The 135,163-nt window shown below is 39.6% G+C and overlaps 2 protein-coding genes and 1 pseudogene across 4 annotated transcripts; all 3 read right to left on the bottom strand.

Moving 5' to 3' along the window:
• Positions 1-16,045: 16,045 nt before the first annotated feature.
• On the bottom strand, positions 16,046-40,828 carry LOC127436620 (peroxisomal succinyl-coenzyme A thioesterase-like). The gene is made up of 11 exons (XM_051690869.1): positions 40,824-40,828; positions 32,821-33,023; positions 30,552-30,645; positions 30,189-30,379; positions 29,660-29,823; positions 27,336-27,455; positions 27,158-27,243; positions 18,597-18,690; positions 18,415-18,495; positions 17,141-17,282; positions 16,046-16,704 (listed from the first exon to the last, which is right to left on the bottom strand). Exons 1-11 carry the CDS (start codon positions 40,826-40,828, stop codon positions 16,589-16,591), a joined length of 1,296 nt encoding a protein of 431 aa, XP_051546829.1. The 3' UTR covers positions 16,046-16,588.
• Positions 40,829-52,888: 12,060 nt separating this feature from the next.
• Positions 52,889-76,933, bottom strand: LOC127436845 (bile acid-CoA:amino acid N-acyltransferase-like; annotated as a pseudogene).
• Positions 76,934-80,480: 3,547 nt separating this feature from the next.
• LOC127436848 (uncharacterized) lies at positions 80,481-116,454 on the bottom strand. 3 transcript variants are annotated; one of them, XM_051691294.1, is made up of 9 exons: positions 116,239-116,454; positions 94,947-95,135; positions 94,483-94,503; positions 91,665-91,769; positions 91,387-91,587; positions 84,459-84,497; positions 84,264-84,302; positions 84,051-84,120; positions 80,481-82,038 (listed from the first exon to the last, which is right to left on the bottom strand). In XM_051691294.1, the coding sequence occupies exons 1-9, from the start codon at positions 116,354-116,356 to the stop codon at positions 81,891-81,893; spliced, it is 930 nt and encodes a 309-aa protein (XP_051547254.1). In that variant the 5' UTR covers positions 116,357-116,454; the 3' UTR covers positions 80,481-81,890. The 3 variants fall into 3 exon arrangements, 2 of the variants coding, with proteins under 2 accessions (XP_051547254.1, XP_051547255.1); XR_007896465.1 differs by having other exon boundaries at positions 81,890-82,038; positions 91,359-91,587; XM_051691295.1 differs by lacking the exon at positions 91,387-91,587.
• Between the last annotated feature and the right edge of the window lie 18,709 nt (positions 116,455-135,163).

Below are 135,163 nucleotides of genomic sequence, written 5' to 3'. Positions count from 1 at the left end.
AATAACTCTGAGATGCTTCCGGGATTTGCTTCCAGCAACTTTGCTCGCCGTGCGTAGACGCAGTTCATCGCTGCTCTCAGGTGTAGCCTCGTGGCACAAGGAAGTAACGTCTGACTTGAAACTGTGGCCATACAATCTCCATCTCGCTGGACGAGTTGAGATTACTCTGTGTTCCACCAAACACTCTAATGGATCCGAAAGAGACTGCAGAGCAATCCGCATCTTCATCCGTTTGCCTGCAGAAGTGAAGAGATAAAAGATTTCTCTTCCATCTTCAATCAAGTCGACGTCGCTGATTTCTCCGCCAGCCCGCCGAGAATCAGCAGCCGTACCGCCCGCTGACAGAGCGAGGAAACGGCCTCCCGTCATCACCCGAGCCTCGAGGAAACGAGTCGGAGTTAAACGACGGATGAACACACATTCTAGCTGCATCCTCATTCGATTCAAGTAAGAGGTTTACATCTGGGCAGAGATAGAATATTATAGTGTGTTATTCTTGTGTATCAAGGTTATTGCTTGTACAATTTACAGACCGCCGAGTCCGCTCATTGCTGCTAATAATACTCAAGGTATTACTGTAATGTACTGTTATCACGAATGAGATCTGCTGTGTTGTAGTCCAACCACATTGGACTGTTGTGTATTTCCGCCATTGCGGGTGAGACCGGCACACTGAGTTTAACCATTAAAGAATCAAAGACCGCGGAACGGTTTACGAGCCGTCCACCGCGTCTCTGAGTGATAAACTAACAGCTGCTTTCTCTCCCACAACCGCGAAACCGGCTTTGGGGCTGTCACTTAATTCTCTCTCGTACTAACCACACACACACACGCGACCCCTCACAAACATTCTCGCACACATTTTTGGCTAGTAGATAACTTCGTGATAAAGCTCAGCTTTGTCCCTAAGCTATCATACAAGCGGATACACGTGGTAAACTGGAAGACGTCATTGACCGGTTTCTCTACGCCACATTCGCGGCCATATTCTCTGGCCGGAAATCTCACGTGACGTACTCTCCACGACAGTCACGTCCGCCATTTTGTGCGCGTCCCTCCTTACACACACACAATAGGATTATTTTGGTTACCATATCTAATCATATCACTGTTTAGTTTGTAGTTGTAAGTCAGAAGTTTATTGACTGCATTGTATTGATTATTAATTGATATTACTGCATAAATAAACTGTGTTATATTTCAGAGAGAAGTGTTTTGGTTTGTTTGCATACACCTGTGTCAAATGCTGACAGGATGTCAGTGCTCGGATTCAAGCCTTCATTGTTTTTTTCGAAAATCGATATTCTTCGGATGTCTGTTATACTACTGGTTATTAGTCCCTGATTCCAGGGTGGTGCCCCAGCGATATTAATCCTTATTAATATTCTATTGATTTTTGCTAATTGCTAATTATCTTTGATGATTGTTGAATTTGAAGGATAAAAATAAAGCTAACATTGATTCAAATCAATGTTCTATTGATTTGAATATTAATAATTATCTTTGATAATTATTAATTATTGTTAATAACGAAACCCGCTCCTAAATGTAGCACACTACATTTACTGGAGCCCCATATGAGGTTTTAATGAGTTAGATTCTATTATTTAATTTAAATATTAATTAATAACTAAAGAAATAATTATTAATTATTTCTGATAGTAACACTGATCTAAACAACCAGTAAAGCCCTACACCGTAATCGATCAACGTATTACAGCGAGATCCTCCAAGTCAGCAACAACCTTCGTCAGAATCACCGAGATGTTGGACAGTTGACGCTGAATTTCATCTCCCAACGCGCCATCTAAATCGAGTCCCCAGCTCGCAGTCCTGTCAGAGGCCTCAGCTTGAACACATAAGTGTCTTTTAATGTCTCCAGAGTCTGAGGATTTTTACTTTTTTGCCATGTTTACCTCAAAGAGCAAGTATGTAACTGGGTGTATCGAATCTCACCGGATCACAACATGAAAATAATTAAAAAACTAGCAAAGTTCTCAGAGCTTGTGTCTCACACGTCTGCCTCTCGCATGGCGTCATGTCTACGTCCAGCTCTTCGTTTTTAATTAATCTTTTTGTTTTAACATTTTTATTTTATTTTTGCATTACAAAAACTATAGCTTATTTGAAAATTAGAGAGTATAAGTGATTTAATTTTTTTAAATGTATATGCGTACCTCAATGACCTTTAAATAAGTGCTGTCTGAAAGTTCGCTCCATTGACCATCCCAGGTGCCACGCCAAAATCTTCACTATGATTTGCCATCTCCAAAGTCGGAGGTGGGCATTCAATTCTGCCAGACAGAACGTAGTTGGTTTAAAATGGAGCAGGAACTGAAGCAGTGTCTAGAAATGACAGGTAATTAGGTGGACTCGCGGAACAGTGCGTACAGTCATCCAAAATGAAATATGGCTTGAACGCGCACTATACGTTGTGCTGCATTTCATATCCGCTTGAATGCGACCACTGAAGCACACCCGTGAAGCAGGCTTGATAAAGTCAGGTGAGGGAGCATTTCAATATAAACAACGGTTCCATTCACTCCAAACACTGCACAACATTCCAACATGCACTATAAGTAAACAGTCATTAACTATGCAAAAACATTTTACAGCATTTTTTTAATAAATTAATCCTATTACATTTGGTAGTCCCAGTATATTGGTAATACTGAGTGAAATCCAGGACAGTGTGTAGCCTAGGTCTATGATAAGAAATATCTTTAATATCTTCTTTTCAACAAAACAAAACAATATCCTACTTGATAGTATTATGTCATGCCATTGTATCTTCATCTCTTCAAAACTCTGCAAAAGAACTGCACAGAACTACCATGTGTTCAGTGTGAGGAGATGCACTGTTCTTAAAGAGACAGTAACCACGTTTTAAGGGACACTTAAATTTTTAGCAGACATTTTATTCAAAGTGACTCACAAATAAGAAAGAGCCACAACATACATATAAGTTATACTGAAATCAGTTATGTGCATTGTGCAAGTATAGAACACTGATTTTAATTTTAGAGTTCTGGGTGTTTTGCAGTATTAATATTTAATTTAAAAATAATACAGTTTGATATATGCAGCGTTTACTTTTGGCCCACTGCCCTCAGTCAAGTTTGATTTTTGGCCCTTCATCGGAACAAGTTTGGGCACATCTGCTCTACGCAGATCTATAAGATCTATGCCTAGCCTCCATAGAATTATTCATTCTTTCTCCAAATTTTCAGGATATAGGGTGAATTGGTCTAAATCAGAAGCTCTTGCTCTGACAGCATATTGCCCTACCACAGCTTTCCAAACTGAAGTCTTTCAATGGCCCAAGCAAGGCATCAGGTATTTAGGCATTTGTATTCCAGCAAATTTGAGATTTTGTTAATTTTGACCCATTAATTAAAAGTTTCTCGTGTGATGTGGACAGGTGGACTTCTCTACATTTGTCTATGGCTGGGAAGGTCAATGTTATAAAAATGAATTGTATCCCCAAATTCAATTATCTACTGCAGTCTCTCCCTCTAGATCTAGAAGTTCCTTTTTCTTATTTTAAACTATTTGATAGAATATCTACACAAGTCCTTTATTTGGAATGGTAAACAACCTCAGTTATATTTCAGTAAGTTACATAGACCACTTGACAAATTTTAGACCACTTTATTACTATGCTTTTAATTTTAGACACCTGGTCCATTGGTCTCTTCCACCAGAGAGAGCCCCTCCCTGGTACAATTTTGAACAAGCGGTCCTTGCCCCAGTCTCACCATTGCAAAGTCTTTCTATTAAATTGCCTAGAGAAGTAAAAACGCATCCTATTATTTTTCACTTGCATTCAGTATGGGCAAAGGTTTCCTGTATGTTCAGTTTTGATACTCACAAGTACATGGTTGAACCCCAAATTATGTATTAACAAGTCCCCCTTTTGCTGGAAAGAATGGATTGAGAGGGGTGTTGCCACACTTGGTGACCTTTATGAAAATGGAGCTTTGAGATCATTTGAAAATTTAACACAGCAATTTGGGATTTCTAGGTCTCAATTTGTCAGGTATTTACAGTTGCGCCATTTACTTTGAACTATTTTTGGTGGTAGTACACAGCCCCCTAAGGCTGCAGACACTCTTTGTATGGTGTTCGCAGCCTTTGGAAAGGGTCATGAATCATCAGTGTATTATGCCCCTTTGATTCAGAGTCTGAGTGATGGAGCCTTAACATCTCTTAAGAGGTTGGGGGAAAGAGATTTGAACTTGGTATTGGAGGATGGGGAGTGCGAAAGAATGAAAAAACATGATAAAACTATGTCCAGGGATGCAAGGGTACACCTTATTCAGTTTAAGATCTTGCATTGTTTCTACTGGACTCCCTCAAGATTGTTTAGGCTTGGTTTAAAAGACACACCAACCTGCTGGTGATGTCAGTTGGAGGATGGAGACATAGCCCATGCTCTATGTTTCTGTGCTAATATTCAAGAATTCTGGGTAAGAGTCTAGAATTTTATCTGTGAGGCTTTAGATACTCAAATTGCATTCTGCTTTAGACTATGAACTGTATATTGGGTGATGGGGTGGTTCTTGAAGTAGGCTATAAATAAACAAACACTGCATGAAAAGAGATGTATCCGGACCAGTAGACTCCTGTAAAAACCGCTGAATTTCGGATATATTCAGAAAAGTTCAGGCCAAGAGTGTCAAATTCCACAGGCCCGTATAAATCCGGTTATATACCATTTTGGAAGTTAGTGACTGACAATTCATTTCGTGTTATGTCCATTTTTGCCATGCTATGTAATCTTCATAAGTTGTTTGTCAGCGGACTTTTTCACACCCGAGACACATTTGCATGTCTTACCTTCTGGATAAAATGGTCACCCCTATTGGTCATTTATCTCAAACTGAATTTGGCTGCTCATAAACTTAACCTACCTCTAAATCTTGACAGCTGTTGGATCACTGTAAACACTGGCTTTCATTTAATTGGTGTGGCAGGGCAGAGGGCGGGGCCAGGACGTGATTCCACACACCCGGCCCCTAATTAGGCTGATTAAGCCCGAGGGATAAGGGCAACCAGAGACAGCAGTGCGACAGAGAGGGAGTTACGGGCAGCTGTCCGACACCTGTGTGTGTGTGTGTGTGTGTGTGTGTGTGTGTGTGTGTGTGTGTGTGTGTGTGTGTGTGTGTGTGTGTGTGTGTGTGTGTGGAATCACGACACGATTGGTTACAATTTATTTAGCACATCCCTAAATCTTGACATTTATTGGGCCACTGTATGCATTGGCTTTAATTTTACTGGTTAAACTTAAAATTTAGCCCACCCAAAACCCAATCAACATTTAGCTTATGACTCTTAATACAGGCCTTTAATCAATGATGACACAATAATAGGATTTAATTACATTTATTAAAAGGATGTTTTATTAAACATCCTTTTTATGAAAGAATTGTTTAATTAAAAATTAGTTGCATTAAAAAGTTATCTTGATGTATGCCTATATACCTGACTTGTGACCCGGCTAGGTCATCGAGTAGGTAATTTAGAACTGTACCTACCAGACCTGTATTCTGTGAGATATAATAGGAACAGCATGTTTGGAGATGTACTAAACTTATCTATGTTTCAACCAATCGGAATCATTATATCTGTAACTTGACCTCATGTTTTAGTATAAATGCCCCCTTATATTGAAGCTGGGGAAAAGAAGCCTTCTACAAACTTGTAGATGATTTTTCTAATGCTGACTTCTGCCTTTAAAACTGCAAACAACCTTTCTTCAGTAACCACTTTTTCAGTTGATTGCAACTTTGACTCCTGGTCTTCATTTCACCCACTGGTTTAAAGGTCCTTTACTGTAATCTCCCAACAACTATTCCCACAATTTTCCAGATTTGACTCTTTTCATTTGTGTTTGCCTCAGCCACTGCTTTACCAGATACTTTTACTGCATCTTGGCTGACTGTGCTGCTGATTTTCCTGCACTACTGTCAGTTGATGCCCAGCATTTTCAGCACTCTCCAAAGTGACTGTCCTGGGATGCCTCTGGTGCCAACCTCCACAGGCAGGCACCTTGATCTCCATCTTTTTTGGACACACTCATTCACCAGCAGTTGGTAATTATGCAGCTTCCTCTCCAAGGCCTCCTCCATGTGGTCTTCCCATGGGACTGTCAATGCGACAGCATTATGATGGTCTTTGCTGTTCTAAACCAGATTAACAAGTCTAGTGTGAGCGAAGTGCTGACTATGCCCTAAGAGAATATGAGATGCTGCTGGATGTCTGCCTTCACCTTCCAGTCTGAGACGAGTCCAAGTAAGCCACTCTCATTTGTGTTTGAGGCTTTCTCTCCACTCCTCACAAAGCAGATATACTTGGGGCCTTTCTGGATTTTCCTATATTTTTATATAGCGTCTTCCAGAAGTCTTGCCAGAGCTTTAAGCACCTTATCGTGCCTCCAGCGGTATCTCCCATCTGTCAGAACTTTACTGCATGAGGACAGGATATGTTCCAGGTTTGCTGGTTTTCCACAGTGTGTGCAGCTTGGGTCTTCCTTCAATCCCCAGGTGTCCTTCCATCCCATCGTGTCCACCTTCCTTGCTGCAACAGTCCCACTGCTCTTGGCATCCTTCCTCCTCTCTCTTGGCTTGGCTTTTCCGAACCTTGGCTGTAGAGTGCTACCAATGGCCAATCGTCCAACTGCTACAGCACGTCTTTATGATGTAATCTGGACTCTGCCTCCTCGACTGCTGTTGCGGCTGACCACTTCCACCCTGTGTAAACCTCAAGAACCGCTGTCCTCACCTTGATGTCTTCATGACTTTGGATGGTGTGGAAAACAACTTTGATCTACTCATGTACATAATTTGAAGATTAGAGGGATACACAAAGGAGAACTTAATATCACAGTCCCACAGCATCTGTTTCATGCATTTGTAGGCAGTGTGGGCTATCTGTAGCTCCACACTGAAATCTGGATAAAAGTGGATCACCGGTTGTCAAAGTACCTCTTTCTGTTCTCTTGCATGTCTTAAGATCTCTGCTTCTCTCTGAAGTTAAGGACGTGATTACCAGATTATCAGAGGGGCCGGTCTGTCAATAAAGAAGCTGCCAGTTCTGTGCACTCTCTCTGTAGTTGGAGGAGATAGTAAATAATATCTTTTCCCTATGATTTCTCTGGAAAGTCAACGAAATGGATGTTCAATCTACAGCTTTTTTCTCCAGGTCTTGCACTTTATCTTGCACTATATTTTTCTTTTCAATGAGAGTAACTACTGAACAGGCTTCCCATCAGATCATTCTCTGTGGAACTGACCCAAGTTTCGACCTGATTAGATGACGTTTTGATGCAGGTTAATTTAGACTGGATGCCGTTGGTCATCATGTCAATTTGTTGACTAATTGTGCCTTTACACTGGCTTTAATCTCCTTCCAAAGTGTTTGAAAATGTACCTTTTAAAGTCAGAGTCTTTAGCCATGTTAGCCATGAGCTCACCTTGTTAGCTTTGGGAATGGTACAGGTCGATCAGGTTTTCTGTCCTTTTCGATGCAAATTATATTCTGCCATGAACCGTAAAGTATTTTAAAATTGTTATTAGCCAGATGAGCACAGTAATGCATGTCTAACCTCTCCACTTGCATGAGACTTTTGTCTCTGCAGAACAAAAATAGGTGTTTTCCAATCAGTGGGCATCTTCAAACCGGGATGGGCATTTTTAAACCGCTTTACACAATTTGCTTACTATATTGAGATTCCCTACTTTCATTGGATAGTTGAAAAACACCCCTCCCGGATTGGAAACGCCCACAGACTGAGAAACGCCCATTATTGTTCCGCAGTGACCTATACTTCACTTGCATCATGTGTTTTTTTTTTCTTCTTAACAATTTAAAGCTGCACTATGGCAATTTGTGCTCTCTAGAAACATCTGTGGTTGAAACATTTTTGTGATTAAAATTTTTTATTGATTCCCATATGAATACAAAATAAAGCACAACATAAATGAGCAGAATCAACAATTATCCCCTTTTAACCCCCATTAATTCCCCAAGCCCACCCCAACTCTCAACAAACATCATCATGGTCAAGCCTGAGTTACACATGTATATAAACACAATTTTTTTTTTTGTTGAGAAAAGAAAAATATAACAATCACCAAATAAAGAGAGAACAGAAGAAATGTAAAATTCCACAATGGATACAATTTACAATTTCGACCATAATCATGTTTCTCTCCACATGGTCCTCACTGAGAGCCTTCCAGAAAGGTCAAGTATTTTTCTAATTTCTTACCATAGACATCTAGTCTGCCAAGCAGTTTATATGACATCTTTTCAAATACTGCCCCCCTGCCCAATTCGGTGAACCATTCTTGAAATGAGGGAGCGCCTTTTAACTTCCATCCTCTAAGAATTATCTATCTGCCAATCATTAAACTAGTTTGGACCCAGCATTTTGTATATTTGTCACCTATTTTAATAACTGCCCTGTCACCCAAAATCACCCAAAATACAAAATACAGTCTGGGGCAGATTGAAATTTGAGTGTCTAGAATTCTTGAATCCTAGCGCAGAACCACAGATCATGGGCTATGTCTCCATCCTCAAACTGACATCGGCAGCAGGTAGGAGTATCTTTTAAACCAAGCCTAAACTATCTAGAGGGGGTCCAGTAGAAATGATGCAAAATCTTAAACTGAATAAGCCGCACCCTACACAGAGTTTTAATTTTTATTTATTATTCTTTCCCACTCCCCATCATCCAATACCAAATTTAAATCTCTTTCCCATAACCTCTTAAGAGCTGTTAAGGCTCTATCACCCAGACTCTGAATCAGTGAGGAGCAGTACACTGATGCTTCATGACCATTTCCAAAGGCTGTGAGCACCATACAGAGAGTGTCTGCAGCCTTAGGGGGCTGTGTTTTACCACCAAAAATAGTACAAAGTAAATGGCGCAGCTGTAAATACTTAAAAAATTGAGACCTAGAAATCCCAAAGTGCTGTGTTATATTTCAAATTATCTCAAAGCTCCATTTTCATAAAGGTCACCAAGGGTGGCAACACCCCTCTCAATCCATTCTTTCCAGCAAAAGGGGGACTTGTTAATACATAATTTGGGGTTCAGCCATATACTTGAGGAAACATTTAGGTGAGTTTCAAAACTGAACATTTGGGAAACCTTTGTCCATACTGAAAGCAAGTGAAAAATAATAGGATTCATTTTTACATCTCAATTTAATAGAAAGACTTTGCAATGGTGAGATTGGGGCAAGGAATGCTTGTTCAATATTGTAACAATGTAACTTACTGAAATGTAACCAAGGTCATTTACCATTCCAAAAAAAATAAATAAAATAAAAATAAAAATACATTCGATCAAATTGTTTAAAATAAGAAAGAGGAACTTCTAGAGGGAACTTCTGCAGTAGATAATTTACAATTATAGCATACAATTCATTTTTATAATATTGAGCTTCCATAGCCATAGGTCCAAATTAACTCTAACTAAATCTCTCAAATTTGCTGGAAATAAAATGCCTAAATACCTAATGCCATGCTTGGGCCACTAAAAGGCGCCAGGTTGGAAAGCTTTGTTAGGGCAATATGCTGCCAGAGCAAGAGCTTCTGATTTAGACCAATTCACCCTATATCCTGAAAATTTGGAGAAAGAATGAATAATTCTATGGAGGGTAGGCATAGATCTTCTAGGGTCGGAGACAAATAATAATATATTATCTGCGTAGAGTAGAAATTTATGCACGTCACCTCCTGCTACAACCCCAGGTAAACCATCCTCTTTTCTTATTGCAGCTGCTAATGGTTCCAGGGCAAGACAGAACAGCAAGGGGGAGAGAGGACAGCCTTCACGAGTTCCCCTACCAAGAGACAAATAATCTGAAATTAATCCATTAGTTTGCACTTCCATTAGTGGTTGTTTATAAGGTAACTTATTCTACCCAATAAAAGTGTTCCCAAACCCATACATTTCCAAAATCTTAAAAAGATAGTCACATTACACCCTATCAAACGCCTTCTCGGCGTCAAGTGAGATGGCAGTGATCGGGGTCTGCTCATCTGCTTCTGACCACATAATGTTTATTAAAATATTATCAGAACTACAACCACGAATAAACCCCACTTGAACTATATGTGTAAGAGATGTAATTACTCTGTTTAATCAATTAGCTAGAATTTTAGACAATTTTTTTTACATCTAACTGAATCAGCAAAATTGGAAGCAAACTTTTGCATTCATTCAGGTCTTTATCTTTTTAAGAATGAGACTGATCAGGGCTTGCGTCATGGTTGGCGGTAGTTCACCTTTCTTTAATGACTCTGTGTAAACTTCTAACAGAAATGGAGCCAGTTCTGTGACATAAAACAATCTGGCCCCATTGCCTTACCTCTTGGTAAGGCTTTAATTACCTCAACAAGCTCCTCCAAAGTAATATCTGAGTCCAGAGAGTTTTTTTGATCATCCTTCAGTTTAGGAACTTCTAATGGCTCTAAAAAATTGCTAATATCCTTATCGGTAGATGAAGACGTGGAACTATAATGATCGAAATAGAAATCTTTAAAAGCCTTATTAATATCTGTGGCAGAAGTAAATATCTTGCCTCCAGAAGACTTCACTGAAGGAATGGTGGAAGAAAACTCTCTCAGTTTTATGTATCTGGCAAGTGTTTTCCAGCCTTTCCCCCGACTCAAAGTATGTCTGTCTTGCCCTGAATAACCAAAACTCTACCTTCTGTGACAAAATAGTGTTGTACCTATATTTTAGCTGAGTCAGCTCTCTAAGACTGTTGGATGACATTCTGTGATTCAAATCTGTTTCAGCACTTTTAATGCTCTTTTCCAATTCTATGAATTCCTGTGCTTTGATCTTTTTAATAAGTGAAGTATATTGTATGACCCGTCCCCTAAGGACTGCCTTAAGTGCCTCCCAAGTGTCTTTAACATTTGTTGAAATTCAGTGACTTGTAGAAGGGATGGATTAAAGCGCCATCTATATGATTTTCTTTTCTCTAAATGCGGCAACATCTCTAAACACACCAAAGTATGATCTGAAACTAAAATGTTCCCAGTTGAGCAATCAGTGGCAAATGGAATAAGTGACTTAGATACAGTGCATCCGGAAAGTATTCACAGCGCTTCACTTTTTCCACATTTTGTTATGTTACAGCCTTATTCCAAAATGGATTAAATTCATTATTTTCCTCAAAATTCTACAAACAATACCCCATAATGACAATGTGAACGAAGTTTGTTTGAAATCTTTGCAAATTTATTAAAAATAAAAAACAAAAACAAAATCGCATGTACATAAGTATTCACTTTGTCTGTAAGACCAAGATTTTTACACATCCTCTGTAGGTTCAACATTGCTTTAAATAGTCTACACACATTTGCATCACTATGATCAAGAAGTGGATCCATTAACAGATTGAAGTCTCTACCCAAAACCATATCTTGAAGGATCCCAGCTGCTTGTAACTTTACCTCAATATCTATAAAAAAAAGTTCTGGTCATTAGCGCTGGGTGCATAAATATTAGCTAATGTAAGATTTTACCCCTGTATTTCAGCCAAAACAATAATGACTCTTTCTAAATTATCTTTGACCTGTTTGAGACATGTAAATTGTAAATGCTTACTTATCAATGTGATAACACCCCTGCTCTTACTCGAACCAGCACTACAAAACACATGTCCACCCCATTCCCTACCAAGCTTTTCTGCTTCCTGTGGAGAAAGGTGTGTTTCTTGAAGGAACACATTATCATTGTTTTTAGGCTTAAGGATAGATACAACCTTCCTTCCTTTTATAGGGTGCCCCAGCCCATTGACATTCCATGTGGAGAGAAACATTTCACCTATATTAAAGTGTGACATATTGACATGCAAAGATAAATTGTGTCCAAAGACAAAATTATATAGACCACTTTCCAACATTGATTTAATCATAAAAATCTGAACAATCCACAGAACAGAAAAAAGATGTGCTTCAACCCCATGCATAACAGTCCCAACTGGCATCCATCCCCTGGAAATCCGACGGTCCATGGATGTTCATGAGATTTTCAGCGACTATTGCTACCAGATTGCTCGAGTCTGGTGTTTTTAAAAAAATGTTTTTTTTTTTTACATAAACTGTACCATTAAATTGCACATAAATATATTCAATAAAATAGGCCCCAGTAAATGATAACATCGAACCCACAAAATGAACAAGTGAACTCAATAATAAGTCAAATGCTCAAAAGCTCACCTTTTGCTTGTGCAGAAATTTATTACACTCTTTGAATCTGTCCCGTTTCACTTGTGTAGCACTGGCGAAGTCTGGCAACACCATAATGTTGCAGCCCTCCCAGCACACCTTGCCTTTATTCTACTCCGCTCGTAGAACAAGTACTCTGTCTGCCGACCATCCTGGGGTCTGTCGCCTGTTTTGGGAAGCTGAGCAAGCGCTCTGTGTGCGTGCTCTATTTTGAGCCAGTGGCCCGCTGTGTTGATCAAATTCGGAATGAGCCCTTCCAAAAACTTGATCATATCTTGACCCTCAGTTCTCTCTGGGATTCCAACGAAACAAACATTTTTATGGCTGTTCCGATTTTCCATATCCTCTATTTTTTCCCTCACCTGGTCCATATCAGCCTTGGTGGCAGACAGGTTAGCCTGTAGCTCTTTCCCGGACGACTCCACAAACTCGACTCGCTTGTCAACAAGCAGCTTACATTTGCATAGCGACACGTGACTCTCTGTGGTTGAAACTTAAAATTGCAAGCAATTTGCGGAAGAACACTAAGTCAGTCGTGTTTCAGCACTGCTCTTCTGTGCGGATAAATCTCATGGTTTGAGATTACCTGGATATCACCTGTGTGTAATCATGACTGGAAGATATTCAGAGTCGGAGTCATAATGTGCTATTTTCATGGTGATATGGTATTAGAGTAAACATTTCCAACTAAAATATTACTTGCTTTGATAAAGATAAACAGCACTTTACATATTTTGAATGAATGCATTTTACACTTTAAGTGCTTTTCTGACAATAAACTCAAAGCGCTTTTACACTGAACAAACCACTACCAGTTACCAGCATATTTTAATTTGATTAATCAGTTTTATCTACTATTAATGTTGTATTATGCTATACTTATCAATTTAAGACGTGAAACTCATGATATGGTTGATAAGAGATCAACAGAATACTTTATTATTTTAGATAATATTGTACTGCCTCAGTTGATAATGCATGTAAAACCATAATACTACAATAGTATGTCCATGCACTGCACACAATAACACTGTCAATTAAAATCATAAAATGAGGATTCAGTAATGATGGGGATAAAATATGCTTTGTTAAACATGAAAATAATATGAAGAAATATGTCATATAAAAATTACAATAATACGTTTAAATTATAATTTCGTTAACAGTAAAGTTATAATGGATAGATTGTTACACACTAAACAAATTAATATGAACATTACTGTGCAATTAAATCTGTAAATTTTAAACAATTTGAGATGATTATACATTGTAAACAGACAGATTATCTGCTAAAAGGACAATAAGTGATGGCATGTGCTTTTCTGCGAATAGGGCAAAAGAAATGAGAAAACAGCAGCACACATATTCTTAGGGAACCTGCAAATTGTTCAGTTCATATGAGCATGACAAGCTATAAAAGCTTCAACAAAACTACCAAAAAAAAAACAAAACAAAACAAAAATCCAAGCATTATAGCAAGTTAGAACTTTGCCAAACAGTTAACAGACAAACATCCATCCAGACTGCAGCGATGCTGTCCTAACTGTGTGACAGTGACTGACTGAACTGAACAGTGTAGTTTCTCCAGCCTGAACACGTGACAGCTGGTACTTCTTTTCTGTGTTTATGGACATGACACAATGACGCAAGGATGAACAACATAAGCCAGCGATTTCGTGCCAATTCCGAACTGACAGCTCAAAATACAAATAATTTCTATAGGCTTACCGTAGTGAATCGGGATAAGGTAAGGACATTTTTGAGCACTGTTTGTTTATGTACTCAGTCAATAATGGCATTTTGTTAATTTTTAAATCAAAAATCATAAACATTTCGTAGTGCAGATTTAAAAATGCATCAGTGTTTTTTTTCTTATCGTTTCTTATTTTCTTTTTGTTCACCTCTTTAATTTACATTGTGTGGAAAAAGGAAAATGTTGTCTTAATTGGATAAATTGAGCTCAAAAGAATTTTAGTGACCTACAACCTCAGTCTCCTTTCACTTGCATCGCATCTTTTTTTCTATACAATGAAAGTGAATGGAAATGGAGGCCAACAATGTGCCTAAAATCTCCTTTTGAATTTAACGTAAGAAAGTCATAGGTTTGGAAAAAACATGGGGGTGAGAAAATTATGACAGAATTTTCAACTATACCTTTAATCAATTATTTAATGAAATAATTTCCCATATAATATTCTGGTTCAAACATAAGTTTTCAGTATGTATCAAAGATTTGAGTTCTCAAACTTCGGCAAATTCAGTGACTAGTACTCTCTCAGAAGCACTTATTGTAGCAGCCTGTTACCTTGTAAATAAACATTTGTTTCATGGCTGACTAATAAAAACATGTGCCTTCTGACTCCCAGAAGTTGCAATGCAACCAGTAAATCAGAATGAAACTCTTGCCATTTTTGTGTGCATCAGAATGGCCATGAGGCCTTGAGCATTGCACAAGAATTCTATCTGAGGCTGAGACTTACCTTCTAACTCAGTGTTCCTTCTGTTTTATTTTATTTTAATTTTGTTAGATTTCTGCAAATTGACTTCATTTTGAAAAACTCTTTGCATGCACTCAGCAATTTTTTCCTCACTTTAAAAGTTTTACTCCTAAAGAAAGGAATACTTATTTTGAAATGTATGCATAAAAGCATGAACTGTCATGAGATGAAGACTCCAGTCATATCAGTAAACTTATAAAAGCTGTTTATTCTACATGGAGAGAGTCCCCTCATGGGGGCCACCATGTTAGGATCACATGACCAGCTGAATACTACTCTCAGTAGCCACCCTGTTATCGGATACTTTCATTCATGGAATAATCATGGCTTATTGTGAATATTACATTTCTCTAAATGGCATCAGTAACTAAGAACTATTGTATTTGAATGATGCTGCATCCATGCCCATAGGTGACAGTGTAAGTCAGAGACAATGTAAAATGTTTTTAAAAAATCTGAGTGCTCCTATAATTATTCAGTGTTCTACAACAATAAGAGTTCAATATTTATTTAACTAACCACCCCATCCCTCATGCTTAACTAATAGACATTGGGCCCTATTTTAAGACCGGTACATCTGAAGTGCAGTGCCATGCAATACGCCATATATGCAAAGTCAGCGGACATGGCCATATATTTTTGGTATTTTCATGCAAGCATGGGCTAAGTCTTGGCGTAAGTAGGTTGTTGAAATTTTGTGCCCAAAGTGCAAGTGATATAAATGAAGACAGCCCATTCATAAGAAGTTGCACAGTATCTGTGTCCATCATGAACGTCAGGTATTATTGTAACATTCGGCAAGGCAGGACAGGCTGAAGACAGGAACGGCAAAGATGAGACGATGATGAAGTGAGAACCCAAGTGCAGTTTTATTTTAGAAAGTGCAATAAATCCAAAAAATGTGAATCCAAAACAAACATAAATGACTTGACTTCATTACATCAACAATACTCTACAAAAGACTAGAGAACATGAGGGCTATAAATACACAGACTAGGTAAACAAGTTAACAAGACAACCAATGAAAATACAAAACTGATAACAAGACAATGAAACATGAACCAATAACAAGACTATAAACCAATGAGAACAAGGCACATGAACAAGAGGGAAACAGGATAATCACATGACTAGACAAGGAAGTGAACTAATTTCAAAATAAAAGACCTGAAAACATGAACAAAAACACATTTAAACATGACATATATACCATTATTATACACACACACACACACACATTATATATATATATATATATATATATATATATATATATATATATATATATATATATGTATATGTGTGTGTGTGTGTGCGCGCATGGAAAAGGTGGTACTCGTCGGAATTAATTGGATGTAGGCTCCATTATAATGATAGATATGATATGATAATGTAAGTATATAATTAATCATATTGATGTACTGACACACAACACCATGGCTAGTATTAACTGCAATTGTCAGGGACATAATTGTATGTGCCATTGTAATTCAGAAGTTTAACATGCACTTTGATAAAATCCCCAATAGAATGCAAAGTTTGAGTTTAGACTTTGTGCTGAGAATAGATGTGGTTCTCAGACGTTTTGAGCAATAACTTATTTCTTACAAAAACAGCATATTAGGCCTTGTGCCACTTTATTCAAATTAACCTCCCATGTACTTCTGTGAATTCACCCACTGTTTGCATGCATACGCACAGTCGTGTGATGCCAAGACACGCAAATTGCACTTAGATTTCTTGCTATCACGACAAATCGTAAAAGACAGAGCACGTAGTCGTAGTGCTGCAGGTAACGCACATACAAAAATAGTGCTCATTGATGAAAAGCCTTAATATAGCGTTGAACTGAAATAGAGGTGCTGCCGCATAAATGATAAAATCTTCTTCCAGGCGTCCTCTTGTGCATATGAATGCGGTTTGGTCTGTCCACCCCACAGCATGACCACTGCAGCAACAAAAAGACACATGTTCAGATGCACAAACAGATACATGAACAAACAGTAAAACACACACACAAACAGGTTTGTTTCACTATATGTGAAAATCATACATCTCATAAACTTCCATTGATTTCATAGTAGGCTAATGATATTTTCTATCCCCTATCCCTAAACCTAACCCTCACATAAACCTGTGCACATCAGTAGATTTTAAGCTTAATATGATTAGGCCTTTTTTTTTTTTTACTAGTGAGAACCACATAAAATGTCCTTACTAGTGGGTTTTCAACAAGTCTATATTAGTGAGGACATTTTCAAAAATTTGGCACTCACAAATATAGTGAAACCTACACACACACACACAATAAGGTCTAGTTAGGCTAGGCATCCTGTGAACATAGGAAAATACAAAGATGGAATGAGCAAATCATGCATGCATACTGATCTCCAGAAACCCCTGCATGTTGAAGTTAGTTGCACGGAAGTGAGGAGAGTAAGGGGGTTCAATCAAATGACCCGCTTCAGGATATGTCAGGACTTCCAACAAGTGCCCATTTCCTGCTTTCAACATCATCATCTCCATCTGAGTTTAAAAGATAAACATCAAGAATCCATTTCAGACCATGAATTCTTCAAGGCTAATTTATACTTTCTGGGCAAACAGGCTTCTTTTAGTTAGCCTTTAACAGGCTTCAAACATTTATAACGAAATGCACTGACGTTTTTGTTCTGCCAAGGTGTTATTTGGTGATGTTTCTCCTGTTGGCGCACATCTTTAAAATTCTTGATTCTTGGCTAGCCGACGCTGCTAAACTGATCGGTGTGTTTATAACACTGCCTGACTATTTTTAAATAAAGTAATTTGCCTTCATATGGTGCATCGAAGCTCAAGGGTGTAATATAACTTAAGAGTAAAACACACTATAAAATTGAAGGACAGCTGAAAAAAAACAAACAAAAAAAAACCCGACATAATATATATGTAAGGTAAGAAGAGTTATGAGTTAACTAAGATTATTTCAGATTTGCATTGACTTGCAGTCGCATTTTGATACAGTTTGAGAAATATAAAAACTTTTTTCTGCATGAGCAGAGCATTTACAGTAAATCTATCTCTGTATCTTTTCATGTGCATATTTTACCATGTGTAGTCCAAACGAATCGAGCCTATAATCTTGTTTTCTTTCCTTAAAAAAAAGAACTGAATGCATTAACTAGAAAAGAAATGACTTGCAATTCAAAGTTTTAAACAACAGCATGTCTATGTATGCCTGAATTCTGTGCACAAATGGCTAGTTAATGTAAAAATCACATTAAATCTGACTTGGCTGTTCACACTGAAGGCACATTTAAATAAATCAGATACGTATACAAAATATTGTATGAAAAAGGCCAATGTCACATTTATTGAATACATATGTAACTCAAAGACTTGCACCTTTTTTGCATGGTAAACCCCACCAAAGTTTTTTTTTTTTTTTTTTTTTTTAACTAAACAACTCTAAGAAGTCTAAAAAAATACATGCACATGTCATTTTGACTGAACTCATTTTTCCCCAGAGCACAGGCAATACAATTATTTATCTTAAACAAATAAGGCATCAGAATTCCATCAGCAAACTAAAGGGAAAGATTTTGACTATGGAGATCATTACAGCATTCATCATTGATTAGTAATGTGTTTAAAATTACAGAATTAAAAATATATGACTCACGTCTTCAGCACATTCAACTGCAGGCCAGGTCTGATCATCACCAGCAGTCACCAACAGAAGTGGACACTTTATTCTCCCAACCTATGTGCATTTCAATAAACAGACAATTTATATTAAAACAATATGATTGCAAAGCTAAAATAGAAAATATGTCAGCAATATAGTCCATGTTGACGCTGTGCATCGGCTTTGAGAGTTGGGTCTGTAGGAATCGACAAGAGGATGTCTCTGCAGATAATCTGGTTATCTTCATTCACACGTATCTTATCCGTATGCCTGCAATTAAAATGATTGATAAAGTATTTAGTGTTAGGAAAATACCCACAAGGTATAGATTTACCAAATATTACTATTATGTATTGTGTAACCACTGTCAATCTGATTTTATAAAACTGTAGCCCCCAAAAGTATTTAGCCAAACAAATATATACACTTAAGCCACACAAATATATAAATGTCATTGCATTAGATGGCATAATATCAAAGGTGTAATGTTTGATGTATTTGTTAATGTATTTCATGTCTTTTATTTTGAAAGTTTATTTCCTGTTTCATGTCATGTGGTCCCCTGGTTCATGTGTCTTGTTTTCATTGGTTTATTGTCTTATCTTGTTTAGAGTTCTTAGTGTTCATTGGTTATCTTTGTCATGTGTTCTCCCATGTCCAAGTATTTAACCTTCATGTTTGCCATTGTCCATTGTCAGGTATTGTGAATGTAACTTTGTGGGATAGTTAATGTCATGTCAAGTCAAGTCTATGTCAAGTCTATGTCAAGTCAAGTCATTGCCAGCGCCAACAACATTACAGAATACCTGACCTAACCATGAACCCAGCAGTTCAACTCCTACGCCTACGTCAGGGGAATCGTCCACTGGAGGAATAAGTACAGGACTTCTTCCCACGTCATGGCCGCCGAGCCAGCGTCCCACGTCGTGGCCGCCGAGCCAGAGTTCCATGTCATGGCCGCCATCTTTTGCTCCAGATCCTGAGTCTACTCCATGCCATATCACAGCAACGCCTCAGCCTGCTCCATGCCATGTCACAGTGACGCCTGAGCCTGCTCCATGCCATGTCACAGCCACGCCTGAGCCTGCTCCATGCCATGTCACAGCCACGCCTCAGCCTGCTCCATGCCATGTCACAGCCACGCCTGAGCCTGCTCCTCCCATGTCACAGCCATGCCTGAGCCTGCTCCATGCCATGTCACAGCCACGCCTGAGCCTGCTCCATGCCATGTCACAGCCACGCCTGAGCCTGCTCCATGCCATGTCACAGCCAAGCTTCAGTCTGCTCCATGCAAGGTCTCAGGCTCATCTCTGGCCAATGAACCAGCGTTGCAGGCCTCATTTGTTCCAGAGCCATGTCTCACTGGGCTATTTGAGCTGGAATTGGTTCCCACCCTTGTGCCCACCCTTAGTTCTCCTGATCAGGCAAGGGGAACTTTCGACCCTCCGACCCCGCCTAGACCCTCCGAGCCCTGGAATCCGCCTTGGCTTGTCGATCCCTCAACATTATCTTGGCTCTATGTTCCCTCGGCTCCATTGTGGTCCTTCAGCCTGTCGGCTTTACTGGGGTCCCTCGTCCCTCCAACTCCTCCTTGGTCTTTCGGTCACCTGGCTCCACCTTGGTTCTCCGATCCTCTGGCTACACCTCGTCTCTCTGATCCTTCAGCTTCACCGGGGACCTCCATCCCTAAGGCTCCGCCTTGGTCCTCAGCCCCACTGGCTCCCCCTCAGTCTTCCGATTCCCCAGCTCTGCCTTGCTCCTCTGAGCCTCTGGTGCCGCCTTGGTCCTCCCTTCCTCTGGCTCCACCCTGGCCCTTCGAGCCATCGGCTACTCTCTGGGTACCAAGTTCCCTGGTGTCGCCCTTCAAATCTCTCATGGCTCCACCTTCCACTGGCGTTGCCCTGATCCCATGCTCCATGCCCTGTCTTGCCAAGTCATGCCTCAAGACCCCCCCACCCCAGCTCCCTATTGAACTTTGGAATTGTCAAGGTAATTTGAACTTGTCAAGTCACATTCATGTTTATGTTTTATTCACATTTGTAGTTAGGGTTTCTGGATATCACGATTTATAATAAACTGCACTTGGGTTCATCACTCATCATCGTCTTTGTCATTGCCAGTGCCAGCGACGTTACAGAAGGAAGGATCATGAACTTTTAAGAAAGATAGCACAAGTACACTATAAGCAATATATTTAATAAAATTTAGCTTTTTTGGTTTTTAAATGATAAAACAATAGGTATACTATTTATTTATTTATTTTTACACTTGCTGGATGTCAAACATAAATGAGACATGTTCATAGTTAATGTGGTGAGCCAGAGGTGTAGCTACAGGACAGGCAAGGCAGGCAATTGCCTGGGGCTTCGCAGTTAGAGGGGGTATCTAAGGGCTGATTATTTAAGACATCAGCCTTTTCCAATCTCAAAATAATGAATAGTGACATCTCAGCAACCCCCATTGTGTCTTGTTCGAATTTGCATTGCATAAGGCACATGACTTGTACGGTACATCACATCTACTTGCGCAATACTTATATTATGTACCCCCCACTTGAGACACTCTTTCCTAATGTTGGGAGGCTTCAACAGAGGCCAAAGGAGAGACACTGGTCTTCACAAGCACAACATATCACATCTTCAAAGCCTGTTTACACACAGGACGAGGCATGGTTCTCACAGTCAGCAGTAGAATGGAGCAGAACAAGAACAGAAAAAGTTTTCAAAAGTTGAACTTGCTCCACTCTTAAAATGTGCCGCACATTGCTGGAAATGCATCAAAACAGTCAAAGACATACATCTAGTGCATGTTTACATAGACCAGCAATTAAAAATAGCTCAGATCTGGATTGATGCATCCAGTCCATCAAGTAACATGTGGTAACATGTAAACAGTGGTCTGGATAAAAACAAATTATACTTACAAAGTTTAATAGGCATAAACAGTTCATAGCATAAAACTAATAAAATAATAAAACAATATAATAAACAACAACTGTTGAAGTCACAGCAATGTAAGGCCATTGAACCATTGAACCTGACTAATAAGAAAAAAAACTTTTTTTATATTAAACTATTTTTCATATTATATATTTTTCATGATCTTGCAATCGAAAATGACTCAAAAAGGCAACATCTCATTATAATTCGAATAACAACAATACATGTATTTTACAAAGCTAAATATACTTTGGTCAGTGAATGAAACAAATATGTTTTTTGTATTCTAAGGAACACTTCTAATTTGTCAGCAAATTATATTGTCTAAATGTCTAAGCTTTAATATGACACCCATTTTGTGTTGGCCGAGTGAACATGAATGAAATTGATGATAATAAATTTGTATCTGCACCCTCAAGTCTGGGTTTAAGGTATCAATGATTAAAATATACAGAGATTGTCAGTAAAGAAAGAAAATGTTGGGGCCAGCACCCACGTCTGCCACAGTCAACGAGCCTGTTCCTGCCAGCGTCTGAGGCCTCGTCCATCCCAGAGCTGGCGTCTGAGGCTTCGTCCGTCCCAGAGCCGGCGTCTGAGGCCTCGTCCGTCCCAGAGCCGGCGTCTGAGGCCTCGTCCGTCCCAGAGCCGGCGTCTGAGGCCTCGTCCGTCCCAGAGCCAGCGTCAGAGGCCTCGTCCGTCCCAGAGCCAGCGTCAGAGGCCTCGTCCGTCCCAGAGCCAGCATCTGAAGCCTCATCCAGCCCAGTGCCAGTGTCTGAAGCCTCATCCATCCCAGAGCAGTGCTCCCGCCCGCCCGGAAGAGGAGGAGAAGGGCTCCCACTCCCCAGTTTACTTTTTTAGTAAACTATTCAAATTTGCGCCTCCTCACTCAGGCCCACTCCCCTTGGGAGCCCAGAAAAAGGTGGCTAATCGATAGGATGTTATTGACTTTAGGGGGAGAAGGTCATTCCATCACAGATTTTTAGTTCACAATAATTATACTAGGAAAAATACAGTTAGCAGTGATGGGTAGTAACGGATTACATGTATCTGGATTACCTAATAAGATTACCAAAAACAAGTACTTGTAATTGGATTGTTACATTTTAACATACTCATAATTGGACTACAGTTACTTTTTATAGATTACATGATTACATATTAACAAGGCAATGGCAGTAAATTGTTTATTGATCATCCTAATCATTCTCTTTTTTCAATCTTTTACATTTTTCATTCTAAATCAGCACACCGATAAAAAACACTTGGTAAGTCTTCTGGTATTTTTGGAAGAGAGGGGGAGGAGGAGGGTTGTGTGTGTTGCACTCAGAACTGATACTCGCTACTAGCCAGCCAGGTGAACATGGAGCGGTCTACCTCAGCATTTAACCACTGGATCTATAGAGATAATTTCATTTTTAAGAATGAAATTACTCCATTGGTGTGAAGCTCAGACATTGAACTTAATTGCTTCGAAGGATCTAGTGGATGCCATCTCTAAGGGTTCTGCCCGCAGGGTACAGTACACAATAGTTCAACTGGAAAATGTGCAGCAATATGGAACAAAGCGCATTGCTCTACTGTTGCTGCTGATGCAGTGGAGTCCACAGCATGAAACTTGACATAAAACATGACCCAATTGTTCCTTGTGTGACTCAGTGGAACTCTGCTGTTTTAAAATATTCTAGTATTCATGCTGTTCAAAAGATAATATCTTGCACCTCAGCTTTGGAATAGGTGATGGACTGTCAGTAAGCAGTAATGGTTAAAAGTGTTTCAGGGTTTTTTAGAAGCTTTTACCTAGCATAGTAATTGCTTTTGATTTTATGCTCATTAATGTTCTTAATGTTGCTTTTGTATTATGCACTTAAAATGAACTTGATGTCTCAGTGCTATGCACTGTCATTGCTGTTAGATTTAATGTTTATTTCATTCATGTAATGTTTAATATGCTTTTTAAAAATGTCATGTGGAGCTCTTTTTGTGAGGCTCTTTTTGTTAGTAATGAAGAATGAAACAGATTTTCTTCTCTTTGTACTTTTATGATAAAAAGATTATACTAAAACGCATGTGACATAAAATAAAATAGAATTAGGTTGAAAGTAATCCAAAAGTAATCGGATTAGATTACCCCAAAAATTTAATCTATGAAATTACATTACTGATTGCCTTTTTGTCATGTAATTTGTAATAAGTACCAGATTACAATTCACAAGTAATCCGCCCAGCACAGACAGTTTGTATGCTTTTTTTCATTAGTAAAACAGTTTTGGTCACCATCAGGAATTAATGTGTGAAAAATATCATGTTACTTTAAATGAGGTTCAGTCAGACAGTATATTAATCAAATCAAATCAAATCACTTTATTGTCACACAGCCATATACACAAGTGCAATGGTGTGTGAAATTCTTGGGTGCAGTTCCGATCAACATAGCAGTCATGACAGTGATGAGACATATACCAATTTACAATAACATCAAATAAACACAGCACAATTTAAACATCTGATGTACACATAATTACACTCAACAATATACAAATAACAACATACACTGTACAGTATACAATACGCTGTTTTTTTTTACTATATAGATACACATTATTCAATAAAATTAAAAATAAAAATATATATAAAAAAGTATATATATATATATATATAGAATGTACAGTATTGTACTGTATTGACATTCAGGCTGTCGGTTGATAGTCAGTTGTTAAGAGAGAACATAATATAATAATAATATAATTTATGACAGTCCGGTGTGAGATATAAGAGTAAGGGTAATAAAGTGCAGTGCTGATGTACTTTGATCGTGGGAGATCAAGAGTTCAGAAGTCTGATTGCTTGGGGGAAGAAGCTATCATGGAGTCGGCTGGTGCGGGTCCTGATGCTGCGATACCGCCTACCTGATAGTAGCAGTGAGAACAGCCCATGGCTTGGGTGGCTGGAGTCTCTGATGATCCTCCGAGCTTTTTTCACACACCGCCTTGTATATATTTCCTGGAGGGAGGGAAGCTCACCTCCGATGATGTGTCTGGCAGTTCGCACCACCCTCTGCAGTGCTTTGCGGTTGTGGGCGGTGCTATTGCCGTACCAGGCGGAGATACAGCCAGTCAGGATGCTCTCCACAGTGCAGGTGTAGAACCGTGTGAGGATGTGGCGGTTCATTCCAAACTTCCTCAGCCGTCTCAGGAAGAAGAGGCGCTGATGAGCCTTCTTCACAACGACTTCAGTGTGGACGGACCATGTGAGTTCCTCAGTGATGTGGACACCCAGGAACTTGAAGCTGCTGACTCTCTCCACTAGTGCTCCATTGATGGTGATGGGACTGTGTTCTCTGTCTTTTCTTCTGAAGTCCACCACAAGCTCCTTTGTCTTACTGATGTTGAGGGAGAGGTTGTGCTCCTGACACCAGTGTGTCAGGGTGTGCACCTCCTCTCTGTAGGCTGTTTCATCATTGTCAGTGATCAGACCTACCACCGTCGTGTCATCAGCAAACTTAATGATGGCATTGGAGATATGTGTTACCACACAGTCATGTGTGTACAAGGAATACAGTAGTGGGCTGAGAACACAGCCCTGTGGGGCTCCAGTGTTGAGGGTCAGTGATGAGGAGATGTTGCTGCCTATTCTAACCACCTGGCGTCTGCTTGACAGGAAGTCCAGGATCCAGCTGCACAATGAGCTGTTTAAGCCCAGAGCCCAGAGTTTCTCATCTAGCTTGGAGGGCACTATGGTGTTGAATGCTGAGCTGTAGTCTACAAACAGCATTCTCACATAAGTGTTCTTTTTTTCCAGGTGAGAGAGAGCAGTGTGTATTGAAGATGCAATGGCATCATCAGTGGAGCAGTTGTTGCGGTTGTTGCGGTAAGCAAACTGCAGCGGGTCAAGATTGAGTGGCAATACAGAGCAGATATAATCTCTGATTAGTCTCTCAAAACATTTGCTGATGATGGGGGTCAGAGCAACAGGACGCCAGTCATTTAAACAAGTTATTTTTGATTGTTTTGGTACAGGCACAATGGTGGATGTTTTAAAGCATGTGGGGACTACAGACAAAGAGAGGGAAAGGTTGAAAATGTCCGTAAAAACACCAGCCAGCTGGTTCGCGCACGCTCTGATGACGCGGCCCGGAATGCCGTCTGGGCCCGCGGCTTTGTGGATATTCACCCATCGGAAGGATCGGGTTACATCCGCTACAGAGACGGAGAGTGAACTAACCTCTGTAGCTTCAGCCGCGAGAGCTCTCTCCATGAGGGCGGTGTTATTTCCCTCGAAACGAGCATAAAAAGTATTTAGCTCATCCGGTAGAGAGGCAGCGGTGTTCACGGCGGAGTTTTTATTCCCTTTAAAGTCCGTGATGATGTTAATTCCCTGCCACATGCTTTTAGAGTTGGTGGTGTTAAACTGTCCTTCAATCTTGCTCCTGTACTGGCGTTTTGCGGTTCTGATAGTTTTTCGGAGGGCATAACTGGCTTGTTTATGCTCCTCCGCGTTCCCGGAATTAAAAGCGGAGGTCCGCACATTAAGTGCCGCGCGAACATCGCTACTGATCCATGGTTTCTGATTCGGATAGGTCCGTATTGTCCTGGTCGGAATCACGTCCTCTACGCACGTTCTGATGAAACACATTACGCTATCAGCGTAAAGCTCGATGTCGTCATCAGAGGCGGACCGGAACATCTCCCAGTCTGTGTGATCAAAACAGTCTTGTAGCGTAGAGTCTGATTGGTCCGACCAGCACTGGATCGTTCTGAGGGTGGGTGCTTCCTGTTTCAATTTCTGCCTGTAAGCGGGTAGAAGCAGAATGGAAGAGTGGTCCGATTTGCCAAATGGTGGGCGGGGGAGGGATTTGTAGCCATCCCGGAACGGAGAGTAGCAATGGTCCAAAACCCGGTCTCCTCGTGTGTTGAAACTAATGTGCTGGTGATATTTTGGTGCGACTGATTTTAAACTGGCTTTATTAAAGTCCCCGGTCACAATGAACGCAGCTTCAGGGTGCGCGGTTTCCTGCTCACTTATTCTCCCATACAGTTCCTTGAGTGCCCGGTCTGTGTCGGCTTGTGGCGGGATGTACACAGCAGTGATAATGACCGCTGTGAATTCCCTCAGTAGCCAGAATGGTCGACACAGAAGCATAAGAAATTCCAGATCAGGAGAACAGAAAGACTTGATAGAATGTATGTTCCTCTGATCACACCAGGATTTGTTGATCAAAAAACATACACCACCTCCTCTAGTTTTACCTGAGAGGTCTTTCGCTCTGTCTGCTCGGTGCACGGAGAACCCCGCGGGTTCAATGGCTGAGTCTGGAATCTCCGCAGACATCCAAGTTTCTGTTAGGCAGATAATGCAGCAGTCCCTCGTCTCTCGTTGGAAAGAGATCCGCGCTTTCAGCTCGCAGAGCTTGTTATCCAGAGACTGAACATTTGCCAGTAGAATAGTGGGTCGATTTGCGCGGCGTCTTACTCTGATGAGAACGCCGGCTCTGTTTCCCCTTTTCCTCCTGCGTTTCCGCGGCCATGCTGCCCAGACAAAGGGCTCCGCTTGCGTGTTTGTAAACAGCGGGTCGGCATTGAGGAATGTGAAGTCCGGTTTTCGGTGTGAGATCACTGAACCAATGTCCAAAAGTGTTCGTCTGTCGTAGACAATAAGGCAGACAACATCCAAGACAAAAAAACATAAGAATTGTGAACATAACAAACAAAACATTGCTATGTTGTGTCAGAGCTCGCAACGCAGCAGCCATACTCGGCGCCATCTTGAGTCCAGAAATAATAATAGTGTTTAATGTCCACTCACTTTTTCTTTTCGTCAATGCGTCAAAGAGGGATTTATCAACAAGAAGCATATGACCACCACTAATGCACACACAGCACTGGGGCTACTGGACAGATAAAAGAGAAACTATATTAAAAATGTAGATAAAGAGTATTTGTTTGTGTGTCTGTGTGTTGGGGTATATGCAAAGCAAACCTTAATGACTTCAGAGTAGGCCACCAAACTGAGTGTTATTGCACTTCCAAAGCATAGTCCAAGCACAGCCAGACAATCTTTTTGTACCATCGGATGATTCTGTAGGATCTGGTATGCTTTCTATGATAAAAAGGTATATATAAACATAAACAATAACAAATGTAAGAATTAAATGATTGTCTCATTTCTATGTTTAAGCAGGCCCCCAGCTACATTCTGTAAGTGCTGTGAGTCAAGCCCAGCCCTCTATCCTCCTCTGTACGGCCGTCAGTCAGAAACAGGCTTCCTTTTACCTGTGTCCATGAGAACATAAGGGTCATGCTGGCAGTATCAGTCACCATTGCTACCAGACATGGTTTCTCAAAAGCAGATTTTAGGGTAGTGAAACAACTGCTAGTTCCTATCCTTCACAGCTGAGTGGAAGGAGAGCTTAAGGGCTGTGGGAGACGGACTTATCTGATAGGAAGAGTGAAAAGACTAGAAGGACCACCGCAAAAGGATAACCTAAGTGAGAGTAATAACCTAAGAGCCTCAGTGCATTGACAATCTGACATCTTCTTACTTCTCTGACTGGAGCGGAGCAATGAGGCTCGGGCCATTCAGGTTGGTAGAAAAGCTGAGGGGGTTTACAACCAAGACAACACTCAAAAGGGACAAGCCAGTGGACGAAAGGGAGAGAGTTGTGGGCATACTCAACCCAGGCCAGATGCTGATTTCAGGAAGATGGATTTTGAGAGGGCAGGGAGCGTAACATCCTTTTGTACCCTTATTCACGCCAGCGCCATCTTTGATTTTTAATAGGAATGACAACGAGGCTGTGAGGGATAGACTTACAGTCTCTTTAATGGGCTGTACTGCAGTTTAAAGTGTTTTTGGATCGTTCCGCAGACAAAACATTGATAAAATATCTGTCCAAGAACATTCAGTATACAAAGAACTCCAGACAGTTGTGGTAAATCAGATGTGATCTAGGAGCTTTTTACCGCTTTATACCGTTCATGCCATTGAAGAGACTGTAAGTCTACCCCTCACAGCCTCGTTGTCATTCCCTTTCATAATCAAAGATGGCGCTAGTGTGAATAATGTCTATGGGGCTTTCATACAGTATGATTCATTTCAGCGTTGTTGAATACATTAAACCCTATGGAGTGAAGTGTCAGTGTCACCCTTGGCACTGTTGCACTTCCATTAACCATCAGTAAACAGTTTACCCATCTTTTAATTTTCCATTACACTACTGATTGTTGGAAGTGTATTGTATTGTTAAAAATATGTAAGTAAATTTTTTACAATGTTTCATTGTGTAAAATTAATCGTAAAAGGCTATTCTTTTATACTAACTGATTTTCAATACTTTGCACATTAAAATATGTTGTAAAATTGGCTATAACTTTACACAGAAAAGGTTAGTAAGTAATTTTATATTGCTTTACATGCATATTGTTTACGTCTTGTGGCTATACTTTTGAAACAGTGAGTATTGTAACGTTGGCCCCATTCACTTCCATTGTAAGTGCCTCACTGGAACACAAATTTTTGCTTTTTTTAAGAAAAGAAGAGAGTCCAAATAAATCTTTGTGGTATTTAATATTATGCCAGAAATGCTGCTGATTGAGCTTAGCTTGTATTGAACCAGGAATATTCCTTTAATTCATTTAAGCATTGATTTACGTAGGTCTTAGTAAAGGCGATGGTAAATCAAGGGTTAACATCATCATAGTGAGTGTGTAATGAGACGTTAAGAGCAGTTCTATTTACTTACATTAATGTTATCAGGTGTGTAATCGCCATCAAATTAAGATTTTCTCTTTTCAAGTGAATGTGATAATTTGCCTCAATTCTTATTCACAGTCTCCAGAGTTTTCAATCAAATTACTGTGTAATTTAACAATTTATTTTACAAAAAATGATTGTTGAGAACACAGTTCCTCATTTCCATTTTTATTTGAGCTCCATCATATAGGGTGCATACATATAGCAATGTTCTTTTGCTGTTTACTGTCAGGGACTATTTATTCAAACAGAAAGTAAAAAAAAAAAAAAAGAACATTTTAATATTCATTTTTTCCTTTATATATATATATATATATATATATATATATATATAAAGGAAAAAATGAATATTAAAATGTTTTTTTTTGTTGTTTGTTTTGTTTTTTGTAAACTTTCTGTTTGAATAAATAGTCCCTGACAGTAAATATATATATACATAGAAAACAAATTAAATGACCAAAGGACAAATGCGGCTGATCAAAAAGCCAGATCATCAGAGACATCCCATTTAATTTGGTCCTTATTAGGAGACTATTACATTTCTGAATTACCTCAAAGTAAGATGTGTCAACATCTGCTGTGTTCAGCTTTTTTGGAGAGAAGTACTCTAGTGCCAGTGATGCAAATCCATGAGATGCAAGCAGGGAAGGGAGATACTCAACCAAATCACCACCTCCACCCCACAGGTCCAGCACTCCAGGGAACGGCCCAGGGCCTAACTCACAGACAAAGACACCAAGTTTACACAAGCTTCTTTGACATAAGCAAATCATATGATAGAAATTGCCCCATAAGGATAATTATTAATATGAACAGCAAAGGCTCCAGCCCAATTTCAACTAATGTTTAGTTTATTCAGATCTGTGTGGGTTCTATCAGAATCGAAACTGAAAATTAGTAAATGCAGTAATCGTGTTAAATTAAAATAAAGCAATATACATTTTTAAGTAATCACATTTGTTAATGCATTAATTTTGACAGCTCTAATTAAAACACCTTTAAAATTATAACATATATCTATTACTATTTCTTTAACCTGCTTAGTTCTGAGTGATGAAATATTTATTTATGTGTATGTACCTGGAGGCAGAAATAATGTTCCTCGTTTTCCTTTCTCCCTCACATCCACCCTCTGCACACCTGGCGCTATGTACCAGCGTTCTGTGATGCTGGTTGCCAGGGGTGCTTTTTGGCTGAAGCCTTGGGTAAGGTGCCCCTCATATACTGAAATAAGAACTATCATTGGTTTTAAGATGTTGCTTATGTGCAACCTGAAGAAAAGAGATTGTGGAGTGGATGATTAGGTAACAAAAGAGAAGTGATAACACTTCATGCAATAAACATCTACCAACCCTTCATATAAGAAAATAAATGGGAAAAAAAAAAAAAAACTAAATTTAAACTTTGTGAGAAACAATCCACACAAACATTAGATTATGTTACTTTAAGATACTTCCTGGCACGGGCCTCATGCTCCACAGCAACCCCATCGGCTCTGTCCCTTTATAAGTGCCTCCCAAACTATCCTTTCTGGCCACTACATTTAAATAAAAGATACATGGATCAATGTTCACTCTATGGGTGTTTTCTCAGATGAAGCAAAGGAGGCAGTTCCTCCTCAAAAACTCTGAATGAAAAATAACTGACAATATAAAAATAAAACAAAGCAAAACCATAGAATTTGAGCTCTAATAGCGTGTAAAGCACTTATTTTTCTAAAGTAACACTGTCCAACAGTTACGGAAGACGATATCAGAGGAAGGCAGAATCTCATTCACCTTCATTGAGAGCATTGATTGAGCTCTCATTGAGATCCTAAAGTGTGCTGTGAATGTAGGGGTGTAACCATGAAATACAAGCTAAAAGTCACGTGAGAGGAGGCAGTGCCTACATCACGCTCTGATGGCTGGTTAGCCGGTCTATCTGATAAAGCCACTGATCTATAATAAAGATTCCAACTGGGGATTTCTAAATTGTCAAATAAAGTTCTTCTGAACGCAAACGATTGATTATTTTTAGAAACAAAACAATACTTATATACTTTTTAACTACAAATGTTCGCTTCCATACATCTCTGTGACGTGCGCTCATGAGAGGGATGACGTAAGCTCGTTGGTAAGGTCACGCGTCACGTGGAGGAGTCAGGAAGCGCATCATGGTTTACAACCAAAACAGTCCAAACCAATTTCAAAACAATATAAAATAAAATACAAATAATTTCCAAATAATAATAATAATAATTAAAAAAACAAAACAATGTAAACAATGACGCGCTTCCTGACTCCTCCTCCACGTGACTCGTGACCTTACCAATGAGCTTACGTCATACCTCTCATGAGCGCACGTCACATTTGTAGTTAAAAAGTATATAAGTATTGTTTTGTTTCTAAAAATAATCAATCGTTTGCGTTCAGAAGAACTTTATTTGTCGATTGGAGTCGTGTGGATTATTTTGATGCACCCTAAATATGCATTTTGGACCGTCAAAAAATGGACGACATTCACTTGCATTGTTTAGAGGAGGAGGCCTGAAATGAAATCCTAAAAATCTTAAATTCTGTTTTGATGAAGAAAGAAACTCAGATACATCTTGGATGGCCTGAAGGTGAGTAAATTATCAGCAAATTTTCATTTTTGGGTGAACTATTCTTTTAAACCTGTCGCATCAGTTTTCATTTAACCATCTTTGTGATGTTGGTTTACTGCTCTCTTTGCATGATGACACTGTGTTGTTGTCGTTGTAAAGCTTTACAGGCAGATTTCATATATATATATATATATATATATATATATATATATATATATATATATATAAAACCAGTGACTGAATGGCTAATATTTACTTATTGAAATGAGATGATTTCCAGTTAAGCCAATAGGGACACTTTAAATGTTTGGATATACAAATATGTTGAGGCAGTGCTTTCAGTGTTATAGCGTCATCAGCAATCCATTTATATATTATAGATCAGTGGATAATTTCTATTTAACTGTCCACAAATTAGCCTGAAATGTTCAAACAAATGAAAATTAACAGACTAATTATGCAGTAAACGACTCAAACCACTCAAACATCACCAACTCGGTCACGTCTGAATAAAAAATCATGAATAAAAAAAACGTAATAAAAAAAACAAAACATGATATTACATTTGGCCGGGTTTTAGCAAGCACTCAGCTCAGTTAAATAACCTCTGTGATTAATAATCATTCCACCGGCAGTGTTTGTCAATGGTTTGATTTATAAAGCTCCAAAAAGGGAACAATTTATAATCTTAACTGAACAAAACTTTGTATTAATAAATAAGAAACATGGAATATGCCAGTATTATAATTTTTTAGTTAATTAAAAAAAATCCACAAACTTAAGACTTTCATGCATATTAGTTTTTATAAATAGTAAAGTGAATACAGGTTAAATCAGACGTGCAAGTTTCTTTAACAGACCAATCCACCAAGCCTAACCCTGCCTCAAATGGAGTCAGGGTACTGTCTCATTTCCAGATATGTACCATGGTAACCATAGATTCCACTGCTTCCAAACAGCATAATTGCTACAGGCTTTGTTGTGATATCTTATTGGAAAACTGTGATAACTTGTTACTTACCACCAAATGCCAAAAAGACACTGACAACTTCATATGGTTTTACAACCGTAAAAATAGCTTTGGGAATTTTTTGTAAAGGTTGTGCATCACATTGTACCAAATACCTTTCACTGTTCCATGTTCATCACTGATATAGTGTCCAAACACCTCCCAGAAGTCCTTCTCCTCTGACAGATGTAGAGAGTGCAGTGTCACCTCTTGATTTGGTAAAAGATTAGTTACGGAAACCTGAAACTTCTCGTCCACCAAACCTCGATTGGGCTGGACAGACAACATTGGACATGTCCCAGTCTCAGTGCTCACAGTCCTATTGAGTTTACATCAGAGAGTGAAAGAGCAAAATTAGTGGAGCAAAAATGGACAAAACAACTGACTAATTGTATCTTCTGGGGTATTTACACTTGGCTAATTAATGCATATTTACTGAACAGATCTTCAGTCGCAAAAAGGCCAATGTATATGCTCTCCAAGAAATCCAGTCACCACTCAGGAGGTGGTATGAGATGCATACAATCTCGAAAACGAGAAACGAGTGGTGCTGATAATCAGAAACAAGAGGCTGTGATAATCGAATAGTCTCTGATGGAAAAACCTGAGTTTGTGTTTAGCACATGGCACCTACAAAACAAAAACAGAAATGTGGAACATATGGAATAATCAGCCCTGACATTAGACCCCTCCCATTGTCACCTACTGTCAAAGGCCTCAGCCCAGCATTAATGTCTGGTAGCTAAGACAGCAGTGGAAAAGGGACATCCCTGTGGATGACACAGGCAGAGAGTTATCAGCATACTCAGCCCAGGACACATATTGGCCCCAGGAGGAGGGATTTTTTTATGCAAAGAAGCAAAGATTTCTTTTGAGGTCCTGATTAGCCTGCTCAGTCTGTCCATTAGTTTGGGGATGGAATCAATCTTTGGGAGGAACACAAGGCGAAAGGCACCATTTCAAAGCATAGAGCCACCTTGTCATGGGAGCTCTAGCTTTTAATATGGTTTCGAGTACTGGCTGCTGCAAGTGTGTCTGACAAGCCAAGTTCAAGGGCCAGATGTAAAGTCTCCAGGGCTCCGGAAATTGCAGTTTATTTTCATAGTTTACATTGTCCCACATAACAAATCTGGTGAAACGCTGTTATTTCCTCTCCTGTGATACTGTGCCACATTTTTAGATTTGCATCAAAACTTACAACAGTTAATTGTTTGTGATTGTGCTAATGTGTGAATTTGCAGCATTGTGCTTTTACAAACGCTCTGAGATTGCTGAAAGCAGCATATCATGAGCCATGTGCATGCACACAGAACAGCACAATCAAACAGATGTCAGTTTAAAACATTCCATTCACTGTAAACCCAAATAAGTTAACAGAGCTCCAAATATTTGAGGTAATCGGTTACTAAAGTTAATAAATTACAAGTTTAAGTAAGCAGAACTGTCAGATTTAGATTTTGTACTACTCATGCGTGTACAACAATTTTGTACTACTTAGCTAGCCTCCTATCCAACACTTTATTTTAATAAAGTAAACATCTGTGAACAAATTTGGCTATTTGTGGATTATTTATTTGTGCAAAAAAAGAAGAAAAAAAAAGACTGATGTACGTGAATAACCTGTAATATTCTTCGTCTTGAAATCCCTCATCTTGTTTCAAACCCCAATGCTTTCAAAGAACAGTGATTTTCCTCTTAAAATAATGGTTTGGTTTAGAGTTTGGGTAAGATGTTAAACTTAAAAATCATTTTAACATCATTCGTTGGCACGTTTACCTATCTCTATGGGAGTAAAAGTTGTATGTTCTGTTCAAGCTAACTCTACAATATCTAACGATTTGTCATGAGACTGGTTTGGTTTAAAACTTTGTTGAAAAATTATGGCATACGATGCAAAAGACGATTGCAAATCATTCATTTTCGACAAAATCCCATCTACGTTATCCAGCTAGATAACATCATCTTGGTGCGGTAAGAAGTTTAAATCAGCAGAATTCACAACAACAATACTCAATACATCACAGAAAAAAATATATTTAAGTGGGGCCTGGGTAGCTCAGCGAGTATTGACGCTGACTACCACACCTGGAGACGCGAGCTCGAATTTAGAGCGTGCTGAGTGACTCCAGCCAGGTCTCCTAAGCAACCAAATTGGCCCGGTTGCTAGGGAGGGTAGAGTCACATGGGGTAACCTCCTCATGGTTACTGTAATGTGTGGTTCTCGCTCTCTGTGGGGCACATGGTGAGTTGTGCGTGAATGCCTTGGAGAATAGTGTAAAGCCTCCACACGTGCTACGTCTCCGTGGTAACGCGCTCAACAAGCCACGTGATAAGATATGCGGATTGACGGTCTCAGACGTGGAGGCAACTGAGATTTGTCCTCTGCCAACCGGATTGAGGCGAGTCACTATGCCACCACGAGGGCTTAGAGCGCATTGGAAAAAAATAAAACAAAATAAATAAGTGTGTTTTTATATATATATATATATATAACACACACACACACACACACACACTTAAGTTGGCAAAACATAAAAAATTTAATTTACAAGATCAACAAATAGAACATTTAGTAACAAACCAGCACTGGCTCAATTGCATCAACTGGCCTGAAACTCACTTATACTGGTCCTGGTTCAGCGACCATCCGAAATGTTGAGCCCTGCATACAGTATGCTCACTAACCCTTTTTGAAACTATTGAGTTCAAACAAATACACTCATAGAAAATTAGGTCTACAAAAAATATAATGGCAGCTGTGGTCTTCACCTCCCAAAATATAATAATAAATTAATAAATAACATTTCACCACAGTAGAAAACCCTGAAAGAAAACCATAAATTAAAAAAACTACTGACCTACATCTGAAGGAAGAAAAACAGTGATTTATACTTTAATCCAACAACTGATTTAAAGCTTACCTTAAAATCAGGTTGTTCATACGGTTTGTTTGTTTGAATAATGTCAAATTTGCCATATACAGAAGTTTATAATTAAATAATGCAGCCATGAAATTTCTCATAATTGCATAGCTGCCGTATGACATTTTTTGATTCAGTCTTTGAGATTAGTCAGAAACGATAATCCAAACAAAAAGCGGGTAAGACTCTGAATTTTGCCTCTTTATTTGGAAGGAATATGGATGGTAGACACACTCTATCTTGATCATGGGCGTAGCTTGACATTTCAGTTTGGCATTTTAGCACCTCCATCAATTCCCCAACACACACACACACAAAACACAGCCTAGAACATTTTACTATCTTGTTTCTTAATACAGTAGATTAAACTGCAGTGTCACACCAAGGGAAGACATTTCTTTTGACTCGTATTTTCTGTGATAACTTTGCAGCTAGGAGCTAAATTTCAATTTCTTTTTCCTCCCTAGAGAAAATTACATTTGGTGATAACTCAAATTTTCCAGGACCAGCTTTCAGTGATCATTGAGTGGTTGTCAGTACGTTTATGTAGAAGCCTAAAGCCAGATGAAAGCAGATTTTTATTTGAAAGATGTTCGAGTACATTTTCTATTGATCATATCAGCAGTAATTCATCAAATAATGATCATATGATGGAGAAGAGTATAATAAACTGCATAAATCCAGATGTGCGGTGTGATCAAGCGCACTTTCAACCTGTTGAAGAGATGATTCACATGTCTGGATCACAGAAGTCAGTGATGCTGTTCAGTCCTGCCAAAGTGTGTCAGAGAACAGTGGTGTGCTGCATCCTTTAATATATACTACTCAGAATCGGCCTGCAAGTTTGGAAGTGCAAAATTGACCCTTTGCTAAGCTCTGCCACCCTTGGTTACGGTTGCTTGCTCTGACAAGCTCTGCAGAACTCCCCATTGGAATGAATGGGAGATTGCCGAGAACGACGCTGTTTTTGGCAAAATATTCTCATAAATGGAATGGATAATATTTTTACGTGGGCTGATATGAAGTGACATTGTAATGCATATTTTTTTTGTAAAAGAAATAGTTCAATTACACAGTAATTTGATTAAAAACTGTGGAGACTGTGAATCAGAATCAAGGCAAATGATCAGTCACAAAGAGAAAAACTTCATTTAATAGCGATTACCCATCTAATACCATTAGCGTAAGTGAACAGAGCTGTTTATAACGTCTGATAACACTTATTTTGATTCAGTGAACTGTTTATTTACCATCGCTTTTACTATGACTTGAATCAATACATAAATTAATTAACGTTCAGTTATTAGCTTTAATTTACCTCAGAGAAAATGTACTGTAGGTGTCGTTGCAGATGTTATATGTTCATTTGGGAATAAGGTCTGACACAGTTTAGTCCATAACATGCTCTTCTCCAGATTTATTTAAGGATTCTTTTTTTTAAAAGAAAAAAACACTGCGTTTATCTTCTCTGGGTAACTCCTGTCACTATTTTAAATGACCCGGCAACAACATGTTTTAAATTTTTTGGATTATTTTGATAAAATCCATCTTAAAAGTACTCAAACACACATATCTTCCATAGGCTGTCAATGAAAAAAACGCAAAAACACGTGTCAGAGTAATGGCGGCAGGGCAACAGTTGCTAAGACAGGACTGGTCAGAAGCACTTTTAAGGCAGGGCTTAGTGCAGGGGCAATCAACAATTATTTTTTGGGCAGGTATGTGCCGTTGCCTGCTTTTACCAGGTGCAATTACTTCTTAGTGAATTCCCCCTCACTGTGTTAAGCATGTGGACATGCTGATGGTGCTGCACAATTAGACATAAACAACACTTTACTACATCGAGCAAGTAGGACATGCTGCTGTAGCACAATTAGACATACATACAATCCCCGTGTAGCGATCTAGACATGTGCAGCTGGGGAGGAGGAAGGTTTCAAGGAGCTGCAGTAAAACCGGCTTGTCTGCAAAACTGAGCTATTTAAATGTTTAACGAAGAGAGAGTACGCAAGTTGATCGGCTAACACATCACATGTCAATAAACCTATCAGCTGAACCACAAAGCGAGGGAGCCTTTTGGCTAACACATAATGAGTTCAAAGAACCTATAAGCTTGCACCAAGTAGAGTTTCATGTTGGAACTTCATGTCATGTTTAGAAAATGTGATCATTCAACATTGTGAACAGGTAGATTTTCGAAATCCTTTTATATTTGTTATTAACATTTTTATTGATTCCATTCACAAAAACTAATAAACACAACATAAAATACAGAATCAGTTATATAAATTAAACCCCTCCCCCCGAACATGCATTACAGTGGTCTGTACAATTATAACAGCAAAATTAGAAACAAAAAAATATATATATACTTTCAAAAAACAGTGCACATACACATCAAATAAAAAATCCCTCTCCGCTGCCCCTCCCCGAGAACCCTCCAAAAATTCTAAATATCCACCCCACTTCCTATTTAACAAATCCCACTTTCCCAGCCTTCTATGGATCGCCTCCTCAAATGCCGCAACCTCCCCCATCTCCCCGCACCACTCCCGAAACGAGGGTGCCCCAGCCATCTTCCACCCCCTGAGAATTATTCGCCTGGCCACCATAACTCCGGCCTTTTATTTATTTTTACAAGTTATACCTTATCTTTTATCGTCCTCATTTATTTTTATTATATTAATCAATTTTCTATTTTTCTTTTACTATAAGGTACAAGTAATATGTATGTGATTTGAGAGGTGACTGAGGATCTGGCCCATGCCAGGAGTGCAGTAACAGTGCTTACTCATTTAGCCCGGCCTCCAGAGAATGTGCATTTTATGTTGTATTGCATTTATTCCATTTCTATTTCTATTTTTATTACATAATGAATCATATACTGTACCCTATTTAACTAGATGCAGCAATAGTGTGTTCTCTTGTGCAATGGAGTGACCTTATGTTTCTCTCTGTGCTCTGTCCTAATGTTCCACAGATGTGAGGCCCAGCAACTGGGTTGGGGAGAAGGCCTCTATTCCGGAGGAGAAGATAGCACTGATACATTGAATGTCTAGATAACTTATGTCTCTGAATTATTTACGGTTATTGTGCCCTCTCAAACATGACTTTGCCATAGTTGAAAACAACTTTCAAGGATTTTAATTGCTCTCCTTGGTACCCCTTTAATGTTAAGAAATAAGGAGTAACCAATAACTGATAGCTAACCTCTGATATTTGATCATAAGTTTGTCTTAACCAAGGATGGGTTGTGGCTAACAATTCTTGTTTGCACGAAGACGGAAACAGTCCATGTTAAAAATTTGAAGTAGTTGACCTATCAGAATGCTAGAAATTGTGGTACGATGACACCCTTAATGTCATTTGTATATGACTATAATTGCTTTGGAAAGTTTGTAAAACTTTACTTCGACTTCCTGTCTTTCTAACTGTTGTATCTCATCGACTCGTGATGCTTATTGAACCTGAAGAGAACAATCAGAGTAAACTCTCATTTAATTATTGCAAAACCTGACTCTGAGTTTTATTCTTCAGTACACATATTGAGGACCCAGCTGTTACCCCCAACAGTTGTGATTAATCTCTGAGCTTTTTGGATTATTAACTCAAAAAGTATGCATTTTCATAATCAGCCTACATTTGAAATACCTACAGAAAAAAATAATAATGGGAAAATACTCCCAAAAACAAGTTGATGAATGTATAAAAAATATATTTCAATAATTTTTTTTTTTAAATGTAATATTTTTAGATATTTTAGATATATAAGGAACAGTTGATAATTCTCATATAATTTACTCAACCTTACATATGACTTTCTTCTGTGGAACACAAACAAAGGTATTTTCATAGATGTACAATGTGTTTATATTCGTACAATGCAAGTCCAAAGGGTCCAAAACTTCCAAGCACCAAAAAGGGCATAAAGGTAGCATAAAGGTTAATCCATACGACTCAGGTTCAAGCACACAGAAGAAAACAGAAATCCTACCCCCCCCCCACTCAGAGAGGGAATATCAGCCAAAGCCATCTGCACCCCCGGTCTGTGGACCACTTCGAATTTATAGGGCTGAAGCGTCAGATACCAACAAGTGATCCGCGTTGGTATCCTCATGCGGTGGAACCATTGGAGTGGGGCGTGGTCCGAACAGAGGGTGAAGGCTCTCCCAAGCAAGTAGTATCGGAGGGTGAGGACCGCCCACTTAATGGCCAGACAATCCTTTACTATTGTGCTGTACCTAGTCTCGCTTACTGAGAGCTTTCGGCTAATGTACAGCACAGGGCATGTGAATTAGAATGGGGAGAACCCCGTGGAGGCTTGTGGGACCTCTTGTACTTCAAAGAATAGGGGCTTGAGCCACTTGTCCCAATTTTGAGCATCTTCATGCAAAGACTTACAAATCATATTCTTTAGTGTCTGATTAAATCGTTCGACCAAACCGTCCTTTGGGAGTGGTAAATGCTGGTCCGAATCGATTTAATCCCCTATAATTTGTACAGTTCGTGTATTGTACGTGACATAAACGTTGTGCTCTGATCAGTGGGGATTTCTTTCGGAATCCCCACTCGGGAGGTTATTCTGAAGAGTGCCCCCAAAACACTACGTGCTGAAATGTTACGCAGAGACACTGCTTCCGGATATCGCGTTGCATAGTCCACCAGAACCAACACAAAGCGGTGCACGTGTGCCTTCCAGTCTAATGGCCTGCTGAGGTCCATGCCAATTCTTTCAAAGGGGACCTCAATCAATGGAAGCGGGCGCATTGGCGCTCTTGGGTTGGCCGGCGGATTCACCAGCTGACATTTACGGCAAGCCGCACACCATCTGCGAACATTCCCGTGAATGTCCGGCCAATAGAAATGGGCCATTAGATGGTTCCATGTTTTTTCCTGCCCTAGGTGACCCACCATTGGATTATAATGAGCAATCTGGAATAACATTTCCCGACGGCTCTTCAGTACTAACATTTGGGTTGTGTTTTCCTTTGTCTGAGTGTCCTGTGATACAACCGATCCTTGATAACTGAAAAATGCAGATATGTGAGTGCAATGTCTGGCCGGAGGTGTTGACCATCAGTCACTTTCACTTGATCAAAGGCGTGCCTAAGGGTATTGTCTCGCGTCTGCTCCAGAGGGAAATCCACTGCCAGAAATCCTCTAAGGGCTGGGGAAGCCAAAACTTCCTCCTCCCTTACGTCATCCTGACACAGAGCTGACATAGACGGCCCCAGCTCCACCTCCCCAGCCAGTGAATCACAAACCACACACCGAGACAATTTGATACAGGACCCATCCACTCCTGCAGCCACAGATTCTCCAACCTGCCATGAAAGGAGAGACACAGAGGGGTGGTGGGTGTAGAAACGACTGGAACCCCCCGGGCCTGTGGAGTGGGTTTTGGGGGAATAAACCCCCAACTCTGGGAAGCAGGGACGGGAACAGGATCGGGTAAAGGGGGGGAAGAGACAGCAGGAGAGAGAGAAAAAGCTTGGCTGTCTCTCAGATATGCCGTCAAGTGGTCCAGCGATGTCGGGCAGTGGCACTGGACCCACTCTGTGGTCCTTTTGGGCAGCCGGTCGATGAACTGTTCAAGCACCACCAAGTTGACAATCCCCCTGGTGTCGTGGTCCTCCGCTAGCAATCACCTCCGGCAGGCATCCTGGAGCTGCTGGGTGAAGGCATATGGGTAATTCCCCATAGGTCAGCACCAGGAAGCAATGATGATGTTGCTCTGGGTTCCGGCCGACCCGCTGTAGGATGGCTTGCTTCAGGTCTGGATACTCCAGCAGGTTAGCCACAGGCAGTTTTTGGGCCGCGAGCTGGGCCTCCCCTGACAAGAGCAGTAGCAGGCGGTCCGCCCACTGCATCTGGGTCCAGCCCGACCCTACAGCGGCCTGCTCAAACAACTCAAACGCTTTGGGATCATGCTGGGGGCCCATCTTGGCCAGGGTGATCTGAGGTGGGGGTCCCGCAGCCGGTGTCGCTGCTGGAGTACCTCCATGAGGCAGGAACCCCTCTGGAACACCCACCGGTCCTCCGCCTGGGACTGCAGGAGCACCTCGAAATGTTGCTATTGTTCTGAACAAAGCTCCAGGAGGGCCTGATGTTGAGTTTGATGGATGCCATCAAGAGTTTTGATAATGTCAGCCAACGGCGAGGACTCCATGATGGCGTATCTCACCTCAGTGCCGAGTTTCGGCACCAGTATAACAAGATTTTTGATTCAAGGAATGAGGAAGCGGGAGACAGAGTTTCCAACACAGGGTAGATTGTTTAAACGTCCGCTTAACAGTGATAAAGGAAACCAATAAGGATATCACTGAACCAAAAAGAAGAAACAAAATCAGGGCAGCTTTAAGTCTAATGGCAACAGCCAACAGTCGAACAGCACACAATCAGTTTGCTAGCGGGCTCTCTCTGTCACTGTCTCCTCTCCTTATAAGTCCTGTCACTCCTCACTGGAACACAAAACAGGTGTTACACACAGGTGGAAATCATTCACCACTCATCTCCCCCAGCCTCACTCTCCACAGGATGGTGCTCGGCCATGCCCCCACCTCCACCCCGACTTATGGCAAAGTCCCCTTAAAAGTGCTCATTGTTGAAAACAAAATAGCTTGTTACTGTAAAAGCTACACTTTTGTAAAAACGGTTGATTCACTGACATACTACTGAAAAGTTTGAGCAAGTTAGTAGCATCGCTACTCTCCAACACTGGTGAGAAGGCAAAACAAAATCCAAACTTAGAATGAGCTAAGAATATAATTACACAAAGCACCAAAGTCCAATACACATGAATGAGAAGCAAATTAGTAAAATATCACAATTTGTCTTAAAAAAAATACTTTTACATATATTCATTAGCAGACACTTTCATCCAAAGAGAATTACAAATGAGAAACACAGTAAAAGCAATCATCCTAAGAAGACAATAATATTAGAAGTGCTGCAATACAAAGTTTCATACAAAGTAGATAGGAAAGTGAGGGACAGTGGTGAAAGAAAGGATAGTTTTTTTCATAAAGAATGGTCAGTTAGTGCACTAGTAGGATTGAATCAAGTGCTCACGGAAGAGATGCGTCTTTAGATATTTCTTGAAGGTGGCAAGAGAATCAGCTGCTCAGGTGGAGATAGGAAGGTTCCTCCACCAGCGAGGAACGGTAGAAGTGAAAGTCTGGGAAAGTAATTTTAAGCTTCTATGAGATGGTACCACAAGGTGCCACTTATTCGCTGATCACAGGCTTTTTGAGGGCACATAGGGTTGTAGAAGTGAGTACAGATCAGGCGGTGTGGAGACAGTAGCTGTTCTATATGTGAGTATAGGTGCCTAGAACAACTCGAGCAACCATTGGCAGCCACTGCCATGAGATGAAGAGAGGTGTGACATGCACATTCTTGGGCTCATTAAAGACCAAATGCGGTGCTGTGTTCTGGATTAATTGCAGAGGTCTGATTGTAAATTCAGGAAGTCCTGCGAAAAGAGCATTGCAGTTGTCCTGTCTCGATTTAACAAGAGCCTGGACAAGGATTTTTGTAGCATGCTTAGATAAAAAAGGTCTAATCTTCTTATGTTATATGGTGCAAATCTGGAAGATCAGGCTGTCTTTGAAATATGGTCTATGAAATTCAACTGATCATCAAACATTACCCTAAGGTTTCTGGCTGTCCTGGATGATGTAATTTTGATGAGTCAAGCTGAATTGTGAAGTCATCCTGTTTTGCTGGGCTCGCTGGGACAAGAAGAAGCTTTGTCTTTGCTGGACTGATCTGGAAATTATGTTCTTTCATCCAACAGCAGATGCCTAGCAGGCAGGCTGAGATCAGAGCAGTTACTGTAGGATCATTAGGCTGGAATGAGGGGTTGTGTATAGTACAGCTGTGTATTATCTGCATCCTGCAAAAAAAAAAAAGAAAAAAAAAAAAAGCATGGTCTTTCAGGTGGAGCTGATTTACCTAATTAAAAAGCCTTGTAAGGTCACCAGCACACAAAACACAACTTAAACTGGTGACCAGCAATGCTGGATTTGTTTTAGCAAGGATGGCAGTAGTAGGAAAAGCCGTATCCCTTAAAGACGGATCCCAGTGATGTCATGTATATGCGGAAGACGAGGGGCCCAAGCACTGAACCCTAACTGAGGTGAACCTGTAACAAATTGGTGTGACTTGGACACCACTCCCCTCCAAGACACCCTGAAGGACCTACCTGTAAGGTAAGACTAAAACCAGCAGAGTGCTGTTCCTGTGACACCCAGTGGAAAGAGGGTAGTAAGGTAGGATCTGTTGATTTACCAGGTTAAAAGCAGCAGACAGATCCTGCAGAATGAGAAAAGAGCTGGCTGCTCTCGCCAGCCTCAGAGCTTAAGTGATGAACAGCAAGGTGCTTTCAGTTGAGTGTCTGCTTTTAAAGCAATACTGGTTGCTGTATAGAAGATTATTCTAGGTGTGAACAAACAAGGCAAGCAAAGTATGAAAGTCGGAGGCCTGAGGCTTGTACAATTGGATGTCACGAGGACCACAAGTGGGCTGCCATCCTCAGGGAAGGAGGATAGTGGCACATCCAGCTCCTCCAAAATGTTTCCCAGTGGACCTGGGAATGATATATAATTACAAAATAAATAATTCATCTAACCCTGGCATAAAGAACATTAAACAGAACTGTAAACACAACTACAACCCTTATTAATTATCAGCAAAAACTATTTATGCTCCATATAAGCCCCATACTTGCCCGGGCCTATATAATTAAATGTTTGGGAGCAAGAACCTATGGCCACTTTCCTAAACACAGCTCATCTGAAAATAAGTAATTGACATAAGGTTGTTCAAAACAGTTAACATTTAAAAACAACATATTATTAGTGAGTAAAATGAAAAGCAATTAAAATGAATCAAAAGAGCTAAATTTGATAATGTACAATTTACAAAGGGACAACAAATGTTTTTTCTTCAGTATAATAATAACTGAGTTTTGAAGTAGTCTCGTGGTCTTGACAGACGCCTCCAAAACAGGCTTGGGCGCTGTTTGCAACGGGCACACAGCCGCCGGCTTATGGACGGGCCCTAGACTGCATTGGCACATCAATTGCCTCGAGTTGTTGGCAATTCTTCTCGCCCTGTGGAGGTTCCGGCAGTTGATCCAGGGCAAGCACGTGTTAGTTCGGACAGACAACACGGCAACGGTAGCATATGTAAACCGCCAAGGCGGTCTGCGCTCTCGTTGTATGTCACAAATTGCCCGCCATCTCGTCCTCTGGAGTCAGCAGCACTTCAAGTTGCTATGAGCCACTCACATCCCAGGCGACCTCAACACTACAGTGGACGCGCTGTCATGGCAGGTTACCCTCAGGGGAAAGTGGAGACTCTACCCTCAGTACTTGCACAGACTCTGTGCGAGGTCAGGGAGGACGAGGAGCAGATCATCCTGGTAGCACCCTACTGGCCCACCCAGACATGGTTCTCGGCCCTCACGCTCCTCACGACAGCCCCCCCTGGCAAATTCCCCTAAGGAAGGACCTTCTTTCTCAGGGACGGGGCACCATCTGGCACCCACGACCAGACCTCTGCAATCTCCATGTCTGGCCCCTGTACGGGACATGAAAGACCTAAGCGGTCTACCACCCACGGTGGTAGACACGATCACTCAGGCTAAGGCCCCCTCTACGAGGCGCCTGTATGCCTTTTAAGTGGTGTCTGTTCGCTAAGTGGTGTTCTTCCCGATGGGAAGACCCCCAGAGATGCTCAGTCGGATTTGTGCTTTCCTTCCTGCAGGAGAGGTTGGAAGGGCGGCTGTCCCCTTCCACCCTGAAGGTGTACGTAGCTGCTATAGCAGCACACCACGACACAGTGGACGGTAAGTCCTTAGGGAAGCACGACCTGATTATCAGGTTCCTGAGAGGTGCCAGGAGGCTGAATCCCTCCAGACCGTGCCTTGTTCCCTCATGGGACCTCTCTGTAGTTCTTCAGGGTCTACAGAGAACCCCCTTAGAGCCTTTACAGTCAGCTGAGCTTAAGGCACTCTCCTTGAAGACTGTCCTCCTGACTGCGCTCACTTCCATCAAGAGGGTAGGAGACATGCAAGTGTTCTCTGTCAGCTAAATGTGCCTGGAGTTCGGTCCGGGCTACTCTCACATGATCCTGAGACCCCGACCGGGCTATGTGCCCAAGGTTCCCACGACCCCTTTTAGGGACTAGGTGGTGAACCTGCGAGCACTGCCCCAGGAGGAGGCAGACCCAGCCCTGTCGTTGCTGTGTCCGGTGCGTGCTTTACGCATCTATTTGGATTGCACGCAGAGCTTTAGGATCTCCGAACAGCTCTTTGTCTGCTTTGGTGTACAGCGGAAAGGAAGCGTTGGCTCCAAGCAGAGGATCGCCCACTGGCTCATTGACACCATAGCTATGGCATATCACGCCCAGGACGTGCCGCCCCCGGTAGTGCTACGTGCCCATTCTACAAGGGGTGTAGCGGCCTCCTGGGCCCTGGCCAGGGATGCCTCTCTAACAGACATTTGCAGAGCAGCAGACTGGGCAACACCCAACACCTTTGCAAGGTTCTACAACCTCCGGGTGGAACCGGTTTCGTCCCAGGTAGTGGCACGCAATAAAGCGGATAAGCCCAGGATAGCCGGCCGGGTGTATCGCTTGCACATAGCGCCTTTCACCTCCTCTGAGCTGAAGATGTGCGCCATTAATTCCCAGTAGTGTTCACAACTATGTTCCCTGGTTGACTTCTTCCGAGCCCTGTGGTAGTCGAGTTTTCGGAGAGACTCGCGGCCGGCCCAGTACACGTGCTAACTAAGAGCCCTGTTCTGGGGTAGGTGCTCCGCATGTGGCGGTTCCCTGTAAGGTAACCCCATGTGATGTATATCTTCCGCTAATTCGTTTCCCTGTTGGCAAACTGCGTCTTCCTTGGGCAGAGCCCCCTCTGCCACAGTCTCCATGTTTGTAACAACTCCTCCCCTGTTGGGTAGGATCTACCATGAGACTCTCCACATGGTCGGCAAGACCATGTGATGTATTTTCCACTTAAATATCCCCCCCCTCTTTGGGTGAGGTGTGGTCTCCGCTGTGTCCTCCCCTTGGGAGGGACACCCCCCGACTAGACCTGGCGGCCCAGTCAGATAATTCCCCTTCTTTTTTAGGGAGTGGAAAAAAAGAAGGGGAAAAGAGGCCACGACTGGGTTAGCCTGTCTCTATCTTTTGGGTAGTCGACTTGTCCCCAAAGGGCCGTTCAACACTCATAACTATGTTGGGGGAGGTTACGTGTCAGCCTGGTGTGCTGGCTACGAGGCACACAGTGGTCTGCCCGTTACACACCGCCAGTTCACGTAACACAGTTCAGCCAGTTGTGTCCTTTTGTATAGGGACCCCTAGTGTCACTACATCGACACAACGTCGAGTGAGTGACAGATAGGGAAAGTCCTGGTTACTTGCGTAACCTCCGTTCCCTGATGGAGGGAACGAGACGTTGTGTCCCTCCTGCCACAACGCTGAACTACCCGCTGAAATGGCCGGACCTTGTCTCGGCTCCTCAGCATAAAACCTGAATGAGTGGTTGCATACCAGCTCCTTTTATACCCGTATGTCCGGGGGAGTGGCATGCAAATACCACTCGCCAATTTTCATTGGCCTTTTATCAAAGACCAGAGGTGTTTCGGGCTCCCAAGAGTGACCCCTAGTGTCACTACATCGACACAACTTCTCATTCCCTCCATCAGGGAATGGAGGTTACGCAAGTAACCAGGATGTTTTTTGTTCTTTCCCATTAATTTTCGATGGTCTATGTTGAGCACAAATACCAAAGGTCTTGTACTCCTCAGATAAAGGAAACCATTTGTATAAATGGGGAACATTTATTTTGGTAAAAAATTACCGGATACCATAGGAGGGTTAACCACACTGTATAAGTCCAGTACATATAAGCCCTCTTCTTTGCCTTTGGTGTTGTGAGATCTTGTCCCTTTTTGTCTTTCATGAGAGTTAGGATTGTGTTTTTTAGTTTCCTTGTTTCGTTGTATTTGTGTTTTTTATATTTTTATATTATTAAAGCACTGCTCATGGATCCTCAATCTGCTTGACTTGTGACTCATCCATACAGAAGATCTCACCACAAAATGGATCCAGCAGTGGAAATCCTATCCCTACAGCAGGGAACCGATACTAAAGATGAATACACAGAACTCTTTTGTGCTTTGGCTAATTTCTTGGACTGGGGACAAATAGCTTGAACCCTTATGCACTGTTCCTCATTAAATTACGTTCCAGTGGTTCTTGGTCAAAAGTGACCGGAAACAATAAACGTGTAATTTTTTTAATTGTTATGAAAGAAATGTAACAACCCTAAATTAAATCACGTAAAGGCACTAAAGGTGTGCCTTTTTTTTTTTTTTTTTATTAAAGTGTTTTTTGGGGTTATTTAGAACTTGAGAAAATGTACTTTTTTTGTTTTACTTTTTTATGAATATTTTCTCAAATACTGAACCAATCCTCATACATTATATACCATTTGAAAGTTTAAAGTCTCAACAATCAAACAAATCCATATCCATTAAAAAATATTAATATATTTAGACTTTATCAACGACTACTTTTGTCAAAGTTTAGCATTTGTTTGATTTGTTTGAGGTTATTTGTCAAGTTTTGCATACCTGAAATGAGTAGAATAACAAGTAATAACCTAATTTAACCCTGGATGTGACAAGATGAGTGTGTGTGTGTTTTGTGTGTGTGTGTGTGTGTGTGTGTGTGTGTTTTGCACTCTTGATGTTTGTTAGCCTCACCCCTTCATGTCTGTGTATTCTTTCTGCATTGTGGCTGTTTTGTAGAAATTATATAATAAATAATGAAAAAAAACCTCTGATTTTTAGTGTTTCCATTTCATTTCCTATGGTTGTCACTTTTGACCGGGAACAGTACAAATGTTACTTTTTTCTTTTTTTCTACCACTTAGACTGATCAAATCAACTCCAATTTTTTGAGTGTGTGTTCAGATATCAAATGGACGAAAAGTCACCAAGTTTTGTACCCATTAGATAAAGGAAACCAGTTTTATTCAAGAAGCGAAAATTTATTTTGATAAAAAACTACCGAACAGTGCATGAGGGTTAAAGGACATTTATTGTTTGGTCTGAATGAGTCAGTTAAATTGTGTCTGCTGGAGGTAAATGTGAATTATCTTTGTTGGAAAATGTTGAATACGCATGTGCCTTGATTACGGCAAATTTCTCCTTGTGTACTGGGGGAACAGCACTAACGCCATCAAGGAACCCAGCAATCTCTAACTGGAGGCAGCAAGCTTGAGGAGGAAGAAGGGGAAAAATTCATTGGTTCCTGCCATGATGGTGGGGATGCCTTGTCCATTCTCCACCGTAGTCCTTGTTGCTGCAGCTCCTCCTGTGGTCCCAGTTGCTGCAGCTTCCCCTTTGGTCCCGATTCCTGCAGCTTCCTCTAAGGTTCTTACGACGGATGCCCCTATTGGTTTCTACTGGCTAATTGGTTAGACTTGGGCGCAAATAACTTTAAAGGACATTTATTGTTTTGATCCGAATGGGTTGATTAAATTGGGTTGGTAATGGTGTTTGTACAGTAGTAGCAGCATGTCTCTTCTGTCTCAACAGCATTGTTTTTCCATGTCAAATGCAGCAGCAGATCAAGTCCGCCAAGACCAAACCTTCCCCAATGTCATTACCATCAATACAAATCTTTCATCTATTTCTGAGAGTTACTTAACTGAATTTCAGTTCACTTCAGTTTTGATGTTATGTGTGAACAGTCATAAGATTACTGTTCTGAGCACATACAAGGTCAGGACGCACTGATGTAGTAGTCAACTTTGGGCCAATTACAAAGATTTGACAGAGATGATTCAGTAACTCTGCAATCCAAAACTTTCATCGAATTGGACAGATGGTGAAATGATTCCATTTTGTCAGAGGATATAAAAATATTTTATATTTTAAAGTACACTATAGAGGATGCCCCACTACTCAAATTTGAAGTCAAATGGGGAGCAGCCCATGAAAATCGAACTTGTGTGTCCACAATACTGGACCACAAAGAAATGGAGGTGGTGAACAAGCGCTGAAAGTGGAGCTAAACATTTAACACCCCTTATCTCCAACTGGTGTTGCACTTTCTGTCTTTCCACCCAAGACTGCTCCCAAATGTGCTCGGCACATTTCTTTTGAGATTTGGAACAGTGAAGCATCAATAACTGCGGCAGCGCTCCCATTTATAATTGTTTATTTACATCTATCATGTACAAGGGCGTAGATTTGGCTTGAATACTGGGGGGGTTGCAAAGTGAATCATTTACCCATGTTTCCACTGGGGGGGTTTTGGGGTTATACTTGCTTGTTTTGATTATTGAGGGGGTTACCTCCCCACCCTTCCCCTTGGAATCTACACTCCTGGTCATGCATATCCTTGAATGGATGCGGAGTTGGTGATTGGATCAACTTGACAGCCGGAGTGATCCTCAGTCGGTATTTGTGTGATGCCCAGTTTTTGTCTGTAGCCATTTAAATTTCCGGTACTTAAGTGTATGTGTTCTGGTATTTTTTATATTCTGTTCAGATTTTAGAAGTTGTGAAGTGTAATCCAGCTTTAAAATGCTTCTCTTCATCTGAGCAGAAGAAATCTGTCGACCAATAAAATAACATCACAGAGTTTACTGACACGTTGGTGCTTATGTGTGAATGGTAGCAAACCAAAAAATACTGAGAGCCTTTGCAAGTGTGAATAGCAAGTGTGGTACCAGTAAAGGCAATCAAAATATTTTACTGCAATTTAACAGGTTTCATGTGTGAAAGTAGTCATTGTATTAACCTACCTTAACCTTTCATTTGTATTTTCACTCTTATATATAAGCAATAGTATTTCTGTTGCATCCACTTAATTTACAATAAAAAATGACAATACGGTACCTGCCATTGCTGGCATTGCGGGTCAACTGCAATATGTGTGATTTGTCTGACTTAACAGCCCTTTTTTGACTCCTCTCTAGACTGCAACCACCTACTCTTGCTGACATTGAAGGCGAGGCATTTGGTAACTTAAACCTATTGTGTTTACATAAATGTAAACATAAACCTGTATACAAAATTATGCTTTTTGATAGAAAAATGCATACACTCATTTTGTAACATCTATACACTTAATGCCTAGAAAAATACTTAAATCTGTGGCCTTCCATATGAGGAGACACTCATCTCAGGTACTAAGCCCTATCCTTAATACCTAACCACGGAGAAACCTGTTCACATTTTTGATTCACTGTAAAACATGCTTTGGCCTACTTATATATATATTTTTTTTCAAATATAGAGGGACACTTCAAAAGTCCTCACTAGCCGATTTTTGACACATTTTACCACAATAGTGAGTACATTTAAAACACACATGCACAGCTAGACATATGGCACATGTACTGCATGTAACACACAAGCAAACATGAACAAGCATACTCACAGACAAGACACTACAATCATTCAAATACACACATACTTAGTGGTTTTCTGTAAAAGCTATTTGTGCTCTGATGTAAAAGAAAATAATGCAAAAGAAATGCATTTAGTTTATTTTGGTTATGTCTGCTTAAACATTAAGATGCACACAAAAAACAGATTGTATGCAAGGAAACTTGTATGGGCAGACACACATCAGGAAAGCTGCATTTTCAGAAATATCTTGGATTTGTCTTTTGTCATTGTGGCAGTGGGGGCGTGGTTGAGCGTTCGTCCGGAGAGAGAGGCTGTGTCTCATTAGGAAGGATGCGTCCTCCGGAGGTTGCATTTGTCGGCCCCACACATCATCGAGGCTGTCTCATTTCAGAAAAGCGAGTAGGACAGTTCGAATGCAGCCTTCGAATGCAACCTTCTTTCACAGGAATTCGGAGGATGCATGAGGTGTATCCTTCGTGGGCACTCACAACCCACAATTCTTTGCTTCAATGGAAATGTCTAAATTTGCCTGTAAATATGATGTTCAAACGCAAGGAATGTTAATTCCCAAGTTGAAGTACCTCAGTAGATGGGTGCAGAGTATATAATATGTCTTATTATATGAATATATAATTAAAGTACTAGACTAAAAGTACATCTGTAAAATCTGTTTTCTTTTCTCTTTACATCATTATAACTCTCCTAAAATGTACCTCATACATTCCCTTCCAGAGGGACTTTGTTCCTTTCTCACTCAAAGCGCTCACACTTGTTAAAGTGTGGTGTGCTGTCATAGCAACCATGTTACATTCCGTTTCCATTTGTCCTACGAAGGCCGTCTCGTTTAAATGAGACTTGTTTAAAGGAGGACACTCGGTATGCTGCAGCCTTCAAAGGATGCGTCTTACCTAGCATGCAGCCTTCCTAATGAGACAGCCATAGAAAGCGGTAAGGGTGCATACACCTGAGCCAGATAAGGATTAACACCTGTCTCTAATTCTAGTGAGCTTGGGGAGAGCGGTATAAAAGGGACCATGCCAGCGCTAAGAAGAGGGAGAGTCTGGGTCCAGAAGTCTGTTTGTGAAGCTAACGAGTTATTATTATAAAGCTGTTGAGTTATTGTGAAGCCGATTAATTATTGTGAAGCTGTAAACCAGAAAATTTGCCAATTAAAAGAGCCTTACCTGTGACTGAAGAAACCCGGTTCCCTGTGTCCTCCTTCCCTCTTGCTGTGAAGTCTTTACACTGGTGCTGAAACCCTGGAATTGAACTGAAGGAAGTACGAGCCCACCCACTCTCTCTTCCTTCCCCCTGTGTTTCCCCCGATCTCTTCTCCCTCCCCCCTCTCCTCTCACCCTGCTCTCTCTCCACAGCGCATCCTAGCTCCACGGAGGCATGGAATCCCGAAGCCGGCCGGCTGTGCATGAGGATTTGGTTGCAATTTGGTAACCTCTGCGACTTGATACGGTGAGAGTTGGTCTCCACAAGTGACCGGGGTGATATGATTGTGTTTTGTATTCACCTCCGGCCCGAGCTCCACCCTCTCCGGAACTACCGTACCCAACGTCACAGCTAAGGCTCTTTTAATTGGCAACGTTTCTGGTTTACAGCTTCACAATAATTAATCGGCTTCACAATAACGCAACAGCTTTATAATAATAACTCATTAGCTTCACAAACAGACTTTGAGACCCAGACTCTCCATCTTCTTAGCACTGGCGTGGTCCCTTTTATACCACTCTCCCCAAGCACACTAGAATTAGAGACAGGTGTTAATTGTTATCTGGTACAGGTGTATGCACCCTTACCACTTTCTCTCTCTCCGAACGAATGCTCGACCACGCCCCCGCTGCCACAGTCATGTTGTAATTTTGTTGTTGTGTTCAATCAGTTTTACAGAAAAACAATGAAAGAACTATTGGGTGTCTAGGACTATAGTGTTTTAAAAAATAAGCTTGAAAGTAAAGTATTTAGCAATATGACTTCGGTTTAAGAGTAGTAATTAGTAATCTTTAATGGGTAACTTTCCAGTAACTTACCCAACACTTGTTGGACTGCATTCAAAACCCTGATAAATTTAATGGCGTAAGGGCATACACTTGAAATGAAGTTGCTCTGTTGTAACTTTTTAATGTGGTGTTGAACTGAAATAGAGGTGCTTCCGTAGAAATGCTAAAATCCTCTTCCAAGCATCCTCTTGTGCATACGCATGTGGTTTGGTCTGTCCACCCCACAGCATGACAACTGAAAAAACAGCATGCATGTTTAGATGTATACTCAAAAAGAAACATGCACACACATACAAACACATAAACACACTACTATACAGTATAAGAAGGGATAAACATACACTATATGCCCAAAGTATGTTTCTGAAAATGGTAAAAAATCCCTGCAGACATGTTCTAACGTCTAGTAGCAAGCATTCCCATAAGTGTGGAAGCTGTTATAGCAGCAAAAGGAGGGATGAATGCCCATGCCTTTTGAAATTAAATTATCAACACGACTCAAGAGAATCCGTGAGGTCAGGCACTGATGTTGGGCGATGGGGTCTGGCTCACTGGTGGTGTTCCAATTCATCCCAAAGGTGTTCAGGTCTAACAGAAGGGTTCAGGTCTAACAGGCCAGTCAAGTTCTTTCACACCGGCCTCAGTAAATAATTTCTTAATGCTCCTCACTTTGTGCACAGGGGCATTGTCATGCTGGAACAGAAAAGGGCCATCATCAAACTGCTACAATAAAATTGAATTCACAAAATGCTCAAGAATGTCATTGTACTATATGCCATAGCTGTCGTATCCTCTTGATCTGTTCCCAAAAGATCCCTTTCCCCTGAGTACTAACCTCAACAGGGACTACACTTCCCAGAATCCCCCTCTTCCTGCCATTGACTCTCACACCTGATCTTCATTCACTAATCAACTCTCTGTGTATATAAACTCTGCTCTCACCACACTTCTCTGTGAAGTCTTGCTAATTCACCCCATTGTCTTGTATTTCTGAGCATTATCATTATCTACTGCCTGTCCCTTGGATTACCATCTTTGTTTTGTTACTTTGCCTGGATTGCTTACCTGGTTTTGACGTCTCTGCCTGTTTGATTATGATTATTATTAAACTCTGCACATGGATCTTCACTCTGTGTCCGACTCTGACTCGTTATAATAGCATTATGATTTGTCCTTACAGAAATGACTGGAATAACCAAACCTGTTAATTAAAAGGATGTTCAGATACTTTTGGCCATATAGAGTATAATTGCAAGAGAATCTACAAAATATAAAGATGAAATGAGCAAATCATGCATGCACACTTTTCTCCTTGTGCCACAGTGGAATGAAGTTTGTTGCACGGAAGTGAGGCGTGTAAGGAGGCTCGATCAGATGACCCACATCAGGATACGTCAGGACTTCCAACAAGTGCCAATTTCTCCATCTGTGGGTAAAAGGTCAACATCAAGAATCCTATTCTGTCAGACCATGACTTCTTAATCAGGTTTCATTTTGGAGTCTGCAGTAACTATAAGCAGTAACTATTTCTAATACTACACTATGTATTTTCTTTGTTATGAAATAGCTTGATGTGTTTCAGAACAAATCTTTTAAAAACTTCCTGATGTGCTTCTATTAGTGATGTGCCCGAAGCCGAATACCTTATTTGGAAAGGCACGAATAATAACTTCAAAACGAATAACGGAATAATAAAAAAAATATTTGTATGACTGATTATCCAAAAAGCACAAAGATAAAGCGACATTTTAAATAAACATATCCAAAATTACAAATTTATTAATCTGTGCAGCCAATATTTCTAAAGTGTAAACCTTATGAATGAAAATGCACATGGTGTGATTTCAGATCGGATGGGCACGGTCTCGACACAGTTTGTGGTTTCTGTTAATTGTGTGCATCTGGAGCTTGTCAAGTGTAACATTAGAAAGATACTACATAATGTACACTTTCCACTTCTTGAAATGTCTGTTGATGTATCGCACGATTCACACTTAATGATTCCCATGTATTTATTTATAGCCTAAACCTGAGTGTGATGTTAAATTTCTGACCTGAATTGATTTCACGTCGGAGCTCGTATATCCGTCTCTTTTAAAGTTGACCATATATATATATATATCTGCATCAGCGATTAAGGTAATTAACTGGTTAATGCTCCATAAAGGTTTAAATGCTTCATATAGTATTCATCTATTAGGAATATTCCTCATGTAAAACGAAGAAACTGAAAATCTTTTTTTTTCTTCTTTAAACTGCTAAATTTGAAAATGTTAAGTGTTTTTGAGCACTGAAAAGGCACTATATAAATGTAACATTATTATTATTATTATTATTATTATAATTTAACTAAATAATGGTGTCCTATCGTAAAAATTCCTGATAGACTTACGGAACTTTCTTATTTATATTTTCATATATTTCTTTTAATGCTTGAATTTGTATTTATTATTCACTGCAAAATGTGTGTTTGACATTTCACATTTTGCTTGACACCTCCTGCCTTCAGAATAATGTTGTTATACATGAACACAGGGGCTGACTGGGAAGAGAAATCGGCCCTGGATTTTACATAAACTGGCCCAAAAGTTGGGGTGGTGTCACTGTCCTTTCCTGCATATTGCGGCCCCCATCGGCATATCGCGGCACTGTTTTGCGCCACTCTTCAACCTGTTATGGCCCATTCAGTATAACGCTGTGGCCCGTTTCAGCTTATCGCAGCCCGTATGGCCTCGTTTCATGGCCGGGCCACGATAATCCCCAAGGCCAGTCCGCCCCTGCATGAACAGACAATGAAAATTCTGTTTCATGCAAATATTAATATCTGAAATACCAGGAGAAACCACAGTTAACAACATATTCCACAGTTAATGTAGCTTACAAATTCAGCTTCATCTGGTAAGAAAAAAATATTTTTTAATAACAATTGTATAATAATAATAATAATTATTATTATTATATAATGAGGTATATTTTATTAATAGAAACTATAAATGTAAGAGTAACACTTAAAAATTGGTGTTTCATTTAGTTTTGACGCACTTCCGTTTAAGCCCCGCCCACACTCAGTTCTATCCATATACAGAGACAGATAATTTTGTCATATGAACAGATACAAATACAGATAATGGCTTCGCTGCACACCCCCTAGCTTCTATAATTAAGTTTTGGGAAAGAATGTGTGTGCATTGCTCTGTTGTATGCTAGGGTGTTCACCAGTGTTCGGTAATATGTTCAATTTTACAGTATTTAAAGATATATATGACACATCTTCAGCAGATGCTATGACAGGCCAACACTGATCATCACGAGCATTCACCAAAAGATGTGGACCCTTTATTCTTCCAACCTGTGTGCATTTTAAGTAATGTATTTACAAGCAAAATTATATCCCCAAAACAATGTGTTGATGTTATTCTTACATCCACTTTGACGGTCAGTTCTGAGGAAAACGACAAGATGAAGTCTCTGAGGATAACCTGGTGATCTTCATTCACTTGTAGCTTGTCTTGATGCCTGCAATTAAGATTGTTATTGTTTACAGGTAGGAAAATGCTCAGAATGCATAGATAGTCCTTTAGCAGTGTGACTTCATAAAAAATAAAAACCATCTTGAAACCATTTGGTTTGTTCTGAGAAAAGGTCAAGCATAATTTGTTTGCAAATACAGTATCACTGATATTTGACAGAAACCAGCGGAGACAGCACAGCCTTTTGATCAACTTTGAACTTTCTTGATTTAAGGCTTGGTATTTATAAGGAATCTAATTCAAAGGCGGTGCCACCTCTGGCAGAAAGCCAGTATTCACAGATCTACAGCTAAATCTGTAACTAGCGTTATCTAATGCAATGTAATTCAGACATTTTTGAGTGACTTTAGTGTTCAAACACTTTTTTTTGGGCAACTAAAACATAAACATTGTTTATAACACCATATTAATATATTTTCTGTTGTCAGTAAAACAGATGAATTCACCATCAGAACTGAATGTGTAAACAATTTAGTGCTGTTTTAGATAAGCATCAGTCATGTGTAAATTAATGTTAGATTAAATGTTAGATGTCCACTCACTTGTTCATCTCCTCAACAATTTCAAAGAGGAATTTATCAATAGGAACCAGGTGACTTCCATTAATGCACACACAGCACTGGGGCTACACGATCGTAAAAAGAGATACCAAAAGAATAAAAGCTACATTCAAAATGTAGAAAAATGTATGTGTGTGTATGTGTAGGCCAAGCAAACCTTCATGTCTTTGGAGTAAACCGCCATACTGAGTGTGACTGCACTTCCAAAACATAGTCCAAGCATGGCCAGCCGATCTTTGTGTACCTTTGGATAATTCTGCAGGATCTGGTATGGTTCCTACATAAAACATGTATACACACATAAACATGCACATCTTTACTATACAAGAACTATACTACAACTACTGTATATGTCTGTATCACTGCACAGTCCAACTTTGGGTAAGGGTTTGCATTTGCATGCATGCTTCTTTCTTCTCATGACTTATGATCTGGTTGAGAAAAATGGGGGCTTGTCTGGGATCTTTAATACACTTTTTGACAATTCATTGTTTTCGGGCTGTGGAGAGCAGGATGTGGCCAAGCGAAGATGGTGCGGAGCGAGGCCGGGATGTACACCTGGGGAAAATTATCTCGCAGCTGTGGGCAATTATGGTGTTAGAGGGCAAGAGATAAAGCTGCAGACAGAGATGCACGGAGAGAGAGCGAGAGAGATACACACAAAGCTTTGTGTCTGTGTTCCTGCTGCTAGCTATGGTAGCACACCATTTGTACTACACTGAAAAGTATTTTTAATAAAAGTCTTACATTTGGATGTTTACCCAGCTCCCGCCTCCATCAAGGGAATGAATGAAATACCCAGTATTTGGAGGAGGAAGACGCTGTCCTGGAGTCCTCACCGCTGGCTGAAGATTACGACGCCGAGGAGATGCCCGATCTGGTGGTACTGTAGCAGTTTATCAGCAGGCTACCGAAAGGGACGGCTGAGTGGGTCTAATGCCATCGCCTGGCATCTCTGACGGAGGCAGTGCAGCTGGCTGAGGACCGTTTGGCAGTATGTTTGGGGCCGATGAGTTTATTTTTATTTCTCACGCAGGGAAAAAATCCTCAAGAGCCAATAAAAACACTGGCTAAAGTCCCCAAAAAAAAAAAAAAAAAAAAATGGAAACAAAGGTGGGAAGGTAAGAAAAACAAAGAAGAGACCAAGGTGAAAGGAGAACCTGGCAGACAAACAGGAAGGGTAATCCAAAAAGCAGCAGACCAGGGCATGCAGGAATCCAGGAACTGACTAGACAGAAATCACAGGAAAAGAAACTGCAAAAACCAAAAGAAAGGCAATACCAACTGGGGCAAACACAGAAGACAAACTTGCAACAAACACAAAAGAAGAGCCAGTGTAAGTACACAGGATACAAAGGAGATAATGGGGATAATAATGAACAACACAACTGAGAACAATTAACTTAGGAGTAACAAGTAGGTGTGGCAAATGAGAAAGCAATCAGTTGGGGTAAAAAAGAAACACACAAGACAGTGAAACCATATCAAAACAACATGTGATAATGACAAAGGGGAACCAAGACAGAGACAGTCCAGACAGGGATGTTGACAGGGTGTTGCTTGCTCATGTGCTTTTTACAGCTAATTTTCTGCAAACCCTTTTGTTTTCCTGTGTTTTAATTGGCACACCATTGTGTTGGCATCCAAACTCTTAAGCAATCCAAAGTTTTTTATATGGTCCTTAAAAAAGAAAGTCCTTACAAGAAAGATGTACCTGGATCCTAGGAAGGACCAAATCCAGTATCCAGTTTAGTTCAGTTGCTTCATCCAGTGGAGAAAAGTCAGGTCCAGAGCTCACATACACCAAACACAATACTGTTGCCCTAAACCTGCATCTGTTTTCCCATGTTCACCATTTATGAGCTCAGAATATTTGACATAGATCATATACCCTTTATTAGCCCAGGGGCCGGTTGCACCAGCTACAGTATATGTAAGTTACAACTTAGCCTACTTGTGGCGTAAATGGGCACTAAGTCACAATTTACATACTACTAAATATTTCAGCGTTGCACCATTAAAATTAGGTAGAACGTAACCTTACGTATAAATGAAATGTTTACGGAAGACACCGACCAGGAGTAACGGATGGAATAAAAAAGCAGACTGATATTTTATAACATCAATGAGCTCACGTTTTGTGTGACATGCATCAATCATTTCGACATACAGTATGATGTTGACATTTATGCCCGTTTACATTTACGAGAAAGAAAAAAAATTACTTTTAAGCTGCTCTTCAGCATGAAACCAATTTAACAGTGCAGTTTTCAGGGTGCATCACCAAGTCAAGTTTTAACATATTCAAAATATATATAGGATATTAAAATGAATAAATGTCTATTTTTCCGGCCTGTTATATTAGTATTTATCTATCACTCCTTATTTATTTTAGATACAGGGCAAATATAGGCTACTATTTATCAAATCTACTTTTATTACATATCATATTTGAATGAGGATAAAATGTTTGAACATCAACCGTAACAAGATCAAAGTGAAGTTCACAGCTTTTTAACATTTCTATGCACAAATTTGAAAGCTGTTTATTGGATCAATACAGGTAAACGTAATATTATGCGACTACGCATTACTTTACGGAGAGCTTACAACCAGAAAAGGTGGTGAAACCAAATTATGCACTGACTTAGTTGCAAACTAACTAGAAGTTACTAAGCCCTTTGTGTGAACTTTACGTCCTAACTTACATGAGAACTTACACAGCTGGTGCAACCCTACTCTGGTGATAATGCTGGCTAACCAGTCCCTTGGCAATACAACCTCATCTTTAACCAGTCTACCAAGCAGAATCAAGTCTTAGTTCAGGTGGTTGGGTTTGTTTGCTGTTCCGTTGTCTTTGCCTAGTATATTTTCCTGGTTTTTGGTCCTTTGCCAATTACATGCCTGAGATGGCATCCGTATGAAAATCAACAGTGGTTCTAAGTGAGTGCGGCAGTACAAACACTTTTGTGAGAGCTGCAGAGGTGCTAGGACCACAACTGAGATCATCAGATATCTATGCAGTGGCACAAGACTGGCAGTTCTCATGGGACCTAGAGAAAAATCTGAAGTATCCACAGCATACCATCAATACAATCTTGAGGCTAGACCTCTGAGTCAAACAAGAAGTTTACTTGGCCATGAGAGGATCGTCTGGAAGAAGCCCTGAAAGGAATAGGGCCAAGTATGAAGAATTGGTCAACAACTGTCCGAAAGTAAGGTGTATGCCTATTGAGGTCCGGTGCAGAGATTTGATTGGCAATCCTTCTTTTAGGCCCTTAGCTTACTGGGATTCACTGAAGCAACGATGAGGAGACATCTTCAGTTACATTAAAGAGGCAGCTGAAAAAGCCTCAAGATGACTTGGGATGAAGAGGGGACTCAAAATCTCATCAAATATCAGATTTGCTTTAATGGCCCTGTATGTCATGATAGAGAAAATATAGTATTTTGTACTATATTAAACATCTGATAACCATGTCAGATCACCAAAGATATCACATAAAACTACAGAAGACTGAAAATAATTCTGAATTACCTCAAAGTAAAAAGGGTCAACATCTGCCAATTTCAGCTTTTCTGGAAAGATGTACTCTAGTGCCATGGATGCAAAGCCATGAGATGCAAGAAGGGCAGAGCGAAACTCAAACACCCACCACTTCCTCCCCACAGGTCCAGCACTCCTGGGTATGGCCCAGGGCCTAACAGAAAACAAGTAATTTACAAGCAATTTAGGCAACTTCTTTGATATAAGACAAATTATCTAATACAAAATAACCACCAAAAGATAACTAGGAATATGAACCAATGTCAAATCAAACTTGAATGGTTGTGAGTTAGTGATGGCCAGTTCATGAACAAATCGTTATTTTGAACTGGTTCTTTTAGTGAACGAGTTGAATCAGATTACCAAATTGGACTGAATCATTTGAAAAAGTGTGCATCTCAAGTCAACACTGATCCACAAGTTACTCAATCTGAACCTGTCTCTCAGACGTGCATTGCACTCTGACTCGAAATGAGCCGATAACCGGGAGTAATATGATCGAGAGGTGCTATTTGCTTTTCCTAACTCTTCTTTGCAATGAACCGCTTTAACTAGTTCACAATTCGGACTGAACGCTCCCGTTGCAGTACACTGATCCCGGGACAGCATCTCTCGAGTCAACAGTGCATTGAGTCACTTGCAGCAGTTCTCGAGTCAACAGTACACTGATCCAGGGGCAGAAGCTCTCGAGTCAGAATCAGAATCACAATCAGCTTTATTGCCAAGTATGCTTACACATACAAGGAATTTATTTTGGTGACAGGCGCTTCCAGTGTACAACAATACAAAAACAATGCAAAAACAGCTGCAAGACATAAGATAATAATAAATAAAAAAAATAGTTATACACATACGTACATACACACACACACACATATGTAGTGCAATCTAATGCAAATCTTTTATGTTATGTACAGTGAGTCAACAGTACACTGATCCCGGGATAGCAGCTCTCGAGTCAACAGTACATTGAGTCGTTTGCAGTAGTTCTCAAGACAACAGTACACTGATCCGGGGACAGCAGCTCTCACGTCAACAGTACATTGAGTCAATCACAGCAGTTTGTGAGTCACCAGTACACTGAACTGAGAATCGCCTCTTTCATATATAAAACTGAGAACTGCTGATCAGTGAGCAGCTGATGAGCATGAGTGAAATGAGGACTTGAATGAGGGGCCGAAACATTTCAATCAAGAGACGTAAATTTATTTTACTATTAAGTATTGTGCATGCAGATTATATCTGAAGTTGTGATGAGCTGGATCATGGTTTCTGTAAAAACGGTGAGTTGATTAAGACGAGTTTAATCACTTTATTTGCTTTAGACACATAGAACATCTGCGTTTGTATATCAGTGTCAGCAATGGGTGCTGTAGGTGCAAAAAGATCACAAAATGAATCACTGATGACAATAAACACCCTTATTATTATAATTTAATTAAATAAAATTTAATAATCAGCAATATGCACTTACATATGGCTTTATTGAATGTGTTTGAGCGTGTAGTCTACGGCACTGGTGTATTAGCATTATGTACAGTGACGTCATTACGCGATGATGTAAATGAACTGGTGAATCAGTTTTTTGAACCAGTTCATTGAAATGAACTGTCCGAAAGAACCGGTTCACGGAAAAGGCTTCCCATCACTATTGTGAGTGATGAAATGTGTGTGTGTACCTGGAGGCAGGAATAATGTTCCTCGTACTCATTTCACACTAATATCCATCCTCTGCACACTCGGTGCTATATACCAGCGCTCTGTGACACTGGTTGCAAGGGATGCTGTCTTGCTAAAGTCCTGAGATTGGTGTCCATTGTATACTGAAACGTGAACTATCATCGGTGTGAGGACATTCCTCTTACTCAACCTGGAGTGAAAAGATTGTGGAGAGATTAGGTGATAACAAGTGATTACACTCCATGCAATAGGCAACTTTCAAACCCCTCATATATATATACAGTGTATATATATATATATATATATATATATATATATATATATATATATATATACAGCTGTGCTCAAAAGTTTGCATACCTTGGCAGATATTGTGAAATTTTGGCATTGATTTTGAAAATATGACTGATCATGCAAAAAAAAAAAAAAAAAAAAAAAAAAACTGTCTTTTATTTAAGGATAGTGATCATATGAAGCCATTTATTATCACATAATTGTTTGGCTCCTTTTTAAATCATAATGATAACAGAAATCACCCAAATGGCCCTGATCCAAAGTTTACATACCCTTGAATATTTGGCCTTGTTACAGACACACAAGGTGACACACACAGGTTTAAATGGCAATTAAAGGTTAATTTCCCACACCTGTGGCTTTTTAAATTGCAATTAGTGTCTGTGTATAAATAGTCAATGAGTTTGTTAGCTCTCATGTGGATGCACTGAGCAGGCTAGATACTGAGCCATGGGGAGCAGAAAAGAACTGTCAAAAGACCTGCGTAACAAGGTAATGGAACTTTATAAAGATGGAAAAGGATATAAAAGATATCCAAAGCCTTGAAAATGCCAGTCAGTACTGTTCAATAACTTATTAAAATGTGTAAAATTCGGGGATCTCTTGATACCAAGCCAAGGTCAGGTAGACCAAGAAAGATTTCAGCCACAACTGCCAGAAGAATTGTTCGGGATACAAAGAAAAACCCACAGGTAACCTCAGGAGAAATACAGGCTGCTCTGGAAAAAGACGGTATGATTGTTTCAAGGAGCACAATACGACGATACTTGAACAAAAATTAGCTGCATGGTCGAGTTGTCAGAAAGAAGCCTTTACTGCACCAATTCCCACAAAAAAGCCCGGTTACAATATGCCCGACAACTGTCATTTGGAGTGACGAGATCAAAATAGAGAGGGGTCAACAAGGCCTATAGTAAAAAGAATACCATCCCCACTGTGAAGCATGGTGGTGGCTCACTGATGTTTTGGGGGTGTGTGAGCTCTAAAGGCACGGGGAATCTTGTGAAAATCAATGCCAAGATGAATGCAGCATGTTATCAGAAAATACTGGCAGACAATTTGCATTCTTCTGCATGAAAGCTGCACATGGGACGCTCTTGGACTTTCCAGCATGACAATGACCCTAAGCACAAGGCCATGTTGACCCTCCAGTGGTTACAGGAGAAAAAGGTGAAGGTTCTGGAGTGGCCATCACAGTCTCCTGAACTTAATATCATCGAGCCACTCTGGGGAGATCTCAAACATGCGGTTCATGCAAGACGACCAAAGACTTTGCATGACCTGGAGGCATTTTGCCTAGATGAATGGGCAGCTATACCACCTGCAAGAATTTGGGGCCTCATAGACAACTATTACAAAAGACTGCACGCTGTCATTGATGCTAAAGGGGGCAATACACAGTATTAAGAACTAAGAGTATGCAGACTTTTGAACAGGGGTCATTGTTGCCATGTTTTGTTTTATGATTGTGCCATTCTGTTATAACCTACAGTTGAATATGAATCCCATAAGAAATAAAAGAAATGTGTTTTGCTTGCTCACTCATGTTTTCTTTAAAAATGGTACATATAATACCAATTCTCCAAGGGTATGCAAACTTTTGAGCACAACTGTATATATATATATATATATATATATATATATATAAGCTGATTTTAAACTTTGTAAGAAAAAGCAATCTTCACAACATTAGATTTTGCTAGTAAAACATACCTAAATTCACTTCGACTTCCTGGTATAGGCTTCATGCTCCACAGCAACCCCATCAGCTCTGTGCCTTTATAAGTGCCTCCCAAACTTTCGTCTTTGGCCACTAAATGTTAAACAACAGTATACACACCATGTCATTCGTGGAAACTGAAAAAAAAAAAAAATAATTTCATTTGATGTCTGGATCATTGTTCACTCTGTTGAAATACACTGTGCGTGTCTAAACATATACATTTAAATTGTTGTTGTAAAGGTAGGTTGAACTAAGTGACCACAGTTTTGGGGAATAATGGTTTAGGTGAAACTGGTTGAACCAGGTAATTTGTTTTATTTATTTTTTATTAGCTGGTCCAGGTGGTCCTTCAATTGGACTATCAGCCATTGGTCAACCTTTTTAGAATTGTAGACCACCTTGGCAAAGCTGGGTGGTTGAAATGGTTAAGTTGTAACTTTAACTTAAAACATGGCTTGAACACCTTACACCATGTCATAACCACATGCGTCACAACCCGCATTTAAAGGTTTCTTTTCCATGTAAATCACAGGTTTTGTCCTAACCAGCTGGGATGAGCAACAGGGCATTCTATTGATTGCCTTTTTTTTTTATTTATTTCTGCAACATCACGCCAGGAAGCCCTGTTCGCAAATTAGCTCTCATGGGCCAAAAATCCTTCTCATAACAGTATGTTAAAACCAGCGTCTCATTGATTGGTTCAGAACAACTTGATTTTGGCCGAGGGCACATTCTTCAAAACGAATACCGAATTAATCCAAACAATAGAAAAAATATTCGTTAGACTCATTATCCAAGAAGCACAAGGATAAAGGATAAAGTGATATTTAAAAAAAACATATCCAAAAAATTACAACAAAATTATGAGTTTTTGAAGCCAATATGTCTAAAGTTTAAACCTTATGAATGAAAATGCACACAATGTGATTTCAAATCGGATGGCCGTGGTCTCTACTCTGTTTTCAATCGGAGCTTGTCAAGAATAACATTAACTAAGATGCTATACATCGTATACATTTTAACGTTGACCACATTTACATCCACATCACCAATTAAGGTAATAATCTGGTTAAGCCTTTATTAAAAAAATAAAAAGGCCATTTTTTTTATTCTCATTTCTTTTAATGTTTGTATTTGTGGGGGCCTGGATAGCTCAGCGAGAAAAGATGCTGACTACCACCCCTGGAGTTGCGAATTAGAATCCAGGGCATGCTGAGTGACTCCAGCCAGGTCTCCTAAGCAATCAAACTGGCCCGGTTGCTAGGGAGGGTAGAGTCACATGGGGTATCCTCCTTGTGGTCGCTAAAATGTGGTTCTCACTCTCAGTGGGGTGCGTGGCCAGTTGTGCGTAGATGCCGCGGAGAATAGCGTGAAGCCTCCACGTGCGCTATGTCTCCGCGGTAACGCGCTCAACAAGCCGAGTGATAAGATGCGCGGATTGACAGTCTCAGATATGGAGGCAACTGAGATTCATCCTCTGCCACCCGGATTGAAGTAAGTCACTACGCCACCACGAGGACTTAGAGCGCATTGGGAATTGGGCATTCCAAATTGGGGAGAAAATGGGAGAAAAAAAATAAAAATAAAAAGTTTGTATTTGTATTTAATATTCGCTACATACTGTGTGCTTCACATTTCACAATTGCTTGACACCTCATGCTTCCAGAAAAATGTTGTTATACATGCACAGACATAAATGAAAATTCTAATTCAGCTATTTATGTCAGAAATTCAAGGAAAAATCAGTAGACAACATATGGTAAGCAACATATTTTGTAACATATGGAGAAAAAAATAAATAAAATAATAATATAATTAAATAATAATAGCCTAGTAATAATAATCAAAATAGTGATGATAATAATAACAATAATAATAATAGTACAATAATAATGTAGTCCCTATTCGTTAGTTTTCTTCTTCTTCTGTACTCTATAGCGCCACCACAAGTTCACAAATTCGCTTTTCTTTTGCGCACATCTTTTGAACCGTTTGTCCTAGAAACAAAATGTTTGCATCTGATGACTCCAACAGACCACTTACATAAAACTCCACCCATTAGGGGGGGCCTGGGTAGCTCAGCGAGTATTGACGCTGACTACCACATCTGGAGTCACGAGTTCGAATCCAGGGTGTGCTGAGTGACTCCAGCCAGGTCTCCTAAGCAACCAAATTGGCCCGGTTGCTAGGGAGGGTAGAGTCACATGGGGTAACCTCCTCGTGGTCACGATTAGGGGTTCTCGCTCTCAATAGGGCAGCATGGTAAGTTGTGCGTGGTCGCGTAGAGTAGCATGAGTCTCTGCGGTGTCATGCACAACAAGCCACGTGATAAGATGCGTGGACTGACGGTCTCAGAAGCGGAGGCTACTGAGACTTGTTCTCCACCACCCGGATTGAGGTGAATAAACACGTCACCACAAGGACCTAGTAAGTAGTGGGAATTGGGCATTCCAAATTTGGAGAAAAGGGGATAAAAAAATAATAAGAATAAAAAAATAAAAATAAAAACTCCGCCCGTTAAAGTGGCCGCCATCTTGGATCATGACATTTAAAGTTTAAACCTTTCACATCCTTCAAGCTAGGTCTGATTTTCCCAAACAATGGCTCAAAATAATCTACAGACTGAGCTGTACAGATATGACTTCAGTTCGTTTTGATTTTTGCAACTGTCAAAAAGTAATGGCATCCTGAATGTAACGAGGTCGACATAAAATAGGAAATAAGTCTAAATGTCAGCAGCACTTTGTCCTATCAAAACAAAACTTGGTATGCTTAATCAGGACAATAATCTGAGGGTACCTGAAAAGTTTGGTGACAGCCCCACCTAAGGGGCAAGAAATGTGAAAAATGGCTATTTTTTCCTGGAACTTTTGAACCATATGTCTTAAAATCATGGTTGGTGTCTATGGATTATGTGGATCATGAGGATTTCAACTATACCATATAGAATTTTATTAACACTTGTGCTGTGTTGAAATATTTTACCTAATTTGGTGTTCCTGGTCAAAAATTATTAAAACTATTAAAAATTGCTTATAAATCTCTCGTTATGCTATATTATCACCAAATATTGGATTAGATCTTTATGCCAAATTGTTTTCTTTCAATTAGAACAGGTTTTGTATTTCTTTTTGGAACATATTGATCGTAGGCCTCATTGACCTGAGCTTATGCACCTCCATTTTTGAGTGAAAAAATAATTATTTGTGGATAATTTTGGCAATATTAAATAAAATATGAAAACATTCTTTACTATTTATCACACTAGTGTGTTTTAATATTTAACCAAGAAGTCTGTTTTGAAATGCTTTTATTTTGTACAAAATGGCACGAAGTCACACTTGTGGTGTTCCCGGTCAAAAATGGCCGGCCATTAAAAATGAATGGGGGAGATCAAAAAGAAAAGAAAAGTTGAGTGTTCAGGAGCATATTCATCATGTTCATGTTCACATATGTGCAAGTGTGCTTGCAAACATAAAGGCCTCAGACCTGTGCACGTGCACATACACACACACGTGCACACACACACACACACACACACACACACAAACACACACATGCTCACCTACATGCACAAACTCTTTTGAGTATTACATACTTTCTTTTTCACAGAGATGAATTTTATCCTACCCTGAACTGCATCCAACATCCATTCATCCATCCAACATTACCACACACACACACCCACCAGAACTGTCTTTGCCCCACAGTGACCCCTCTCCAATGTGTTCATGTGTGCACGCATGTGTGTGTGTGTGTGTGTGTGTGTGTGTTAGTGTGCGTGTGTATGTGTATGTGTGCAAGCACAGATCTGAGGCCTTTATGTTTGCAAACACATGCACATATGTGAACACCAACATGTAAGAAAGCATGTAATATTCAAAGAGTTTGTGCGTGTACGTGAGCATGTGTGTGTTTGTGTGTGTGCGCGCGTGTGTGCTTGTGTGCATGTGTGTGTGATTGTATGTGTGCGTGCACAGATCCAAGGCCTTTATGTTTGCTAGCACACATGCACATATGTGAACACAAACATGTAAGAAAGCATGTAATACTCAAAGAATTTGTGCGTGTATGTGAGCATGGGGGTGTGTTAGTGCGCATGTGTGTGTGTATGTGTGTGTTGTAATGTTGGATGGATGAATGTATGTTGGATGCAGTTCAGGGTAGGATAAAGTTGTGAAAAAGAAAGCATGTAATACTCAAAAGAGTTTGTGCGTGTACCTGAGCATGTGTGTGTTTGTGTGTGCGTGTTAGTGCACGTGTGTGTATATGTGCGCGTGCACAGGTCCAAGGTCTTTATGTTTGCAAGCACACATGCACATATATGAACACAAACATGATGAACATGCTCCTAAACACTTAATTTTTTTATCTCCCCCATTCATTTTCAATGACCGGTCATTTTTGACCGGGAACACCACAAGTGTGACTTTGTGCCATTTTGTACAAAATAAAACTTCCTGGTTAAACATTACAACACACTAGTGTGATAAATAGTACAGAATGTTTTCATATTTTACTTAATATTGCCAAAATTATTCAAAATTTTTTTATTTTTTTTTATTAAAAAAAGGGTGCATAAGCTCAGGTCAATGAGGCCTATGATCATTAAGTTTAAAAAAGAAATACAAAACCTGTGCTAATTGAAAAAAAAAAAAAAACTTGTTGGCAAAAATATCTAATCCAATATTTGGTGATAACATAGAATGTAAGCATTTTGTATAGGCCGGTCATTTTTGATCAGGAACACCAAAAGTTTAACAAGGTGAAACCCCCCTTGTTTGGGAAGTTGTCATACCCTGTGTGAGCAAAGTTAATAAGATTTAGTCCAATAGGATAACATTAACTAGCATTTTCAGGCAAAAGAGCAAATCAAAGGTCAAAATTACCGGAACACAACATGAGGGTTAAAAAGTGATTAAAAAAATTGGTATCATCAAATTCATGTCCCGAGGATACCTGAGCAGTCTGTAGACAGAGCCACATAGTGGTCAAAATGCTTATCAGAAAAGGCAGAGAGAAATTTAAAATTTTCATGGGTTCGAATTCCCACCTAAGCAGGTCATCCAGGGTTGATTTCTTTTGTACTGGAGATCTTTGTTTTGTGCTTACTGTTGGGCCTCATATATTCAGATAGAAGACAAAGGCAGGCCTAACACAGTTGTAAAAACCTAACTCAGGCCCCCACATACCAGGTCATAAATTATACTGATAAAAATTGCGCCAAAATCAAACAAAGGGAGTCCAAAACAGGCTACAAATCCCATGAAGCCTTGCTCACTAAAGGATCGAACTCTCAACTCCTATTGGAGGCACACAACAGAATGTCCCTCAAACATGACATAATCAGGAGTTAAAATACCTCTGAAATGCTTTCGGGATTTGCTTCCAGCGACTTTGTTCGCCCTGTATAGACATATCTCATCGCTGCTCTCAGGTGCAACCTCGTGGCACAAGGAAGTAACGTCCGACTTGAAACTGTGGACATACAATCTCCGTCTCGCTGGACGAGTTGAGATTACTCTTTGTTCAACCGAACACTCTAACGGATTCGAAGGAGACCGATGAGCAATCCGTATCTTCATCCGTTTGCCTGCAGAAGTGAAGAGATTAAAGATTTCTCTTCCATCTTCAATCAAGTCAACATTTCTGAAGTTCTCCGCCAGCCCGCTGAGAATCAACAGCCGTGCCCGCCAACAAAGCGAGGAAACGGCCTCCCGTTATCACACGAGCCTCAAGGAACCGGGTTGGAGTTAAAGGACGGAGGGACACACATTCCACCTGTGTCCTCATGCGATTCAAGTAAGAGGTTTACGTCTGGGCAGAGATAGAATATTATAGTGTGTTATTCTTTTGTTTCAAGGTTTTTGCTTGTACAGTTTACGGACCGCCATGTCTGCTTATTATTAATACTCAGGGTATTAATTATCACAAATTTGTTTTGCTGTATTGTGGTCCAACCAAATTGGACTGTTGTGCATTTTCGCCATCGCAGGTGAAACCGGCAAACTGAGTTATCCATTACAGAGTCAAAGAACGCAGGACTTTTACGAGCCGTCCACCTCATCTCTGAGCGATAAACTAACAGCTGCTTTCTCTCCCACGATCGTGAAATCGGCTGTAGGGCCGTCACTTTATTCTCTCTCTCTCTCCTACTAACCACACACACACACACACACACACACACACACACACACACACTCGCTCTCTCTCACACACACACACACACCCTCATGTGTTATAGAATTATTTTTATTTCCATATCTAATCATATCACTGTTTAGTTTGTAGTTGTAAGTCGGAAGTTTATTGACTGCATTGTATTAATTATTAATTGATATTACTGCATAAATAAACTTTGTTTATATTACAAAGAGAAGTGTTTTGGTTTGTTTTGCATAAGCCTGTGTCATGCTGACGGGATGTCAATGCTCAGATTCAAGCCTTCATTCATTGTTTTTTTTTCCCGAAAATCGATATTCTTCGGATGTCGATTTTCCTAAGAAAACAATCTAATATTGAGACTGTTATACTATCTGGTTATTAGTCCCTGATTCCAGGGTGGTGCCCCGTCAATGTTAATCCTTATTAATATTCTATTGATTTTTGATAATTGATAATTATCTTTGATGATTGTTGAATTTGAATGATCAATAAGCTAGTGTTCATTTTAATTAATGTTTCATTGATGTTAACAATTAACGATTATCTTTGATAATTGTTGATTTAAAGGATTAGAAAAAGCTAACATTGATTCTCATCAATGTTCTATTGATTTAATAATTAATAATTGTCTTTGATAATTATTAATTATTGCTAATAACCAAACCCGCTCCTAAACGTAGCGCACTACATTTACTGGAGCCCCATATGAGGTTTTAATGAGTTAGATTAAATTAATTAATTTAAATATTAATTAATAACTAAAGAAATAATTATTAATTATTTCTGATAGTAACACTGATCTAAACAACCAGTAAAGCCCTACATTACTGAATGGTTGCAGGGCTAATTGAATTTTTATTTTTATCTTTGTTGAAAAGTTACATAAATATGAAGTGGATTATGGTAACCGCTGCACTTACAATCAGCTTGGCATGTCCCTTTGGTGGATGTTATCTGTGTGGTAGCATAGTGTACTGGACTGTGCAGAGATGTAATATGGAAAGATACAGTTCGATCCCTGCTTGGGGTGACTCATAAACCAGTGTGCATTTACAATATATCACAGCTGCTCTTTGGGCCCTATGGGTCCTGTAAAGGAAGTCTATGGCAGCCTATAGAACCATACATAGGAAAATAATTAAATTTAGTGCACTGACAGAGGTGGGCATCAGTAGCCACCAGACAAAATTTGGGGTCTCTAGGACAAACTCTATAGCGCCACAACCAGTTCAAAAATTCACTTTTCTTTTTTGCGTATCGTTTGAACACTTTGGCCTGAAACCGAAGCAGTTTGGAGATAGCGTCACCTATAGTTCAAAAGATTACCAACTGTTATGTGTGATAACTCTAATCTTGGCATGTCTCATTGCAATTAGTAAGCCAGGTCAACTAAGTGGCACACTGTGTTAAGTTCTAGGCAAGAGTTCCAAAGGTCAAGGTTTCGAAATCCCACCTAGGCAGTTCATCTGGGTTGATTTCTCTTGCACTGGAGCTGTTTGTATTGTGCTTACTGAATGGTTACAGGGCTAATTGAATTTTGATATTCATCTTAGTTGAAAATTTACATCAATATAAAGTCATGATCATGGTAACTGCTGTGCTTACTCTCAGCTTGGTATGACCCTTTGGTGGAGGTCTTGCAGTGGATTGTGCCCACAGATGTAATACGGAAAGGTACAGGTTTGAACCCTGCTTGGGGTGGCTCATAAACCAGTGAGTATTTGCAATATACATCATAGCCACTCTTGGGGTCCTATGGGTCCTGTAGCCCAAATAGGCAATTTAGAGGGATTGGCCCCACAATGGCTGCTTGCAGCTATATTTATTATTATTATCATCATTATTATTTTATAAATTGCCAAATACAAGACTAATTTTATTTATAGAAACTTTTTGAAGCACTTCTGGCTTAATCCACTCACATCTGGTTCTATCCGAATACAGGTACAGATACAAATAATTTTGCAATAGGAACAAATTCAGATAATGGCTTTGCTGCACACCCCTAATATATACATTCAGTAAACAGACTGTTCCACCTGACTTTTCTGATTTCATTGTTATTTATTATCATTTTAGTTTATGGGTATCACGGAGCCATGTCGTGTCCTGTGTGGACAGACAAATTGCTTGTCGCTGGAATCTTAACTACGTTGCGTTTGGTTAGGACACGGTGTTAGGCTGTAAAATTAGATATGTACAACATTAAGGCAAACAATTTTCCTAATATAGATTAAGCTGAATCCTGCATTCCCAGTGAAGTATTGTCTAGCATTATTCTGCACTTCAGACATTTTTAAAGTCCTAATTCTCCCATCTCTTGCTTGAAACTAACCTCAAGAATGGTTGACATCATTTGACGCCATTTACAAGATGGTGGTGACTAATGTTCATTGTCTTGGTGTGGCATGGTACCATCTTGTTTTTTTCCAGTGTGATTGACTAATACTTTTGAGTTTAGAAGTGGGGAATTAATTTCAACATTAACACCCTTTACCTTGGTAAGCACAGATTTTGCTTTCCAAAATACCATAATTGCTACAGGCCCTGTGACTTAATATTGACTTAATAGTGACTTGGATACTTGGTTATTAGCCACCTAATGACAAAAATATTCTGAAAGCTTCTTAAGGTCTAACAGCCATTAAATTTGTAATCATTGTGTTTTGGTGGGAAGAGTGATTACCATGGTAACTTCTCAGCACCTGAGAAATTGTGTCATACCTGTAACTGTTCCATGTTCATCACTGATACAGTGTCCAAATGCCTCCCAGTGGTTATTTTCCTCTGATAGATGTAGAGAGTGCAGCGGCACCTCTTGATTTGGTAATACATTCATAAGGACAATCTGAAACTTCTCATCTACTAGTCCTCTAATGGGCTGGACTGAAAGCAGTGGACATGTCCTTAGCTTGGTGCTCCGAGTCCTTGAGAGAGTTTTCAGGAAAGAATGATACTTGTTTGAAAGATTTCAAAGCATTCTATAAACAACATACAATAAACAATATGAAACAAAACAATGTAAAACAATTATTGTGAGGAACATCAGTGAATAACACCCTACATTTCAGTTTGTACCTCAAAAAACTATTGGATGGCTTTCACAAGACTTTGAATGTTGTGCACAAGTCATATGGACTCTTTTATGGTGTTTTTATTTACTTTTGAATCTTGACACTGACAATGGACTATGAACTGTCAAAAAGCAGTGATACATTTTTGAGTGCACTATGCAAATGAACTTAAAAAATGATCAACCACTTAAATAATGTAACCATGGTAACCATCGATTCCACCCATATTCCATAGTTAGTTATTGTTACAATAATAAAATGATAGAAACTTGGCCTAAGCTACCTCTGTCATTATATATACCATGGTGAAACTATGGTTAATGTAGAAAAACCAAGGTTATTTTTTCTAAGGTAAGGTTAGGGTTGGGGTAAGGGTTAATGTAGTGTGTCTGTGGGACTCTAAATAAACACAATGCAGTGAGGCCCATACTGTATGTTAGTATTTAAATATGGGTGCAAATAGTATCTGACATTATTTGTACAGGGTAGTAAATAGCATATACCATTATTTGCACCAAGCTGAAAATAGCATCTGCCTAAATAAATAAATGACAATAAAGATTCTTTTTACACTTTTGGAAGGAGATTCCTTATTAATTTCACAGCACTAAAATTAATTACTAAATATTACTACGTACATATTACAGCACTGTAGTTACTATGGTGTTTTGGTGCAAACTATGGTTAACATGGTATTTTATAAGTTATATATAATTTAACAGACAGACTGATTAAAGCTTACCTTAAGCAAATCAGGTTGTTCACACAGTGTATTCGTTTGAAAATTGTTCCATGCGTCACATCGAGAGTTTTATAAAGAGAAAATGATGCAATAAAATTCCTCATAATTGCGTTTCTGTCACACCACAGCATCATGTTTTCTGCCCCTTTTGATATTTAAAAGAAACAGCCTTTGAAATTAGACAGAAATTGCTATTGTGACTGCTGTATCTTTTAAGGTGAAATGAATAATTCAAATAAGAAGCTAGTGAAAAATGTAGCCTCAGTGTTATTATACGGATGGTAGACAGAAGATATTTAGTTCAAGGTCTAAATACCTGTTATAAGAAGCTGATCTTGATCTGTTTGGACATGTATAATGCTGATGGCAAATTTTTTACCTCTGACACAATCTTTTTTTTTCTGAATTTGACATGTTTATGAAATGACATTGACACATTTTCTAAAAGATTTGTTTCTATTTCACAACCTGATGGCGCTACTAGCGTTACAATTGGTGGTAAACATAAAATATCAGTCTCCCCTACTATAAAACAAAAAATACCAGTGCCTGGCAATTACTACAGTCTTCTAGAAATGCAACTGTAATTATTTTTGCAATTAAATTTTGTGGCACAGAAAGAGCCTATTGCAGCATTTAAACACACTTGACATAGCACACGTACATCTCTGAGATGCCTTTTTTTAGATATTTTCATCTGGAAATCATCTTTAAAATATCAACTTTACAAACAATCTTAATCATAAATGTCTCAAAGACATCTGATGAATATCTTTCTGACATCCAAGGCATATGTATTGATATACATCTTATAAATGTACTGCAGATGAAAAAACAACGTAAAAAATATGTCTCCCAGATTTAAACACACACATCAAATATACCTTGATAGCACACCCACATCAGCCAGATGTCTATTTGAAGTGTGCGTTTACATTTGGAAGACTTATTTTTTTATGTAGTCTGCTAATCTGCAATACATCTATAAGACATTTCCTCTTGGATGTCAATAATACATTCAGCAGATGTTTTTGATTTAGAATGTTTGTAAATCTGATATTATTACGATGATTAGGAGATGTTAATTATATTGTGATGCTTTCCAGATGAAAAGATCTAAAACAGACATCTCGGAGATGTACGTGTGCAATCTGGGAAGGCTCTTAAAACAAGAAGAGACCATGCACAAACAGTTATTAGAAGGCTTGTCAATCCACTAATCACCAAATACAAGCTAGAAGTATAATCAATCTTCTGCTTTCTCACATTTGAAGCATTTGGCTTCTCATGGTATGACATGGTTTGTTGCTGTTTATCAGTATTCTGCTATATACCATTTTTAACACTTCCAATCAATTCAAAGAAACATCTGACTACTTGTGAAAATGCCCTTAACCATATGGTCGAAAACCGTATGACATTCTTTCATGTCTGGAAAGGATTATGGAACGAAATGACATTTATGCAGAGCTACGCGCCCACTAGAAGCCTGCGGTCGGCTAAGGAACGTCGCCTTGTTGTACCAACACAACGAGGCACCAAAACACTTTCCCGGACTTTCAGCTTCATCATACCATGTTGGTGGAACGACCTTCCCTACTCCATCCGTGAAGCTGACTCACTCTCTGTCTTAAAAAAACGACTAAAAACACATCTTTTCTATGAGCACTTAACCAGTCATTAAAAAAATAAAAAATAAATAAAAAATAAAAAATAATAAAATTCCTGTTGCACTGATGCTAGTGAAACTTTGTAATATGGCACTTTTCATACCACTGTCTCCTTAAGATGATTCGCTTATGTTTTCCTCTTTTGTAAGTCGCTTTGGATATAAGCAAATGTAAATGTAAATGTAAATGACAATGAAAGTGAATGTGACTGGAGACAGTGCAGATTGGACATTCTGCCAAAATACCTTAAGGCAACCTGTGTGTGACTATAGGGACTATAGACAGAAGATCTCCTGTGCAGAGTGTCCAAAGATCTTTTATTATAAATATGTCCTGATCATAATTGCTGTCTGCTCATGTACGTATATTGCTGGTAATGAAATGTGACCTTTGACAGATATACAGGCACATGTTTAACTGTCACTTTGCATTCTCATTTTACAGTGATAAAAACCTGATTAGCAGTTACACCATAACAAAGTTACTCCAGTCTGTGATATCTTGATATGCAAAAATTAATGCAAGAGTGCAATTCATGGTAATAACCACTAGATGAAGTATTCTGTTCATGTGTGAATGTTGCTACTTTAATTTTGTCATTAAAGTGAGTGCAGTGCCATGTGAAAGTGATATCCTAATCTTACGATTAAAAACCTGTTGTTTGGATGACAGATGTTTCTTCATTGAACCCCCATGATTCCACACAATCCATGTTAACTTGTGTTCCATTCCAGTTTTTAAACATTTCTGTCTACATGTCCTCTTCTCATACTCTCAAAAAACAAAAAATGTGATGAACTGTGCTATGATGGTAAATACGGTGTGATGTTGGAAATGTATCAGCCAGTAGAGATTTTACTATACTATTTATACCGCATTCTTGTGGCTATCAGTGAGTAGGACTGCTTCATGTTTTTTTACATATGAAAGCAAAAAACTATTTAATTCAATAATGTCTACCATCAGAAGCATTTATGCATGATGTTGCAATAGAACCCACAGAATCCAGAGAACACAAAAGATGCTTTGGCAGATTGTTAGGGGCTGATAGCCTCAGTCACGATTCATTTCATTGCATCTTTATTCCATACAATGAAAGTGAAAGCTGACTGAGACTGAATATTCTGCCTAACATATCCAATCATCATGAAGGTGATTGGAGAATTGTAATTTATTTGGTGAACAGTCCGTTTAATGCATTCTACCTAATTGATTTCAAAGAGGGATTTATCAACAGGAACCAAGTGACTTCCACTAAAGCCGGCGCCACACTAGCAAGACTGTAGTGTACACATTTGTGTGAAATCTTCAGTTTTTTGGCAATTTCAAGCATTGTATAGCCTTCGTTCCTCAAAACGATTGACTGACGAGGTTCTAGAGAAAGCTGTTTCTTTATTGACCTTAAGACATGCCAGACTATTGCATACTGTTGCAACTCAAAAACAAACACAAAGACAATGTTAAGTTTAATTTAATGAACCAAATAGATTTCAACTGTGTTTGATATAATGGCATGTGATTTTCTAGTACCAAATTAGCAATTTAGCATGATTACTCAAGGATAAGGTGTTGGAGTGATGGCTACTGGAAATGGGGCCTGTCTAGATTTGGTAAAAAATGACTTTTCAAATAGTACTGTACTTTGTGATCAGTTGAATTCCACTTTGGTGAATTAAAGTACCAATTTCTTTCCAAAACAGCAAAATCTGTACATTATTCCAAACATATCTTTTCCCAAATAATAGTGGAAATATGAAATACATTTCATACAATCATTTATGGCCATAAATCTGATTTCTGGATAGGTATTAGAAAAACCTTATATGAAAACCATAAAAGAACAACTGACATGCATCATGAGTTAAAGTTGTTGTCAGTGGTATTGAGTGGGTTTAAGCCCCCCTGGAGGAAGATTCAAAACTAAATTATGGCAAATTAAATCAAATGACTCAAAGCTTAACTTCTAACAAGTGAAGTTGTCCACATCCAGAAGTTTGTACTTAAAAAATTCTGTAGTGAAATTCCTCATAATTGTTTTTCTGCCATACCACATCAGCGTCATATTTCCTGCATCTTTTGATATTTAAAATATACAGCCTTTGACATTAAGCAGAAAGCATAATTGTGACCGCAAAATCTTTTAAGGTTTAGGAATCATTTGAAAATTAAAAAAGCTGGTGAATACAAAGTTTTAATTCAGCCTCGATGTTAATAAGGAATATCAACCGGAGACTGAAGGCGTACTGTAGAAGGTGTTAATACCTCATATTATGAACCTGTTTAATGAACATCTGTTTGCACATTTATACTGTACATGCTATGATTTTAATACCCCCATCGTTATAGTCATGATGCAATTTCGCAAGTAAAAACTTGAGAGATCTGTAAAGCAATTAATTTGTATTGTGTTATTGTAAAGTATTGTAAAAATTATTTGACTAGAATAATAAACATAACAGGTATCCACAATGTTCTATTTACTTGAAATTAATCACATGGAAGATATAAACAATGCAATTTAGACTATGAAAAATTCAAGGCATATATGCATTATTACATTTCTACTAGTAATGTCTCTGTATTAAATATAAACAATTGAATTCTTAGTAATTCAAGAGCTCTCTAATGGAATTTTGACTTTTAAAATTGATCTAATAATTCAGGTGCACCCAACTTGAAATCTTGTTTAAAAATAACAAGGGTTATTGCACATTTAAACTATCAGTTTATCCTGATTTAAATTTCACAGTAAACCTAGATTAAAATCGATGCTTCCTAGAATGTGCTCCGATACTAGGGCTAGTCAGAGTCCAGAAATCGACTCTTTTGCAGTCAACTTCCCATTTCTAGCCAGTAGTCACAAAAGTGGTGTTGATGTGAGGGGAGGTGTCACTCTGACACCCATGCCACTTCTTGTTTCTTTGTTTTTTCTTGATATACAGTATCAAGTACAATAAATATTTTCATGGCTTGTAAAATCAGCCTGGTCTCATGAAATGTACATATGCAATGCAACGTGCTTCATTGCACGTTTGGCTGCAGTTTCCAAGTGAAATGTCTAGCGGGGGGCAGCAAAACCGAGCAAAATTAGGTTGTAATCAGACGGTGAATTTTAGGTTTTAATAAGTAAAACGTACCTCCCTTACCTAAAACTTTACCTTAAACCTAACCGCTTGCATCCAAAAAGATAAATGAGAGTTTAGCAAAACAGACATCTTTACCCTAAACCAACACCTAATCCTAACTGATAGTGTTTTAAAATGCAAATCTGAAATGGGGAAAAAAATATTAAAAACACACTTCTGAAGCAACCGTGTAATTTCGTGTCACTTCTATGCCACTTTCACTTTCATGAGCCTTTGGCTGGAGTCCAAAGTTCAATCTTTTAAGTGAGCTACCAACCAAACAAACACATAAATAAGTGTGTATATGTAGGTGGGTCTGTTACAAGTGTTAAAATGTATAGTTTTTTAAATCATGTGTTAAAGTAAAAGTGTTCTGATATCATAACATAGCGGGGGGTAAGTAATAGTGTGAAAAATACATTTTTATAAAGACATAATCAGCAATTGTACTCGTGATTTGTGTGACGATGAATAAAACGCACAATTGTTGTAGCGCCTCTAGTGTTCATTTCACCAGGAAACTGCAGCGAAATACTGAAAGCGGCAAGGAAAAGTCAATATGCAAAAAATATATATAATGTTCATAACATTTTTAATCAACCTGCTTTATCAGCCCTGTGTACAAACAATCTATCTAGGTAGTGGTTTCTACAGTGAATATAGCCCTACATTTTTTTTAGTTTTGCTCTGCTTCACATATTCTTGAAGAAAATCATAATGACATTGTTCATTGGTTCGTTCATTTTTCTTTATGGGATTAAATGCTAAAATGGCTTGCCATATCCCTCCTGTTTGCACTCCTCTCTTTAGTGCAGTTTCACCCCTCTTTTAGGGTGTTTGGCTTCTTTTAGTATGGCATTGTTGGTCACTGTACATCAGTGTTACTTTAGACACTTCTACACTTCCACCTAATAATAATAATAAAAAATTATCTCACAGCATGTGAAAATGCCATTGAAATATGGTTGAAATATGAATGCAGAAGATATCAGGGTCTCCAAATCTGATCTGATATCCAGATCTGTTATCGTGACAATCCTGATCTGTCTGCACATGTATAAAATGCTAATTATGAAATATTACCTTTGGCATAGAAAGACAACCACGCGTATTTTTTCCTGACCAGTTGGGCCACTCAAATAGATCACAATTCTGTTTCGTGCTGCTAGTGGCTTTGAATTACACCATCAAAGAAATAGTTCTTCTAAATTAATTCAACATGTTCCAAGCCCGTGTGACTTTTTTCTACATGAGATGTCAGGCAGGAAATAAGTATACACATAAAAAGCATTTAAAAACAATATAAAATTTTTATTTATGTTCAAAGAGTAAGGAATGAGATGAGGTACACTGACTGATGAGGTGCAGTTAAGGTTTATTTTATGGGGTGATGTGATGTTGGGCATAAATCACAACAGGAGTCAGTTTGTAGGAGTAGCTAGTTAAATGTGTCAGCCCCATGGGCGGAGCCTTTTTGTGTATTATTTGTGTCATGGGCGGAGTCTGTTGTGGATTTGTTAGCAGCAGTGACGTGCACAGACCTTAGCAGGGATGGGGGTGGAAGGATAAAAAAGGGCACAGTTTTTTTTTTTTTGAATTAGTAATTATAAATACTTAACTTATTTCTTGCTTTTTGAGTATTTAACAGTTTTCTTGTATATACTGTACATAATATTTCCTTTATCACAAATATTAGCCTATTCTGTTATATTTCTCACAAAAAGCACCATGGTATTACACTTGTTTATTTGTTTATTTTCAGACATGGTCTGATATCCCAATGATTATGAAATGTGTCATAGTGAAACCATGGTATTTTTTACTTGGAGTAAAATGACTATCATGGAATAGGAACATGAACAATCATTCAGTACTATGGCTTTACCCTGGTAACGTGGTGCACAGTGCGAAGGCGCAATGCGAGCGCAAGGCGATCGACTGCTTCAGGGTCCTTGAATAACATATGACATGCAAGGAAGGGCAGCCGGTGGAGTTTCTGGTGCCCTCCTAGGGAGTTGGTGCCTTACGTACACTGCGTAATATGCGTATAGGGAGTTGCAGTACTGTGGTAGCCTAATGGTATTTTTCTGAAAGTGATAAGTCTAATGACTTATTAGTTTCAACAAATCCAAACTGGCTTTGGCTGAACCTGACAGCTCCTTCAGTTTATGTCAGTATTCTATAAAAGACTAATTGAATGTCTATCACTGAAATCAACGCGACCGTTTATAATCTCATTATAATGAATAAATCTGTCTGCACTGCAGGTTCGCGATGTCAGAAATGGGGTTGCACTTCAACGTTCCGGGGTGAATTCAAAACTGCATTTTTTTGCTTCCTTGAAGGGCACTCCTGTGGGAGGGGATGCCACTCGAAAGCTCGTTCAAAACGAAAGTGAGAAAATGAATCTTTTCTCGGAGGGCCCTTCCACAAGACTGTTAGCGAAGGGTACATTTATACAGTAATGCTATGTTTCCTTCAGAGTACCCACTTAAAGGGCATAGGGAGGATCACTTGCGATTGGAATCTGCCCTCAATTTGCACGCTCTTAAAGGCACGTCTGCTTATTTTTCTTTAATACGCCTGCAATTTACAAAGAAATCTCATAACACATAATTACTGTTTTTGTGAGATTATGATGAGATTTTAATTTTGTTTTAACTATTTTAATTTAATTGCGCCCCTGCTGCCCCCGTTCTGTGCACGTCACAGGTTAACAGCATCGGCTATGTTTTCTTCAGTTGGACAGCGTTCAATGACTGAGACTGGTACAGGCAAGTAGGATGAACAGGTAATCTGGTTGGTTTGGTTTAGCTGAATCCCTTTAATATTGTTTTTTTCTCGATGTCTTAATCTGTGGGTTGGAGGGAGAAAACAATTAAGAACACTGCAAAACAAAATCTTACTCAGTGTTTTTGTCTTGTTTCCCAATGAAATTATCTATACGTACTTAAAAAAAGATGCAACTACTTGAGAAGCAAAATAACATAAAATGACTAGCTGAAAAATATTCAAGCTGAAATGTATTTTCTGTGCCACCAAGCAAAATAAAACATAAAATAAACAATAAACATTGTGTTTAAACTGTTTTCTCGAATACCCTCTTCGTCTGACTTTGATCAAACCAATGGACAGTCCCGCCCACAACTTAGCCTGTTGGTTGAGTCAGGGTTGTGTTGGGCTGGATGGGCTGCGCAAACAAACAGAGCAATTTATATAGCGCCAGAGAGACACAGTACTTACAGTTTTTGAGGAAATCAGCCTACAAATGGCTTACTTTTAGTTGTCTGTGCATATGAACTTGGACAGGAGAACAGACACGACAGACACAACTCAATTTTCAAAGGTTTATGTTTAAAACAAGAAAAAAAAAAAAAAGCAATTGGGTTAAGAAAAAATCTATTTATTCTTTATTAACCCCTTAAACTCTCTGAGGGCAGGGCCAAGAGTGTGTAATATATTTTCATGTAAGTAATTTACTACTTAAAATGTAAAAGTCCTTGGTTATAATAATAGTCATATGTGGTACCACTTAGAATCTGAACTTTTCACAGAAGTCCATCACTTTTGAATTTGTTACATAAAATAACAGAATAAGTCCTGAAAACCTTTGTGTCGCAAATGAGCGCCACCCTGTTGTAATGAATATTACGTATTCATATTACGTATGTAGAAATATGAATATTACGTTTTTGAAACAGCACTAAAATAGACAAGTCATCTAAAGACGTTCTTGTTCTCAGGTATGTGACCATGCAGATTATTTAATTCAAATGATTATCAAAAGAATCACAAAGTAAAATATGATCTCTGTAAGACAACAAAGACAAACGTCTCATGTCTACTACAACCACGGCTTATGTAAGTCCCAAGTAGCCACAAACTCTATATCAGCTCTTTCCTTAGGCTATTTACTTCAAAATAGGCAATTTTCTACTTGTTTGTGAGCTTGCTTGAGTAAATAATCCAAATGTCTCAGATTCAAAAACAAAATATGTGGTCCAGCAGAAAAAATCATGATAAACAAATCATCAGAAAAAAAAATCATTGCAAAGTTGTTGATCTCGGCTTTCCACTGATGCCTATATAAGCTTACTTCTAGTCCACACAGAGCCCAAGATATTCTATGAAACAGTGGGGAAGGTGCCTTGGATCACATCTTCTTCTTCTTTGGGTTTAATGGCTGGTTGGTGTAATAAGCACATACCGCCATCTACTGTACATTGTGCATCCACCACGGTGATGCTCTATCACAGGGGTCGGCAACCTTTTTGACATGGAGTGCCATTTTTTATTTTCCTGGTCAATGGCTGTGCCGACAAACTGTCTGTATCATGTTTTCCTATTATTGCCATAGATGCCTTAAGTCCCAAATGTCCAAATGCGCTGGATCACAAAATAGACTGAATGCCTATAGATGAGCACATGGTGAGTGCTCAGCTACATTACAGCTCTGTAAAATTAGACAATTAGCCCACTGTACTGTATGTGTGTGTGTGCGTGTGTTAGCTGTGCTTTTAAATCAGGGTGAAAAATGTCAGGCGGCAACCAAACCATACAGCAGAGCTGAAGAGGAAAATGTATTTTTCTTATCCCTGTAGCATTGTTTTTATCTTGTTTTCAGCAAAAACCTCACTAAGTTTTGATAAATTTCTCACAAAAAAAAAAAAAAAAAAAAAAAAAAATTACTATCATGTTGATGTTTAAATATTTTTTAATGGAAAACAAGACAATTTACTGAGTAAGAAAATTATTACTATTATTATTTGTATTTATTTATATTGCAGTGAAGTTGCAATGAAATAGCTCATGCCATAAAAAACAAATTCTCTATCTGAAATCATCAACAGATGTCATAAAACATACCTCCAGCAGAGAAGAAATACTGCTCCTAGCAGGCAGAAGAGAATTATCCCTGTAACGCTACCTACTGTTGCTAAATGTTGATTAAAAAGAAACAAAGAAAGAAAAAGAATCAGTTAAAGGTGATACAGTGATGATCAGAGAGTGGAAAAATATTAGTGATAAAAATACAAGACAAAGAAGAAATAAACTGCTGATGTTATAAACAGCACTTACATTTGTAACTGGCAGAGGACACAAGTGCTGTACCGTTTCCTAAATTAATGAGATTGTAAAAGTGAGTCAGGGCATTTTCTGCCATGCTTGTGTTTCACAGAAGAAAAAAATTCAAACAGGTTTGGAGAGACATGAGGGTGAGAATATGATTACATAATCAGGGTGTAAACAAGGACTCGTTACATCCAGACATACCTGTAGAAAGAGTTGAGGTATTCACTGATATGCTGACTCCTATTAAAAAAGAGAAAGCGACAGAGTTAGAGAGAGGATGAGGGGTTAGGAAGAGTGAGTGCTGACAGAATGAGGACAGCTGTTTGATGGTCAGAGATGTTTAGTATTATGTGCAACATAAAAGCTTTGTCAGTAATATTGCAACACAATGGCAAGCAACTCTCTTGTACACGGATCACCCTTCACCTCACTGCAATTTCTTTTTATGACTCTTTCACAAAAAATTTAAAAAGCCAGAGGAAATAGCAAGCTGACACTATGGATTTGATAAATGGTGTAAAAGACAATGCCAGAGAATTTGAATGTGTGTAGTATTAGTACTGATTTAGGCCCGAAACATACACTTTGCAAGTACGCAAGCTCAATTTTTACTTGTCACTGCACTCCAAAATGTGCAATTCATAACACAAGTGAGTGTTTCTACAACTCCATGTCCACAAACAGATTTCAACCTTTTTCTTTATGTTATATGAAGGCCACATTACAACTGACTTGTAAACTTTTTAACAGGCCTTCACCATTTATTTTTGATACTTTTAAAATGTATAGATTTGTCTGTTTTAACCTTGTCCCATACTCAAGACCTTTAATATTTACTATAAAAATGCATTATACAAATTCAAATGTTGACATTTTTACAACTATGCTAATTTAAACAAAGAGAAAATTAGACATGAACCATTTTCAATATTTATTGTGTGAAAATGATTTCTATCCATTTTTAAAAAATTACAACTGTCCCACAGTTGTGGTGTCATTTCCACCAAACCAAGCAATTATGCCCCTAATAAGTTTATTATTTTTTAAAATTATATTAGAGTTCTTGTTAACTAAGTCGATATAATTTCCAATCAAGTTGTACTTGAAAAAGAGTGAAAATATTGTTCCATATTGTGTATTTAGGATACATAAAATTATATCCATGAAATTAACCTTAGCACGATAAAGAAGTCTGACATTTTATTTCATTAAAACATAAAACATTTAATTTCCATCAGCATCATTTCTTTATGTGATTTTTGGAGCTACAAAGGTCTGATCACTATTCACTTGCATTGTATGGACCTACAGAGCTGAAATATTCTTCTAAAAATCTTTGTTTGTGTTCTGCTGAAGAAAGAAAGTCATACACATCTGGGATGGTATGAGGGTGAGTAAACGATGGGAGAATTTTTGTTTTCGGGTGAAGTATCCCTTTAATGTTAAACTGTCAAAATGTTCATGGGTAGCTACCTGAATCTCTGGTTTAATGGGACAAACATCTGAAGCTAATTTGAGTACTGAGGTTTGTTACTACAAAAGTAATACAAGAACACAGGTTAAGTGTAACACACCCACATGCTCGCATTGTGCTGGCCAAGCATTCCTGTCTATGTTTGCGTACTTGCCTAAAGCATGTTTTTGGCCTTAATATTAACTGTTAAGAGGAATCTGCAGTGTTGTCAACCAAATGACCTGGTTTGCAAATCTGGCTGGATCCGACCATTGCTCCTTTGTTAAGTTTGCTTATGCTGCGTTCCATTCAATTTGGAAAGACAACATTCCCTATCTGTCACTCACTCGATGTTGGTGTCGATGTAGTGACACTGAGGGGGGTCACTCTTGGGAGCCCGAGACACCTCTGGTCTTTGATAAAAGGCCAATGAAAATTGGCGAGTGGTATTTGCATGCCACTCCCCCGAACATACGGGTATAAAAGGAGCTGGTATGCAACCACTCATTCAGATTTTCTCTTCAGAGCCGAACGGTCATGCTCATTGAGCTGAATACTACTGTTCATTCACCTGCTGGATCTGACGGCGCATTTCAGTGGCTTCTCCCTCCTCTGCACTGGTGCACTGCAGAGAATGCCCCTGGGCGCTTCGGCAGAAAAACTAGAGAGTATATTTTCTGAAAGAGCATTTTTCCCCTCTAAAAGAGTATATATTTCTCTAAAAGAGCGCACACACGGAACGTCTTATTAAAGACGCGTCTTTTTAAAGATGCTTTTCCGATTGTGTGTTATTCCTGGTTGTGCTCGTTATCTCTCGCCTTCTAACGGTCACGATCACTGTCTTTCGTGTCTGGGCACTGCTCACGCGGAGACAGCGTTCGTGGATGGTCACATTCTCATTGCGAGAATGTGTCCATGGCAACGTTGCGGTCGCGGCTCGCCTTCGTAAGGAAGCGAGCCACCCCAGAGGCTCCCGCCTCGGGTCCTTTTACCCACGGGTTTGAGGCCAGCGCGGCAGCACTGGGGGCGATTTGGGGACCCCAATGGGACCGCCTCCGCCGGGTATCCCCCCGCGGACCTCCCATTCCCCAGCACGCTCGTCTGCCCCGATCGGGCTTCCGGGTGAGTCCGCCGGCTCGTCTAACGGCGAGTTCGACCTCTTATTCGGAGCCCGCGAAAGTGATGAGCTCTCGAGCGCAGCATCGGAGAGCGGGCTCGTCCAGTCGGAAGCCTCAGCTGGGCTCCTCTCTTCGGGGTCGATCGCCCAGTCACAGGCTGACGCGGAGATGACGACATGCTTTCCCGGACAGCCGCGAGCGTCGGTTAGAGTGGATTTCACCGCTCTTCCCTGAACCCTCGCGGCTCTGTGATTGGTTCCTGGGCTCGCGGCGCCGCTCAAAGCCACGCCCCGCCCCGTTCCTTTCTTCCCGGAAGTGCATGAAGAGCTGACAAGGTCACGGGAGGCACCTTTTACTGCCCGGTCCCGATCTTTTCAGCTTCCCCGCTCTCACTACCCTCGATGGTGGGGCGGCCAAGGGTTATTCGGCAATCCCCCAGTGGATAAAGGCGCTCGCGATGCACCTATGCCCGCAGAGCGCCGCCACCTGGCGCGGGTGCCCAAAGCCCCCGTCCAAGGCCTGTAGGTTTACGTCGTCTCTGACGGTCAAAGCCTACGGCGCTGCTGGACAAGCCGCCTCCGCCCTGCACGCCATGGCTCTCCTGCAAGTCCACCAAGGAGCTAAAGGAACTGCACGAGGGTAGTTCCGCCCCGGGATTGATGCAGGAACTGCGCTCGGCGACCGACCTCGCTCTCCGAGTGACGGAGGTCACGGTGCGGTCTCTCGGGCAGACGATGGCCACACTAGTGGTCCAGGAGTGCCACCTTTGGCTCAACCTGGTCGAGATGGGTGAGGCCGACAGGACACGATTTCTTGCTGCCCCCATTTCCCAGGTGGGCCTATTCGGCGACACCGTCGAGGACTTTGCCCAGCAGTTCTCGATGGTAGAGCAGTAGATGGATGCTAGCCGGCTTGTCCTGCCCTGGCGTGGCTCAAGATCCCGCACCCCATCTACTCATCGCCGAGGGCATCCCCCTGCGGTGACTGCACCGGCTCCGCCGCAGCCCGCCCCTCCGGCCCGGCCCTGGCGTGGAGCCCACCGCAGGAAGCCGACGCCACCCGTCTCACAGCCGGCACCGAAGAACCCACGGAGGTCTTCGAAGCGCCCCTGAGACGGGCGACCCAGGGACAACGAAACCCGCTGCTCTGGAGCTGGTAAGCAGATCTTCTTTTTGTTACCTTTTGCATTTAATTGCGCTGCATGCCCAAGTGGCGGCAGTACTCAAGAGCTCCGCAAGAGTGGTTTCCTTGTTCCCTGGGTCACATATTCGGTGTGTACGGCTGGCATCACGACCACCGTCCACCACTCCATTTGGCAGGTTGGCGCTCCAGCGGCGGTCTCCCGCCCTTAGTGCCCAGCTGTGGCACAAATCCACCCCCGATGTGACAGTCTCCACGGGTCATGAGGACAGGCCTCTTCCTCCCCCGTCCCAGGCTGTTCCGGGGGTGGTCACAAGGAGCCAGGTAAGTGCTTCGATGTCCTCGGACTCAGCACGGCCACGATGTGGTGTGGCACCTCAAGCTCCGCCCCGCCGCGAGGCCCCACCCGCCGGTACAGTACCGAAAAAAGGCGGTGGGTTGCGGCCAATCTTGGACCTGTGAGTACTGAACCGGGCCTTACACAGACTCCCGTTCAAGATGCTGACGCAAAGATGCATTCTAGCGAGTGTCCGGCATCAAGATTGGTTTGCGGCGGTAGACCCGAAGGATGCATACTTTCACATCTCGATCCTTCCTCGACACAGACCCTTCCTGCAGTTTGCGTTCGAGGGTCAGGCGTATCGGTACAAGTCCTCCCTTTCGGCCTGTCCCTGTCTCCTCGCATCTTTATGAAGATCGCAGAGGCTGCCCTTGCCCCGTTAAGGGAGGTGGGCATTCGCATTCTCAACTATCTCGACGACTGGCTAATCCTAGCTCACTCTCGAGACGGGTTATGCGCACACAGGGACCTGGTGCTCTCACACCTCAGCTGACTAGGGCTTCGGGTCAGCTGGGAAAAGAGCAAGCTCCTCCCGGTTCAGAGCATCTCTTTTCTCTGTTTGGAGTTGGACTCAGTCTCCTTGACGGCGCACCTTACGAACGAGCGCGCCCAGTCGGTGCTGGCCTGTTGAAGGCGTTCAAACAGAAAACAGCGGTTCCACTGAAACATTTTCAGAGGCTCCTGGGGCATATGGCGTCCTCGGCGGTGGCCACCCCGCTCGGGTTGACGCATATGAGGCCGCTTCAGCACTGGCTCCAGACTCGAGTCCCGAGACGGGCATGGCGCCACGGGACACACCGCGTGGCCATTACGTCGGTCTGTCACCGTCTTTTCAGCCCTTGGACCGACCTCTCGTTTCCACGAGCAGGTGTTCCACTAGAACTGGTCTCCAGGCGCGTCGTGGTCACGACAGACGCCTCCAAAATGGGCTGGGGCGCTGTTGGCAACGGGCACGCAGCCGCCGGCCTCTAGACGGGTCCGCGGCTGCGTTGGCACATCAACTGCCTCGAGTTACTGGCAATTCTGCTCGCCCTGCGGAGGTTCCGGCCGTTGATCCAGGGCAAGCACGTGCTAGTTCGGACAGACAGCACGGCAGCGGTAGCATATGTCAACCGCCAAGGCGGTCTGCGCTTGCGCTGTATGTCATAACTCACCCGCCGTCTCCTCCAACAGAGTTAGCAGCACCAAGTCGCTGCAAGCCACTCACATCCCAGGCAACCTCAACACTCCGGCGGACGCGCCGTAACAACAGGTTACCCTCAAGGGAGAGTGGAGACTCCACCTTCAGGTGGTCCAGCTGATTTGGAGTCGATTCAGTCAGGCACAGGTGCACCTGTTCGCCTCCCAAGAATCCTCCCACTGCCCGCTCTGGTACGCCCTCACCGAGGCCTTCCTCGGCATAGACGCGCTGGCACACAGCTGGTCCCCTGGCATTCGCAAATATGCGTTTTCCCCAGTGAGCCTGCTCGCACAGACCCTGTGCAAGGTCAGGGAGGACAAGGAGAAGGTCGTCCTGGTAAGCACCCTACTGGCCCGCCCAGACGTGGTGCTCGGACCTCACGCTCCTCGTGACAGCTCCCCCCGGGCAAATTCCCCTGAGGAAGGCCCTTCTTTCTCAGGGAAGGGGCACCATCCGGCACCCGCGCCCAGACCTCTGGAATCTCCATGTCTGGCCCCTGGACGGGACGCGGAAGACCTAAGCTGTCTCCCACCTGCGGTGGTAGACATGTTCACTCAGGCTAGGGCTCCCTCTACGAGGCGCCTGTATGCCTTTAAGTGGTGTCTGTTCGCTAAGTGGTGTTCTTCCCATCAGGAAGACCCCCAGAGGTGCGCAGTCAGATCAGTGCTTTCCTTCCTGCAAGAGAGGTTGGAAGGGAGGCTGTCCCCTTCCACCTTGAAGGTGTACGTTGCTGCCATAGCAGCACACCATGACGCAGTCGGCGGTAAGTCCTTAGGGAAGCATGATCTGATCATCAGGTTCCTAAGAGGCGCCAGGAGGCTGAATACCTCCAGGCCACGCCTTGTTCCCTCATCGGACCTCTGTAGTTTTTCAGGGTCTACAGAGAGCCCCCTTTGAGTTTTGCAGTCAGCCGGGCTTAAGGCACTCTCCTTGAAGACTGCCCTCCTGACTGCGCTCACTTCCATCAAGAGGGTAGGTGACCTGCAAGCGTTCTCTGTCAGCGAAACGTGCCTGGAGTTCGGTCCGGGCTATTCTCACGTGATCCTGAGACTTTAATTTCATAATGACCATATTAATTAATTGAATTTATTGCAATTAATCACAAACATCAATATTGGCAGAGAAACCTCCCCCCATTAAAGATAATACAATTTATACTGTATAATTAAAATGAAATTTCACGTCCTGCACTTTTTGCTGCCTGTTCTTAGTAAGTGTGCCTGTACAGCTGGAGTTGTGCTGACTGCCTCATACTGACTGCTGCTTGCAAAAACATGAAGGTGGTACTTCAAGCTTGAATTGCTCCGATGGTAAAATTCGTAATTAGGGAATTTATGCAGAAATAATTCTTCATTTTTTAACGCATTATTTTTTTATATAATTAACCGCACTAAATCACATCAAAAATCGACAGCCCTGGTCTGCAGCAACAGGCAAGTATAACATTAAAATACTGTAAATGATCTTTCTGTTGATAACTGTAGTCCTGCAAATTAATTCTAGCATTGTCATTTTGTTTCTTTATTCACATGACATTTTCTGAGCATCTATACTATACAGTCAGATGTCTGCTATCAAGTTATATCCCACATTTGAATTTTGCTCTGTTCACAAATCAAGCGAGCTGCCTATTGAGGCATTTAAATGCACCATAGGCAGTTTAAGGTGTCTTGCATGCAGAGCACTATTTGTTTTGCACCTTTAGAAGGCAGCTGCCGTGTAGGCAGTAGGCAGCGAGGCAGATCACTAACTCTGGAACAGAGTATTTTTTGAATGGAATGCAGCATCAGGGTTAGAATACTGTTGAATTGATCAAAACAGGTTTAAATGTAGCTTTAGCTGAATGAATATTAAAGTGATCCCCATGCACCTGAGCCAATCGCAGTTAGTGGCTTCACCTGTTGTTGTGGTGAAAGTGCTTGACTGGTCAAGGAGTGATGACCCTGTTGTTCTGTATTCTCTGGTTGTGAAGGCACTGGATGTTGAAGAGGCAATCTCATTGGCTGTTATTGTGATCTTCAAAATTGGCTGGTTGGTAGTTGTCCTTGTTTTGGTTGTGGCAACTTCACTCGTTGGTGTAAAGGTTATACTCCTTGTTGCTGGAATGTGTAATTCAAGTAAGTGTGGGCCTGCCCAAACAAAACCAATACATACACGCATAAAAAGACATGCATACCTGTTGTTGGCCAACTTTGCCAGGAATTGGTGCTGTCAGGAATTGTCGGAGTGAAAGTTTTTTCGGAGGTGAGTGTCATGAAATGTTGATCAGGCGTTGTTGTCACTGTTTTCGCAAAAAAAAATAATAATCAACATTTTAGCCAAAATGCTAATATCATAGGCTCAGATCACATTGCACATAAATCATATTTGCTTTTGAAATCTGATCTTTAGGACTGACTTAGGACGCACTGTCATTTTGTTAGTGATGAAATCAGATCCGTTTTTACAGCTAAAAAGAGTGCTGTGTGGGACCATTTCAGCTATGGAGACATGGCCCGATGAAAATGTGCGATACAGCTTTAAAGTTCAATAGTAGTCCGAGTTCAAACACAAGGGCTTAAAGCCAAGTATTTTGTCCTTGTTTCTGATGAAGTACTAGCAGTAATGTTATCACGGTTTAAAAAAATTCAGAATTGAAGAACTGGCTTTCTTTCAATTCATGAGTTGAAATTTTAATTGAATTGGCCACAACCCACAAGATGTAGAGCTGGAATTGGAAAAAGAATGACAAAAAGTGGAATTTGCTTACTTACGATTTAGAGAAATTCAATACAGTCACAAAACAGAGGAATTGCATTAGTCTAACGCACAAATACTTTTTGGGACAAAACACAAAAAATTACTACGATTTTGACTTATTATGCCTGTTTATTCCCGGATTGGTAAAATAATTGTTTTTTTTCTTTTTTCTAATTTGATTAGACCAAGGGCATAGCCAGGAAATTACTTTTGGTTGGGACTCAATAAAAATAGATGGGCCAAGCTTTCGGCCATATTTAATTTTATTTTTTTAACCATATTTTCATTAACAACAGAGAAGTGGCACATTCAGACAGAATTTATGCATTTTTAAAAAATTTTAACTATATAACTTTTAATCTTATATCAAGATATCACTAATTTTATGTCACGATAATGATATATATCACAATATACTGTATCACATAATATAAAAATTAAAAAATCAATTAAAATTGGTTACCATATTTTTTTACTAACCATATTGTAATGCCTTTTTTTGAATAATCCAGTCATTGAATTAAATACTTTAAATGACAACTACTTCCTCTTTTATAGTTTTCTCTTTATTTGGAACTTGACAAACAGTAAAAAAACAAAACAAAACAATTGGTGGTATTCAAAAAGTGGTAATCAACCTTATCACAATGTTAAATTTAACACTTCATTCTGATGTTGTTGACCAGTATTATTATTATAAAACACTTCATTAGGCTCTTAATGGTTTAAGTCATCTCTGTAGACAATATTTGAATATCTGAAAGCAAAGCGAGAAAATTCAAACTGAATTTTATTAAGGGTGATGATGTATAGTTTAAAAATCTGCAGATGACACATAATTGTTGGCACATGACACATTGCTTTAGCTGTTTTCCTCATCAGTGTTGGTTAGAATGTCAGGCTGTCTCACCGTTTGACATGTTTGACTTCCTCCATAGCGCTTTAAGGTATAAAAAAACTCAAAACTCAGCAGAATTCAAATGAGTCATGCAAGTTTTGAAGTTTGTGCCATGATAGAGAGAAACCGGGTTGAGTAGTGCAAGTGTCTGTGGATCCCAATCTGAAACCTGCTGGATTTGCATGCACTTTCATGCTTCAGAGATAGCGCATGTGAAAATCACGTGAAACACAGCTGTGTGTGTCTGATGAGAAGCATAATCAGAACGCAAAATTAATGTCATTGAAATTGTTTTGAATAATGGTCAGTACCTGAAAACCTGTTTCTTCAATTCTCTCAGTCTCACATAAAGACGCTCCGTCTTCCTCCTCCATTTCTGAGACAGAATGTGTACCGCATACGTGTTACGTGAATAGAATGAGGTGCACATTTCTTGCACTTGGCGCAACCGTGATACAGACGATAATCCAAAATGTATACCAGTTGCCAAATTTCTACAGGTTTATCACGTCTACTGGTATATCGCCCACCCCTACTTTCAACTATCTTATAAATATATATTTGAAGTCAAAGAATAATCTCTAATATTCTGGGTCGGCCCACCATTGACTACGCCACTGGATTAGACATACATCTCTAAACAAAGATCAATACTGTCGATACAATTAACACAGCCACCACATTGTTTTAAGGTAACTTTATAAAAAAAATGTATAAAAATAAATAAATAAATAAAAAATCTATTGAGTGTGTAATATTATTACACAGTAAATTAGAGCATTTTGGGGTCAGTAAAATTAAAATTAATTCATTTATAAAACAAATTACAGTACTTGCATAATTTCTTACATTTTACTGTGAAAAAAATGTATGCCAGTTTCTATAGGTGACATGCAAACACTGCTCATAACATTTCGTCAGTGTTTCTTGAAATAACCCAAACTGAAATTAAATCAAAACTAAACTTACAACGATTATATGCACTTCTTTGAATTTCATTAGATTTTAAATGTTCTTTTATTCAAATTTAAATTCCAATTCTATATCCTCTTTGCTTACTCAATTCAAACACACATAAATGAAATGTACATTATCAATTCTATTCTGAATGGTGCACAACCTTGACTATAAATTCATATCTGTTATCCTGCTAGTAATTCCAAGTTTTTCTAAATGTTTTGTTAAACTTTTTTTTTTTTTTTTTTTTTTTTTTTTTACGTAATTGCAGCAGAAAACAGTTAAAACATGTTGAGAGGTGCATTGAAACCCTAATGCGAGTAATATGAAAGGGATTTAACATTGCGTGCTATATTTTCTCTATCAAATGGTACCTGAGACTAGGAAAAATGGTACTTACTTATGGGACTGCGGGGATCACCTGCAAGGCAGAAATATGAAAAGGATGATTGATCATTGATCATCACCTGTAAAACTGAATTATTCAAACAATTTAGCAGATGATTTAGTTTAAGTATTAATTTATGTACTAAAAATACAGAACAAACTGTAGCAAATTCTGATTGGCTATTGCGAATTCTATATTTGCACTGCAAGTTGCTACACTGTTGGCAACTGTAAACAGTCTACCGTCAGGCTAAATTAACTAACTTGGTGGAATTATTGTTTATTCTGATCATTAATGACATATTTACTATTCATTTAACATTGGTGTCAAATTGCTGTTGCCACAATTTATTAAAGCAATAAGCAAAGAGAGGCAGTGCATTACATTAATTTTACCACAGTAAAGAGGATCTAAGGCACTCACGCCAAGGGGTTAAACAAATCAATCTATCTATTTGTAATAAAGAAGACCCTTACGTATGCACTTAAGAGGAGGTTCATTGCGCCAGATTGCTTCACCAGATTGGTTAATGCATCGGAACAGGTTGGATGTTCCTGATTTCCTCAGGAACCCCTTTGTACAATTGATACGAATTCTTGAATCAGTGGGTATGGTGCCAGTAACAGGCATTATGTTGGGTCCCAGTTCCAGGGGTTGGCATTCACCTGAGACAAAGTAGTAATAATGTCACAAAACATCCATTACAAAAAAAGTACCCAGGTGGTACTATGGTACAGTGATGGTATTAGAAGCTATTAGCAATGCCATGATATTTTAATATATATACTGTTCCATGGTACTGAATTTCATGTACCCTGGTATTTACATGGTACTCAAAGGTGCTTACAAGAATACCATGGTTCTACCATGGTACAGTACATGTCCAAAAAGACAAGGTAGTACCATGGTATGAATTGCATAAATATCATAAAGAATTTACACTGTATAATAAATTGTGCTCCAAGCTAGACTTATTAGGAGACCAACCAACGAATGACTTAATTGACTCAGCATATTAAGCTGGGATATAAGAAAGTATTTTAACATCGAAAAAATTCCACACTTTACTTTAAACAAACAATTAAAAAACTTTTCAGTTTTTAAACAAGTTAATTTACATATGAAGTACATCATTATACTTTGTCTTATATTACACTGAAATCTATAGAAGTTTACCCCACTGTAGTTTACTGCACTTCTACGTTCCAAACCCGGAAATGTGAAAAGGTTCCATTCTGTTTGGTGATGCTAGTAGCACACAAATCACACATTTCAGCTTCTGCCAAAATTCGCATCCCTATTTCACTCTTTTTTTGCCACCTGTTTCTTTCACCTAGCTCTTTTATTCTGAGGTTATTCCTAAGTAACCTGTTTGTTGTTTTGTAGAATTTATGCTCCGTCTTAGAAAATGGTGTGGATGCTAGTTTAAAGGGTAATTATATTTTTACTTCTAAGGACTTGGACATGAGTTACAGACTTTGAAGAACTTAATGGAAAAAGTTAGAAAAGAAAAAACAGAACAGAAAAGAGAGTGAACAAAAGAAGAGCTTTCAACATCATAATGGAGAAAGAATGACTTTAATAAGAATGGTTCTTTAAAACATTCCATAAAGAGGTTGTGTAATGAGAAATCTCATTTCCGTTTTTAAAAATGTAAGCGTTTATAAACTATAAAAATACTGTAACTTTCAGAACTCAAAGCTTCCATCCCAGTGCAAAAAATTAAATAAAAAATGTTTTAATGAAACTAAGCAGCAAAAATAGCTTGTTCTGAATGTCACCAACTTTCTGACATTAGATAAATAAATACAATTTGAACAGCTGAACATCTGACCACACACATTCACATGTCAATAATTTCTGTTCTGTCAAAAGAATTTCTCCCAACTCAATTGATTATTCTCAATTTTTTAGAGTAAGTGCAATAAATAATGAACACAATGACAATTAAATAACATTTTTGGCCTTTCAAAAATATTCAGTGACCAATATAGCCACCCTTCTTTTCAATAATTGCCATGAGCCTTCCATCCATGGAGTTTCTTGATCTGTTCACGATCAACTTTTGCTGAAGCAGCAACCACAGCCTCCCAAATGCTGTTCAAAGAGGTGTATTGTCTTCCCTCACTGTAAATCTCATGTTTGAGAAGGGCCGACGAGTTCTCAACAGGATTTAAGTCAGGTGAGGAAGGGGGCCAATTCATTATTTGGGCATCTTTGATTTGATTTGAGTTGCTGGCTAGCCAAGCAGTGGAGTACTTGGATGCATGTGATGGAGCATTGTTCTGCAAAAGATCATGGCCTTCTTGAATCCTGAGGACTTCCTCCTGTACCACTGCTTGAAGAAGGTACTTTCCAGAAACTGGCAGTAGGTTTGGGAGTTGAGTTTCAGTCCATCTTCAACTCGAAAAGGTCCAACTACCTCATCCTTAATTATAGCAGCCCCTACCAGTACCCCTCCTCCACCTTGCTGGCGCCTGAATCGAAGTGGTGCCTTGTGACCATTAGTGATCCAGCCACGGGCCCATCCATCTGGTCCATCAAGAGTCACTCTCATTCATCTGTCCATAAAACCTTTGAAAAATCTGTCTTCAGGTATTTCTTTGCCAAATCTTGACACTTCAACTTGTGAATCTTATTCAGTGGTGGTCATGTTTCAGCCTTCTCGACCTTGGCCATGTCTCTGAGCACATGACACCTTGTACTTCTGGACACTCCAGGTAGGTTGCAGTTCTGGAATATGGTGGCACTGGAGGATAAATGGTTCCTGGTAGCTTCACGTTAAAGTCTTTTGCAGTTAATTTGCACCTTTTCTTCTCCATGCGTTTTTTGCGTCCCAGTTGACTATTCGCAACAAAACGTTTGATTGTCCGGGGGTCACGCCCCAATAGTTTAGCTATTTCAAGAGTGTTGCATCCGCCTGAAAGGCATTTTACAATTTTTGACTTTTCAGTGTCATTTAAATCTCTTTTTTGATGCATTTTACCTGAGGTAATGAAGCTGCCTAATAATTATGCACACCTTGATATAAGGTGTTAGTCGCTTTCGCCACACCCTCCCTCATTACACAAATACATATCACCTGAAATTGATTGAATCCAGTAAGCATTCAAGTTTATATGGTTTGGAGTTGGAAAATGTGCATGGAAATAATGATAAGATCAGAATACTCACTTGCCTAATACTTTTGCACGCAGTGTAGAACGTTTAACACAAATCTCATTAAGTTTTGTTTCATAAAATGGCTACAACAGTAATTGTCAGGGACATAATTTGATGTTCCACTGTATTTTCAGAATTTGGACATTAACTTTTTTACCACCTGCTGGTGGAATCTGAAATGTCTTAGCGCAATAATGTATTTATCAGGAAAATAGCGAATTGCGGTTTGCAGCACTTCATTAACTTACAATGCACCCACAGATAGTGCAAACACTCCCACCAATGGCCACTTGCGCTTTGCGCTGGCACGTAAATTGCACTTAGAATTACCACTCTCACGAAAGTCGAATAAAACGTAGCACTGCGCTTAGCCCTCTAACGAAAATAGAGCCCTTGATATTTTAAGTCTAGGCGCAAGTAGGTTGGTGAATTCGCGAATGTTAAGTGCTAATGGGCTAAGTCAATTGCAGTTTAATTATGAGGTATTTCTACGGCTATGACATCATCTGCGTCCTATTACATATTCCATTTAATGTCAAGCAATGTCGACATAAACAAAGACAGCCTATTTTTCATAGGGATTTGGTAGTGTAAATGGGCTGTATGTAATGCAGATGAATATTAGAAATATGGACCATTTGTGTCTCACGTTCTTTTGCGCAATAGCCTATCTATGTATTTGCTGTCTCTCCAGTTCTGTCTGCCACTGTTGCAGTGCTGTGGTGTTTAGCGGTGAAATACTACAGAGGTTGTTTGTGTTTCCTCCTGCCTCAGGACCGCGATGTATGTGCTCTCTATCGAACTGTCTCACCTGCTGTCTTGGCAGTGTTACAAGATATTTGAAACATGCTTTATTGCTCTCCCAGTGCTCATTGTTTTGTAATGTATATGTGGCAAGGAGGAGGGCGGGGCCGGCCCCTAATCAGGCTAATCAAGCCCACGAGAGGGATAAAGGCGGCCAGAGGTGGCAGTTCAGCAGCAAGAGAGCTACAGGCAGCTGCCCTGTATGCGTGTGTGTGTTATATGTCTTTTGCTTTAAGTTAATCATTAAATGATTATTTATATTGTCAAGCCGGTTCTCACCTCCTCCTTTCCCTTTAACCCCGTTACATTGGTGCCGAAACCCGGGAAGGAGGAGGGATGCGCCGTAGTAGAGTCCTCGCCACTACCATCCATCCCAAAGGAGCAGCCGCGGCCATCCACCGGGGGACTGAGGAGCGAGGGGAGGAGGGGCTCCCGACCACCTGCAGCGGTTGGGCTGCTTCCAGGGGTGGAGGAGACCCCTACCGGCCGCTAAAACATGGCGGGGTCAAAGATAAGACCGCCGTCCGCGAGCGGGGAGGGGCTCAATGCCGACCGCCTGGAGCGGGAGAACTGCTGCCAGGGGCGGAGGAGACCCCTACCATCCACCAAAATATGGCGGGGCGTTCCGTCTGCCAGGGGCTGGAGGACTGCCTCCAATCCACCCGGGGAGGAGCAGCTGTCATCCACTAGAGGGTGGAGGAGTGACCAAGGACCAGGCTACGGCGTTTCAGAGAACCGGCGAGTATATTTTATTTCTCTCTCTCTCCCGCTGTAGCTCCGTGTTGGCCTTTCCCTCTCTTTTTTTTTGTTGTTGTTGTTTTTCCCTCCCCTTGTCTCCCTACCAGGTCCAAGAAGGCAGGGAAGACCTGCTGGCAGGCGGGGCAAAGGAGGGGGGAGTGTGGAAGGAGGGCGGGGCCGGGCCATGATGACACACACCCAGCCCCTAATCAGGCTAATCAAGCCCACAAGAGGGATAAAGGTGGTTGGAGGCGGCAGTTTGGGAGAGAGAGAGCTACAGGCAGCTCCCCTGTATGCGTGTGTGTGTTATATGTCTTTTGCTTTAAGTTAGTCATTAAATGATTATTTATACTGTCAAGCCGGTTCTCGCCGCCTCCATTCCATTTTACCCCGTTATAGTATATCTGTTATGTTTCTTTGTTTAGTGTTTTTATTTCTGTCCATGAGCTTTGGAAAGGCACTATACAAAAAATATAATTTTTTTTATTGTTATAAATCATATTGTTCTACTGACAGATCTACTGACAGTAATCGATAGCTCTTAAATATTATCTGCTGGTGGAATCCCCAAACTGCAAATGCAGGAACTGAATTTAGACTTTGCGCCAAGATTAGAAGTGCTTCTCAGACGTCTAAGTGCAATGACCTACAGTATTTTTCAGGAAAATAACAAATTGCGCTTTGCACTACTTCATTAACATGCAATACACCCAAAGATAATGCAAACACTCCCACCCACGGCCACTTGCGCTTTGCGCTGGCACGAATATTGTGCTTAGAATTAGCACTCTCATAGAAATTAGATTGAATGTAGCGCTGTGCCTAGCGCGGTCACGAAAATGAAGCCCAGAATTACAAAGGTCTGTGTGTGAAAGAAATACAGTATTTAAAGCTAAGGTGTGTAATCCAGGGAGGCTAGCAGTTAGCAAGCTAGCTTTGAAAGCATAGAGCCCGCCCTCGCTTCAGAGGTGTCTCCAAAGCCACGCCTCCTCTATCACACATGAACACACACAGAGCAGAGTTAATTCTGCTTTTAGCACACTCTTGATCCAGACGTTTATTCGTTGTAGAAGTTTCTAACACGGTCTTTCTTTTCTTGTTTCCTTTTACTGGTGGTTCAGGAGGAACATAAGGTAGCTGCGGTTCACCTTCCATTCTCGCGCTCGCTCTGCACAGCGACAAGGAACCTGCGCTGATGAAGTGTGATTGGCTGCGTGAACAAGTTGCACGGCGGTATGCAAATATAGATTGACAGACAGGAAGGACATCCTATCATTACATTCGACCGAATGCAATGATTGGTTGATCATTTTTTAGTCCTGTCCCTTACACAGAAGATATATTTTTTTACATTTAGACCACTTAAATTATTGATTGCTATCAGGATGTGAAGAGACTTTCAACCAGTATACAAAAAATGTTTCTGGAAAAGAATGCACACCCTAGCTTTAACTATTGCATAATATGTAGGAAACGGGAGTGTTTATGGGATGGTCCAGGACGTGAGCGGGGTTTGACGGCCACACACGCTCCCCTCTTAAGGTTGCTGGACACGACTGATGGCTTCTAGGGCAACCTGTCTTCCCTCGGGCCGGTATCCATGCCCATCGGCCACGAGGCGAGCAGTACTCCCTGGCCACTCATTTAACCTGTGCCGGGGTTCCGAGCGAGTGGGTCCGGTGCACATCTAATTCAGGTGGTACCCTCCCCGCTCTGCTCCTGAATCTGCAAAGATGCCATTGTGCACACAAGGAGATAGAAGCCGGCTCCCCGAGGAGAGGCACACTCTGCAATTTTATGGCAGCGTTGATGAGGCTCCACTCACATCAAGTGTGCCTCAGCATCTGCTGTCCAAACAAGACTCATAAAGTTGTGTCCCTCCACTCTTGAGCCCACTCCCGTTGTGAGCCTGGCTGAAGGATGGCCCTAAGAGGCAGGATGATGGTGATGAGAGGGAAGGGCGGGTCGTTCCGCCACAACCAAACCCAAACACTCTTTAGCGCCTACATGGGAATGCTACTTCCTCAACCAGGCCCTATGGACAGAGTTGGCAAATAAGGGAAACCTCTCCGGGCCAGCTCACCCCCTCGCTCGTACATGGGCGCTCCCCTCCTAAGGTTCCTGGATGCGAGGGGCGGCGGCTTCTGTGGCAGACTTTCTTCCCTGGGGCCACAGTGTGTGAGGGGAAAGGCAGCCCGGCATCCATGCCAATCAGCCGCGATGTGAGCGGTACTCCCTCGCAACTAATCTAACCCTTGCTAGGGTTCCGAGGGAGCGGGTCCAGCATGCATCTAATTCAGTTGGTACCCTCCCCGCTCTACTCCTTGATCTGTGAGGATGCCAGTGTGTGCACACAAGAAGGTAGAATCCAGTGAACAATCTAATGTTCTTATTTTAATTATTAAAGGCAACCTGTTTTTGTGTTACTTCAAGAGAGCAACCATACAACTGTGTTGTACTTCATTTATGTTGTTTCTTCTGTTCTTCTCTTATATTATTTTACTTTCATTCAATTTATTAATTTATATATTCATTATTCATTTATTTATTCATTTTTACTTATTATTTCTCATTTCTTCTAATGTTTAATCTTATGTTGTGTGCTGTATTGTCTTCACAAGTTAGAGGAAAAAGAGTTGTCTCCATTCAAGGTCTTAACGTCACGGAACGATGTTGTAAAGCAGACATTTTCCATTGTCTTTGCTTGGTATAATAGCATTTATTGAACTTGTGCTAGTCAGACGAAGTCAGACTGAGCATTGAGAAAGAAGCAAATAAGATTATTCAATAAACTCTGCTCATTTTTACCATCACTTCGTCTCCTGCCTTCTGCTGTATTCCCTAATGTATCTGCCTAACTCTTGGGCTGGTAGAAGAGTGAGTTAAAATAACAAGCTGTTAATGCTGACTGTTTTTGTTTTTTTTTATATATCAGATGGAACTCAGATATTTGGATATATTAACTATCTTCTGATGGAGAGAGAGGTCTAATGGAAGACTGGAAGACTCGGGGAACACTGGCTTCCTGAGGAGAGGCACACTCTGTGTTTTTATGGCAGCGTTGATGAGGCTCCTCTCACATCAGGTGTGCCTCAGAATACGCTCCCCAAACGAGGCCCAAAGTTGCATCTCTCCACTCTCCAGCCAACTTCTGTTGTGAGCCGGGCTGAAGGACGGCATTAAGAGGCGAGGCGACGTTGAAAAGAGGGAGGGGCATATATAATATAATAGAATCTCACCCTTTTTTCTAGCTTTCTTTATTTGTTCTGTCTTTGTTGTATATTAAAGGTGCACCCAGTAACTTTTTGCTCGTGTCATCTTGGACTTACAGTGACACCTAGCAGTGTGGATGCAGCATCATCCAAAATCAATAGTTTTCAGTTACAGATGCCATTGTAGAAATTCACTATTCACAATCAGCCATGATTAATTTAATCCATGAGTAAAAGTGTCCAATAACAAGACACTTACTGAGATTAAATGAGTAGTATTCAGCTGGTCATATGATTCTTAAAATGGCAGCCCCCTTGAGGGTACACCATGTAGAATAAAACAGCTTTTATAAGGTTACTGATATGACTGGAGTCTTCATCTCATGTGAGTGCTCAGGATTTTATACGTTTCAAAATTACAATTCATTTCTTTAGGAGTAAAACTATTTTAATAGGGAAAAAATGACTGAGCGCACCTTTAATATCATGCAGTAACACAGTAACATAGTGATTGATGTATGTCGTCATGAAATCAGACACTATCCCCTTGAAATCCGAACACAAGTGGTCACAGTAGATACATTTAAGTGACCAGGTGTAAAGAGCGATGTGTCTCGCTTGATTGCATGTGATCGGATAACCGGAGACGCATCTTAATGCCAGGTGAAAACAGGTCTAAGAAGTATGACAATTAGGGCTGAAACGAACTATTATTTTGATAATCGATTAATCTAACGATTATAAGAATGACTATTTTTCTATTTGGCGATCATTGCAACGATTATTCATTAACTCTTAGCTGATTATTCAGCTTGTGCCCCAACTTAAAAGGTTGTATTAAACACATTTACTAACAATTAAGAGGACAAAATCATCTTTTAAAAATACCTCTAAATGACATTCTCTGAATTAAAGGGAAAAAACACTTTTTATTAAGTGTTTTTATTAAGTGTCATTTAAAATTGTCTAAAAATCCTTAAAACAATATACATTTACTTGAGAAGCAACATAAGATATTTACAGTAGACTTGCTTTAAGAGAATGTATCTTAAATATAAGTTTTTTTTTCACTTGGTTATACTTCTGCGAGTGCAGTAAAGACAAAATATCCTTATATTCAAGATCTTTTCTCTAAAAGCAAGTCTAAATATCTTATATGCTGCCTCTCAGGTGAATGCATCTTTTTTAAAGGATTTTTAGATATTTTAAAATATTTGTATTTTTTATATTATATTCAACATTCTCAGATAACAAATTTTTTTCTTCTGCAGTATAGCTGCTAAAGAATATTTATGTTGTTTTAAAGAGTTTTAGATATTTATATTGGAAAACAAGCCAAAGCAAAAACAAATCAAAAAACTTATTTTGTTGCAGTGTATAATGGGGCGAAGACTACCCTCTCTTGCCTTTCTATTCATTTCAATCCATCTTTAACTCTCAAAAAAACAAACAAACACTCTCATTAATAAAGCTGCGTATTGCCAATTTTCTTCACAATAATAAAAACACAGTGATGCATACAGTTGAAGTCAGAAGTTTACATACACTTAGGCTGAAATCATTAAAACACATTTTTTAACCACTCCACAGATTTCATATTGGCAAACGATAGTTTTGGCAAGTCATTTAGGATATCTACTTTGTGCATGACACAAGTAATTTTTCCAACAATTGTTTACAGACAGATTGTTTCACTTTTAATTGACTATATCATAGTTCCAGTGGAAGATGATGTCAAGCCTTTAGGCAATTAGCCAATTAGCTTCTGGTAGGCTGATTGGCTAATTGGAGTCAATTGGAGGTGTACCTGTGGATGTATTTTAAGGCCTACCTTCAAACTCACTGCCTCTTTGCTTGACATCATGGGAAAATCAAAAGAAATCAACCAAGACCTCAGAAAAAAAAAAACTGTGGACCTCCACAAATCTGGTTCATCCTTGGGAGCAATTTTCAAATGCCTGAAGGTACCACGTTTATCTGTACAAACAATAGTACACAAGTATAAATACCATGGGACTACGCAGCCATCATACCACTCAGGAATATGCATTCTGTCTTCTAGAGAGGAATGTAGTTTGGTGTGAAAAGTGCAAATCAATCCCAGAACAACAGCAAAGGACCTTGTGAAGATGCTGGAAGAAACAGGTAGACAAGCATCTATATCCACAGTAAAATGAGTCCTATATCAACATAACCTGAAAGGCTGCTCAGCAAGGAAGAAGCCACTGCTCCAAAACCACCATAAAAAAGCCAGACTACAGTTTGCAAGTGCACATGGGTACAAAGATCTTACTTTTTTGGAGAAATGTCCTCTGGTCTGATGAAACAAAAATTTAACTGTTTGGCCATAATGACCATCGTTATGTTTGGAGGAAAAAGGGTGAGGCTTGCAAGCCGTAGAACACCATCACAACCATGAAGCATGGGGGTGGCAGAATCATGTTGTGGGGGTGCTTTGCTGCAGGAGTAACTAGTGCACTTCACAAAATAGATGGCATCATGAGGAAGGAAAATTATGTGTATATATTGAAGAAATATCTCAAGACATCAGCCAGGAAGTTAAAGCTCGGTCGCAAATGGGTCTTCCAAATGGACAATAACCTCAAACATACCTCCAAAGTTGTGGAAAAATGGTTTAAGGACAACAAAGTCAAGGTACTGGAGTGGCCATCACAAAGCCCTGACCTTAATCCGAAAGAAAATTTGTGGGCAGAACTGAAAAAGCGTGTGCGATCAAAGAGGCCTACAAACCTGACTCAGTTACACCAGTTCTGTCTGGAAGAATGGGCCAAAATTCCAGCAACTTATTATGAGAAGCTTGTGGAAGGCTACCCAAAACATTTGACCCAAGTTAAACAATTTAATGGCAATGCTACCAAATACTAACAAAGTGTATGTAAACTTCTGACCCACTGGAAATGTGATGAAAGAAATAAAAGCTGAAATAAATCATTCTCTCTACTATTATTCTGACATTTCACATTCTTAAAATAACGTAGTGATCCTAACTGACCTAAGACAGGGAATGTTTTCTACGATTATATGTCAGGAATTGTGAAAAACTGAGTTTAAATGTATTTGGCTAAGGTGTATGTAAACTTCTGTCTTCAACTGTATACTATGATTCAATAAGTCACGAGCCATCACGTTATAACCTAGCTGCATTAAGCATGCACGCTTGAGGGACAAGCATCCCCGTGACAGAGTGTGCATCAGCCGGATGCAGTTTCAATCTCTCCCCCTTACATTTGTGCAACTCATAGAAGAGGCACTGACTGCACAGAAAAATGCCAGTTTCGGAGTTTGTAGTTATTTTCATGACCTGCTTCCATATTATTTGAACTTTAATAAAGCTATAACGCATTAAATATAACTGCACTAAAGATGTAATGTCGGGTGTTTCCATTAAAGACGCTTGACACGCACGTTTTACTTCAGTGGATCGGCAGCTCCAGCTTCACTTATTACACAACGAGGGTGCTTCTGTATTTACTTATTTGGTATTTTTGTATAATTCCCTCATACTTTTCGATCTACATTACCTGAAGCTGTTTGGAAAGTTTAGAGTGCATCTGGACTGTGAGCTGTGTAATTCTTCCTCTCTTCAGTCAGGCTTGAACTGCAGTGCTGCTCTCATGCATCATCATTAGAGTTTAATGTGATCTCATGTTACGTTAAATGAGATCAAACGATATTTTGACAACGGAAATTTTTGTCGACAATTTTTTATTGTTGACGTTGCCGATAACATCATCATTGCAATTATTTTTTTGACAATTAATCATCAACCAAATTCCGTGATCATAAAATAATCTGTCTTTTCTGCCCTCTAAAAAACAGAAATTCCTGATGAACCCCTGCCAGACGTAACACAAAGTACATTTTTGGACAAGACAGTGCAGATAAAATAGAATACAGTTTCAAGCAATTTAGAGGGGCACTGATTTCCCAATCTAATGGAATGAGGAAAGAGTGGGAAACACTATTTAAAGTCATTCATCATACAACTTCCTCTATTTACTGCAACACAACACTCCTTGAGAGGGAAAAAAGTGCTTCCCTCATCAGTTCCACTCAAATAAATTAAATGAATTTCACTGAATTGGAAACAAGCCAAAATTTGGACAACAAAACCACTTTTGAAAGGGAATAGCCTATAAGGTGATTATTTGTGCAGTCGAGGTACTTTCGCAATGTGCAGAAGTAGTGGCAGTTTTTTACAAAAGCAACATACAGTAGACTACAGAAGCAGATTACAGAAGAAGTTAAGTCTTGAGCCTTGCTTAAGAACACAATGGTAATAGTTCACGGATCACCCCTTTCGGGGTTTAAACCTAAAACCTTTTGTATACCAGCTGAAATCTTTAACCACTATATGATAAAAATCCTTCATAAACATCCATCATTTATCATATCAAATGTGTGATACAAAAACAAGATGAGTCAAAGTCAAATCTCTTTGTTATGGCTCTTAAAGGTGCAACTGCTAGATGTAGTCAAGAATGTAATCACATAAAATTGGTTGGAAATAATAATCCAACCTGATCTTATTTTTATTCATAGCTTTTTGCATGCAACATTTAAACGTACATGTTTGTATGTTCGGATAGATGTTGAAACGTACAATATGGGAGCATTGAGAGCATCTAAAATATTATAATTATTTTTTTATTTTTTTTTTATGAGTCCTTAATAGTATAAATATATTTATATAGTTACATTTTTACTGTTTTATAGATATTATAGATCCTTTAACACTATCCCTACCCCTAAACGTAACCACTTTTCAACAATATAAAAACATGGTAAGGTAAATAAATGTACAGTGACAATAATTTTTGTTACAATATACAATTGTATTTAATAACCATAACATTTCTTAACAATATACACCGATCAGCCACAACATTAAAACCAGCAACTAATAAGCAAACAAGGGACACCTGACACTAAGGAACACAAGAACCATTGAACATAGACAAGGAAAAGAACTACAAAACCCATAATCAAACACAAGACAAGGGATGGACAATAAACATACATGGTGTCCTCTTGTGGTCGCCAGGGAAAACCTTACAATATATACCTGAGTATATATACAGTACTGTGCAAAATTCTTAGGCACATAAGATGTTTCACAAAAGCATTTGTCATAAGATGGTTATTTATATCTTCAGCTTTAGTGTGTCAATAGGAAACATAAATGTTAGACTCCCAAACATTACTTTTGCAAATAGAAAAGATTAGAATAGAAGAACAGGGAGCCCTGCAACAGATGTCATGGCCCCAACAAAGCCCCCCATTGAACATTGTGTCAGTCTGAGATTACATATAGAGACAGAAGCAATTGAGACAGCCTAAATAGATTGAAGAACTGTGGGGAATTCTCCAAGAAGCTTGGAACATCCTATCTGCCAACAACCAAGAAAAACTGTGTCCAGGTGTACCTAGGAGAAGTGGTGCTGTTTTAAAAGCAAATGTGTCACACCAAATATTGATTGCTTTTTTATGTTTACTTGACTTTGAATGACATTAAGTGATAAATGAAACCTATTTATGTCATTATTTTTGAAGACATCCTCACTATGAAAATTTTTTCACAAGTGCCTAAAACTTTTGCACAGTACTGTATGTATCTGCCCGTTATGTTTATATATATATATATATATATATATATATATATATATATATATATATAGATAGATATATAGATAGATGCTGCTTCTAATTCTTAATTTGCCGAGTAGAGTGAGTAACACAAGAAGAAAGCTTTTCTAGCATATATTTTAGTTATCTCAACAAAGCAAAAACGGCAATTACGGACTTTGGTGCCATTTCTCAGCCTATCTCCGCTTCTTCAGACTGACACTCGGATTGCAACGTTTAGAGGACATATAAACAGTACATTCAGAATCTGCAATCGGATTGAATTTATTCAGATTGACGAAAATTAGTGCATGTAAACATAGCCCAGTCTGTAACTCAGACAGAGCGAAAGACCTCTCAGGTAAAAGCAGAGGAGGTGGTGTATGTTTTATGATCAACAAATCCTGGTGTGATCAGAGGAACGTACATTCTATCAAGTCTTTCTGCTCTCCTGATCTGGAATTTCTTATGCTTCTGTGTCGACCATTCTGGCTACCGAGGGAATTCACTGCGGTCATTATCACAGCTGTGTACATTCCCCCACAAGCCGACACAGACCGGGCACTCAAGGAACTGTACGGGATTATAAGTGGGCAGGAAACCGCGCACCCTGAGGCCGCGTTCATTGTGATCGGGGACTTTAATAAAGCCAGTTTAAAATCAGTCGCACCAAAATATCACCAGCACATTAGTTTCAACACACGAGGGGACCGGGTTTTGGACCATTGCTACTCTCCGTTCCGGGATAGCTACAAATCCCTCCCCCGCCCACCATTTGGCAAATCGGACCACTCTTCCATTCTGCTTCTGCCCGCTTACAGGCAGAAATTGAAACAGGAAGCACCCACCCTCAGAATGATCCAGTGCTGGTCGGACCAATCAGATTCCACGCTACAAGACTGTTTTGATCACACGGACTGGGAGATGTTCCGGTCCGCCTCTGATGGCGACATCGAGCCTTACGCTAATAGCGTAATGTGTTTCATCAGAACGTGCGTAGAGGACATCGTTCCGACCAGAACTGTACGAACCTATCCGAATCAGAAGCCATGGATAAATAACGATGTTCGCGCGGCACTTAATGTGCGGACCTCCGCTTTTAATTCCGGGAACGTGGAGGAGCATAAACAAGCCAGTTATGCCCTCCGAAGAACTATCAGAACCACAAAACGCCAGTACAGGAGTAAGATTGAAGGACAGTTTAACACCACCAACTCTAGAAGCATGTGGCAGGGAATTAACATCATCACGGACTTTAAAGGGAATAAAAACTCCGCCATGAACACCGCTGCCTCTCTACTGGATGAGCTAAATACTTTTTATGCTCGTTTCGAGGGAAATAACACCGACCTCACGGAGAGAGCTCTCGTGGCTGAAGCTACAGAGGTTGGTTCACTCTCCGTCTCTGTAGCGGATGTAACCCGATCCTTCCGACGGGTGAATATTCGCAAAGCCGCGGGTCCAGATGGCATTCCAGGCCGCGTCATCAGAGCGTGCGCGAACCAGCTGGCTGGTGTTTTTACAGACATTTTCAACCTTTCCCTCTCTTTGTCTGTAGTGCCCACATGCTTTAAAACATCCACCATTGTGCCTGTTCCAAAACAATCAAAAATAACTTGTTTAAATGACTGGCGTCCTGTTGCTCTGACCCCCATCATCAGCAAATGTTTTGAGAGACTAATCAGAGATTACATCTGCTCTGTATTGCCACTCTCTCTTGACCCACTGCAGTTTGCTTACCGCAACAACCGCTCCACTGATGATGCCATTGCATCTACAATACACACTGCTCTCTCCCACCTGGAAAAAAGGAACACTTATGTGAGAATGCTGTTTGTAGACTACAGCTCAGCATTCAACACCATAGTGCCCTCCAAGCTTGATGAGAAACTCCGGGCTCTGGGCTTAAACAGCTCGCTGTGCAGCTGGATCCTGGACTTCCTGTCAAGCAGACGCCAGGTGGTTAGAATAGGCAGCAACATCTCCTCATCACTGACCCTCAACACTGGAGCCCCACAGGGCTGTGTTCTCAGCCCACTACTGTATTCCCTGTACACACATGACTGTGTGGCAACACATAGCTCCAATGCCATCATTAAGTTTGCTGATGACATGACGGTGGTAGGTCTGATCACTGACAATGATGAAACAGCCTACAGAGAGGAGGTGCACACTCTGACACACTGGTGTCAGGAGCACAACCTCTCCCTCAACGTCAGTAAGACAAAGGAGCTTGTGGTGGACTTCAGAAGAAAAGACAGAGAACACAGTCCCATCACCATCAATGGAGCACCAGTGGAGAGAGTCAGCAGCTTCAAGTTCCTGGGTGTCCACATCACTGAGGAACTCACATGGTCCATCCACACTGAAGTCGTTGTGAAGAAGGCTCATCAGCGCCTCTTCTTCCTGAGACGGCTGAGGAAGTTTGGAATGAACCGCCACATCCTCACACGGTTCTACACCTGTACTGTGGAGAGCATCCTGACTGGCTGTATCTCCGCCTGGTACGGCAATAGCACCGCCCACAACCGCAAAGCACTGCAAAGGGTGGTGCGAACTGCCAGACACATCATCGGAGGTGAGCTTCCCTCCCTCCAGGAAATATATACAAGGCGGTGTGTGAAAAAAGCTCGGAGGATCATCAGAGACTCCAGCCACCCGAGCCATGGGCTGTTCTCACTGCTACCATCAGGTAGGCGGTATCGCAGCATCAGGACCCGCACCAGCCGACTCCATGATAGCTTCTTCCCCCAACCAATCAGACTTTTGAACTCTTGATCTCCCACGATCAAAATACATCAGCACTGCACTTTATTACCCTTACTCTTATATCTCACACCGGACTGTCATAAATTATATTATTATTATATTATGTTCTCTCTTAACAACTGACTATCAACCGACAGCCTGAATGTCAATACAGTACAATACTGTACATTCTATATATATATACTTTTTTATATATTTTTTTTATTTTTTTTTTATTGAATAATGTGTATCTATATAGTGTGTATTGTATACTGTACAGTGTATGTTATTATTTGTATACTGTTGAGTGTAATTATGTGTATAACTGATGTTTAAATTGTGTTGTGTTAATTTGATGTTATTGTAAATTGGTATATGTCTCATCACTGTCACGACTGCTATGTTGATCGGAACTGCACCCAAGAATTTCACACACCATTGCACTTGTGTATATGGCTGTGTGACAATAAAGTAAAAAAAAAAAAAACGATTTTTGCTTTTCTTAAAGAAAAGGAGGAAAGAGTCTAAATTAATTTTTGAGTAATCAGCATTATGCCTCAAATGCTGTTGAGTGAGCTTAACTTGTACTGAACCCGGACCATTCCTTAAAGGTCCAGTATGTAAAAACTGTCATGTAATATTCGCCTTTTTTTTGCCAATGTGTGAACGGCTTGTAACGCAACTTAAAAAATAAGCCCTTCCCGGACTTCCTAGGTTGTCTATTAAAGCCTGTAGACTGATGTTCATGCAAAGGGAGCGGGTCGGTTTTGCCGGGAAAATCCAAAGGATGTGACGTTTATGCACGCTCCCGAGAGCCTTGCCTTAGACAGTAATAGCTTCTCTTCTGCTATTCAACAGTGACAACAAACTGCAAAACTAGGTAACGTTATCTTAGAGATGGATTCCAGCAAAAGGCCGGCTTCCAGCACAACACCGACTCCTACACAAACTCACAGTAAGCCAAAACAACAACAACAACAAAACATGTATCTACTGAATCCCGTCTGGCTAAGTGGGAACGTGATCGTGGTCGAGCGAAAACTAGAGTGAACATCGGCAGGACATTTGATTCCTGGAGGGACCTTCATTCGGTTTTGGAGATCAAAACCGACCCTGAATTGGCATTCTTCGTATTGGACAGGTAAGCTTACATAACTGCAAAGCATGTGAAAAATAGTGCCATAAGGATTGATGTGTGTAATTTTAGCTAACTTGATCTTGCCTGCTAACGCTGACAAGCTACCTTGCTTCGTAACTTTCAAATAATTTCAACGATCTTCTCTTTATACTAAAAATCCGGTATACAGGATAAATTTAAGCAAATACGCTGGTTTCTTGTAGTACAACATATTAGTACAACATATGACATACAAAACATACAACAGTGCAACATAACAGTGCAGTGCATCAGTAAACTGTCTGGTATAGTTCGGTAGTATGTAGCTGTATGTGTGTATCAGTATGCTATGTTAGCTGATAAGTAGTTTTAGTTTAGTCTCAAAGTTTGTAATAAAATCATAACTGTGAAATTTTAATTATGCTACCTCATCTGTCAGCATGATGCCAGTGAATCACGTTCAGTCTCTTTGTACGTTGCGTCATTGTTTTGGCCGATGATCGCTTGCTCGTGTCCCTATGGAGCGTGTGCACGAGCGCGAGCGCAAGCACGAGCAACAGGTAGCTGACTGCAGTTCACTTAATGGCCACAGGTGTCATTAATAAAAAGTGTTTCTGAATCTTACATACTGCACCTTTAAACGACAGTAAACGAGTGCTCTTCTGTTTGTCATCTATGACATACAGAGCGCACGTGATGATTATGATGATGTATCAGTCAATGAACCACATAAAGACTGTATATATATTTATATACATCTCAGCCTTTTGTTGTTTAATCATTACACTTGGGTATATCACGATTTTACTTTGATTAGTTGCGCATCGTTGTGACATCCCACGTTTTAAAATTAATTCAGTTTTTGACTGGATTTCTCGATCCCGTCCATGTTTTCCACATCGTGGAAATCATTGGGCCCTACTTTATGTGCTTTTGTGGTCACTATTCTCTTGCATTCTATAGACAAACAGACATCATATCTCCATTAAAATATTTTCATTTGTGTTACACGGGAGAAAGACAAATGATGAGACAATTAACTATTCCTTTAAATTAGTTTATGTATTTATTCGGTCAGCACATTCGGTCTACCAGTGATATATACACCTGCAGAATGTTTTTGTTTTTTTTAACAATTTTTTCTTTTTTTTTCTTTTTTTTGCAGAGACTATAAAGCAGAGACAGGCCACTTCTTGTCAAATTAATGGAAGAAACTGGAACGCACAAACAAAGGAGCACTAGCGCCCAACGATCAAAGGATGTAGAAAGGAAGTCCCACATCACCTGTCAATCATCTCGAGACGCACATGCGCATTAGCTATACAAGCTGGAAAAATTTAATTTTTTTGCGTAATATGAGGAAAAGAATCGCAATTTATGATATCAGCGTTGTCAGATTTTATTGCTGTTAAATAAATTGAACTTTTTAAATAAAGTTCTTTTATCGTAATCTTGACCAACCATTTTGGAGATTTCGGTCTTTCCCCATTCAAGTAGAAAGGAGTGGCACTGTCATGAATGGAAATAGCCTCCCAGGAGCGTTCCAAAGATGGCCACCAGAACACTTTGGTTTTTGTTGCTGTAGTTAAATGTGCGCTTTGTTTTTCAGAGGTTCTTGATTAAATTGTCTAATGCTTTATTGTCAGTGTGTTCCTTGAAATTATTTGATAAAAACAAATATTCAAGATTGAGTTTAAAGCGTGTTCCTTTACCCTGTCTATACTGTAAATGTCATGACTTTTCAAATAATAATTTGTAAAACTGCACGTATATGAAGAACACAATGTATAAAAATGTGTCATCTGACTAAAGTCTTGAAGTCTGTCCCAAATGCACTCTTTTATACCTCATGCACTCTAATGGCCTAGCGCCCCATCGGTCTGCACTCGCTTGGTTCACCAAAGTCTGGACTTGAAGGAAGATCGCAAGGGCATAGGGTGCCATTTGGGACAGGACACGATAGTGTCCAAAAACTTTTTTGGAGCAAACACATCATGACACTCTCGTTTCACATGTCAGCTTGCTTGCTTGACTGGTCTCAAACCGCATACTTCAAAGTCTAACACTCTATGAGGTGAGCTAGCAATAAGTTAATAAATGTGAAAATGCATGGTAAATCTGTAATACAAGCATTAAAATGTATCATTTTTCAAATGATTATAGTAAAAGTGTTTCAATATCAAAACAGCAGTGTGTGAGTAATAGTGTGAAAATTGCGTTTATTAAGTCATTGTAGACGTGATTTGTGTGAAAGAGAATAAACAGCACAGCTGTTGTAGTGCAGCTAGTGTTCACTTCACTAGGAAAGTGTGGCGAAACATAGAATTCGGCATGTCAGTTTGCAAAAATGTAGTTATAGTACTGTTCATTCTATGAGACTAGGCTGCAGAATACTGAATCCCACAATACAATACGCAGTGTGCATGTTTTGACCTTCCATTTCCAGTGAGATGAATGATTATTCAATCAGACTGCCAAAAGTTAGGACATTTATTTTCCAAAATTGAATTCCAAAATATACAAAAACCCACTCACTTGCATGTGATGAGGTCATGTGACAACAATGTAGCATAATTAACTCTAAACCAATCTCTGAACAAAAGTTAGATCTTCAAATATAGGTACTGGAATACACTTAATATGCAGCTTCTTCATTTTATATTAAGATGTCATATGTGCTCCTACATCAACACCCTCAGATCTCAACATATGCCACATCCTTTGTGGCCACTTCTCAGAATGTTGGGCCCAAAAAGGGCTGTTTTGCAGAAATTCTGATGCTTTATTACTTCATGAATAACATAGAACTAATGATAACTATGAAAGATCCTGTTGCTATATTTATCATCTTGAAATAAAAGCACATTATTACAGTTTAGAGGCCACAGATAAGAGGGTCTATAGTCTGGTACAGATGAGGCTGGTAAATAAAAGGCTGTAGGTTCAAACTACAGCTATTTTTATTATTTTACATGGTTTGATTCACACGCTATCTTCATTGTGCTCTTGATCAAGACTGTTAGCCTCAAGTTGAAACAGGCTGGTCCCTGTAATAAGTGCATTTGTAAGTTTCTATGATGCTTTGGATTAAAGCATCAACTAAATGACTAATAAATGGTAATATATGGTAAATATGTGTGTATGTACAGTATGTGTTCCCATCTATGAAGTACATGTGATGTGTTAAGGTCCATCTTTCCTATTAAAAATCAAGGTTCCAGTTCAATCGAAAAAGGGTGCCAAGATGTCAAGGAGAGCTTAAAGAACCTATAGAGGGGACTTTTAAATCTCCAGAGAACCATATAGCAAAAATGTTTTTGATAAGACAAAGGTTCTTTTCTGAAACTTTCCTGAAGGATGCTGTAAAAAAAAAAAAAAAAAAAAAAAAAATTTAAGAGGATTATCCTTTAGGAAAGTAGTAGTTTGGACAATATGCATACAGTGGCTACAAAAAGTAGTTTGATATTTTTGGATACTAAAGTCACACTTATATATGTCTGAATGTTATTGCAGATACCAAACTTTCAAACCAAGTGGCATAATCAAACAAATGATAACGTTTCTCTTTTATTTATTTATTTATTTTTCTTTTTTTAGATCTAACCATTTTGCAAATTTGATTTTAATTGTGACTTAAATGTCCAAATATTTTTAAATGTCTGTTGCATTTTATTGAGGTACATGGTTTTCATTAACCCCATAAAGAAATCTGATACAGTATTTGAGCATGTACAGTATGTAAACTGCATATTCAATGTCCACTAGTACTTGGGGAAAATACTCAATATAAAAATGGCAAATGTTTTAGTATTTTCATGTGTGTGTGTGTGTGTGTGTGTACAAGTATGTGACTTTTTATATCAGTGAAAACCATATATGAAGATATATTTCATATATGTGTTTTGCATTATTGCAATTTGTCATATTATCATATTGCAACATGTCAGACTGCAAAAAGCATGAAAACTTTCTAAAGTTTCACTACTCTTTCTACTGCTCCTAGGATTTGCTCTGCAAAGTAAACGCTTAATTTCTATTTAGGAAGCTGCAGATGGCATATTATTATATCCACATTTTAGGAGACTGTCACATGAACCTGCTTTTCAGTTGCGTATTACGACAAGATGTTGTTTCTGTTTTATTTTCCCTCACTGGAAGGCCACTGATGCGCGATCAATCTATACATGCTTTAGTCAAGGAATGCAATAAAGTTAGTTAATGTCGCTGAAGCTCTGCGTAATATACGTGGCAATATGCAAACACAATGTTCAGGTTGACACCAGATGTACAGTAAATGCCGTGTTTTCTTCTTTTTTTGTTGTAATGCTGCATCAAACTTACCGCTCGCTCTTACAATATAGTGATGAAATACGGCCGTCGTGAGAATTAATATAACCAGCCCAAGCATGTCCACTTCTCCTAGAGAATTCAGAGGGAAAACCGTCGGGTAAAGCCTCATGAATGTGTTTGAATTAAAAGTGCAAAGCAAATAGATGCGACACTTAAGAGCGTGTGAGGGGAAACGTCACTGTGTGTCCACACCATCTTTCACTTTCACTTGAGGGCGCGTCCGTGTGAACAGCGCGCGGTGACAAGCGTTAAGATTGAATAATCATTGCCTGAAGGAAATATCAGTGCTTGCAAGGAAGTAAATGATAAGTGTTAACGTTTTATGTAAGTCTAGGTTTTAGACATTGCTTCAGCCTAAAGGGAATGCTATATCAGTACCGATTTACTGTTGTCATGACACAGTACGCGTCTTATTTTTCTTTCGGTTGCGTTAGTTAAGCGCCGCGGCCATTACATGATTAAAAATATGCTAGACAAGGCCAATCAGAGTAAAGTATGCAAATAAATGCAAGGAAGACCAATCACAATCAATCACAAAATCATTACCATCATGGGTAACTTTTTTATTTAATTTAATTTTTTTATATTATATGTGGCGAAACAACTTCGGGACACATTTCAGTTTTTTTCAAAAATGTCTTTTTTGCCAAAAAATCTCATTTGTACTACTGTAATGAAAAATCTCTCAGTGCTTTAATGCAAAAAAAGAAATCTCATTCTCAGTACTGCAATGCAAAATAATCGATTTTTCATTTCTGTAACAAAATAAAATTTCATTCTCAGTACTGAAAAGCAAAACAACCTCAGTGCTGTAATGCAAAAAGTTCTCATTACAGTTGGGCGAAAAATGTTATTCTCAGTACTGTAATGCAAAAAATCTCCTTCACATACTGCAATAGGACAAATCTCATTGTCATTACTGTAAAGCAAAAAATGTCATTCTAATTACTGTAATGCGGGAAATAAATCTCATTCTCATTACTGTATTGTGAACAATCTCATCCTCGTTACTCTAATGCAAAAAATCTCAGTAACACTTTATAATAATGGTTCGTCATTAATCGGTAACTGTGCAGGAATTAATGCAGGATTAATGAGTAGTACTACATTAACACTTTAGTTACTACTATTAACTAATATGGAAACATGATTAACCAATCAGTAAGTAATAGTGAACTGATGACTGATGTAGTTCACTGTTAGGTAATCAATAACTACTGAATGGCTAATTTAAAATAACTACTAATTAATCAAAACATTAACATGTGTCTAAAATGTGAATGATTATGTTTTTATTGTGAACATGATCATGAAATGCGCCTTCAGATAAACATGCGCCTCATGTGTGTTCTTTGCTGAAATTAATTTATGAACATAACTGCTCTCTAAATCATGGCTACAGTGTCTGGTAGAGTATCATAGTCAGCTTACAGATTTTTGTGCCCAACCTGTGATATCTCTTCTGTTCAATACAAATGATTAACTTCGGCAGATCTGATTTTGCAGGAAGTCTTTTTAAAATGATTTTGGTAACCCATAAGTAATGAGTCAAGTGTCACCACATAAACATGAAGGAATTAATAATTATTTTAAAGTGAGGGTCATGGTAACGCATTATTAATTCATGAATACACATTTGAATATACACCAAAACAAAATGTTTACAAAACATTTTTTTAAATAATTTTTTTACTTAATGGATCCAGTGGAAAAAAATATATAATGAGTGTCTGGTTCATCAAGCTTCTAATCCAATCAGGGTTCACCATATTCAGTGCTCGCGCTGAAACTAAAAGAAGAGCGAGTGCGATTTTGCTCCGCCCTCCTGTCAATCCGCCTGCACGCGGTAAACTTCAACATACAATCTGTTCTGTTCATACCGAACAATGGCAAAGGAGGAAACAAATCAATTTGATAAAAACTGTACGTATTTACAGAGTGGGCTGTCTAGGGCGGAAGTACACATGTGGAACATGCCTCATGCTACATGCCAGTTTTCTCTCTATTTTCTGTTGAAGTCTTGTGGAGATCAACACACTTGTCCTTTAGAAACATCATTTTAATATTTTACTTTGTGTTAAGAGATAAGACGTTTAAAACATGTAGTAACCGTGAGCACCACCAATTAAAATCATTATCCTGCTAAGATTTGTAGCCTATGCAATTATGTTCAGTTATTCCAATGATTCATAATTCAATGCCAGAAATAGTTTTTTGAATGTCTGTGAATGTTTGTTAACTATCTGTTTGATTAAATGAATAAAATGTAGGTACAAACACTTGAGTATTCATTACTAACTGACAAGTAACACCTCAGTTACTATTAATGGTTTATAATGTGTTTTCACTTTACAATAATGGTCCAGATAACCTTTAACTCCCAAGGAAGGAAACAGTAAGATCTCATTAAGTAATAATGTGTTACCATGACCCTCACTTTAGAATAATGGTCCAGATCATTAGTAATTCCTTCATACTTATGAGGTAACAATTGATTCATTACTTATGGGCTACCAGACCTTCAGCAATATCAAACATGCAGAAGTTAATAATTTTTTTAATGAACAGAAGAGATATCCCAAAGAATACACAGGTTGGGCACATACATCCCTATATTTCTGTAAGGTAAGCTGACTATGATCATGACCATAACCACCATAGACACTTTACATTATTAAATTTGGTCCCCATCAATCATGAATATGCGGTTACATCCTTGATTATGATACTCTACCAGATACTGTAGCCTTGATTTAGCGACCTGTTACATTCATAAATTAATTCCCACAAAGAACCAATGCATGATCTTTTTCACAATAAAAACATAATCATTCACATTTTAAACACGTTAATGTTTTCATTAATTAATTAGTAATTATTTTAAATTAGCCATAGTTAGTTATTAATGTTCAATGAGGCAGATCAAATTCAGTAATTATTGATTACCTAACAGTGAACTACATCAGTCATCAGTTCGCTATTACTTACTGATTGGTTAATCATGTTTCCATATTAGTTAATAGTAGTAACTAAAGTGTTAATGTAGTACTACTCATTTGTCCTGCATTAATTCCTGCATAATTACCTATTAATGACAGACCATTATTATAAAGTATTACCAAAATCTCTCTGAACTGTAATGCAAAAAAAGTCATTCTTATTTCATTCAAAATTTTCACTCATAAATGACAATACTAGTGTGTAATTTATGAAGGCTATATACAGGTTTTGACACCAAGTATATCCAATGGGGGTGGAAGAACTATAGTCAACCAGTGGGGACTAGTTCTTTCAATTAGTCAACCTCCCACTTAGACTTTGGGAAACATTTAATGTTACATGAATTGGTGCTATTTAAGTGCATTCCTATCTTTATACTTTGGAAGGCTTTGTTTGGAAAATGTTAATAAAGCATTTTTATCGGGGCCTTGGTAGCTCAGCAAGTATTGATGCTGACTACCACCCCTTGAGTCATGAGTTCAAATCCAGGGTGTGCTGATTGACTCCAGCCAGTTCTCCTAAGCAACCAAATTGGCCCCGTTGCTAGGGAGGGTAGAGTCACATGGGGTAATCTGCTCGTGGTTGCAATTAAGTGGTTCTCGCTCTCAATGGGGCGGCGTGGTAAGTTGTGTGTGGATCGTGGAAAGTAGCATGAGCCTCCACATGTTTTGAGTCTCCGCGGTGTCATGCACAACAAGCCACGTGTTAAGATGCGCAGATTGACTGTCTCAGAAGCGGAGGCAACTGAGACTTGTCCTCCGCCACCCAGATTGAGGTGAGTAACCGCACCACCATGAAAACATAAGTAATGGGAATTGGGCATTCCAAAATTGGCGAGAAAAGGGGATAAAAATAAATAAATAAAAATAAAGCATTTTTGTTTCATATTGTTTTTTTTTCTTTTCTAAGAAGGAAATAAATGCATTTTGTCAGGAAAAGAAGTACATATAGTGCTGTGAATCTATTACATTTTGTTAACCAATTACTCGCACAGTTTTCTGTGGTTAATCGCGATTAATTTATGTTACATGATACATTACAACAAACATTAAAGAATCATCATAAAAATATAGTATTTACTTTATACTTTGTCTCAAAGAACTTGCAAGAAATTGGTTAATCATTATTTATTTTAATTATTAAAAAATGTACGTTAAAAGTCTTTTTCTTTTTTTTTTTTTTTTGGACACATTTTTTCCAGGTAATAATCTTTGATTCAAATGTATGTATATATGCCATAAAATCAGTGGACATGTTGTAATTACAATTTGGGCAAAATCTCCAGGCGTTTTACAGTGTTCTTTTTTGAAATTGTATAATAGGATCAAATGTGCAGATTCACAAGCAAAATTGTCACAACAGACATGTCCAGCTCAGGCTGGGGTACCTTGTGAAACAGTCGTCCAGCGTTCTGCATCTGGATAGGTTTACTAGCTGTGTGGCATACATAAATTGCCAAGAGGGAGTGTTTTTGCATCCGAGGTTAGCTCTGGTGTGCAATGTTCTCCTTTAGAGCGAGACACATCTCTCTATACATGCAGCGCATGTCCCTGATCAACTGAATTGCAGAACAGACTTGCTCTCACGTCAAGGACTCAGGTTGAGGAAATGGAGACTTCATCCTCAAACAGTTCAGAGGATTTGGGAGGTATTTGGAGAAACTGAGGACAAGGTTCAGAAAGCATGCTGTTGTTTGCGCCAGAGCGGCCCAACCGCCCTTTCCCGGAGCTGGTCGAATTACTGGATGCCCCACCATGGAGAATTTGCTGAAGAGATCAAGCTGTGGAGACTCCATGTCTGGCCCTTGACCGGGACTCGAGAGTCACTAAGGGGCTGTCTCAGTCAGTGACGGACACCATTTTACAGGTTAGAGCCTTCTCGATGTAATGCCGCTTTTTCATTACCAAGTGTTCCTCCCAAGGCAAGGATCCGGTGTGTGGCCAGGTGCAACCGGTTCTTTGCTTTTTGCAAGAGCATTTGAATGCAGGACTCCACTCCATCCACTCTCTAAGTCTATGTATCTGCCATAGCTGTGCGACATTTGAGTGAGTTGTCACTAGGGCTGAGGCCCTCTCACCCCACCGTTGTCCCAGTGTGGGACTTTGCACTGGTGTTGGAAGCACTTATGGATCCCCCATTTGAGCCGTTAGATGAAGTAATCTCACGCATACTTTCAATGAAGACTGTACTGCTGTTTGCATTAGCATAGGTCAAGAGGACTGGAGACCTACAGGCTCTTTCAGTCAAGACTCTTGTTTGTAATTTGGACCGGGTCTGTCAAGGTGGTCTTTAAGGCTAGAGAAGGTTATTTGTCCAAGGGTTTGGTCTCTCCCTTCAGGGCTCAGGGCTGCAGACTTTTTCTCCTCCTCCATTATTATATTAAAGAATATTTCAGGTTCAATATTAGTTAAGCTCAATTAACAGCATTTGTGGCATTATGTTGATTACCAGAAAAATTCATTTAAACTTGTCCCACCTTTTCTTTATAAAAAAACAAAGCCAAATTTGACGTTACAGTGAGGCACTTACAATGGAAGTGAATCGTGCCAATCTTTATAGGGTTTAAAGGCAGAAATGTGAAACGTATATTTTTATTTAAAAAATAAACACTTACATTTATTTTTCTAATTAATGTAAGTTAAAACGTATTATTTGAGCTGTTATGTTATTTAAATCATCGTTTTTGCAGGATTACAGGGTTTACAGCGTTACGTTGTCATGGCAACGAAGTAGTAGTAAATCATATAAAACTTAGTAAAAAAATAAAATATTTTATATACATATATACATATATACATATATACATACATACATATATATATATACATATATACATACATACATATAATGTCAAGTATATATATATGTGTGTGTGTATATGTGTGTGTGTGTGTGTGTGTGTGTGTGTGTGTGTGTGTGTGTGGGCAGGCTTATGTGGTTTACGAGGACATTTTTTAGGTTATAAACTGGTAATTACAAGGGTATTATGCAATAAATGTGGTTTATGAGGACATTTCTAGTGTCCCCATAATTTAATCTATTAAACATACTAAACAATGTTTTATTGAAGATGTAAAAATGCAGAAAGTTTTTTGTGAAGGTTAGGTTTAGGGGTAGGGTTAGGGAATAGAATCTATAGTTTGTACAGTATAAAAATCATTATGTCTATGGAGAGTCCTCATAATGATAGCTGCACCAACATGTGTGTGTGTGTGTGTGTGTGTGTGTGTGTGTGTGTGTGTGTGTACATGTATATATATATGTCCCCTAACATGCCTAACATCTTTGAAAGCAAGTCATATGTGAAGTCATCCCTTTAAATTGTAAATTTAAAACCCTTTGCTCATGAGCGCTCAGTTCCGGGATTGGGTGTCACGTGACTGATCACTTGTCAATGGGAATAGATAGGGAAAAATATAAATCAATTTCACGCTTTTAAGATCGCCTCAAAAACAATCCGTCACCGGATGATGATGTGCTATAATGTAATGAAATAAATTTAAATGGTTCTTTGAAAATTTTTTATTTCGTCATAAAACACGGATACTTTTGAATGGCTGTCTATGGATAAACATGCTTTTTGCCATCGGATGGTGTAGTTCCAGCATCTACCAGCAGGTGCTTACATGGACCTGTTAACCAGGCATTTCCTGACCCCCTGGATACAGCTCCCCATAACTGGGAGAATGGGGTGAGAAAAGCTGACTCTGGATCAGTGGCTCTGAGCAACTTTCTACATAGATTGTGTATGCAGAGAAAATGTCTTTCTAAAAAGATTCTAAATTTTTGTTTTATAATAAACAAGTAGTTTGATTTTTTGGTAGCATTAAAAACAATTCCATTCAAGTTGTATCAACATGTGCCTTTGAAGTTGTATGCGATCAACCAGTGGTGTCTGTATGCACCGTGGATCAACTCAAAACAAGCGTGCACTGAGACGACTTAAGTGAAAAACATCTTAAATTGACTCTGGCATTGTCGGTGGGCACAGCCCATGATGACATATATGATGCAGGTTAAGGTAAGACAGTGATTTTTCTTCATTATTCATACTGGCTGCCATGTTGATGGAAAAACAAATCATGCATATTCCTGTCATTAAGTCTTTAATATGACGTGAAGATCTACTTTCTAAATATCTGTTTGTTTGCTATGTTGTTTTGAGTGTTGAACAGTAGCTAGCATGACCTGTAATGTCTCTTGTATGCAATGCATGGCTTATTTGTATGGAATGCATAGCACAGCAGGAGAGAGAGTGGCTGTGAGAAAAAAGTAACGCAAAAATAACGCAAAAATAACGTAACGCTTTACTTTCTATAAAAATGTACTTTTTAATTAAGTTGCTTTTTTAAGAAATAACGCAATATTCTAACGAGTTACTTTTAAAAGTAATGTTACCCAACACTGATAATACTGTAACTAACCTTATTGACTCAAAGAGATTCACCCATCACCCTTTCCTGTTACAAAATTATATCTTCCAATGTGACTAATAGTTGGTGTTTAAAAAGTCCCTAATAAGCGGATGAGATAATGGCTAAATTTAAAATAAAAGAGTACACTGGAAACTCCCTTTCCACTTTATGCAATATCTTGTGCTTGGATGTCTTTCTTGATATTTAATGATGTAAATACAGTTTAACTTGATATTCAGACAGTCTCTATGATATTTAATGCACGCAACTTCAGTTTATTATGGTTATCTGTTTTGAGAGGCAGAAATACTTGGGTTTAACTATTGAAATGCAGTTTTGTTGTATGCTTGAACTCTTGCTTTAAAAGCATATACATTGAAAGCAATCCAACATGAGAAATCAGAAATTACATTTAGAATAAAATACATTATAATGGAACTGTAAAAGCTTTTCAAACATTTTAAAATAGATTTCAGTCATTGTAGTTTCAGATGAGTCAAGAACTTATTAAACATGTCATTTAAAAATAAACATTTGTATGGAAAACCTTAAAATCTTACCATTATAACAAGAAAATGTTTGCATGGAACCCAAATAATCCTAACAGTGAAACCCAATGTGAGGAGATTATTGGCAAATAACAAACTGTCTGTAACTTTTATTCTATAAATTTAATGAAAAAGTGAACATAACAGTGGCTAAGTACTATACAATGTTCTGCATTGATGTAAACAAGCGAAAGCAAAAAATAAATTCATCAATCAATCAAACAACTGAACATGAGTCCATGTGTGGATGTGTGAGATGTCAACATGCCCTTTAAAGGGATAGTTCACCCAAAAATAAAAATTCTCTCATCATTTACTCACAATCTCTCAGATGTGTATGACTTTCTTTCTTCTGCAGAACACAAACAAAGATTTTTAGAAGAATATTTCAGCTCTGTAGGTCCATACAATGCAAGTCAACAGGAAGGTATAAGATGTCATGTACACTTTACTTTGTTGAAACTTCTGTTGTGAACTCTCACAGAAATATTTTACTAATACAATAAAGCATTGGAAAAGAAAAAATATAGCATCATTCTTGAAAAATTCTTTCACACTGTCCAATGGCCATTGTGTTGTGGTTTTGTAAAGACTTAAATATTTTTGGGACTATGGCTACAGAAACACTAGATATTACATTTAATTCCCTACCAGCACAAGGGAAATTCTAATAAATGTGTTACATTAGATAATAGTTACATCAACAGTGCTATCTAATCTAGTTTGTGTTATTAACATATACATATGTTTGTATGATAGGAATGTTATCTGAAAAGTGTCAAAAGGTCTGAGAAAGTTCACGTGGTAATGGCAATACAAAACACACTGAAAGTGAGATTGTGAGTTCTTTCATCCGATTGTTCATCCTACTACTATTAAGTGGTTCTGGTAATCATAATTGCATCATTTCTGATGTGGATTGAGATGTCCAATTTTGGGGTTGGTCAGTTTAGTTGGGATTATTATATTCAAGATTACTAAGCATTATGGCTTAATACACATATCAACCTTCTTCTGCAGGTCTATATTTACAGTATATTCAGCTTTTTAAAATTACTCTGTTTACTAAAACAGTGAATGTAAATGTTTTATGGTGTCTGAATGACTGTAATTACAAGATTGTGACAAGTAAAAGCCATTAATATCTTTTAAGAACTTTTAATTAAAAGTTTTAAATAGGAATGGAATTCTAAGAAAGCTTTAACTTGACAGTCATGACATGATGTAAAAAAAGAATTATAGCAGTAGTATCACTGTTATAGATAGTTAAACATATTTCTGCTTCATATGACATTATATTATTCCACTATTTTCAGGAGTTATTCTTAAACATTTTGTGACAAAATACCTCTGTCTCCTGAAAATAGTGGAATAATAAAATGACATATGAAGCAGAAATATGTCTAATATGAATTAATGAATGTAGTGACAGAATGTGTAACGATGCTGGCAAAGACAATGATGAAGACGATGAAGTGACAAACCCTAGTGCAGTTTATTTTTCAAACGTGGAATCCCAAAACCCTGACTAAACAAAAATGAACAAAACATAAACGTGAATTTGACTTAACATGACATGACATGACTAGACTATGAACTTGGCATACAGTAAACTTGACTTGGCTAGACTTGGCTTGAACAAAACAACAAAGTTACATACACAATACCTGACACTAGACAATGGCAAACATGAGGGCTTAAATACAAGGACATGGGTAACAGGTAAACAAGACAACCATTTACAAGACTAAACTATAAACAAGATAACAACACTAAATGAACTTTAACCAATGAAAAGACAAGACTAATAACAAAGTAATCAAACAATGAAAACAAGACACATGAACAGGGGAAACACATGACAAGATCACATGAGGGAACAGGAAATCACATGACATGAACAGGAACTAAACTTGAAAATAAAAGACATGAAAACAAGAACAAAACACATAAACATGACAATATGACTGTAGCATTACAATTACGACACTGACCTAATTAGACTTATCACACCCCAGAATTTTCCAGAGATTACCCTCATTTTAAAGAATGGCTGGTGGGAGAACAGAGGATTGATTGTTCATGCAACTAATTTTCCATGGAAATGAATCTGTGGAATAAAACTATAATTAATGTGACACTGAAATTTGTTGCGAAAAAATGATAAAATATAAAGCAATATTTTTTGGAATAAGAGAACTGTAAATGTTAACTTATTAAAATCATTATGAATTCAAGAAGACAGTTTTGAAGCATTCTGACCCTATAACTGTAATGAAGTATTGAGTAATTCAAAATAAAAAAATTAAACGTGGCTCAGGTGGTAGAGCGGGTTGGCCACTAATTACAGGGTTAGCGGTTCAATTCTCAGCCCACATGCCAAAGTGTCCTTGGGCAAGACACTGAACCCCAAGTTGCTCCCAATGGCAGGCTAGTGCCTTGCATGGCAGCTCTGCTGTCATTGGTGTGTGAATGTGTATGTGTGAATGGGTGAATGAGTCACAGTGTAAAGTGCTTTGGAACCACTAAGGTTAAAAAAAGGTGCTATATAAGTGCAGACCATTTACCATGATTTAATAATGACATAAAGAAAACAATGTTAAAAAAATCTTTATATTGATTAAAACATACTAACTAACTAACAAAATAAATTATAGTTCCCAGCCTGAGATCCATGAATTATAAAAGTTTTGAATTTAGCATACTGTAAATCATAGTATAGGAATTAAATATAATTTTTCCTTTAAATCGCCTGTTATAGTACAGTACAACAGTATATATGACATCTTTACTGCTGAAAAAACCAGAGAGCGGTTAGCATGCAGGCTACATCAAGCTAATACAGCTGACAGTTATCACAATAACATGACAGGTTTTTCATCAGGCATTCCAAATGGCTACTCGCTGGAGGCCTGATTTTCAGGGGGGACTCAATTTCTCACGACACTGGAAATGAGTGCCCATGAGCAAAGATTGCAGCCTCGCTAGCTTTCTGGCAACCCTACGCTTGCTGAGCAGAGTCATAGAGATGAATGGGGATGCTAACGGATAGGTTTCTCCAGATATTTTATGGCTCATGGCTATAACACAGAGCAGTTCAGCTGCTTAAGTCAGTGAGTTGAACGAGTATTTCACCCTGTGTATCATGTCGTGGCCAGTGGAAGACTAGTCTTATAATCCCTCTGCCTAAATGCGTTTACTGATCTTTTTAATGCAGTGTGTATTAACACATGAATCAATCGCGTTTCACTCAACCAACTGTTGACCTCATATTATGCTAAAACACGCAATTTTCTTGGTTTGTATAGCTAATGCTCATGCGTGTTAGCGAGTTGATTGACAGGTGATGTCTGTATCTAAGAGGTGATTGGCTCTTTTACCTGCAAGGTGGGACTTTTTTCTCCAATTTGGAATACCCAATACCCAATGCGCTCTAAGTCCTCATGGTGACGTAGTGCCTCAATCTGGGTGGTGCCTCCGCATTTAAGACTATCAATCCACGCATCTTATCACGTGGTTTGTTGAGCGTGTTACCGTGGAGACGTAGTGCGTGTGGAGGCTCGTACTATTCTTCACAGCATCCACGCACACAACTCACCACGCGTCCCACCGAGAGCGAACCACATTAACGCGACCACGAGGAGGTTACCCCATGTGATTCTACCCTTCCTAGCAACTGGCCCAATTTGGTTGCTTTAGAGACCTGGCTGGAGTCACTCAGCATGCCCTGGATTCAAACTCACGACTCCAGGGGTGGTAGTCAGCGTCTTTTACCACTGAGCTACCCAGGCCCCCAAGGTGGGACTTCCTTTCTACATCCATTGACTGTTGGGTGCTAGAGCTTCTTGGTTGAGTGTTCCAATTTCTTCCATTCTTTTTAATAGAAGTGGCCATCTCTGCTAATTGGCCTCATACTCTATAGAAATACAAGCTGTGTCTCGTTTCGAAGCTATTGAAGGCTGCAGTATACCGAGTGTCCTCCTTCAAACAAGCCTCGTTTAAACGAGACGGCCTTCGTAGGACAAACGTAAACATAACTTATCATGGTTGCTATGACAGCATGCCACTCTTTAACAAGCGCTTTGAGTGAGAAGGGAACAAAGTCCCTTTGGAAGGGAATGTATGAGGTACATTTAAGGAGAGTTATAAAGATATAGAGAGAAAAGAAAATAGATTTTACAGGTGTACTTTTAGTCTTTAATACTTTATTTTAATTATATATTAATATAATTATACATATTATATACTCTGCACCCGTCTACTGAGGTACATCAACTTGGGAATTAACATTACTTGCATTTGAAAATCATATTTTCAAGCAAATTGGCTTAATTTTTTTTTAGACAAATGATGTTCATTTCCATTGAAGCAAAGAATTGTGGGTTGTGAGGGCCCACAAAGGATACACCTCATGCATCCTCCGAATTCCAGTGAAAGAAGGCTGCATTCGGAGTGTCCCACTCGCTTTTCTGAAACGAGACAGCCTCGATGAAGTATACGGCCGACAAATGCGACCTCCGGAGGACACAGCCTTCCAAACGAGACAGCCTTAGTGAAGAGTCATTCATGAATGATTCGTTCATTTTGAACGAATCTTTTATGTGACTCAGAAGAACGAGTAGTCTGAGAGATTGATTAGTTCATTTTGTGTTAGCCGTGCATGCGCATTGCGCAACCTCCGTTCGTTTGTTACGTGAGAACCGCATAGGCGCTGTACAGGAAACAGAAATTATTAGTTCACCTTTCAACTCTTTTGGTCCGAGTTGTTCGTTCTATTGTCACGTGACATTAGAACGAACGACTCGGACAAGAAGAGTCCAGAGGTGAAATAATCTTTCTGTTTCTCATAATTTATCCTTGGCTGCATTATCATTTTTAAATTATTGGGACTATAATCAAAGTTTGCGTAAGCAGACATGTTGGGGGGGATTTGGCTATTGAAAATGTAACATTTTAACTTAATTCTGCTCAAATGAACGAAATGACTTGAATAAAGGTTCGTTCATTTTGCTGAACGAGACTCAAAGATTCAAGTCAGTAAAATGATCCGATCTTCCCATCACTAAGAGAGGAGATGTGCGTCACGTGCTGCTCATTGTAATAACATGGTAAATACCGCTCCGTCAGTAGGCTAGGGATTTCGTTGCCATATTAACTAGACTGACAGAAACATTATTAATTATTCTGATGCCATTTCAGATAGACTCCGTAATTGCTGCGATGTATTCAAAATGTTTCTCTTTTCTACTTATTCCAGTGAACTAGTTATAAACAATCCCTAAACCCTTTAAAACAGTATTTTAAAATGGACAATTAAATATATGCAAAGTTTTTAAAATGGTTAAAATGTTGTAATTTATTTTGTTGTTTGTTAAATTAATACTACTACTAATAATAAAACTAATAAATTATTGTCATTATTTTGCACTATTTCAGAAATTCAGACACCTCCCTTTGTTAATATTTATTTTAGAAATAAAAGTTTTGTTTAATAGTATGGGAGGAGTGAGTGAACAAATTAAAAATTGTTATTAATAAAGTAGTTGAAGTTCCACCATGCTGTTTGTTATCACTGTGTCAAAAACACACACACACACACACACACACACTCACACACACACACACACACACACACACACACACAAAATCTGATCTAAAAAACATATTGGTTATCGGATGCTTCAACATAAAAATAATTGGTATCGGTCTTGAAAAACCCATATAGTTTTAAGATGTTAGGCATGTTAAGGGACATTATATTTAATTTAAAATATTCTATTTATTTAATACTTTTTATCTGATTTACTACTACTTCATTGCCATGACGACGTAACGCCATAAACCCTGTATTCCTGTAAAAATGATGATTTAAATAACATAACAGCTCAAATAATACGTTTTAACTTACATTAATTAGAAAAATAAATGTAAGTGTTTTTTTTTTTTTTTTATATATAAAAATATAAGCTTCACATTTCTGCCTTTAAACCTTATAAAAATCGGCACGATTCACTTCCATTGTAAGTGCCTCACTGTAATGTCAAATTTGGCTTTGTTTTTTATAAAGAAAAGGTGGGACAAGTTGAAATGAATTTTTCCGGTATTCAACATGATGTCACAAATGCTGTTAATTGAGCTTATATTGAACCTGAAATATTCTTTAATAAATATTTTTTATTATTAACAGATAACCATAATAAACTGAAGTTGCGTGCATTAAATATCATATCAAATATCAAGTTAAACTGTATTTACATCATTAAATATCAAGAAAGACATCCAAGCACAAGATATTGCATAAAGTGGAAAGGGAGTTTCCAGTGTACTCTTTTATTTTAAATTTAGCCATTATCTCATCCGCTTATTAGGGACTTTTTAAACACCATTAGTCACATTGGAAGATATAATTTTGTAACAGGAAAGGGTGATGGGTGAATCTCTTTGAGTCAATAAGGTTAGTTACAGTATTATCAGTGTTGGGTAACATTACTTTTAAAAGTAACTCGTTAGAATATTGCGTTATTTCTTAAAAAAGCAACTTAATTAAAAAGTACATTTTTATAGAAAGTAAAGTGTTACGTTATTTTTGCGTTATTTTTGCGTTACTTTTTTCTCACAGCCACTCTCTCTCCTGCTGTGCTATGCATTCCATACAAATAAGCCATGCATTGCTTACAAGAGACATTACAGGTCATGTTAGCTACTGTTCAACACTCATATCAAAACAACATAGCAAACAAACAGATATTTAGAAAGTAGATCTTCACGTCATATTAAAGACTTAATGACAGGAATATGCATGATTTGTTTTTCCATCAACATGGCAGCCAGTATGAATAATGAAGAAAAAAACACTGTCTTACCTTAACCTGCATCATATATGTCATCATGGGCTGTGCCCATCGACAATGCCAGAGTCAATTTAAGATGTTTTTCACTTAAGTCGTCTCAGTGCACGCTTGTTTTGAGTTGATCCACGGTGCATACAGACACCACTGGTTGATCGCATACAACTTCAAAGGCACATGTTGATACAACTTGAATGGAATTGTTTTTAATGCTACCAAAATGTCGTAAAAACGGTTTGTTTCATGAATCAAACTACTCGTTTATTATAAAACAAAAATGTAGAATCTTTTCAGAAACTAAGACATTTTCTCTGCATACACAATCGATGTAGAACGTTGCTCGGAGCCACTGATCCAGAGTCAGCTTTTCTCTAGAGATGGGCGGATCGATCCTAAAGTATCGATACTTCTGATACTGATGTTGTATCAAAAATATCGATCCTCACACAAAAATATCGATTCTATTTTTTTTTTTTTTTATTTGGTTACCGTGAACATGAACAATAATCAGAAGCTTCAAAGTGAAATAAAAAGGATTAGGCTATGTTAGCAAATACTTGTGCAGGATGGGAACTATTTCTTCCTCCGCTCATCTCAACATGCATAAATGCTGAAAGACACGAGCAGACAAGCACTTGCGCCGTCACAAGGCTCGTTCAAACAAGAGGGATCAGTGTCTTGCAGAGGTAATGATAGAAAATCTAAATTCATGCTAAAATAACAACATATCTAATGCTGACATTTCTTATAATGAGTTTGTGTATAATTATTGTTAATAAATAATTAAATACGGAGGTCACGTGACGCCATGCAAGAAGCAGACGTGTGAACGACGGCTCTGCGCACTTTGCTAAATTTTTAATTATTATCATATTATAATCTGGTGAAATTCGATACACCCAGTTAGACATTTGCTCTTTGAGGTAAAACATGGCAAAGAATTCAAAATCATCGGAGACAATAAAAGACACTTACGTGTTCAGGATGAAAGCCCCGACAGGCCTACAGATCGGAGACTCGATTTGGATGGCACGGCGGGAGAAGAGATCCAGCGTCAGTTGTCCAACATATCGGTGATGATGACAAAGGTTCTTGCTGTCTTGGAGGATCTTGCTGCAATACATCGATCGATTACGGTGATGGAAATAAAATTCTCTGAGTTAGTTACAAGAGTGTCAAATGCTGAGAAACGAATCGATTATTTGGAGTCTTCGGAGAGGGAATTATCCATTAATCTGCCTGTGACCAAAGTTGATCTGGAACGTATTCTTGAAAAGCTTGAAGATCTTGAGAATAGAAGCCACAGTAATAATGTCAGAATTGTTGGAATTCCTGAGCATGGGCAGAGATATGGTGAAATTACTAGACGAGCTCTTCCCGAGTCTGCTCGACATAACAGGCCACAAGCTGGAAATCGAGCGAGCTCACAGAGTCCCTGCTCGGAGATCTGCTGAGGGAGACAGGCCCCGATCGGTCCTGGCCAAATTTCTGAGGTCATCCGATAAAGATCTCGTGTTGCGCCAGGCGAGGAGCAAAGGAAAGATTTCTTGGAGGAATCATAATATTTTCTTGTTCCCAGACCCAGATTTCTCCGCAGGAAGAGGAAAATTTTGGGAAGATATGGGGTGGGCATGTTTTCTTTAGTGCTGGCTCAAGTAAGAGCAAGGGAGCCATTATACTGGTAAATAAACATCTACAATTCAAATGTCTCAAACAGATTAAAGATAAATTAGGAAGAGTAATTATTGTTTTAGCTGAAATTCAGGGGCAAAGGTTGATTTTGGCTAATATTTACGCACCTAATGCTGATCAGGGCTTTTTTATAAATCTTGAAGGGATGTTGCAAACCGCTGGCACCCCTCATGATATAATATTGGGAGGAGACTTTAATCTTTTGATGGATTCAGTCCTTGATCATAGTGAAGCAAAAGTGTGTAAGCCCCCTAGAGCAACACTGACGCTTCACAGGATGTGTAAAAATCTTGGTCTTACAGATATTTGGAGACTTTTGAACCCATCTGGTAGGGACTATATATTTTTTTCATCAGTCCCTAAGATTTATTCTAGAATAGATTTTTTTTTTATATCCAAGTCCCTCATTTCATCTGTTGTGCATTGCTCAATTGGAAACATTTTAGTCTCAGATCACGCCCAGATCCACGGCTCCACCCTCAGACTCTTCCACGGCTTTGCCCTCAGAGTCTTCCGCGGCTCCGTGCGCTTCCCCAGAGTGTCCTCCTCCAACGGTTCTTGCCCTGTGGCCACCTCCCAGGCCTCCTGACCCAATCCTAGCCCTGTGGCCGCCTCCCAGGCCTCCTGACCCAGTCCCTGCCCTGTGGCCAACTCCCAGGCCTCTGGATCCATTCCCAGCCCTGAAGCCACCCCCCAGGCATCCGGATCCTTTCCCAGCCCTGAAGCCGCCCCCTAGGCCTCCTGATCATCATCCTTGTATCCTTCATCTTCTGCATCATCATACCCTCCTCATCTGTCCTTGGGCACCAGGAGTCGCCCTTTAAAGGGTGGGGGGGGGGGGGTAATGTCACAGTCTGTCTCCCTCATTCTTCTTCAAGGACTCTTATTTTGAAGTGTTTCATTATGAGGTGTTATGTTGTGCTTAGTTTGAATGTTAAAGATTTAGTGTTTGTTCCAGCATTTGTTCCACTCCAGCGTTTACTATTGTTGAGCCTTTCTTCTGTTTCCACTCCAGCGATTGTTCCACTCCTGCGATTGTCTTACTTCAACATTTCTAATTAAAAGATTAAAAGGAATCTACTCCTGCATCTCCTCTCTTCCTCTCCAAGACACCCATGTTACAGATTTTTTCTTCTTTGCATATAAATTGAAATTGTATTATTCCCTAGGAATTGTAAAATTACACTGCATTATGTTTTTATCATGTAATGTTTTGTGTCATTATGTTTTTGATAAAATACAGTGTGCATATGTTACAGAAGTTTGCTGGTGAGCATAAAATACAGAGTGGCAAGTGCACTGTCACCATTAAGGTAAGGTGCTGATACATTTGATGCTGTAGTACAATATATGAAGTATCAGTGTAAAATGTTGGTTCTTATTTCTTTTTCAGAGTGCCTGGCTATTGACAAAGTACTGTATACAGGTTGACTAATTCTCAAAGAGTAATTGTTGGTGTAATTACTGTGTCATGGAGAGGGAAAAGTGAAATAATGTATTTTTATTTTTATTGGGTTACTATGAGTAGTGTTGATATAAGACATGTATCCATGGCTTTTAAATGATCTTTTTCAGATTACTTCATTGAGTGTCATTGGAGCTGACATTAAGGATAGTGTTTGGCGAGTTCTGAAGCAATGTTTTACCAACTCCCTTGCCAAACAGCTCAACTGGCATGGCATCAATGGCAAAACAGCTTTCCACAGACTGCAGCTGAAAGATGTAATTACTGGTAAGTGTTACATTGTGCTGTCATCAGTCTAACGAGTCCATTCTCCTTTTCTTGCATGTTTGACACACAGTACATATTGATGCTAGGTATACCAAACTCAAATAGAATCGAACCCAAACAGCTGTGCATCACCACACATCTGGGCTCTCATCCAGTGAGAAACTGAAGCAAAAGGTAATGGGTATATCCTCTGTTAGCTGTTGCATGGTATCTATAGCCATCATCTCAACCCTTCTTGGTTGTGTCTGAGAGCTGTAATCCTCCTTTTTGTTTCAGGATTGCGTTCTTGTTGCTGATGTTGGCATATAATTGTTCAACTGAGGCCAGAAAACAAGAACTTCTGCATCCTCAAAAGCTTTCTTGTGTTTAACTAAAATTCATGCAGTTTCACAGCAGGCCTTGGTCAAACACTGCAACACATCGGCAGATCTAAGAATGAACTTTTGTTGGGTTTTAAGCAAAGGCGAGAGTTGCTCCTTTTTCCCCCCACACATGGCAGTTCCAGGGGGATTTTGTAGCTGGACCATAAAATCAGTGCTGCGCATGTTGACAGGCCTGGGTGGCATCAGATAGGGCAGCTGCAGTCCGATCTTCCTAGCAGGCATCAAACTTTCTGTTGGGCATCTGGAAGCAAAGGGCATCCTTTGCCGTGGCTAGAATGTTCTCAAAGTGCTCTCACCA

The sequence above is a fragment of the Myxocyprinus asiaticus genome, chromosome 47 (assembly GCF_019703515.2).
Source record: "Myxocyprinus asiaticus isolate MX2 ecotype Aquarium Trade chromosome 47, UBuf_Myxa_2, whole genome shotgun sequence".
NCBI classification, from domain to species: Eukaryota; Metazoa; Chordata; class Actinopteri; order Cypriniformes; family Catostomidae; genus Myxocyprinus; species Myxocyprinus asiaticus.
The sequence above is the reverse complement of the archived record's forward strand: the minus strand, read 5'-3'. Positions and strand labels throughout refer to the sequence as shown.

Coding starts and splice junctions, on each gene's coding strand:
- LOC127436620 (XM_051690869.1), bottom strand. Junction 27,456..29,659: donor TTGACACATCTTACTTTGAG/GTAATTCAGAAA, acceptor TTTTTATCATAG/AAAGCATACCAGATCCTACA. Junction 16,705..17,140: donor GCAGGGGTTTCTGGAGATCA/GTATGCATGCAT, acceptor TTGTTGCTGCAG/TGGTCATGCTGTGGGGTGGA.
- LOC127436848 (XM_051691294.1), bottom strand. CDS start 116,356: ATGAGGCTTTACCCGACGGTTTTCCCTCTGAATTCTCTAGGAGAAGTG. Junction 91,770..94,482: donor TGATCCCCGCAGTCCCATAA/GTAAGTACCATT, acceptor TTGCGAAAACAG/TGACAACAACGCCTGATCAA. Junction 84,121..84,263: donor GTCCTCTGCCAGTTACAAAT/GTAAGTGCTGTT, acceptor ATCAACATTTAG/CAACAGTAGGTAGCGTTACA.